Raw genomic sequence first — 129,484 nt, 5'->3', positions numbered from 1 at the left:
TATAGTGTCATCTTCACTACAACACTCCTCTAAAGAGGATGCTTTTTTTCCCAAATTCTGCCTCACCCCCAAACCTGCTCATTTCTTTCCCAAAGAGCATGTCCCTCTGGAGCAAACCTGAGAGAAATAACTAACTTTTGGACAGCCTTAGCACCAGAAATTGCATTTCCAGAAGTTATAGTCTTGTTACCTAATCATTGCAGTAGCTAGATCAAATAACTGTACAGGCTGCACTTTCCAAACCAGATGATCTCCTGAGAGGTGAATGAGTGTTAGTCACTTCACAGGGCAACATTAAAATAAGAAGGAAACCATTTGTTTGCAAAGATAACAATCCTCAAAACACTTCAAGAAATCTCTTAGGAAATAATAGTTAAACAAATGCTGGGATTTTACCTGCCATGTGAAAACCGTGATGTTGCAGATGTTCCTGGAGGAACAAGTGTCTTAACTCTTCATAACATGCGTATTAATCCCCAGATAGACAAGCTGGAGAAAGGAGATGTGGGTAGCGCAGAACACAGGGGAAATAAAATCAGTACTATGTTAGTTTTACTGACTTCATAACTTTTTTATTTACTCTTCTGTACATCTGCACCTGCGTCTGCAGCATACCATAGCCCACGCTGGCTGATCGATCTTCTGCAACCTGCAGAGCAAAATAAGCGAATAAGATATTCCTCAAAAGATGATAATGCACCTGCAGTCATGTTTCTCCAGACTGTTCAGCCTTGGAGCTCTCTTGTTTCAGAAGAATATCACATAAAAGAGAATGGCACCTTTCACCTTCTCTTTCTTGTTTTTACGTGGTTGAAAAGATGCCTTAGCTACTCAAATATGAGGAATTTTTAAAACAGAATTTGTTTGGGTTTTTTCTTTTTCTAAATTCACTTATGAAACATATACCAAACCTGGCTGGGTTTATAAAATGCTGATTTATTTTGAGAAAAACTTGATGGATTAAAATTTTTGCAACATTTCAACACAGGAAATTGTGTATTTGCTTAAAATTCAAATATGTTCTGGGCAACTGTAGCCTGCTCGAAATCTCATACTCTATTACAGAGTTGCCCATTACTTTAGCACAAGGTTAGAATAATGAACATTTTTCTCATTATGTTTCTCTGGAGTCAATATTTCTCTGATACTGATGGAAAATCAATGTTGTGTAGCATTATAATAAACACGACTTTTAAAAGTACAGTAATATTACAAAGCAAAACTACCATTACACTCTTAGTTTTGCTTCCTGTTGTGTACATGAATGACACAACTTTCGATTATGGGATTACATAGTTAGTTTTTCATTATGCCTTTCCTTTTACAGGAGAACAGTGTTCAAAAGAAGTTATTTAATATTTTCTTTCTCCTCTCTGTTGACTATGGGTAGGTATCATTTCGAATCCTGCTCTGAATAGGGAATTAATTAATTCAGAGCACTTTCTTCAGAGACATTTGTAGCTCTCAATAACATTGAGGAAACATTTGCATGTTCTGACACTTAACAATTTTTTAGAATGTTCCCATTCGGTGGAATGCTGTTATCACCCTTATTTTATAAAATGGGAACTGAGCCAGACAGAGAAGAAGAAAAACATCTTGTACACAGAATGCCTGGAACCAAGAGCCTGAGAACAATGTGATTAAAAACAGAAACAAGTAAAAATTATTTTGTGTGTCATTTTATGGTTGTCTGGAATGCTGTCAGAAAGGCTGGAAACACTGATTCATTATAATCACCTCTTCTAATCCATCTATGTGACAAAAATGGTAGGATGATATCCTTCAGACGTGGCTAAGAAACAGGGAAAAAAACGGGAAGTTTTGCCCATAGATTTGAACGTTTTTTCTGCAAGTGTTCTCTCAAATTTTGGCTTCTCATTCCAAGCCAGTTCTTCCTTCCTTTGACTCTTTACTGCAGTCATTTTGCCCCAATCCAGCAAAGGTTGTTTCGTTGAGTTTTTTTCCATAGAATTTATTCGTCTGCTTCCTTGGACTTTCTGCGTACAAGAAAACTATCATCTTTTTCAAAAGGCTTAAAAACACAGTCCTTGCACAAAGCCCATTCCTGAGTCTATAGCAAATTTCATCTTCAAGGTAATGGAGAGAACACTTTCAGCTTTTCAAGTAAAAATGTGCCAGAATATGTCCCAGGTCTCCTTTATTGTTCTCCAAAGTGTTGTCCTCTCACTGCAGAGGTTGCTTAAATCAGCAGCTTAACAACATTAACCTCAAGGCGTCTGAGAACAGTCCAGGTGACCTTGTCTTTGGATTTAAAAAGCCCTGTTTTGGTGTGGGGTTTTTTTGTAAACCACAAAATGTCTTCAAAGTTTTCTCTCTTTTATTAATAGCTGATAGTGCCTCCCAGATCCTGCTGCAGCTCTTTCTCAGTGGAGCGTCCTCATTAAAGAAAAGGCCTCATCCTTTACAGTTATTGAGCATCTGCAGAATGAGCCCAAGACTTTTACTGCAACAGGGACAAGCAGGCTCAAGGTTCCTGCAGCAAACAAGTCCTTCTTGAAGGACACACAAAGCTCATGCTGGAGGAAGGAATTTCAGTTGCTTCTAAATGATGGATGATTGCATTACATTACGTTTGTTTGTTTGTTTGTTTATCTATCTATCTATCTATTTATTTTTTAACCTGCCTGGAAACGGTCAGTCCCGCCCCTGCTGCACCAAATGTCCCAACAGACCTGTCCCTAAGAAAGGGTGTGGTGATTGAACATTCTTGGAACAGAATACCATAGAATCACAAATGGGGCAAATAAACTGGTAGTTTAATGACTAATGAACCGCTTCCCTTCCCCAAAGGGTCAAAGTGGTGACAGCTAAACAGCTCAGGGAATATTTTTGGCTGTTGGGTCTCTCAGGAGAAGTGAGACGCTTCAGACATGGAGATGAAGAGCTGAAGTCTGACAGCTTCTGATGGCTAGTTCCACATGACCTGCTGCCTCAGTCACATCCTGCTCTTTCTGGCCTACTGTCACTTCAAACCTGTCATTTGTGAGCTGCAAGGTCATACGTAGCCCCCAGGGGAAATCTCTGAGAAGTTTGTCTTCACTACCTTCAGCAAACTTGCTACCAGCAATGGTCCAGCAACCTTGTTTTGATGTTACACTCTCTGAGAACCAGGAGAAGGTATTCTTTCCTGCCCCCTGAGGTGCTCAGTGCTGAACCAAAGGGAACCATGGCTGCCTTATCTTTCACTGACCTGAACAGTCTTGACAACATGGTGACAATGCCTGAAGCTTGGGAGGCTGCTGTGTGCTGGAAGGACACCAGTGGCCATCTACCACACTGTGTCCTGCAACAAGCCTTGGGAGAGGAAAAGACACAGTGGGGAGGAATAGGAGGAGGAAAGAAATGGCTTGGCATTTCAATTAAGGTATTTCAGGATATTTCATACCGTATCCTTGAAGTCAAAACTGATCCATGATTAAATCCTGAGGAGCATAGTGCTATAGCTTGGGATGACTACATCAGTTGCTAGTGCCAGGTAGCCTCCCCAGCACATGTTTTTACATTACATTTCACCCCATGCAATTCTAAAGACATAAATATTTCATTCAGAGTGCAGGAACAGTGCTCTTCCCCTTGAATGAGGGAAGCCCAGTTTTGTGGCAATTCACTGTCTGATCTGTGAAGAGGAAGAGGTGAGAACTGCTGATGTTGTGGGCCTTTGGCAGCAGCTCTGAGATGTCAGAGCTCATCTTTATATGTAGTAACAGCGTGCGAGGAGACATGCTGCAGTAGGAAGCGGTTTGTCTGAGGAATATCTACAGCTGGAGAATGGTTGCTGCTGCTATGGGAGTATCAAAACCCTGTGGGTTGGTAGACCATGTGCCTGGATTCCAGCTTTTCATCCTTCCCATGACCCCATGGGCCCATACAGGGCCAGAGAAAACCATGCTGAGTTCCAGCTCAATTGCAGGGTATGAAAGCAGGGAGATATTCTCTCTGCCGTAGAGAAAGACCTGTCCTTCAGAGGAAGGAGGTAAATGTCTCTCTTCAGAAACTTGTCTCTAGAGGATGCTGTGTATGGAAGAGGAACTTCAATCTGAGCAAAAGAACTTGTCCCTTTCTCCTCTGTGGCTCCAACAGACTGTTATGGTCATGAGAGTTGTGATGGACCTCCTTCAAGAGCAATGAAGTGTTTGACCAGATCTTCAGGGTCTTGGGTCAACATGGGGAGATCCTACACACTTCTCAAATGACCAAGATGAGGTGCTCTCCTAGATACCCTGTGGCTCTGTGGGTGTCTGTGTCAGCAGTAACCAAAGACCTTTGGGAGCTCCCAGAAAAGCTCACCTAGATACCTACATACAAGTGGAGGGGAGGTTTAAGGTTTTCTGTGTTTCTCTGGAAACAGAATAGAAAAGCATGGGGGCCTGAGACAGTGCTGAGATTCAATTAAGCCCCATTTCCTAAGAAAGTGAGACTTCCACCCTCTGGTTTTCTGGATGAGTGAGCTCTCTTCTAACAACAAATTGCAGACTACAATATGGCAACATTGGCAGAAATGCTGGAGGAGATGAAGGAGTTCTTTAGATCCACTGTCAAAGACACCAGCGTGTACATTGAGATTTTCTTGGATGCTGTCAGTGAACAGTATGACCTAACTCCTGTTTCAATGATCTTTGTAAAATTAATCTGAGAGATGTGTTATAAGCAGGTGCAGATTAAGATATTTTGGGTTTGGAGAAGATATTTCTTCTGTGGAAAAGACCAGAGAGAAGATGGCAAGGCTTGAAGTGATCTCTCCTGATTCTCAGTCTCAGACAGGAAATTATATTTGGATTCCACCTGGAGGGTGCTGAAGAAAGCCAGGACACTAAGGAAGGAGTCATCTCGCTTCACCGTAGGTACCTACATCTGTGCTGCTGCCTCCTGTATTTTTTTGTAGCCAGTGGAAATGAAGAGAAGGGCTCTGTTGGTTTGATATGTTTGACATTCCTGAGCTCCTCAAAGCAGACTGTGGGTTTTGTTTTCTAGCAAAACAAGGATTAGCTTTCTAAAGTCTGCAACAGTAGCTTCAGGCCCCTTCTGGTGCTCTGGCTATGTTCTTTATTCTGTCCAAGCTTCAGAGTGGGGCTTGACTCAGAAAAGCCCGAGAAAGGACTGTGGAGGGAAGGAAAATCCCTTTCATTTTTATTATAAAACACTTGAGAGGTGTTTGAACACTGCAGTGAGCAATGGGAGTCCTGTTCTGTACTGTCTAAAACCTGCTCCCTTGCTCAGCCTGGGACTGTGGGGATGAATTGCTGTTCTCTGCAGAACCAGGGTACATAACTCTGGAGCAGACACTTTCACCAGCTGAGTCTCTATTCAGCCGGCTACTTGTCAGTACTTGCCAAGTACTACAATTGCTGGTTTTTTTGAATTGGCAAGTCCTGCTGCATGTCAATCCTCACAAAAGGGCAGGGCCAGAATGGGCACTACAAGATTGTCTTAGTTTTTGTAACTAAAGAGATGAAATTAAACTTTTTGGGAAAACCTTGAATTATGAGATTGGATAGCTCTGTTATTTTGCAATACTCTTCCAGAGCTTCCAGCCTTGCAGCCTGCAGGACAGAAGCCCACAAAATGCACATTTCCCCTAACAGACAGATTTTCTTTTGTACCACCCTGAGGTGGGCTGCACAAAGTGGTGCTCAAATAAAAGATTTCTGGAAAAGTTTACTCCCGAGAGACAGCTCTGATTCTGCTCCCCCTTCCATGACACAGACTCATCTCTGCCTTTACTGAACTAGCCCACTGACTTGGCCACTGTCTCAGATTGTGTCATTTGTGTTTGAGTATTATTTTATTCAGCCAGTAGCTCCACTTCTTTCTGTGGATCAGGGATTGTTTTGCAAATGTAGGTGTGCAGGAAGCCAGTGTGCCAGATCTGTGCAGTGCTGCTCCATGAGCTCTCGGACGCCATATGGACATGTTGTAAAAGGGTGATAAAGGGCTGAATGCATCAGCACATTAATCAAATCCCATTTTCCTATGGAAACTGTAATTTCCTCACGGGGGGTCTTCTGAAAGGTGGAAGGTGTCTGTGTTCATTTAAGCATTGCAAGGGAACATCAGAGCACTGTGAAATTTTGAATGGTCCAGTCCTCGAGAACAGCCAAATTCGTAAAGAGCAGCATGGATCAGTTTAACTTCCACAGGACGGAATGGCAGAAAAGTACCTTAAAAATGTGGCCTTTCTTTTTAGTATACAGAAAGACCAAATAAACAGGAGTAATGGCATTTTCCCTTCCCCTGGAATAAAACATGGGAGTTTTTGTTAGTTTTGACAAGCACTCCCTTAGTTAACTACAGTACTGTACTAAAAACATCGCAGATCCCAGGAGCAGACACCTAGAGACCCAACTCCTAATTAAACTGACTCCTATAGGCCAGTGACTTCGATTCTTCTTCCTCCATCAAGAAAACAGCGGATCATGCTGCTTGGGTAGCCTTTGGAAAGTACCCTAAAATACAGTGAGAACAGGTGTTGCATGGCTCTTCGGATGAGGCAGATAAGGGCTTTACAGATAAATGTAAAAAGAAGAAAGGAAGAAAAGATGCAATGCTGGTCTGAGAAGACATAACACTTGTGGGAACCAGTTTCTAGGTCTGTGTTTGGAAATACCTAATGCACAGATTTTTGTGCCTCTCCAACCACTTTGTTTAGATTGTTTTCTGATGAGGTGAGTTCTTCATTTAGTCCTCTGCCTATGTCTGCTGCATACTAATGAAATGCTGTCTGTTAAGTCTGAAAACTCATACAATTCCTTAATCTCATTTTTAACTCTCAAGCACACAGTAGTTACTGCTACCTACAATTCTCCCTCTTCAAAGGCATGGCAGCAAATCTGGCCCAACAAACAGTACGTAGACTACAGAATCATACCCACAAAAAGCTTGTAAAGAAACAAAATAAAAATGAAGGACCTGAGTTTAGCAAGCCCGTGATTTGGGTGATTAGTACAAGCTCATGCCTCAGCCAGGCAAATAGTCTGAACCCACCACACTTGGACACAAGCTGCTACTTCCTAAGTCCCATCCCTATGTCATCAAGGAACCTGCATTCTCTGTAATGCACTGCTTTTCCAATATGGATTTTATCCTGAGGGGATCTGAGGACTGCAAAAGTTTTGGGAAAAAGACCAAACCAAACCAGACAAACAAAAAAAAAACAGCCAAAGAAAAAAACTTAAAAATACGAAATAATCAAATTATTTTCTAGGTCTAAATCCTAAATTTCTGTTGCTTTGCATTCAGCCTTGGATGCATCTGGCTGTGCTCTTTGGTGGCTGCTGTGTCCATATACATACTGTCTGTGTTTTGAGGTGCCCTGAATAGTTAATAAATGAACTAAAAACCCAACTACTAGTGAAAAAGAGTCCCTCTCCAGTTAGCAATAAAACACACATTGTCTGTTTTTGGAGAAAGCTGGCACTGCAACATGAGCATTCGCAGCTAAAACAGCACTGAAAGGCTCTGATTCCTGACTATATTTCCCTGCTGGCTGGAATGAAGTACAAACCTTTTTAACATTTCAGCTTTAATTTAATAGTCCTTGTGAACAAGTGGATTTTCTGTAAAATTAGATTAAAATATTTAGTAATTGTACTGTGGAAATACTGGCTTTGAATTCCCTGAAATTTCTGCTGAGTTCCACCAGGGAGTTATAACTAAACCTCCACAAAGAAATAACCCAGTCCATTTTTCAGCTGGGAAAATCTGGGCTAGCGAATCAGTGTTGGTTTGGCTTAGTAAAGGTCTAAGAAACTCTTGTTGTTGGAAAGTATCTGCAGGTATCCGTGTAGCACATTCTGGGACACTAAAGCATGAGGAAAGGTCACCTCAGTTAATTTTCTTTTGTGTTACCGGTTTGAATTGGTAGAAATTAGAGTTGAGTCATTTTAGTTCAGGCCACCAAGGTGCTAACTGGTAGTCTGAAAACACAGGAGGAGATAACTCTTTGTGTGACATCTAATCAAGCTGAGGAGCTCCTTGCTGTTAGGAATTATAGCTGTTGAAAGTTTTAATGGATTCCAAAAGCAGCTGGAGAAATTTCTGGAAATAAAATCTACCAGCAATTATCATATACAAAGGTTTAACAATAGCCTTCATTTCAGGAAGTCTGCAGTGGTGACATTATTCTGGGAAAGTGTGGTTCCGTGCTTGCCCATCAGCTATTACTGCTAATGACAACTGTGATGGGTTTCTCAAGCAGCTCCCTTCCGTAGTGTTTCTTGGTGCTTAGCAGGAACCTATGTGGTTTTGTTTCCTCATCTTCTGGGCACCACCAGAAAGAAATCCAAACCCTAGACTCTTTCAAACCTCTCAGTACAAAGAGTGCTCCTGAATAAGAGTCTAATTCTTTGGCTCACTTCATAGATAATGTAAGAGTTACCTTGTACACTTCACCTACCTTTTAAAATTTTAAAGTACAGTGACTGGTTTGATCCACAGCTTGGGAACAAGGCTTGCTCCTGTGAGCTTTTGAAAGTACTTCTACAGCACAAGCTTAGGTGCAGAAGGCAAACCTGAGAGGCAGACACACAAAATCCTTTCAGTGTAGATGAAGTCCAAACTATTCCTAATTTCCTTCAGCACATTAGAATATACTGCATTTCTGTAATAGCAGTAGAGACATCTGCTTTTATGAATAGTGCATAGGTTTCTTTAACACCATTATTAGAAGAATACATGAGACACAGTTCCTTTGGATCAAGGTAAGTTGTAATTAATAAAATCCCTTACAACAATTTGGACATTTCAGTTTTTGATGCCTGCAGAGTTAGATTTATGTTGGGCAGGGAAGCAATCATATCACTGTGAAAGTCCAAGCATTGTACAGCATGTGAGTCGAGAGTAGTTAGCATGTGACAAAACATCTGCACAAGACTTCTTCTGTCCTTTCCTTAGTCCCCTCCCACCATCTGGGGCCACACAACCAGCTTACGTAGTCACCAAAAAGGCCAGTTCTACATTTCCGAGCAGGTGTTAACATGGTGCGTTAACTTTTTTGGGACATAAAGTTCAATAGAGCAGTTGGAGGCTGGTGACCCAGGTCAGCATCCTTCTGTGTCCCCACAGCACAACCTCCCTGCATATCTCCCTGCTTCTGCTGGTGTTGTCCCAAAACCAGGGTTCTTTACCTGGTGTGCATGCAAATGAGCCAGATTTAGCACACAGATATGAGATATTTTATTACAGAGTTGCACAAGTCTGGATGCTGGAATACAGCCAAGCAGGCCAGCAAAAACAGTAAAAGATATTATATACAAAACCTTACCACTATGTTCACACCCTAAAGAGCTAATTGGTTACACATTTGTATATTGCATTACATAATCTTTTTAGCGTATAATGAACAACATTCAGCTAAAGGACACTTTATCCAGCAGTCTTGAGATATGTGCTAAAACAAGGCTCAACTAATTGTTTGGGCTTCGAAAGGCCTAAAGCTGCAAGCTCAGAAGTGTCTGCAGTTGATGATTAGGTGTTTTACAAATCACTCTTGTCTTTGTTATATGAGCAGACTGACCTAAACCTGAAAGGATTTACATATCTTTAGGTTAGCAATTGCAGACAGGATCCATTCTTTTAAGTGATGACAACACTGGTGTCCCCATCCACACCCAGCCCATGGGCAAGGTGCTGGTGCTGAGCTGCACTGCTCCAGCTTTACAGCTGTCCCCTCTAGAGCAGGTGGCTGTGTGTGGCTTCCCTGCCATTGTCCCTTCAGGCCACCTAAATATCCAACCCAGCATCATGAATTCAGCTCACATTTCTTAATGGGAATTCAGTGAGGAATAATGAATGATGAGCTTCCTGTGGCTTGTGGACATTGCTGGGGAAGTCTAGTTGTTACAGATATGATAAGGTTAGATAAGTAATTAGTCCATAGGGTGCAATAGGATAATTTTGATTAATCATATCAGCAACATTTTAATAATCATAGAAAAATAAAGATTTAAGCCAAGTAGCTTCCTTCTTAGAAAGCTTTAACTCAAACAGAAGCCACAGCAGACAGCAGTGTCCGTGTGGTGGGGGTTAAATCCCTCTTACCACCTTCATCTTCAGAAAACTGCTCATGCCCTGAGTTCTTTGTGCTCACGTAGTGCAGTCAGGACACCCTTTGCTCGTAGGCTTGTCGAATGGGGCTCTAGGCTTGGGCCCTAAACTTGTCACCAAAGCTCCTACTGAAAAACCACCCACTGCTCCCCGTAAGAGAAGCAAAACATGGACCTAAAATATACTCTACTCTGAAAGTGACTGACATCGAAAGGAGGAAAAGCAGCAGGGTACAGCTGCTTTTAAAGGCACCCCATCTTCTACTAGAATAAACATTTTTACCCTCTCTCTGCGTGATGCAGTTTGTATCACATGTTTTAAATCACACAAGGTAGCTAAAAGTCATTGAACAGTGTCATAAGGCAAAAACTGTGCAGAGGAGGAGCTGGTTGTAACTCTCCTACATTTGGAGGATGATTAATACCCAACTGATGGAGAGAGAAGGGTAACACAAAGGATGGCACAGACCAAACCTGAATCTCAACATTCCCATTTTACTTTCTGGGGTATTTTTAAAAAGATGGATGGATGTAGCTGTTTCTAGAAAGTGTAGTGATGAAGATGCTGGAGATGGACTCTTTTCCTTAAGACCTAGATTGAAATTTAGCCCACCTTTTGAAAACAGTAAAATACAGCAGAAGCAGCGGCACTAAAATGTAAGTAGAACTGAGCTGGGCAGCTACAGAAATACATCCTGAAACAGCAAGATACAGCTGAAAAGCTCAAACCTGCTGAGACTGTGGCCAATTTTTAGATAGTAACTCACAAAACAAACAGGCTATTCACCATGTGCTGATGTTTTCTCAGCAGTTTTAAAAGGTTAAATAGATTTTGCACTTATTCATGTTGCTCTGATAATTTTGTGAGAACAAAAAATAAAAGAACACAGTTATGACTACTGTCCAAAAAGTTTACTTGGGGTTTAGCATCAGACCATGTGTACTGCTCTAAAGATTTCCAGATGACAACGTACCACCCTGGAACCTTCAGTCACACTGCTATAGTTCACAAATTCTTTTTATTTAAATAACCAAGAAGAACTGGTACATATTTTATTGAACACTTTAGAAGACAACAAGAGATTCACTGCAGCAAGTCATATTTTTAAATACAAAAGGGGAATTAGTACAAAGTTCAGTTCAGATCCAACATGAAACACGAACATATTGCTTTCAGGAGCTTCAAGTTTGTAAAGATTGAGAACTCTACTTACATCAAACCGTTCAAACACATCCACATCACAAAATCTTAGTATTGCACTATAGCTCCTTGGTCAAAACACACAATGCACAATGTGCATCTGCTTTGCCCACATATAAAGGACCATCAGCAACACATCAGCACACAGACAGACAGAAATGATCTAGAAAAGGTCAGATGGGTTGTGGGTTTGCTGGGAGAAGTATGGCAGCAAAACTGAGCAGATTGGGCTACCAGTATCCAACACAAGCCCTGTTTCTTGCTGAAAATGCAACAGACACCAGGACTGCAGCTGTGCTACTGTCCTGTGCAGAGGTAGCACAATACTATGGCTTTAAAGACTTTCTTTTAAATAAGGCTTTTCTTAGCTGAAAGCCATAAAATAACTGAAGAGTTCTTGTAATACTAGCACAAAGTATAGTATGGCAGCACTCAGGGATCCACTTGTTTAAAAACAGCTGTCACATCCAAGTAAATGCACTATCTCTGCAAAATCTGCTGTAGTACGTAAACAGTTCTGTGCAAAGATGGTAACACCAATAACTTCTTTTTGCCCCTCATCTTCAGCCATATGGAGAAAGCTAACAGTCGAGAACACAACAGCAGGTGACACAGATGAACTGGAAAATGGAAGTCCTGCCTAGCTATAAAAGAGGTACTCCTTTGTCTAAAAAGACAGCCTGCAAGAGGTGACAGGCAAAATATTTCAGTTGCATGGAGATATAGAAAAAAAAAGTGAGTATATAACATTTGTGAAAGACACACACTGCCATTGTGGTGATGAAACCCCCACCCACCTCACCTCCTACCTACAATTCAAGACAAAGGTAATTTTAATGCTAACTGAAGGCAGAGGTCCTGGGCAGGGGGATAAGGATATTAAAGCTGAATGCTACTCTCCCCAAACAGTACAATAACAAACAGGAAAGTTATCCAGTTTACAAATGCTTCCCCTTGTCTGTTCCAACCCCCCTCAGCATCTTATCTCTAATTAAAATAAGTCACAGGATGTGCAGGAAGAAAACCTTCCATTGTATTTACATCTCCCTCACTTTGGCTATGGAGTGCTTGGCTCTGCTGAGGCACTCAGGTGCTACTGTGATACAGATAAAACTGTCTTCTCAAGTGCGTTTTGGAAGACAGCACAACTAATATTGCGTTTGATACTATAAACACGTTGAAACAATTTCCACACATATAAGCATTACTACAAACCATTACAGAAACGGAACCAGTTTCACTGATCTTCAGTCCAAACCCCAATGCAGATTTGTTGGTCACTAAGACCAAAACAACTCTGAAATAGAAATTAACCGAACTTTTAGCTTACATATCACTACATTTTGCAATACAAAAAGTGTTAAGACATTAATTTATTAATACATAGAAAATTTGAAATCCCTAACATTTACAGTACCCACTTATACTAAGTCTATTTGTAGTTTCTTTTCCATCAGTGCCAAGTAAATTAATCCTAGATGCCACAATTGAGCTGGGTAACCAAGACACCTCAGGCTGAACAGAGCAACCTCTATTTTTCCTGGGATGACACAGCCAATATCAGTGGTGAGATACCACCTGGTACACAGATTAACCAGACTCACTCAAAAACCCTAAAAATCCCTTTTTTAGGGCAGAGACCCCCCCAGCTACCTTAAACCCCAGAACAGAGATGGCTGCTCCTTGCAGAGCAACATTTCAGAATGCAACAGGCCATCTCTTTTTATAACCATGGGGTTGTTCCCCACCTCGGTACAGTGCAGTGCTGGCTCTTCCCTGCTGCCAGTTTCAATTGCATTCAGCGCACGTCGCTTGTTACTCACGATGGGAATTCTTTGTTCTTATTGCTCCTTGTGTAGTTGTTTTGGGTTTTTTTATAATAAATAATGAAAGTCTACAACATGCTTTTTCAGATTTTTTTGCAGATTATTATACGATAAGTAGTTTCAAAACAGTTTGGCCTCTGAGGAACTGGTCGGCTTTCAAGACAGTTGCATTCGAAGAGCAGCACCCTGTGTTGAGTGCAGTGAAGGTGGAGGAGAAGCCCTCTTGTGGTATGAAGCTCTTGACTAATGCAGCATGGAGGCATCAGCATGAAGAATCAATAAGTCTTTGGCGAAGTTTTTTATCTTCTCTTGGACTCATATTGCCACTTGCATCATGGTCTGTCAAAACTAAAGAAAAAGTAAACCTTTAGAAGTGAAAAGGCCATCAAACCACTCAACACATTTTGCTCTGGTGAGACCCCACCTGGAGTCCTGTGTCCAGCTCTGGAGCCCTCAGTGCAGGAAAGACATGGACCTGTTGGAGAGGGGCCAGAGGAGCCACAGAAATGATCAGAGGCTGGAACAGCTCTGCTGGGAGGACAGGCTGAGAGTTGGGGTTGTTCAGCCTGGAGAAGAGAAGGCTCTGGAGAAAACTTATTGAGGCCTTTCAGTACTTCAAAAGGGCTGATCGATAAGAAAGATGGGGACAGACTTTTTAGCAGAGCCTGTTACACTAGGACAAGCAGTAATGGTTTTAAACTAAAGAAGGCAGATTCAGGCCAGACATGAGAAAGAAAATTTTACAGTGAGGGTGGTGACCCTGGCCCAGGTTGCCCAGAGAGGTGGTGGATGCCCCATCCCTGGAGACATCCCAGGCCAGGCTGGATGGGGCTCTGAGCAACCTGATCTGGTTGAAGATGTCCCTGCTCATGGCAGGAGGGTTGGACTAGATGAGCTATGAAGGTCCCTTCCAACCCAAACTGTTCTATGATTCTAAGGTTCTGTGAACTGCCACTGAGACGGTGCTGCAAGGCTGGCTGTCCTGCCCCGTGCTGGAGCTGTTGAGCTGCCTCCAGCTGCACCCCCCCAGTTGGGATGTGGCACCCAGAAGCTGGACGCCCTGGAGTCCAGAGCCAGCATCTACCACTGTTTTGTCAACATGGTTACTTAAAACATGCTGATGTTACTAGTGACAGAAGGAAAGACGATGAGCCACAGGTGAAGCTTTGCAGACTAGGAGTGAACCTGCAGCTGCACCCGGCAGGAGAGGGTTGCACCAGCCACAGCTGGTCATGAAATGGCAGCTTCTTTCTGCAATGCATTTTAACAGAGTTTCAAGCATAAGTTTATTCTGCTCTGGAGGAAAAGAAGTCTTTGAAGTGTTTTCTTGATACGAAAACAGTCTCAAAAGTTCTGCTTTCAGATAAAAATGAGTCAGATTTTCTACTAGCTTTTTCAGCTCCTTGAGCAGAGACCTCCATCTTGAGCTCTTAAATTCTCCTACCAAAACACACTCACCTGTAATTTCAAAAGGGGACAGACAGATTCAAGAGGAAAACTATTTTCTATCAGAATTACTCCACGCTGCTGTACTAGAGCCGGCTGCCAGAAGTACTTCTCATAGTCTGAAAATAATTGTGACTGTTTGTTCTGAATTCCCTGCTCTATAAATTGACTTCTCCTCCAAACCTCAGCCTATCAGAACTGCTTGACCCAAGCATAGAGGAACAGTTACCCTCTGGATGCTGCTGCTTCCTTTTTATTAAGCACAGGTCATACCTTTCTGAAGAGAAAGTAGATTTAATTTTCTCCTGCCTTTGAAACAGTTCTTCAGCTTGCCCTCAGCATTGTGCTCACCTACTTCGGTCAGCTGCTAAATGTTTTAAAGCATCTTCACTTCCATGAGTGAATGACTTTGTGAAGAGTCTCAGCTCCTTCATCGAGGGGATGTAGACACCAGTGTCCTGCTCCTTCTCTGGGCACAGTTACAACAGGGACTGTGCTCACATCAAATGGGAAGGAAACTTTTTGATCCCGTTATGCCTCTCCCTGGATATTTGGCTTCTCTAATTCTGCACTTGAGGAAGGAACTGGAATCATTGATCATTTTGGCAAAATTGACTTTACACTCAATCTTCCTTTCTCTCAGGAGCATGTCCACTGGCCCCAGTCCCACTTCCCTTCTCTTGTCATTTTCTGTTCCTTTGCCAGTGGCATTTCTGAGCATCAGACTTATTTTTACATTCATCTGAGATTTCTGCCAAAGCCTGAATGAAGCAGAAGCAGCCGTTACTACTCTTGTGAGCTAATCTCTGAGAAACAGATGTCCTGAAATCACCGGCTTCTTCAAGCGCAGCCTACTGTAGACCGATCTAGTGCTCTTCTAGTGCGTAGGTGGTCTTAAGGAGTTCAAGTCTAGACAGCTGAAGCCTCTTACTGCTAGAAGAGAGATGTCAGCAAGGACCACCAGCTTAACAGACACTTCAGTGTCCAGCCTGTACCACTGACTTGCAACACTGCAATCTTCTGGCACCTATGTGAAGTTATAGCAGCTATACTGCAGACAAGATAGCATGGTCTAAGCAGCTCCACTTTCTTGTAGAATATATTAGAATTTTTTTTGTAGGAATAGACATCTAGATGGAACATGCTTTATTTTGCATGAATGGATTTTTGGTTTAATGGATTCCTTATCTCTCTGTTACAGCAGGTTTGGATGTGGTGTTTTTGTGGGGTTTCTTACTTTAATTTTTCTTTTTAAAGAAAGAACAGGTCACCTTACCTTGTAGCTCTGTTGCATTTTTTTCCAGATCTTCTGTAGTTGTTTCTTCAGACTTCTCCAACACAGCTGTCCCTGGCTTGCCATCTACAGTGTCTGTCTTAATAGTACCAAGGTTTACCAAAAGTTGCATGACATCAAACTTCTCAGAAACTGCAATGTTCTCCAGCACTTTGAGGCATTTAAATGATTTAAGTTCACTCACATTTTCCTCAAGAAAGAGGAGGTAAAGGCTTAAGTCATCAAAACACTTTGACTTGAGTTTCAGAACATCGAAAGTTGGCAGGATTTCATACACTTTGAGAATACCTGAATTCCATCTCCACGGAACAAACATTGCATACACTACCAGTGGCATCACTAGAAGATAGACTAGCAGGTTAATGTAGCTGAGTACCTTGAAGACGCCAACAGCAATAAGCTTGCACTGAACCACTTCTGGAACAGTCGTGTCATTCTTTAAGATCCCAGTTTTGATAGTGCAGAGAAACTCATCACTCAAAGAGGAGAGGCTAATGTAGTAGCCCAGGTAGAGACATGCAATGAAAATAATTATTAGGGTGAGTAAACGGCAGATAATATATTTAATTATTAGGCATTTGGAATTCTTCTTTGTCTTCAGGTACTGCTCCACAATTGGGTATTTAAAGTGGCTTTCAGATATTTCCCACAAACTGAAAGAAAGAAAAAAAATACGCAAGTCACACAGATCAGATGCTGCAGCATCCATCTATCTCAAATTTCATAGAAACCTAGTGCTCTAAAACAGACATGAGATTGGATTTGCTTTTACTAGGGTAAATCAATGGTAGTTTTACTGAAGTCAATAGAAAACAGAATAGCAGGTAAATGAAGAATATTGACTCTATAACACAGAAAAGCCACTTAAGAGACAAAAGAGCTCAAACATTAGAAAATGGAAAAAAAGTATTGCCCTCACAGCAACAAAACCACATTTTTGTTTTTTTCCAATACAAAACAAATATAGTAAGAAAATCCATGAGGAAAAACAGACTTCTCAAGCATTTGTTTGGTAAGAGCACACTGGAAGGTTTTTTCCTTGTCAAGACCTAACTCCACATTTTAAAGAAGGGGCCTAAGTCCCCATTGCACTTCTTGCACCCCCACATGCAAGGAGAAACATGTACCCTGATTGGGACGAAGGAGAAACTGGATCTGGTTAGAACCGTCCACCAATCTGATCAGAGAGGGGGCTTTTGCTTTTGTTGGTTTTGGTGTTTGGTTTTTATCTATTTTTTTTCTTTAAACAGAAGCTTTGCAGACTTGGATCTGAAAGCATAGGAGATGACAAGTGACTGACTTTGCTCACAGCGTGCAAGTGACTGTCAAGAACATTGAGACATAAGGACTGCAGCCACCCCCATTTTCTTATGCTGTCATGTGTAAAAATTAACACCTACTATCACTAAAGAAATCAGGACATGCCAGGTAAAGAACTCATCAAATGTTTTCTTTGAAAAAAGGAAGTTGTAAGTTCCAGTTCCAAGTGCCCACAGTAATGATTTCAGATATCTTCATTTTTTTAACCAAATTTAAAACTCTGTCAGGTTACCATTCAAACTGTTGCACCAAGTTTCTAGGAGAGCGCAGGTGTCACATCTGTTAAGAGCTTAAGGAAAAGAGCAAAGAAAGCCAAGCCCCAGCACCTTACCTCTGTGTCAAGTTCTCATTAACAGCTGGAACCAAGTCAGTAGGGTCTCTGGGCTCTCCACTGCGGATGCTATTAGCAGCTTTGATTGCCCTGTTATAGGCTTTGTCAAGTTCTTCCATAATAAATTTCAGGTCTGAGGAAAGGTGAGGTGCTGCAGTGAAGCGCCAGAACAAACATGGTAGATACAGCAGGATAGCGACGAGCAGAAGGATGTATGGGAAGAACTAAAGGGAGAAAAAATTCAGATTAGGTACTACCTGTATAAAAAATGTCAGCCAGTCACCATTCCCTCTAAGTCTACTAAATTCCCTGTAAGCCTATTAAATTCCTTATAATTTTATTTAAATGCCTTCAATAAGCCCAGTTTTGTGGCTACTTCAGTCTCTAGATAAGTCCTCAAGAAAGAAAACTTCAAGAAAGGCTCACCTTTAACACTGAATTAGAAATCCTGCAGGGATGGGCTAACCAGGAACACGATTGTTTCAGACACCTCATTGCAAAGCAGACTCGACTGTAATTTTACTGTACATCCCACTAGAGGTAGCTCTTCCTCACCAGCAAGGAACGAGCATCAACCCCATATCTATGTCACAGCTGTGGCCTGTCCCCTCACCACCGCAGGAGACTGACCTCACAGGCCAGAGGGATCCAGGGGATTCCTTCTGGTCTCCTGGAATTGCTGGGGAATGCTCATCTGCCCAGCACTTTCATTGAATCCAGGTGATCTGCACCACTAAACCACGCTCACCAAAGGGATTGTCCATAGTCACGCTCAGGAATTTCTTCCCTCCAGAACTCTAACCCATACCAGCAGCCAAGAGCCCTCAGGTGTGGGTTCTGCTCTTCTTTCTGAACTGCCAACTGCTTTCAAGCAACCTGAGCAAGGTCATTCTTTGGAAACACATCCTTAGCAGCTGCCATCTCCCAGCTCTCAGCTCTACTTGCTGCACCCTCAACATGATCTTCCCCCTACCGCCAGCAGCCTGTGGAAACTCCACAGAGCTCTGCCCTCACTACCTCCTCTCTTCCCTCTTTCTACACAGCAGATAACCTCAGATCACCTGGTTTGTTGGGGTTTTTTTGTTTTGTTCTGTTTGGGTTTTGTTGTTGTTTCTTTTCTGTTTGGTTTTGTTTTTTCTTCATCTATCGTTTTCAATTGAGATGTAAAGCTCTGGCATGTCCAATATGCCCAACAGTTCAAAAATTTACCCTTCATATTCTCTCTGTGGGCAATGCCACTGGGTCTCTCAGGTCAAAGTCCTGGATGCCTTGGTCTGTCCAAAGCTTTATGGTTTCACGGCCAGGCTCTTTCAGTCCTCTGAATCCTATCTTATACAGAAATAATCTATCTACAAACACAGTTTAAATTTATCTAAGCTCCTCTAAGCTGCTGCAACACCTCATCCATAAGCTTTAACAAATGTCAGTTTGTATAAGATTGCTGCAAAGCCTGTTTGACTTCACTTACTTCTATGCCCTATGCCTCTTAGCATCCTTCCACTGGTGCCAGGTGGGGAAAGAAACAAACACCTGATTGAGTAAGTAGCGGCCAAGGATTCTTACATTGGTTTATACCACTTGGCTCTACTACTCTCTCATCTGAAATCTGACAGGCATCAGAGGCTTTATGAATTCCCTTTCTGGCCCTCAAAACTGGAAATGCCACCAGCAGTATCCGATTAGTCCTTGGGATCTCTTTACCCTGAGGCCTACAAGACATGTGGCAAGAGGCAAGACAGTTGACACACTGAAGTCACAGCCCAAAGCCTCCACTGTCCCAGGCCCCATCTCTTCCTTCATACCTAGAAAAAGACTCTGTGGGCACATCCTGCGCTTGTGTAGCACATTGGCATCAGCCTTTTTGCTCTGCCCCAGACCTCCTACAATCCCACCCAACTCCCCTGCCTCATACGGACTGTTGTCTCACTAAGACCAGCCTCTGCACCTTCCCTCGTGCCTCCTCCTCTCTCCGATTACTTTACCACCATCTCTTTGCCTAGAAGCACCACACCACTGGGCAAAGGAACATTTGCCACGTGTTTTCTGGGCTTCCACTTGCCAGCCTCTCATCACTCCCAAAACTGCAGCTTGTGGCAGCATGAGAAAACACTGGGCTGCTCTTCTCTGAATGGTCTCAAAACCAAAGCAGCAGCATGACCATTAGTGCAGCTCTTTTTGTTTGGAAACAAAAGCCTGTGTTTGTCAGCCCTTCCACAGCACTTGATACATGACTCCATCCTTCTCGGATTCTGGCTTTTTTAAAATAGAAAGATACACTTGTTCTATTTGTTGACAGTACGCTTAGATAACTAGCAAATTGGTTTGAATCATTAAAATTTAAGGCCTTGAACTGACAGGCAGAAGTGAAAATGCAAAGTCATCTGGCATGAGTCCTAGATTTCAGAGCAACAGACTCGGATCATCCAACTCATCTGACTACATTTTACAGTCACGCATAATGACTTTTCATTTTAAGAGGACTCCATGGTATTCGCACGAGCACGAGCATGTGCCATACACGCACATGGCTTATGTGCTTACTTCCAAGGCACCAAATACACAAGGAGGAAATGCTACTTCCGTCTTAGATAGTTTGAAGTATTTACATTAAATGGGAAGTGTCGCTGACTTCAAGAACTAGATGGTCAAAGATATGCCAGAGAAAGGTATGGCCCTAAAAGTAAAATTCATTTTTTCCTTTGCTGTCTAGTTATCAGGTTCCTTTTTCAATGGCAAGTTCACAGTATTAGATTTAGGATGGTATGAGATTGCATAACCGAACAAAAGTCCTCTGAAAGGAGATTAGAACAGATACATTAGAACAGGTGCAATATCCTATGGTGCAAAATGTTCCTTTCTGATCTTTATTAGAGAAAGTGCATTGAGGGCTACACCACCATGCTTCATCCTGGGTGCCCTGAGCTTTCTTTTTATCTTTGCAGCTGGGTGGACATGAAAGACAAAGACCTAATGACTTTGCCTCTCAAAAACAGAACAGCAGAGCTTCAGCTAAGCTAATCCAAGTTTCTGTACAGTACTAGACAGTACTAGACTTGACTAGTACTAGTACTAGACTAGTACTACTGTATTATTAGAATTCAGCACGAGACACACAAAACTAGTAGTGCCTGCACCAGGGACTCAAACTACAGTCCCTTCCATGCTTTCTTCTAAGTATTGCTGAGCTCCTGAAAGCTGAAGCTGATGGAAGCAGGTTGACCTGCCTTGCTTGTCCCTTGCTCTGATGTCACGCTGGGTGGGACAGCAAGCTCCCAAGCAAGCAAAACACTAGCAAACCAAGAGGCCAACGGCCCCTCATTCTGTACTGCTGCAGCTCATTCCACTTGACAGGCCTTTGAGCACTGTGTACATTACAGGCCATACCCTTCCTCCTCCTCCTGAAAGCCAAGAGCACCTGGTACCTGATACTACCTACTATGAATGGAGAAGAAAAATAACCTGCATGCATGCAGTCCAAACTCTAGAAATCCATTTAACACACTGAACTGTTTGGAAGTCATGACCATTTATTCAAGTGTCTGCACTTGTTCCTCTTATGAAGATTACCTGCACAAAGGGAAGGTGTATTTTCCAAAACAACTCTGTCTCACCAGAATTTGTAAACACCTACATTCAGATAAATACTCAGGATGGCATGAACCTTCTTCACATCATTTCAGTTCCCAAAGCACATATATAGCTTTCCACTGATAAAGACATAGACTGTGATAGCGCTATAGGTATCAAAATGAATTCCTAATATTCTCATGTCATGATTATTTTCACCATTTATTGGGAGGCCAGCTTTGATGACATCAGTCTGTTCAAGTTAATTAGGAAACAGTTAACTGTTCAACCAGAACATATGCATGGATATAGAAGTGTTCGAGTAACCTGTCTGCAGAAGTACATAGAACACTACAATAATGAAACTGTCTTTTAAAGATGCATTAGTGTCACACTCTCCTGAAGGTGAAAGCAAAAATCCGACTAAACCACAAAACGGTCTATTATATAACATCCCCAGCTTCAGCTGTGCTAAGATTGAGTAAATACACAGCAAATAAGTTAAAAGTACATTTAAAAAACTTCTTCATAAGGTCAGTTATGCTTTTATCATCCAAAGAAAATGCAGCTGCCAAGAGTGGCGTGACCCAAAAGGCATTTTCAAAGACTTAATCTACAAAAAGCTTGCCAAGGTCTGGATAAAAATGGCTGGCAGAATACAAGAATCATTTTAACAACATTTGGAAAAAAAAACAACACAGTTTTCTAATTATACTGCATTTTCAGTCCTTATTTCTTTGGGCAAACACTATTAAAGTGACTGCAAGTATTCAGACTTCTGCCACACCTAACAGTGGTCAAACACTAAGTACAATAGCACAAAGCTGTTGGGCTGCATACGTCTGAATTGCAGGCTTGAGAAAACGCACTAGCATCCAGTGCTCACAAAGAAGGAAGCACTGAAGTGTCTTCACTTGAGATTAGAATATTTCTCATTAAAAAATAAGATCATGGTGATGTGTCTGCTTCTTCAGTTCCTAATTTCTGTGTGCCACTGTGAAAAGCCCAAGCAGACACCTGCCCCCAAACAGGCTAATGACAGCCACGACATGTTTCCAGAAGCAAAGGTATTCATCTCCCTCTGAATATGATCCTATTCCTACTTGAGTCAATGGGAGACGTTTCATTGGTTTTGGGGGCAGAAACATGAGCTCTAAATGACTCATTGTTCTGAAGGTTACCATGTGGTTATTATCCTGCCTTCAGAACCGAAAGTGAATCTCAAACCATACATGACCTTTTTACCCCACCTCTTTCTTTCTTTGTTTTGATACAGCTTTAAAAGTTTCTCAGTGCACTACAGATTTAAAAGGCTTTGCAGCGCAGTCTCCTCTTCCACTGAGCTGCGAGGACTGCCCACCCTCAATGGCCAAAAGCTTGTTTCTATTCCAGTTAAGGATCAAGCTAAGTTTTATAAAAATAAGTTCTCAGGTGGAGCACTCATCTTTAGAGACAAGAAGCAAATTATGTGCACAGAGGGAGCAAATCCATGGCGCTTCCATCCCGCATCAGCACTGTCTGTCTCTCTTTTCCACTCATTTTGAGAAACCAATATCTCTATTCTGACACTTCAGACAGATACAAGAAACCTCTTGAAGGAATTAAGCCTGAATAGAAAACTTCAGAAGAAAACTGAGAGAACAGAAGAGCGAAGCCCGACCAGACTAAGTTTCATCAATGACAAACCTGAAGATGAGTCTTGTCAGAGTACTCAACCATATAAGCATTTTGTCAGCTTTTTCAAAGAGGAGGAAATCTCAGTGTTAAACTAAGAATATGTGCAGAACAAATCATAGCCTCTTCTTTCAATCTATCTATCTGCAGATACTTTGTTTCTCGAATTGTACTTTTGAGTACACAACTCATTTTGCCTTCTGCTAAGGGTTATCCAGTGTGAAGAGTTACACCAGGACCACTGGAAATTTCAAACAATCCTGTTCTCCAAGGAGAGAGGACCTGGGCACCCTCTGGGAGTGCACAGACCAGGCAGGGAACACAGAGAGTTACAGTACACCTCTCTGCTCCAAAACAAGCTTCCAAACTGATAAATTCAAGTGTTGAGAGAGCAGAAAGGAGAGCAGGTAAAGGTGCCCAAGCTTTGGGGATTGCCCAAAATTGAAATATACATTTTACTGATTTAAAAAAAAAAAAGAAAAAAAAGAAAAACAAATGAAAATCCTAGTGCAAACTTGTATTCTGAAATAGGAGATCAATGGGAAGGTTTCAGTTTTTCTGCAATGTACGCTGGTTTTGATAATCCTTCAGAGCCAGCAGATGCCTAGAATAAAAGCAGGGCACCTTGCTGCAAGCTGGCTTCTTCACCAGGAGCTACACGGTCCTACTTCCACTCTACACCAAGATGAGCATCATCCTGGGACAAAAATGTTCTATAGCACTTCTGACAGAGCACAGGGAGTGTGCCATAAGGAAATCCATTCATTTCCATCAGGAACTGGGGCCTAAAACTTCAGTCCGCCAAACCCATAATCTAATGCCTCCTTAAGCAGCTCTTATGGACCCTTCTAGCACGGCGACATAGCCAGATGTTAAGTGAGCCAGAATATTATAAAGAACCCAAGATGCTTTGCAAATAAACGCACTGCTGCTCAGAAAGCAGACAAAAAAAAAGCCTTAAGTGTTGTCTTAAGACAACATTGTCTCTAACAATCCCTGCTGTTCCTCTGGATGCACCCCTGCCCTTGCACTGTTGAGTCAGATCTTCTCTCACCTCAGCTTACGTAGGTTCTCTTGTCTCATTAACATCACTGTGCTCCACAAAGGCTCTGCTCTATTTTAAAAATAGTTATGTAGCCAAAACCTGCAGAGCAATGAGGTTGTATGTACCTTGCAGCACACAGCCTGCACCAGGAGACAACCCAAGCCCTGTTCTGCAGAAGTGATCGGCCCCCATGGCAAAGTCACCCAGCAGTGCAGCCAGCAGCTGCTGGCCCTGGGTGCCACCAACAGACAGACACCTTCACATGTTCCCACCACGCTGGGAACCAAAGGTCAGTGTTAACAGCTGCAACACTGCTCCTTCCCTGGAAGCTTGTTAAGCACAGAAGTTGATGAACAACCACTAAAAGGATATTAATTAATACTGTCCTATATTAATTAATACTGGCCTCCAAACAGCATCTGAAGCTCCCAGTGCTGGCTCAGTGGAAGGGTAGGTGACTACGTATGGATTTAGGAGATTAAGAGGAGGCACCCAGCCTCTGCTACAAGCTCTTACTCAGACACACTTCTTGTAGTCAGTTTGCAGAGTATTTACAAGGACACATCACATACCATTAAGCTATCATGGAGGAACTGGGGGAAAAAGGGCCCTGCATCAGTTGCTGAGACAGCACTAGTCAGCAAATTAACATGGATTGCATCATAAAAGTATGACTATTTAGGCTATTAGTTAAGCCTGGCGAACTAGGACACTTACAGCTATCAGCAGGTGACTATGGCATAAAATTCAGTGTAAAGAAATCAGGTAACAAGAACTCATTCCTGCAAGAGAAAGGGGCAGCAACATATCCAGGTTTGCAGGTGGAGTTTCCACCCAGGCAAGCCACCTGCATTGCAGGATGTCCCAGCAGCTTCAACTGGGCTCTGCAGAAGGTCTGGCTGAAGTGAAGTGGGACACTAAATGAGAAAGACAGAGTTCAGGCTACAAACCAACAAGGCTGGCTTTAATATTCATGAAACCCAAGACTGCTGGGTCAAGGTTACAAGTGGTGCTAACTGGAGAAGGCAGTAGTAAATGCTTACGGTTTGTGATTTGAGTCAGCAAATGAATGAGAGACAGCCCTGAATAGTCTTTCAGAGGAGATGCCACCAGCTAAGTGGATAATAAAAGCTGATATGCCAGCAAAACCCAGAAACACAGGTGCTACAGGTCCCAGACCTGATCTCCCTCTAATACCAGGTTCTCCTCGGCTCCCAGGTGCCCGGGGGTTATTTGCTGGGGCAAGTAATAAAAGGCTTGGAGAAGGCAGCACACAACACCCTAAACTTGCAAAGCTTCAACAGCATTTCTTACTTCAGCATCAGCAGTGCCCAAGCAGGGTGATGCTGCCTCTCGAGTTGAGTCAGCTCTAGGCCTTGGCACAGCATTTACTCAGAGTTTGCAACTCCCACCAAAGCTCAGTTCACCGCTTAGAGACAGCTTAAGTATCTTAGTGCCTACCACACTGCTTACCCATGAAATAAGTCTCTTATTGTGCATTCAGTATGATGATGCTTCACTCAGAACAGTGAAAACCAGCTCACAGTGTGCAAGGGAACAGCCCACAGAAGCTCAGAAGAGCACACTGAAGACTGGGTTAAACTTGTTTGTAACAGGGATTAATTTAATCTCTCCCAAAATGCCTATTTGCCATTAGATCCTCTCCATGCAAAACTGGTCAAGTGTAATACAATAAAAATACGAAATATTTTTACCATCCTGTTTTCCTAAAGTAAGCTTTTGATACAAGCATTAGGGTAGTTGCTGTGTCTTGTATCCAGATCTTAAAATAGTTCCTGGCCAAGGCCAGGTGAGGCACTCAGATCCAGGGCAACACAGCAACATTCACATTACTATTACTCTTGTGTCAGATAACTGCTGATATTTGTTATTATAGCACGACAGACTCTTTATTTAAAAGCAGAAAATACGTTCTTTGGAAGTAAGGGCAAGAAAACATTCTCTCTAAAAACAGAGTTAAGTCAAAGCCAAAGACCATAGCAGAGAAGAGAAGCAAGAAAAGTGAGACAAAGGCAGGCTTCTATGTGGGGACAATTTTTGCAGAGGGAGATCTGTACATACTTTATGCAGCCACAGGGGGATGTTTTCTAGGTTGTTCTGGAATGGTTGCTTCTGCTGCACAGCCGCCCAGCAGTAGGAGTCCACATAAGCAGCTTGTCGCCAGGAGAAGGAGCTGGGTGCAAAACAGCTTATCTGAGCACCTGGGAAAACAAAGCAAAAGTTATCACTGCCTCAAAGGATTAAAACAAAAAGAAAGCAAGTTTAGGAAGAACAGTTCACAGTTGGGATTTCACGGTATCCAAAACTATTAGGTAAAGTGATGGAACGAAACACAGCAGCTCTGCAGGGGGAAGAGTCACTGAATTCCCACTGCACTCAAAGGGTGATACTCCCACAAGGGCTCTCTGATGTCTTCTGAGGGCTGAGACAGTATATTAGAAGCACCTGCCTTTTAGGCCTATTTTCACAAGTTTTGGGGGGACACGACCTCCAAGTCTCTCTCGCTTGCACTTCAATCAGGTTGGCCAAAGGGGAACCAGCAGATATAAAGAGTGACCAGATGAGGCTGGTTTCCAAAGGAAACAGCTGCCATCACGTACTATTATGCCCCTGTGTTTCCCAAATGCATGAGCTACCACTTATACATTTATTGAAACAATACCTCAAAACACCATTCCTGCAGCCCAGCAGTCCTTGATGTAAAAGCAAGTTTGGTCCACAGTGCTGCCACTTCTTCTGCCTCTGACATTGCGCGTGTGTCTTGAGGCATCCAAGTTACACGTGTGAAAACAAGGAATTCCTTGTGTAACTTCTAGCAGAGCAATTACTGCCTTCAGACACCTCCAAAAGGCACCAACGCCCTCATCACCAGCACAGTGATGTGCTCTATCCAGGATCAGGCAATACCATCATCATCCCCACTCACTCCCAGCACTTCTCCAGCTGCTCAGGACCTTCAAGTTAAGAGCAGGGCTCTAACTGACAGCGAGAGCAGCTATTAAGCCAGCCTCACCCCTAGGGTCAAATTCTGCTCTGACCAGCTACAGGCACCAGTTGAGTCCTACTGCACATATCTCAATGAGGACAAGTGGTTGCTGGATGTGGAGTATCAGTGGCTCCTTGGGTAAGAGCTAGTAAAACAGCAGGAGGGGGTTGATTTTCCTTCTGAAGCTTTGATAGTGAAAGTAAAAAAAACAAAACAAAACAAAAACCCCACATGTTTCCAGCTTGCTTTCCTAAAGTCAAAACAGAGCTGTTTCACCAAATGGTTACACAAACTAGAGATCGCTCTTCCATGAACATGCCTCTTTCAAAGGCAACCTTCAAAACTTCCTCCAACACAACACCAATATCAAAAGAGCAAGAGTGGGGAAAATATTGATGCTTATTTTTTTTTTTGCTAATGGTATCATTGTGTACTTTATAAGGAAAAAATATTTTGTATAAGATTGTATCATTTGTGCCTTTTTGCTGGTTTAGCTTTTAGAGAATAAGGACTTCGTTTGTAACAGGAGACCACTGCATTTGCCTTGTAACTTGTATAGCCTTTTTACAATGTAGCATAGTCAAGGAGCATTACGAATGACAGCCTTTCGTTATGAGTCACTGTTATAATTATTTCTAAGGCTGTAGGATCATAAGGACATGGTTTGGTCTGTCACAAGCCTCCCTTATAGAAAACAAATTACTGTTTATCAGACCAGAGCCCATGTGATTGAGCAAAGTTGGCACCAGACAAGCGCTTGCGCTCCCCCAAAGCTTCAGGAGTTTCTCCTTTCCAGAGAATTTCCATTAGCTGTGGAAGCTCAAGAAACAATATACTCCAGGAAAAAAAAAAAGAGCAGGCAATTGGAGTGTCTGTTCTCCACTGGATAGGGCCCATTTATGCTCTGCTCTTAAAGAACTTAATGAACATCCTGCTGGCTGTGCCTGGTGTGAAGCAGCAAACAAGTGACCCTTTCAAATCACGAGCAACTGGAGCGTTCAGAAAGATGCTTTGTCCTATTCTTGTCTGTGTATCTGCAACCAGAAACACACGCCATGTGCTCATTCTCCTTAACGGGTGGGAAACCACTGGGAGTGATGGCATTTAAACTGGTGAGGCAAAAAGCAGCCAGTCTCCTTCTCCAAAGAGTTGTGAGCACAATTTCATACCAGAACAGCTACAGCAATGCTAGTGGTGCAGCAGGGCCGTGAACCTGACTCTTCTGATCTCTGGGATTTCAGCGGGGATATTGGAAACCTTTGGCAACTTGACTTGGGAGCCAAGCAAAGAGAGCTCAACATCAAGCAGAAGCTGGGGACACTCCAGCTTGTTAATGTAATGTAATGTAATGTAATGTAATGTAATGTTAATGTAATGTTAATGTAATGTAAACACTTGTTAATGTGAATTACAATTTCAAACTAACGCTTAAACAAAGCAGTTGTTTTTGTGCATGATCTACACAGAACACATATTAAATTCATCTGAAAATGGTCACGAAGAAGTAATAGCAATAAGTCTGTACAGATAATTTACTTCATGTTGGGCTGTTCTGGAGGAGGTGAAAAAGAAAATCTGTAGTTTTTATTAGAGTTGAAATCAGGCAAAGGGCCAAATGCCTTCCACAGAGTCCCTGCGCGCACACACATTTGAAAGGCTAATAGTCCTCTGCTATCAAATGAACAGCCTCTGGACTTGGTGACATGAAATCATTCCCCGTCTCCTGCTCCCACAAGTAATAGAAGAGGGAAAAAAAATCAGCAGCCAAACCCATAACAACAACAGGGAGATAAAATACACAGTGAGAAGGATGAAAAATAATAAATGACTGCATTTGTTGATCAGTTGCCACAACAATCTTTGGCCAAGTTATCGTTACGCTTGGCAACACACTTTTTTTTAAGCCTTCCCTGGTACTAAATCAGCTCTGGACAGGGAGTGATGGGGATTTGACTTACACTTTTGCAAATAAATGAGGATTTTAAAATGCCACTTACTATGGTTGCCCTAAAGAGAAATCACCCAAAAGAGCTACAGAAACTTCAGACAGCAACAGGTGTGTAGTCATGAATGATAAAAACTCACTTTTACAAGTGCACTGAGGTTATCGGCTGGTTGCCAAGAGCAGGAATTACTCGCAGGCATGCAACCCCGTGCAGAGTCCAGGCCTGAGTTACCGCAGCCGGCGAGCAGCAAGGCCGAGCTGTCACCCCACCCCGCTGTGGCACGTCTTCATGTGTGCTCTGCCAACAACCCCAGCTATCTCCCCCTTGTCTGTGCCACGAGAACCCTCTTCTTCTGCAACTGGCTCCTCTTTAGCTCCCATACAGCACTGTAAAACCAGCATGGGGCTGCCTACAGGTGGAAACCCTGTGCCCTGGTAACCCCTTTCCATCCACTTTGTCAAAGTCTTGCAGGCTGATTTGGGAAGGATCTGTTATCTGGTGTCTAAAAGAAGATGCTCCAGTCCCAGCTGGGACTTCTTATAGTTGAGCTGCGAGCAGTTGGGCTCACTACAGCTCCTTTTGCCCAAACAGAGGTGGAAATTTTGGTATTGATGCTAAATGAGCAGGACACAAGTCACTTCTGCAATGTCTACAGTAATGTCCCTGTAGATGCTTTCCAAAAGATAAACCTACCTACAAACAGAAATGCACAGAATCCCAAGGAAAATCTCAAATCTGAAGGAGAGAGTCCCTGTTCAGTATCCCACTGCTTTGCTGGGTGCAAGGTGGGAAAAGCAGAGGACTCAGCATCCTCTGGATGTATCCCATACCAGTGGGATCATAAACCTAGCAAGCTGGGCTGGTTTCCTCCCCAGTGGTTCAACACCCCCCTTCCGACTTAAACATCTAATTAAGAAACTACAACTAGCTGAGAGTATTTCCAAGAATCAATGTTAATCATATGCTGAACTATTTTTCCTGAACCAGGATGAGGTGGTTGTAGTTGACAGGATTAAACCTTCAGTAAATAATTATTTGGTTTCTAATACACTGCAATCACTGGAAAAAAAAAAAAAAAAAAAAAAAAAAGATTTGCATAAGCTTGGATGAAAACTTAGCTATTAATTATTACTATAATTTTCCACCAGGCAAAATGAACTACCCACCTGATTTTATCTAACAAGAATTATCCACGTTAGCAGCCAACAAAGAAAAACCCACAAACAAGAAAATCAAGGCACATATACACAACATACAGACTGCCAGGCACCATCCAACGCACATCCTCCACCCCAACATTAAAAGATTTTAAAATATGAAAAAGATGTCCCATTGCATGCCAAAGAAGAAGCAACTGTATGTGTGGGTGTACACACACCCATTAAGAGGGGACCAGAAGGAATGTTTTTATTAGATTTATAGATGCTTCCCATGGACCAAAGTGGCAGGTTGGGTGAAACAGAATAAATACAAGTTTGTTTAAGAAGAAACTATGGAGAGACACAAATGAATGCACTGGAAAAAATAACCTGTTTCCTGAGATTTACTTTGGCAATGGAGAAATAGCAGAACGTCAAGCTCAGGTGATGTGATGTTCAAGTGGAGCAGGTCAGAGGAGCCAACAAGTATCTTTCCCCCCTGACGGGGCTGCCAGTTATCTTGCAGAGAAGTCTCAAGACCATGCACTGGGAAAAGAGCTGGGTGATTATCAAGCATTGCCTTCAGAGCGATAGGTTTTTTGATTCATGGGAAAAAAACTTGTGGATGAATTTCCCACCAGTGAGATTTAAGGAAAAAAGTTTCCCTTCATCTGAAGGAGAAACATCTCAAACAGTGGTGATGACCACCTGGCCTCACTGCCAACATTGGTGACACCCCAAATCTCAGGCAACAACAGAGGGCCATGACGCTTTTTAAATTAATTCTGACATCAAAAGCAGCCTACCACAGTTTCTATAGGAATTGCAAACCTGGCTCTGTAGAAGTTAAACAGAAAAAAAACTTATCAGCAGCTCAAGATGTTCACCCAAAGACAATTTAAACTTAACATTAAAGGAAATGTTTTTACAAGTTTGACATGATGCTATTTACCGAGCACAAGTTTGACTTCTGCTATTTACTGAGCACTCCTTATGTGCCAAAGAGCAGCACGGTGTACGCTGCTGTTGTCTGGGGTCTGCACCTCTAACCAAAGACGGTTCAAAGGTCCCAGTTTGTGCAGCTGCTCCAGACTCATGCTGCTCACACACTTGTTGTCCTGTCATTAATGCCCTGGTTTTCAGAGCATCCTGCTGAACTAAATGCAAGATGTCCAAATGTCAACTACCCCATTTTCCCGAAAATAAGACCTACCCCAAAAATAAGCCCTAGCATGATTTTTTCAGGATTTTTGAGGATGCTCGAAATATAAACCCTACTCCAAAAAGAACCCATTGTTACAGTTCATAGTAAATAGTGTCCAGGCAGCTATACATGTAAAAAAGTAAGCATTTTTTGGAGCGAAAATTAATACGAGACCCTGTCTGATTTTCAGGGAAACAGGGTACTAGCATACAGCCTGCTTCAGCAGCACGTGGAGATGTTAATCAAGCTCTCAGCCAGCAGCTGCCATAGTAATAGTCTTTGGCCTAATTACACCCAACTTAACTTTAGTCCCCAGCTTTTACAGAAGTCACAAGATAGGTTTATTTCCCAAAAGCCTCCCCAGCAACTTGTGAATGTGAAGGGAGAGGGACATCAGCAGAGAGGGCCATCAAGGGGGTAGCTGAAGTGGAAAGGAGCCTAATTCAAAAACTTAGACTATTTTTTTCTTGTATATTTATTGTGGTTTAGTCTCACAATTGTATTTTTTTTTCCTTGCTGTACATTTAATTCTCATGACTGAGAATCATGATTACCCTGTATAGAGATGAAGGCTCAGCTGGACATGAAATGAGGGATGCTGCAGGTGGGCACTGCTAGGGACCCACAGAAGCTGTTGGGATGGGGCAGCCAGAGTTCCTCACTAACACCCTTCACCCAGTGTCTTCTGCTGGCCAAAGCACCTCAAATCCCATAGGCAGCCAAGTGAGGGGATGGGAACTAAAACAAACAAACTGGGGAAAAATAAACCCTCCCAGAAATTAGGCAGAAATTGAGTGGGGCAAGTAAGGATTGTCACCACTGGCAGAGCCCAAAGTGCTCAATGGGGACATTAACCCCATGTACAGCATAGGATAAGGCTCTACTTCTCCACCTTTGTGCACCAAAGATAAGATGCACCAGAAAGAAATAAGACTTTTTTAGTGTAGGAAATCTTCATTTTGATAGATGAATGCAGAAGCTGTGGGTTGGTCTATGGCCAGGTGCTTCCTAACCCAGCATCCTGACACAACTCACAAGCTGTTAGCGCTACCCAGACCTTCGGGCTGATTATACACAAGTTTCTTAGGTACCTTTGCTTAACACATGGTGATTTCTTGGTCCTGGGAAGGTTTCCAAGGAGTTTTGTTGTATTATAAAATAAACAGAGATGCCAAAACAAGAGGATTAATTCATACCAGCAATGTATGAGCAATGCACAACCAATGCCCAAACTGAACCTGTAGTAAGGGCTGCTGGTGGCCACCACAAAATTCCCTTCTTCTCTCCTCTCCAGCTCTCCCCCTTCCTCCTCGTCTCCTTTCCCAACCATCACCTCCCCCGTGAAGCCGCAGTGAACGCAGCCAGCAGACGCTGCCCAAAAGCTGCTCTGTACAGAAGGTCAACTGACGTGATTTGGTGACAAGCAGCTGCTGGGCTTAAGCACACATGAGCAATTCCCAGTTGCCTTCCTATGGAAAAAGATGCAAGTATCTGATGTCGAGTGGACAGCTCTCACATCTGCTTTTCCTTCTGCTGCAACCCAAGCCAGCCACTGATATTTTTCCCAGAACTAACTTGGAAACAAGGCTCTGCCAAAATTAAGCAGCTTGTTTCGATTTTCTCTCTGCTTAAATGACTTAGGGCTGCAGCATCCTGCTACAAGCAGTACCTTGGTAATAAATATCTATGTTTTCAGCTAAGCTGTTTACAGTAAGCAAGTGTATCTCACAATATACACACACAGAGTTTAAAAATTGGAACCGCAATCCTGGCTCAAAGTTATTCTTATTAAAAACATGGTCATGAAAAAATGACACAGATCAAATCCTATTAATTTGGGGCTCATACATTGCTGAGAGTGCTCCTATCTTTATTTTTCCTTTATAGGAGGCATGTGTGATTTAGCTATATTTAGATGGTTTCTGTTACCATATGACCTGATAATCTGTAGTATATTTACCATAAGAACTGACAAATAATATAAGGAAATAATATCAGGCCATAAGAAATATAGGGATACACAACACAGTCCTCACAATCCTATTGTTATTTTCATTTTCAAGTTCCCAGTATAATATATATTAATTGTATAAATAGTATAAAATAAGGTCTAGCTGTAAACAGATAACAGGTGCAAGATTTCAAGTGGGAAAACGACCCAGGGTTGGCAGAAAACAGCTCAATTACAGCTAAGTCCTACCAGAACCAGCTTAAAGTCATCACAAACCTGCAGTTGACCATGGGTTTCTAAAATATAACCAAGAATAAACTTGGATTAGTGCTCCTCCTGCCCCTGCAGGATGCGGAAGCGTGGTCCAGGCACCAACCCCAGGAGTGTCGGCAGCGCTCACTGGCTGAGCCTCCAGCACAGAAACCGTCTGTGATATCCAGCTGGAATCCCATTTATTTCCCGAAACTTCTATCAAAACTAGAAGTGACTTGGTGGCTTCAGAGAACCTCTGTGGCCTTTGTAAACATTATAATCATTTTGCACAATTAACAACAACCGCATGTAGGAGGAAAGTTGCAGTTATCTGACACTGCACTGCGAGGAAACAGGAAAGCAGAGCGGGAGGGAAGGTGACAGCTCGAGGTGCCAAGAGAAGTTTAGGCAGGAAGAATGTAATTATCCCAACAAAAATGGGAGCCGAGCGTTCATTTTTGGAAAGGGTGTTCAATTTTTGCACCCAGAGGCAGAGATACTTCCACGCTGTGACTCACATACCGCCTTCACAACCCCTTCTGATTCTGTGTTGCTCTTCTTTGGGCCTAAAACGGACCCTATCATTTTCTCCTGGTTTAGCTCTCCTGAGCTTCTTCAGAGCACAATTACACCAGGAAGCATTTGAAAACAACCCTTGCTTTCTATTTTATCGCTGGCTGAGCACTAGTGCTCACAGAACTGGGCATAACCAGCCCCCAGGACCCTCTCTAACCCAAAAAAAGCCTTAATGGGAACAGCTTTGGGACCTCCCATCAGCAGCCAGCCCGCCAAGCCACAAGGGCTGTGGCAACAGCCGTAACAGCAGCGTGGCTGATGCAGTATCACTTTCTTTATGGAAACCACGTGGTGTAGTTTCACTCACACCGGAGCCCTGCTGTATTTCCAATACTTATTTTCATAGTTATTTTTCAAATAGAAGAGCTTGGTTTTAAACCCCATGCTTTCTTCTAGCAGGTTCTCAGGATTACAAGCAAAATAAAGCAGATGAAAGATGTAGGGGGCACTTTGATTCTCACTTTATGAATCTACTGGAGTCACAGATTCAATTTGAATTAGTTTAATACTGAAATATGTTACATATAGCATGCACTGAGGCCCAAATGTTTGACTAGCGAAGATGAGAACTCATCCAAAAGAAAGGCACACTTCACCAAACTCTGCAATTCAACTGTGTTTTGGAGCTTTATGTAAGGAAGGAAAATTAAATAGATACTTCTGGACAGCTCATAAAAGAGAACTTGACACACAGGCACCATTTCAAACTGAATCCAGTGCTTTTAGAGGAAAAGCAGAAGGAAGAACTACGGAGCCCATATACAAGTTAGTATATGGAAATGCCAGCCCTCTTTTTCATTTCTTTAAGAGGAGGAAATGTGCATGTATCAGTAGCACACCTAAAAATAAAACCAGCAGCTTACATTACAGAAATGCTGCAGCATCCGTCCAGTCTCTGACTGACCAGAGCTGTCATGGGGCTCAAATCTGGTCTTGGCATTTCCAAACTGGCTGCTCTTGACCATCAGTGTGGTTACGCAGGCCACAGTGCTTTGGGTCAAAACCACAGCTATTGCAACAGGTGTGTAGTGAGATGTAAATAAAGCAGTCTGTGGCATCTTATCTCTTAAGCAGTCTGGTATCTGATTAATGCTATTAATGACTGTTTTGCAGAGATTCACCACTAATTCACAGTCTCATTCCAGCTGACATTCGCTTGACTCAAACCTACAGCTGATGTATCTCAGGTATACAACACTGATTGTCAATGAACAGGTACACAGTAAATCAAACTATTTCTGAAGGGATGGAAGCCCAATGATTCACCCCATCTCAAAATGGACAGTACTGCTTATTTACCTTTGACATCTTCATTCATATAGTGCTATTTAAATGCAGAGCAATTCTTACAAGCGAACAGGTTTTATCAGCGAGCCCCCAAGTTACAAGTCTTGTCATTTGGATTTAAAAGTCTCCTTATCATTTCAGACTCTGAAAAGGGCTGACTATTAGGCTGCTGCACAAGCACTTCTGTAATTTAGTGATGGGGGAAAAAAGATAGGAAAACAGTTAGGAAACTTGGCCATTCTTCTGTAAAACACAGCTTCATCTACAGAGTCACACCAGAAGTGGAACTGGAACAGTTGCAGAAGCGCAGCAGAGCAGGGGAAAGCTTTGGAGAGCCCTTCCACTGCCCACCCTGCCACACATCCGAGGAGCTGGTGACCAGCTCCAGTGTCCAGCCAAGCCACCCACAGCCCATGCACAGAGGTCAAGACCCCTTTTCCTTGGCACTGTCCCTGACAGCTGCAGAATGACAGCGAGATCTTGTGGCACAATCCTCCAGGCACCAGGACCCGCAGCACACGGGCAGTGTCCAAGGCACAGCTCGGCAGGTCGCTCACAAGGCTGAGCAGCGTTGGGGAACAAAGAGCAGCCATGGCTGCATCACCCTCCTGAAATCACACCCGCGGGAGGAGATGCAGCAGCTCAGCTGTCAGGGCTCTTCCTCAGGAGGTGGTAGAGAATGGCAGCGGTCAGGGGATGCCCCAAGGAGGAGGAGAGCATGGAGCAGAGCGGGAAAGGCCAGCCGGGATGCCCAGCACACCTGGGCAAGGCTGCACGGAGGCACAGCCTGCTGCTAGGGATGCTCTCCGGGAAGCTGCTCCCCCTCCTGCGCACTCCCCACGGCCCAAAGGCGCCTTTTCCCCCACCCCCGAGTGGAAACCCCTCCTGGCATCTGGCAGCTGAACCCCAAGGAACGCTGCCCCCCCGCCCCACGCCCCCCGCGCTCCGAGGCTCCGCACCGCTCCCCCACCCCGCCGAGCCCTTTGTCCGCCGCGGGAGGCGCCGGGAGCCGCGGAGGAGCCGGTCGGGGAGGCCGGTTACCGATGGAGACCTCCTGTGCGAAGGCGAGGGAGATGAGGAGCAGCGGCAGCCCCACGGCGATGCAGGTGACGATCTTGTCCAGCGCCAGCTCCAGCCGCAGCCCCTTGAATCGCGTCTCCGGCGGCTCCTTCAGCAAGAAGTCGGAGAAGACGTACTCGGTGGCGATGTGAGCGATGGCCATGGCGGGCCCGGCCCGGTTCGGAGCGGCACGGCACGCCTGGGCTCGGCCCCGCCCGGCGCGGCTCGGCAGCGCCCCCGCAGCCCAGCCCGGCCCGGCCCCGCTTCGCTCCGCCCAGCGGGGCGGAGAGACTGTGCCCCGGTGCGGACTGGGCCGCCTCCCCCAGGCCGTGTCGGGGGGCAGGAGGTGGGGTCGCTCAGCCCCCTTGCCCGGAGCAGGGCCCTCCGGCCATGCCAGGTGCCTTGGGGCGTCCCCAAGGATGGAGACCCTTTGTCTTAGTTTGTGCCCATCGCCTCTGGTGCTCTCGCTGGGCAGCGCTGAGAAGAGCCTGGTTCCATCTGCACTGCACCCCATCGGGGGGTTGCACACATGGGTAAAATCCCCCGGAGCCGTCTCTTCTCCAGGCTGCACAGCCCCTGCTCTCTGCCCCACACCGCGTCCGGCAGATGCTCCAAGCCGTTAATCCACCGACCACCACGCGCTGTGGCATTTCAACGTGTTTAGTCACCACCGCCACATCTCAAGTCATCACAGAATCACAGAACAGTTTGGCTTGGAAGGGACCTTCAAAGGTCATCTAGTCCAAACCCCCTGCAATGAGCAGGGACATCTTCAACTTGCTTTTTGTGGGAGTTACTTTTTGTGGGAGCCAGTGGGATGCATTCACCTTTAATAAGCATTAATTCATTTTCCCCTTCATAGTTTTCCAGTTGCTTTCTGAATCTCTGTAAACTCAGAGCATCCTCAGCTCCCTCAGACCAGGAGTTACAGGTGACCATTCACACATGAAGAGCCACCTCCTGTGCCGTGCCTTGCACGTAGCACTCCCCTAGCTCATACCGCTTCTGCCAAAAGGGACAAATTGTTCCCTTCTCCACTCAACTCTCCCTTTTTTAAAGCTCTATCTCTATCTGTTTTCAATTGTCCTTTGTATTTTTCCAAGCCCAAATCCAAGGAAATAATTCCTCGTGTGGAAACTGTTATACAACACTGATTCCCTTTCTTTTTCTTTCTCTGCTGCTCTTGTGCTGCTATGTCCTCTCTGGGATGGGGCTTATCACCATGTAATAGTATTAAATTGTTCTCTGATTTGCTCTGCTCTTAATTCCTACTGATTCCTAATATTCAGCTGCCTTTCTGCCTAATATAAAGCACCTGAGCTAATGTTCTCATTAAGCTGTTACAAATAAGACCCCATTTCTGGTTTGCTTAGACAGTATGATGCACATAGGGCTAGGACTGCTTTTTTTCCGCAAGTACTACTGCAAACATATCAGTAGTAAACTTTATATTTTTAACATTCATTTTTCATGTTACATGTACTTATGGTTGTCAGTCAACTTGGTCACCCTTTTTCATAGAATCACAGAATGTCAGGGGTTGGAAGCGACCTCGAAAGATCATCCAGTCCAATCCCCCTGCTGGAGCAGGAAGACCCAGATGAGGTTACACAGGAAGGTGTCCAGGCGGGTTTGAATGTCTCCAGAGTAGGAGACTCACAACCCCCCTGGGCAGCCTGTTCCAGTGTCTGTTCCCCTCACTGAGAAGAAGTTTCTTCTCAAATTTAAGTGGAACCTTCACACCACTTACAGAAAACAGTAAAGAGCAAGGATCCTTGCAACACCCCATGACTGACTTCCACTGTGAAATATGGCCAGGTATTTAGCCTCTGTGGACCCTTTCTCTCATTCCACGGTGATTTAATTTCTTTAAGAAGCTTTAATTAAGGACCTTCTCAAATGTCTTATGGAAATGCAAGCAGACTGTATCCATCTAGGTCTCTTATCTACATGTTGAGTCCTTCAAAACCTCGCTGAGGCACAATTTTCTTTAATAAAAAAAATAAAATAAAATAAATTCTTCCATGACCTGTTTTGCCCCTTTGTCCACTTTTCTGCCTCTTTTTTTTCTTTTTTTTTTATTTATTTTTTTAGAATTGTTTCTTTCAGCTTGTGTTGTGTGGGTGTCAGAGGTGCTTATTCCTCTGACAAGTTTTGAAAGGTCGATCTCGCATTTGTCACTTTTTGAGCTCTTGGTGCGAGGACAGTTTCAGACAGCTACCCAAGTTCGTAATTGAGATTCTTCATACTCGAGTGCCTATGGTGCTCTCTGGAGAACACACCTGTCTGGTGACTTGTTCATTTTCTTCCTCTGTTAATTTTGTTGCTGGTCCTTCAGCACAGGTGTCAGGACATGGCTGGCTAAGGGCTGCTTGCACCAGGCAGCAATGTTAAATGCTTTACACTTTCTGAGATGCTCCACGCTCTCTCTGGCAGGCTGTGCCACCTGGACGAGTAGCAGTGACATTCTGAGGAGACTTTGCTCCTGTTTCACAGCCACCACCCAGCTGAGAAGTGTACCAGATGAAATGAACTGTTCTCGAAGGTTCATACAAATAACCAGATTTTTATTATCATTGTAATCACTTTGGCTGGCTGGTTTCTAGGGTCAAAATACATTTATGATTCTGTTTCTAAAAAGTTAGAAGTATTAGCTACTTGAAAAGGGAAGTACCAAATAATTTCCTTTACTAACAGTGTATGTGTAGGTGAAAGGCTTTAATTTTGTGTGTGTACAGAAAGAAAATATTTTGCACAGAATGGGAGACCTCAATTTTAATGTTTACAAAACAGAGACATAAAATGGCTTAGAATATTTGTTTTTGTCAGCTCAAGGGGAAGATTTAGAGAAAGAATCTTGAAGTATTTATTGCTATGGTGTAAATCCTATTTGGGCTCAGTCCTGCAGATCTACCTCACTTGTGTGCTCTTAAATGGCTGGGGAAGACAAAGAATCAAGAAATAACTGAGAAACATCCAAGGAACTTCAATGTCTTGGTTAACTGAACATCAATCCATGACACCATTAAACTACAATAAAAATGATGGGGAGTAAAGTTTCCTACAGTTGAACATATTTCAAAATACAGAACTGGAAAAAAAAAAAAAAAACAAACAAAAACCCAGCAACCTGAATTTACATTCAAAATCAATTTTGGATAAACAGTTTCACAGACTTTTTTGTTCTGGATTTCCTGTGCAAGAGCTGTAGCTGATGTGAGCACTGTCTAACTAAAAATGAGCTGTAAACATTCAAGTATAATTTAAAATTGGCCTGATTCTGCCTGTCTTCCTTGCAGAGTGCAGAGATCAGCCTCCTGATGGCTTCATTACAGGCAGGGCGTGAGCTGCTACCCAGTGCAGAGAAGAGGTACAGAATCAGGATCAAAACGAGCAGCAATCACAGAGCCAACTAACTTTCTCAGAGGCTGCTCAGGGCTAGATTTCTAAAGGGATTAACAAAAGCTGTTAGAAACTAACAGCAGGGGCACTGTGAACTCCATCAGGTGCTAAAGTATATTGCTAAGTCCCTAAACGCCTTTAAAAATCTGTCCGCAGTGTAGTTTCCTCATTTAACAGGAAGGGGAAGGGGGAGGGTGGGGAAAGAGAATCGCTTAAATGTCAGTGAATTCATTGAGCCAGACTTTGGGAAACCGCGGGGACTTCCACAGTGGCCCCTGCTCCTTCAGAAGCCAGCATGCATAAAACAATCCCTGGTGGTATTTATTCCCTGGTGTGAGCCCCGTGTTTCTGCACAGAGTGCATGGATGCCATGCTGCCCGCTCCTTACACCCGTGGATCCATCCTTTGCAGGCAGTGTGGACACCAAGAGGTTGTGCTGCTCTGCTCGTCTGCCAAATTTCATCTTGGGCACAGCTCAGCTGAACTCCGGAGGGGTCGAAATGGTGATGGGTGGTGTGTGGCTCTCGGAGCTGAACAGCTCATGTTGACTCTTGAGAGCGCTGGCTATAGGGTAGGACTATCAGCTTATGTCTTGTTCCAGTTTTATTAGCAGCATGTCATGAAATCCAGCGCGGCTCTGTGAATGATGCTAAAAATGGGGATTTACAGGGAGTCTGCTAGAAGTGCGCTTTTGTCATGCAGAGCCGTGTAATGGATCCTGCTTCCTTGGCGGGTGACGAGGCAGAAGGTTAATACTGTTGACAGCAGAACAAGTCCAATGAAAAAAAAGACTGCGAGTATCAGGCTGGCTTCTCCAGGACTCAAAGCTTTGCCAAAAAAATTGCCTCCTTTGTTGTCATAATCTGTTAAAAGAGAAATAGTTAATGAGAGATCTATGAGTTAATCTGAAAAGTTTTAAATTACATTTGAGGATACGCTTACCATTTGTGGTGGTCCTATTTTTTGCAGTAGTTGTATTGTATGCTCCAGTTGTGACTCCTCCTTCTGAAGGAGCTTCCCACTCTGTGAGGAGAGAAAGAAACAGTAGCTAAGTTGAAAACCTTAATAAACACTTTTTTTTGGTCTTCTGGAAAAGTAGCCTTGATTTTATTCAATTCCTTCTACCTTGTTGATCTGAACAGAGATCATGACTAGATCAGCGCAGCAGGTGACTAATGGTCCATAGCCTGTCACTGTCTCAGAGGTGCCCTTGTGAAACACCAACTGTTTTTAAGTTGCAGAGAACAGCAAAGATTACTGTCCTTGTCATGTCATAAGTTGTGTTTTTCCTGTCCCTAGATGATGCCAGCTGGCTGTGGTGGTAATTTATAGGTTCTTCCCACCAGCGTGCAGGGTGCAGTGTTGACATTAGCTCTCTGCCTTCCATCCGACCTGCTGTGATACCACCTCCAAGTCCTAGACATGTTTCTGATACCTCACCTGATTTATTGATAGTGTAGGTCGTCTCCATGCCAGCATGGATGTGATCAGCTACGTGGCAGTGCAGAAGCCACGTTCCAGGGTTTTCTGCTACGAGTTCAACTGTTTGGAAAGTCCCAGGAAAAAGGTCGTACACATCTCCTCTGTGGTCCTTATCTGTCTGTGGCAAGGCAAAACCAGCATTGTAAGAGTCTTGCCTCAAAGAGCCCCCACGGACACTGAAATATTCCAGTTACACTTCCAGCTCCTCAAGGCACATCTAATGCTTCTTGTTATGTGTTTCTAATATACCTCATCCAGGGAAACTGAGGTCTGTGGACACCCCTTATTTAATCAATTAGTTAATTAACAACAAGACACCATTCCTGATGACTTCAAGCGCTCATTGAACACGGGCATTTCTTTGAAAGACAGATTTTTCAGATAGTCCTGCCAGTGCTAAGCTATCACAACATAAAACTATACTGTAAGCAGCCATAACTCTGATTTTCTCCCTGTATCTTCCCTTATAGCCATGGGTAAAAATATATTTTTACCTACCTCATCATGTCCTCTAATAGTGACATTTATTCATGTTTTCTAACAGGTTCAGAGCGGTAGAAGCTTTACAAAAATCTCATCCATTTTGTATTTTCTTCATACGCAAAACTCCCACTGGCCTCAGCACCAACCCAGGGCTCTGTGCCCAAGCTGCAAAACTGAGCTAGAACTCGGAATTTTTTACAAGAATTTCCCATCGCATGAGAAAGTTTTTATTTTGATTAATTTTACCAACCTTAAAGATGAAGGTCTGTGCATGGAAATGAACCGTATGTATATCTACTTCATTGCCCATTCCTATCAAATACCAGTTTGTCCTATCACCTTGATTCATCGTTAGGCCCAGGAGACTGTTATAAATCTTCCCATTGATTGCTGGAAAAATGACAAAATAGGATGGATTAATAACTGGCCCTGGTACGGGTGATGATAACCTCCACTTCAGGCACCTTTTGCACTTTCCAGGGAGACCGGGTGCCCAGGCAGAGTGGGGACACACACAGTGTGGCCTGGGAAAGGGCTCCCCATAGTGACCGCTGCCATAGCAGGGACACAGTCACCTTTTTGTTTCAGTTTCCAAATCATTTAACTGCCCAGCAGCAACCATTTTTCTATCTTGAAAAGCACCAGGTAGATTTTTTCCTCCTGAACAAACAGGATTTATGCTGAGAAGTTACATGGGAAAAGAGGGAATAGACTTGTTGCCTAAAACGGTACCATCTGTAGAAAGAGAAGTTTGCTTTGCCAGGGCTGTTCCTGCCCCATCTGGTCCATTCTGCCTGGCTCCTGGGCTGGCTGCTACTACAGCCACAATCGTCAAATGTCATCCTTACACTCCTACAAAACAAGCCCGCAAGGAACACAGCTTCCAAACAGCGAGAGAAGTCTGGCAGGGCAGCCTCTTCCCATGAGTATAAGGTTAAACTGTCTTGTTAGAAAAATATCTTGGCTAGGCCTCAGGGAATCTTTTTATTTCCAGAGTTGCAGCTTGTGAGGTTGTCACATGGCTGGTAACTGCAGGCTAAGCCCGGTGTCTTCCTAAAATGGCTGTGAAAAATAAACCTCTATCCTCTTGGCTTCTGCCACCAAGTCCTACATACCATGCTTGCTGTTGCCTTCTACAAAGTCCTTTGTGGAATTAAAATCATCAGGATCCTTATGAAGGTATGTTTCGATATTTTCTTTCAAATACCAGGATTCATTTTCATCAAACACCATAAACAGAAGGGTAAATTCACGATCAATGTCTTTCCTTACTCCTCTTTCATCTAGAACTCCTTTTCTGCAAACTACGAGAGGCCCAATCAGACCACTGTATGTATCCTGAAATAAAATAAATATATGCATTACAACTTTCTACTTCATTCTGTCATGAAATAGATACAGAACAACTACAGATTAAATAAAGGTGAAATTCCATTTTCCTGTCAGAAGAGAAAAAAATCATGACTGTCTGATTAGATATATCTTTCTCTACATGTTCTTATGTTAACATATCGAAGCAATGTTTTGCCTTCACCCAAAATCCCTTCAACGATTCTTTAAGGAGGGAATCACATTACAATGGTGTATCCCTGTGGATTTCAGTAGATTAAATTACCCAGGCATGTGCAACTGTTATCAGAGACAACAAAGCATCCAATTCTGTAAATTTTTCCTCTAGCCTGTGGTTCTTGCATAAACGACAAGCAGGATCCTTTCAGAAACATTATGCAAGGCAGGATGCTTTATCCAGAGCAATGTAATCTTTAACGACCATTTCATGGTTACCTTCACAAAATTAGCTGTTGAATAATAAACCCAAGTGATACAGTTTGGATCTGTTTTACCAGGGCCAGATCGTTCTGGGACGTTCCACCTGTACGTGTTTATTTCCCCTGAAACAGAGAGAACAGTTTTACCAAGAGCAGCTGGGTATTAGAGGCTTTGAACAGTATGTAACTGAGATCTGCTACCCTTCTCACCAAAAAATGATCTCTATCAAAAGCATCTGTGTAAGCATGCAGCAGTGGGATGTGGGCATGATTCTGCCTTTTAGAAGGTCAGTGAGGTTCCAGTGGTGTAAACGAAGGCAGATAGCTCCCACAAGAGGAGATCTGCAAATGTGGCATCCCCCAGAGGGAAGTTTGGAGATAAGACTTTTCATCTCTCTCCATGGGCAAAACTTGTAGCAGGTCAGTGATCTTGGATACCAATGCTTAATGTCAGTTGAAGGTGTCAGGAGCCAAGCTTCAGAAAATATTTCTGGGATTTTATCAGTAGAAAAGGGAACACGGATGTGGCAGTTGCTCCTGGGATTTTGCAGGTGGTGCTGCAGCAGCGTGGCAGCTCTGGGGCTGGAGAGATCTGGGTATGTACCAATCTGCTGCCTGGGAGCAACAAGGGAGTTGTCCCTCTCCCAGCTGAGCCTTCTCTCCTCAGCACTTACTGGCGAACCCATCTCTTCCCAAAAGCCATCACCTCTGCCATGTCTTCCCTGAGACGAGACTCCCTGACCTTTGATTTGATTAAAAAAGCCAATCTGATGGGGAAATTATTAATTTGGGTGGGGATCAGTTCTCTTCACTGAACATAAACACACCTATGTTCAGATGAACTGCCTGCACTGTGTGTCCCTGCTTTGTTGTGGTTTGGTTTGTTTTGTTTTTCGCTACTACTGCAGAGAAGTGTAGGAGACCAAGATGTTCCAGCACCTCCACCTTTTAAGTGGTGGATAAACATTGAGTCAGGCAGTCTCTGGCCCAAAATTATTTCAGGGTGACAAAACCCAAGAACAGCTGTGGATCCATTGTGAGACAGGGGAAAACAAAGGAATCACAGAACTCTTGGCCATGGTCTTAGTACAGCTACAACTCAACAGCTGCCAACAGCTGTGGGCATAAGCGCAAAGGAGAGTTTTCAAACTTACATGGTTGTGAAGTGACTGAGCCTAGTTTTGTGTCACTGAGACACTGCACATGGATCATGCAATACTGAGCTTTATTGTACAGCACTAGCTACAAGAAACGGTGATTCTCGGTTATTATACTATATGAAAAGAGTTTCATGTAGATGTTGCAATATCATTTAATCTTACAGGACAAGAACCTTCTGTTAATTATAACATGGGTTTGTATACTTCAACAGAGAACAGAAAGGCTTTCAAGACACAGCATCACACTAACAGGACAGAAAACACAAACAATAAAGCCTTCAGTCTCAGAGGCGTTCATGTCATGGAGACATACACCAGGGAAAAGTTTGTCACGGACCTGTATCCAATCTACATGTCATCACCTTTTTAGAAGGTGTGCTATGCAGAGAGAGCCCGGCCATGGTCCTTCATCACTTCCTTGCTTTTTACCTCTCACTTTGGAATGTTTGGAGGCTGTAGATGGAAAAACCTCTCTACTGAAGACCTGAGACGCTTCAGGTGGCATCAAAGACCTATCTTTGAAGGGCAAATGAAACATAACCCCTGAAAAGACTGATAAACAAGAGGAAAATGGATGTTTTCTCCCTTCTCGCTGCTGGGTAAATGGAGCAATGGAGAGGGAGGGGGCAAAACTGTGACAGCCGAGAGCTGTTTTGGCTTAGGCTGCCATGGATCTGCTCTCTGCATCTCTTTACCATGCCACCCACAGCCTCTTGAGGAGCTGGCAGTACTCTCAGAAGCACAATTCAGCAGGACATAAATCTGTTTGATGACTGGTTCAGGATTTAGTAGAACTAGTTGGGCTCTGGGGAGCTTTGGGTGAGCAGTCCAGCCTGGTTTAGGAAGATTGCAAGGATTTTGAGATGAGGGTGGTAGGAACTGAAGAGTACAGGAATTATTCATGTTTTGAGGGACCTGTTTTCTGTATTAACTACTGTTTCCGAACTCCTAAGGAAAAGTCTGCCCTCGGATCTTGCTGAAGGGTCTTTTTCTTTGGCTTCCTGTTAAACACAGACACCTTTCCTTGTCTAGTTCATCCCAAGCCTGCTCCCATGTGGACACAAAAGACATGGCAGTGTTGTTTCCAGAGTTACACCTTAACTCTCGACAAAATAGCATTGACAATATCATGGACCAAATAACAAAATAAGGGAGTCATATAAATCATCTATATTAACCATAGGTGCATCAAACCCCAGCACGGAAGACACTGGAGATATGGCCATGGATCTGTATGTGATTGTACTGTATCGATACAGCTTCCTACGGGAAAGAGATTTCAGCTTCCAGAGAGGTTTAGTACATCAGAATTTATTTTCATTTGGTTTCACACTTAAGCTCACAAATGACATGAAAAAATTTCATGGGTGATGGAAAGAAAAGGTGTGTACATTTTGAATTGACTATTATGCCTGGATTTGAGTTTGGCTTCCTACTAAAATACAAAACCCAAGATAAAGGCTGAGAGAGCTGGGGATGTTCAGCCTGGGGAACAGAAGGCTCCGGGGAGACCTAGTTGTGGCCTTTCAGTACTTAAAAGGGGCCTGTAAGAAAGATAGGGACAGACTTTTTAGTAGGGCCTGTTGTGATAGGACAAGGGGTGATGGTTTTAAACTAAAAGAGGAGAGATTCAGGTTAGACATGAGAAAGAAATTTTTACACTGAAGGTGGTGAAACCCTGGCCCAGGTTGCCCAGAGAGGTGGTAGATGCCCTATCCCTGGAGACATTCCAGGCCAGGCTGGACGGGGCTCTGAGGAACCTGATCTGGGTGAAGATGTCCCTGCTCATGGCAAGGCGGTTGGACTAGATGAGCTTTGAAGGGCCCTTCCAACCCAAGCTATTCTATGATTCCATGATGACTCTATAAAAACTGAAGTACAAAAATCGTAACACGTATTTTTCTATAAGAAAAAAAATAAATGATGTGAGAATTATTTTCCAGTATTTTCCTCACTAGAAACTGAGGCATATTTGGTATACTTCCTCAAAGACTTTTAAATCACATGACAGTGATATTTTGCATGTTGTGCATCAGCTCTGAATGTGAATGCCAATTCTGTGCGGATTTAGAGGGAGGGAGAGTTAACATTGCCAACTGCAACTCTATCAATGAGTTTCTCTGTTTTTGAAACATCGTTGGTGTGTCTGTCTGGAGCAAATGCAGTGCTGGCTTACACTTCTCTTGCTGTGATTATGGGCCTGCTTCTGCTTTTTTTGGATGTCATCCAGTGACATTACATTCCTGTTTCTACCCTTGATAGGATCAAAGGTCCATTCTTTGCCCAAACATGCCTACTTGATCAAGAACCTATATGTATAACAACACAGAATTGTGTCCGAATAAACACAAGGGTATAATTCCTGCAGATACACATAGATACACATAAGCTTGAAAGAATGTGCTAAAGATGTGCTAAAATGCTTTTATATATTTATAGCTCAAAGGAAAAAGAAGAAACGAGAGCCTTACCAGGGAGGGTAATTGGTGTCTCAGGCTGTTCTTCACAACCCACCTCTTCTATACCATGAGCACTTACTGAATAAGGCCTGCTGGCTTTGTTCTTAAATACGATCAGTACAGAGTCACCAACCTCGGCATGGAGTAACGGCCCTAAAATAAAAGACACCAGTGACTAATGCTGCTGTTCTGAGTTTAACAAACTTTCAACAGCTCGGCCTAGGCCAGGAGCCAAGGTCTTTCTCAAAACCCTCAGGCTTTTCTATTCTTTCAGCAAAGCGATCAAAATCGGTTTGTTATCTCAGCTGATGAAAAGCTCTGTATATATAAAAAATCTTTTCTCTTTTTGGTCAATGAGAAGAATTGTTCAGTCTGGAGACAAGTTTTTGGACAGCTTGTTTTTAAGGAAAATTCATGTGAATGGTTTTTGTGTCTTTCAAGAGTTTACTTCTTTTGCTGGCAACAGCTTTTGGTTTTGTTTTTGGTTTTTGCTTTTCTACTGCAAAAAAAGAAAATGTAAAATATGTTCCTAGGGATTGTGGACTACTTTATGACCAGTTGTTGCCCACTTCTTACCCCATTAAAAGCATGAGCTGATCATTATTTTATGGCACGCATAAAGTTTTGTCTTGCCCAATTTCAGATACAAATCCAGCCCCTTAATATTGACTTAATCTACCTACAAGAGTATCCCCCACTTTACATACTCTCATGTTAATGTGAAACCTAGAATCGCCATTTCAGCATCCTCTCTGTTACTAGTCCTTAGAAAATGCCTTATTTATGTTTGAGAATGAATTCCCTAATTTGGAAAGCATCTTTATGCTCAGCAATTTTAGAAATCAGGTGTAAAATCACTGCTAATCAGTGTTCTTTGTCTTCCATGTTAACAAAGCTGGAAAACTGTGTTGCTTTTGGAAAGCAACCCTTCCATTCATGAGACTCAGTCCGTGAGCTGTGAGAGCTACTTGCCCAGGATTTCCAAGTGTTCTTCCTCCTCTGACCTCACTTTGCGCTGTGTGAAATTGCCATTTGTGTACTCCCTATAAACCACCTTCTTGTACTTTGAACCGATCAGGTCTTCTGCTTGGCTTAGGAAAACATGCCCATAACTGCAAAATAAAGAAGAAAACATTAAAAGAACTAAACCTTACATATCTAAAGGCTAGAACTGTTGTGTTATTCACAACAGATATGATAACAATACACGGCTCGGTCCAGTGTGTTGATTGATGTGAAGCCATGGGTGCTGCAAGAGATTTTAAACAGTAAAAAATAACAGTGATAATTCTCACTAAATGTACACCCTCTTTAAGCAGGTAAATCTCAAGATGTGTTGCACTGACCACAAACTTCTGGGAACACAAATCCTTCACCAGAGCTGTCAGAGGTAAGTTCAAGCTAAGAGTGGGTTTGACCACTTCAGCTGCATCCTCCGCGCCAAAGAGGATGTAAAAGATACTGCCTGTCCCTGCAAACCTGAATCCTCTTATCACGATGACTGCTTTCACTATCTTGGCTATCAGTCATCCACAGAGGATGACAACTGAAGCCTAACAATTTCAAAAGCAAAAGCCATCATCTGAGATAAGAGTGGGGTGCTTTACCCTGCCCCCCTGCTACTGTGTAGGGCTGGATGCTTTCCCAGCATGAAGATAAAGTGAAAAATGTATTATATTTTCCCTTCTACATCTGGCAGAGAATGCTTTTTGTGTGCCTTCCAGGTTTCTGCAGTCTCCCACAGTTTGTGGTAGCTCCTGTGAGATCCCGGAGGGCTGGCTCACCAGCAGAGGACACTCACCACCAGCTGTGGAGGAGAGCATCCACCCTCTTCTGAGAGCAGCTCTGTCTCCTGGCAGCTCATTTCCAAGGTGCCCTTGGCAGGGGTGTTGTGACGCTGGCTCACAACATACTAAACCATAGCAAAATAGTCGGCAAGAATGCTGATTATTGTAGTAATATACCGTGTGTGCAACAGCTGCTTTTGACAATACTGGAGTTAACATTTTCTTCAAACTAGCTTCATCACTTGTGACTCTTTATGTATGTTTTCTAACAACTTCACCGTACTTTTCCTCTTTAGAGGATTCAGTTCCCCGGACACTTTTCTAAGGTTTATTTTTTAAATATGTTCCTTGTACCTTTTGGTTTCACCAAAGTGCTCTCAGAGACCTCCCTGTGCAATATGATCTGGAACACGTATTTTCTGCATGCACTTTTTATTCCTTAGCACAGTGCAGTGCAGACGTGATCCACTTGTGGCTGTTACTGCCTTCTGGCTTTACCAGGGGAGCCAGTAAAGTGGTCTCAGCACCTCCCTAAAGCGTCTGCAGTGCTTGCAGCGGTTCACGTCTGGGACATGGGTCTCTTCTCTATGAAAACCAGAGAGTGTGGAGAGTGGGAAAGGGAGAGGAGGGAGCTTGGGGGCATCATTGTAGGGTTGAACTAGGCCTGGGACACACACATGGATTTAGGAACTAGGAAGCCTTCTTGGGTTCAACAACAATACAAAACACTCTGAGATGAAAACATTTGAAAATGTTCCCCGTGAACTAGTTTAGTCTGAGGCTGTCGCTTTATAAACATGCTTGCTTTTTTTTGAGTGCCTCCTAAAAAGTGCAAGGCTGGCTTCATGAAAGGATGCTTCAAATGTCCCTCTCCACTGTAAGTGTGCTCCATACATACATCAGAAACATTTTTTACTTCGGGTACCTTTCCTCATTGCTGCTGACATTGTAAATGTTCGGTGCTGAGCTCTTATTTGAGGCATAGTCCCACTCCACCTCCTCCGCAGCAATGTAGTAGAGCCTCATGACTCCATGCTGCTGCTGGGCTCGGGTGGTATTACGGCAGCTGCTGACCTCGTAGAGATGTTTCATCCCACCAACAAAGTGATCAAAAGTCCTGCAAACCACTTTGAATGTACCTGGAAAGGAGAGCACATGAGATTTACGCAATTTAAAAATACTCTAAAATGCAGCTTACCAAATTAGGTCCTGTGCCTTGCACATCTCTGATCTGTCCTAAAACAAACCCAGTCCATGATGCTTCATGGAAAGCCAAGCAAGGGGATGCTTATATCACAGAGCCCACTGGCTTTGAAAAATTTAGGGGACTGGATGAGAAACTAGTTGATAAAATGGATATGCACCAATTATATCCTTTAGACACCACGCGGTCTATGGTCTCAAGGCATAAGAGGATGTGGACTCAGGCTGACATTCACACACTCAAGAGTAAACATGCAGTACAATACTGCAGAGTTCTGGCCTGTAATTCCTACATTACAACAGGTTCTTCAACTAGAAGCGAAATGTGAATGCAGTCACAAGTGGAGATCTGTAAGTCAGCAAGTAACACTTTTACTCCATAGGAAACACTAGCCTGTTCCATATTTGCGCAAAAATTTCCATAAATTACTTCTAACCGTTTGAGTTACATTAACTACAAGGGAGCTCTGAAAAGCAACTGATTTTAGATGCCTGGCAGCAGGGACAAGCTTGCCAGGAAGCCTTTACCAGTGCTGCCCACACTGTGGACGTGCCCATAAAGAGCACGAGAAGACGTAGGAGGGATGTGCATTGCCAACACTGATAATGACACAGAGAAACAGTGTGTGTGTTTCAGAAATGCTTTTTCCTTGTCCCTGAGCATGGAGCTGCTGTGCTGGCCTTGGGTGCATGAGTTTCTCCACGGAGCACCTGCAGTTGCCCGGTGTAATCAGGCTAATGGAGGCCTCTTAGCAAGCTTGCAATACAGACCATTATACAAGAATGTCTCTAACAAACAGGAAGATGCTGCTTATAACCCTTAGTTTATATGCAACTATATGATATAAAACTGATTGAGTTAAACTGCAACTTTCTGACCCTTTGCTCTACCTCCATGAAAGGCCAAACCACCATGGGCCATTTTTTTGGTAGCTCTGATGGTCAAAGGCTACAATGACAGTGGGAGCATCTTTTGGCCTGTCCATGGGCAGATTTTAACATTTGTAATCTCCTTCCCATTTACTCAAGCAGAAGCTGACCACAATGTAGTCCTATGTAGCTCCACCTGCTCAAACTCCTCTTGGAAGAAGGAAAGCACTCTCACAGCTACTTTGTACGTGAGTCAGAGGTGGAACCAAAATTAGAAGCACAGCTCTGTCCAGACTGGATCTCAGTTCATTCCTTGCACTTCTAGGGCAAAATTGATGAAAGAGATAAAGTAACATGCAGTTAAAGAAAATAGCAGGTGTTGATGGTTGAAAAGATCTAATAATTCATTCAGTTCTCCTTATTGCCAGTAAAGGGTTAGCTGGCAAAAAATAGTATCTCCTGGAATACATTGTTTAGTGTGAGTCCTGCAGTGCAGCTTCATGGCAAATGGTGGAAATGGATGGGATATACATAAGAAAAGAATCTGCTGTCTTACAGACACCAGCACCAGAGGTCTAACCCTGGTTTAATGCACACACACAAGGCCAGCAGATACTTCTGTCAGGTGCCCTGGCCGAGGATGGCCATTGGCATAACCTTGAACAACTCTGATGACTCCAGTGACTTAAACAGAGTTGCACCAATGTAAAGAAAAGTCACATTGCGCTCTTTGACATGAAGCTTGTTTGAAGAGCTTCCACCAAAGAGTTTGTCCCCTGTAAGTCTCAAGAATGTATCATTGGATTACACATGAGAATTAAATGTATCTCAAGGGGGACAAGGACATGAGTTGGACTCAATGATCCTTGTGGGTTCCTTCCAACTCAGGACATTATACGATTCTGTGATTCTATCTTTAATGCATACGCTTCTGAAGAAACTTCTGAAGACTAACTATTATTGAATAACTGTTATTGAAGTCCTAAAATACATTAAATAATGCTGACTGTCTACACAGCAGTTAATTCTATCTTCACTAAAAAATCCCGTTTTGAGAGTTTTAGAAATTCTGTGACCTTCCTGTTAGCTATCTGTCTGCCTGATGCTCTGCCTATCCCAAGGTCACCAAAGCCCCTGCTCTTTGGTGCACATACACATTTAATTTACAGCACCTTCCCAAAAAAGTACCAGCCTGAATTCTCAGCTATGCCAGGTCCCAAATGGTCTCCACACTTTCAGCCTCCCTCGCACAGAGCAGAGCATCTCACCGACTGTTATTTTGGCTGCCTGGTTTCTGCACATCCCACACCACCAAGATAAGCTCATGAACGTACCCACGCGGTCTGGCTGCATCAGCGCTGTACCCGATAAATGAGGAAACAAGGCCAGCCCATCCCTCGTTGTCCCTCTCAGGTCAATGGTGTTTCCTTGGAAATGGACCCCGTGCATGTCGTAGTGGCTGCCCAGCCCAATGAGGTGCCAGGACACCTTGTCATCCTTGCACATGGCCAGGCCTGGCAGGTTACCAAACAAGTAGCCATTAACGGCTGGAAGAGAAGGAAAGAACCCGGTTGGCAGCAGGTCAACGGAAACTCATCACAGAACCTCCTACCACCTCCCCAGCAAGAAAATCACAACTCAGCAAGTTGTGGCATTAATTAAAGGAGCATTTTATGAAGCAAAGGTAGCACTGGATGATACCAAATTGTTGCCTAAATGCTATTCCTATAAACTGTGATCTACCTTTCTTTTTAGCCTGTAATTTCTTGTAATAGCCTTCTGCAGTGATATAACACTTTTCCTCCAAGCTTTTCAGGGTGCCTTACAGACACCAGGTAAGTGTTTAAATTAGGTACCTCCTTTCAGCCTGGAGAATGTATAACCAGCTAATTGAGGCCATGGAGTCAGCCATAAAGAGTCCAAGTTATAAATTCAGTTCTGATGGAACCTTTTGATGTGATTTTAACCACTTTTACTTCCAAAATGTATCTCTTTCTTCCACAAGGGTGTTATGAAGCTAAACTCCCTAATTCTCAAATGGTCTCTGTGATCACTGGGTGAAAGATATTATGGCAGAATAAAACTATACTATGAGATACCACCTCATAATGGAAGAATAACATAGATAAATCCAGAAAGCCCTGAGGTTCTCTTAACAATATATATTCTCAATGCTCTTCGGAAACCTAAAGCAAAGAGAGGTCATGTGATTTGCTCAAGTCTGTCATGTCAGGAATAACTTGGAGGACAAGTCAGGGAGAGGGTATCTGAAGTCAGATACTTACACCCAGAAGTGATGTTTTAAAATATTATGGGCCATTCCTCTAGTCTTTGCCTCTCCTCTGCCAGAGGCAGTCATTGCCCAAGTGGGAGCTGGCAGAGGAGGGCAGGTTGACCTTCATTGCCAAGGCCAACAGTGAAATTTAAATCACAAGTGACCATTGGCGGTTGGTGTCTGATGCTGGCGTTATGCCCTTTTATACACCCAAGTGTTGTATCTAAAAGCTACATGCTGGTCACTGTCTCCAGGTGTAGTTGTTAGGTAGATGCATTCATTGCTAATGTGACTAAGGTTTCAAAATGCATTCCAAGAGAATCAGGAGGCAGCCATAAGCTGACTGACAGCTTTCCACCTCACCCTCCCGCGCACTGCAGTCGGCTATGGAGGATGATAAAATCTACCAGCTCCTCTTTCTAATATGATTAAAGAAAAGATCTCATGATCAGATATTGGATATTTCATACCGTGCATTTTGTTGGATTCCTTGAAATCTGCATCATTTTCATCTACTTTTGAAGGGTCTCCAGTAAACGCTTCGATATTCTTGTTCAAATACCAGCTGTCATTCTCATCGAAGATTGAAAAGAGGAGGTAAAATTCTCTGTCTATTCCTTTCTGTAGCCAAGAAGAAAGCCAAGACATGAAGAAAAAAGTCTGTGCAGAACTACCAAAGCATTTCTTTTTTTTAAACAAAGCTTTATTTCCCCCTAAAATTGTAGCCATCTCCTTAGTATGTTCTGGTAGAGGCAGGGATTAGCACACTTCCATCAGCCAGAAGGGTAAAGAAAGTGTCCATTACTTATTTAGGATAGTTAGATGCATTCATTGCTAGTAAGTGCATGGAAAAGATGGAAAACCTAAGGCTGAGACAGAAAACTGGGGAATGACAGTATCACCTTCCTAACCATCCCCCTAGGTCAGGTTTTGCCCTGAGAAATGACTTTTTTTAATCTCTTAACTGGGCGAACTGGCCAATGTGGGAACCCCCCCAGTGCACCATTATGTTGCCAGGGACAGGCGGATGTTCACGTTGGGCACCTGTGTCCCGTCGTGGTTCAGCGTGTTCTTCCGACAGACCAGTAAAGGTCCCACAAGGCCGGAGTTGGTGTCCTTAACAGCATCGGTGGCTGAGTAGTACAGATAGGTCAAGCATGGGGGGTCAGCCTCTGACGGACCTCCATTTTCAGGCACCCTCCATTTGTATGTGAAGGTTTCACCTGGCTTAACGTGGGCTCCTGGCTTCAGATAGCCTGCAGAGAGAAAAATGAGGAGCATCAAGGTTATGGGAAGGTTTTATCTGCTTGAACATAAGCATTAGCTGGGAGTCAGACATAGCTGCTGATTTCTGTGGACTACCTCCCCTCCTTGCAGCCACAGCCTGAAAACCATCCCATAGTCAGGGTACTTATGCCATGGGGACATCTAACCAGAGTCTTGTGCCATGGGGACAACCAAACCCGTTCCCTGCAGAACAAGTTTAGCTGCTTCACCCAGACACCTTCCAACATTATCTGGATTATCTGGATTCAATCAGACAAGTCATGCAGAGCCCACCCTTGGGTTTAAATGGCTTCCACTAATCTTTTTGGCTTACCTGCCCTATCATGAGATTCATCTGTGGTATGAACACAGACTCTGGCTTTTCATTAAGCACCAACAAACCAATTACATCAGTGAGTGGAGCTGCAGCCATGGCTGTTTAGAAATTTGAATCAAATTTCATCCTAGTAATTGTTTCTGATTTTGTAGCAATGCACAGGAACCTCTGCCAGAGTGTCTGGAAGAAGCTATTTTAAAAATATTTGGGCCATTGTCTGCTGCTTTGCACAGAGTGGATTTAGAACCATTCATGTAATTCAACCACTGTAAAAGAGTGTTGGTATCCACTCAGAGAGGACTTACAAAATGGACTTGAAAGGAAAGTTGGGAAAAGGGGTCAGCCCTCTACCTTTTGTAGAAAAAGCAACACGTGTTAAGTAAAATTTTTGGTCTTTGCTAGGAGGAATATCAAACCAGAAATTTGGTTTAACGCTTAGGCACCCATTGACTGGATTTTCTCAGCACAGTCAGGTGTGTTTGACAGCAGCAGATTGCACTGATCTGATACTCCTCTCTAATACTCCAAGAGAATCCTCTCGGAAACTTAGACATGAGTGAAAAATATCAGTATTGCATTTAAACACACTACTTGTCACAAACCGCAATACAAAGTAGAGTACTCCTGCCACATTATGTGATGCCACTGGATTCATCCTGCAACAGTTCTCAGTAAGGAGAAGAATACTGATTTGGAGTTTAAAACCCTCTGAGACTGGACAAGTGGTAAATGCAGCGTGGAAGAATGTTTCCTAAGAGCACAACTTTAAAAATGTCTTTAGACATCTGTAGACATCTCTAGATATATTTTTGTACAGTGTTTGCACATGAACAAGCTGCACTCAATGTACATCTCTTGAAAAATCATGGTCATCCAGTGTAAACCTACAGCCCCTGTAGGGCCTCTCCATGTGTACACTTGTAGATAGATACTATGGAAATCCAAGACACAAGGGTTACAAGGAGAGAAGAAGGACCAGAAAGTTCATTGATGGATCTGGAGTCAAGTTCCTCTCCAAAGATCCAGAAGTGTGCAGCTCACACTGCTGCTGAATTGTAGAATTTAGTTTTATTTTACTCTACACAAAAGGATGCAATGCTGATGGGCACTATTACTGGGGAGTGTTAAATGAGAGCACAACAGGACTGCGAGCAGAGGGAAGCTGCAATTCCACCAGGGAACTACATCTGACATGGGTGGCACAGGGTAGTGTGCAGATAACTTTAAGGCTGAACTCAAGCCAGTTGTTTTGTGATGCATCAGGGCTTGCTGGTCTAAACTGGTTGTATTGCAAGGTCAGCAGCTAAAGGGAACAGAATTTATTAAAGCCTTTTGTATTGATTTTATTGTATGATGTTATGAGTTTTACGTGTTGATCTAATTATCTTAGCATAGTTCTCAAAAGAGGGATTATGTCATGTGAGTTTCTTTCTGATGTGTTGTTGTGGAAACCAAGCAATTTAGACAAGAAGAAACCTACCTTTCTTTTTGGTGCTGCAAGTGCAGCAAAAGCTTTTTGAGAGACCACAATATTACCTCTGTAGATGCTATGGATGAGATTCAGACCATCTTACTTCAGCCCTCTAAAGCTTAGTCCCTAACCCAAATCTAGGCTCCTTCTGTAGTTGAAAGAGATAAAAAGACATCTCCAAAGAGTGACCTACTGTTTGCTGAAATAGGTGTTCAAACGGGACTTCTCACCGCTGAAGAGGGTGTTTCTTGTCACTGACTGAAAAAGGCACCTACCAATTAAACGTGACATTTAACAGTTAAACTTAGATGTTAAAGGTCCTGTCCTTGTACAAAATGAGAGGTAGCCTTTGGTAAATGTCCCATTTCAGCATTTACATATTTATAAGAATTAATAAGGATTATGACTGCTTCATATTCCAGGTCAATCAGATAAAAGATGTTTCTGACACTGACTATCCTGGCAGTAAAGCAAGAGCAATGCCCGACATGGATTAGAGAGTCAGCAATGAAGCCACCCATACCACATGGACAGCTATATCCAAAAATTCAGCAGAGGAACCATACCACATCAAAACTTCATCATTCTGGAGCACGTCCAGAGGAGGTCCAGTGACTGAAGTTGAGTGATATTAGATTAGAATGAATATAAACTGTACTGGGCTTGTGACTTTCGCTCAACATGGATCTCATCTACTTTTAGATGTTTTGTCTGGCACATGTCTGAGGGGAAGAACCAGCACATTGGCAGACTGGGGAGACTCACAGGCTGTGACATGTAGGGTAAATACAAACTAATCAAATCATCCCTTTTGTGCCTTAGCATCCACAAAAAACTTAAACTTGCAGAGCAACAGGACATCTTTAGACTCAGGTATTACGGATGCGATGATACAGCAGTACAGTCAAAACTCACCATCTAGGTAGGGAGCACCTTCTGACAGCTTGCTGAAGCTCACACCATGGGCCATAATGCTGTAGCTCCTTTTGGCTTTGTTGGCAAAAGTAACTAGCACTGTATCTCCCACTTCAGCTTTTATAACAGGGCCTTAAAAAAAGAGGAAAGGTGTAAGAGGAACTGCCCTCTGACATATTTCCGTCTAAACAAGAGAGGGCTGACTGGCAGCTGCATGTGCAAAAATTCCCCACTGGATCCAAGTGGATCTGCATTCAAACCCAATGTAATGAGAGGAGGGGAAAACTTTCACTGTACCAAGTATTCCCAAGTGCTTCATATCCTCCGACCGAACCTTCCTCTTACTGAACGTTGCGTCAGTGTATTCCACATAGCGAACTTTCCAGTATTGCCCTCCTATTCTGTCAATCCCTTGTGTAAAATATATTGCAGATTCACTGTGGAATTAACAAATCAGACTGGTTAGGTAACTGGAGGTTCAGGCAAAACACTTCATTAAGGATAAAGTTATTACTCTAGCCACAGGAGAAACGTCCCCCCGAGTTAGTAGTTTGCATACACGTTTCAAGCAGACAAGTGAAAATATTACTGGTCTGAATTACAGTTATGAATTAGTGAACAAGTAGGCAATCATTTTGCATTAGATTTCCATGTATTTAACCTCAATTTACTTAGGGCAAGATCTATGTCAACTTATCCCTAACTACCTCAGGGCAAGACCTGTACCATTGCTTGTGCACAATGTGTCTCTAAGCCTCCTTAGTTTTCCTGGGAGATACTGTCATACAATTCATCTTCATCAGTAATAGCAGGGGGAAAAATCTACCACTATGGCACCTCTGAGATACAGCGATAGCAGGTGTGAAATCTGCCTGAGGAGTCTTGATGTAGGGTCATTAACTCTGCTGAACTTTGCATAACTCACCCAGGCTCACTTTCTCTATGGAATTAATGAAGCAAGATAAGTGCTTCCAGGAGGCAACTTCAAGCGCTGAAGTTACAAATCTAACTCCCCAACAAAGTTATGTAAATCCAGTCCTCCCTGCCCGTTCAATTAAAATTAATAACAGTGCAAGACCTAGCCCTGGTGAATCACTGAGGAAGTCTCACCCAGACTCCTGAAATTAAAGCAAAACAGGAGAGGACAAGAAAGCTTACCTGCCAGTGGCATTTAAACCCTGCCCAGTGAATTTATCATAACCGTCAGGTCCATAATTCCAGAGCACTTCTTCAGCAGCGATATAGTATCTTCTCTTGTGGCTGTGTGGTGAAGGTCGAGACAGGTTTTTTTTGCAGATTTGAACATCATACAGTGCCTCCATGCCACCTGGGAGGAGAAAGAGTCTGGAGACTGTCCTTGGCCAGCTGAGTAGTCAGGAATCCCATGGATACAAATGCACATTCAAAACTCTCTAGGAGCTATGTGGATTGGAAACAATTGCTAGGGTAAATTCCTGTTTTTAAAGACTTCCTCCACCTACACTGGGCCAGACCCTAGAACTCTGCTCTTGCAAGGTGGTACATCACCCCACGGCTGAAACCCACTGCCATCAATGACACTCTTCAGTAGACTTATTTACTCAATTCCTTAATTTGGGTAAGGGGAGCAGAATGATTTTAGGGGTAAGAGTGCCTCCTGAAGTTTGCAAAATGGCATCACCTCCCTTTGATTTCCATCCAAACAGAGAGGATGGTTATTACCGTGCTGAAGGTATTTGTTGCTTGCCAGAATCAAGTCCATTTTGTATAAGGCAAATCTTACTCAAATCAATGTAGAAGTTCTTAAAAGTAAAAATTCTCCCAAATCATTCCTATCTCTGATATAACAATTTTAAGTTGCCTGCTGTTGTAAGAGCTAATTTATGTTACGTGCTTTCATGCACTCACATCACACAAATTTCACAATATCACCTTCTAATTCCTTTATGTAAAAGTTTATGAAAACACTGCCAGTTTTCATCATATTTCTGTAAGGGAAAAAGCTGTGCAGTGTTCAGCCAGCATAGTTCTTTAAATGTGAGTACTTATCTACAACAAACAGTGATGATGAAGGCTCCTTTCATTGCTCATCAAAATCTCCATTCTACATAGAAAGTGTGATGTCAGTGCTGGGTCTAGCAAACTTTCCTTGTATTAATTACACAGCTAAATAATTTGTCTAGCTGAAGATTTGGCACAACACAGATAATTTCCACTGATGATTAAACTCCTATTCATGATGCTTATCTGGTGAAATAGTTCCAAAGTGTTCGGTTAGTCACATAAAAGTGTCAAATCCTGCTTCTCCTGGAAACATCTCTCAGTTTTCTATTGCAAAATAGAGGTTGGAAGGGTCAGGGAGATCTATAGCACCATACCTCGTAAGTGCTCATTAACCTGGCACGTTATCAGCCACCTCCCAGGGTTGCCAGGAGTCATCTCTGCTGTAATGAACGTTGCTGGGAACAGGCCGACGACATCTGCCCTCTGGTCTCTGCTAGTGAACGTGTGGCCATAGAAATACGCAGCGTGGATATCTATCTCGCTTCCCATACCAAACAAGTGCCAGGACATGGAAGTGTCAGCACACATCTCCAAGCCAGGGAGATTGCCATAAATATAACCGTTAATAGCTAAAAACAAAAGTATGAGACTTTATGAGAGTTGAAAGAGAAGTGCCAAGTGTCTCTTACCCATTTCTAAGGATGGTCCTGTCCTGGCCCAGAAAACAATCTGTCTGAATGTCTATACTGAATAAGGCCCTCCCAGACTCTTTGATAAAGAAAAATGGTTTTGAACAGCTAGCTTACAGGTCTGGATGATCAAATGGCCCAAATTCCCTGGTTTGGTCTGTGAAAAACATCCTGGATGGTATCAACATATTGCAAAGGCCAAGTTGTCACCAGAAAGGCCTGATAATGAGGTTAACTTGTTCTGCAGCTATTTAACATGTCTGAAACCCATTCCCTCTTATCCTAAGTCATAAATATACCACTATATGCCAGGCTTAAGCAATTTATATTTGAAAATTATTATATCAGTCAAATTGGTCTAGTCAACTCTCTCTTCCTCAGTTTCCACACCTAACAATGTATCATGACACTAAGAGAATAAGACTCATTTTGCAAAATATTTTAGCTCTTAGGCTGCATGGAACAACCAAAATACAGAGAAATATCTGGACTTTACTTAGACCAGATCTCCAAATGGCACAAAGTACTATTAGCCAATAGATTTCTGAAGGCCAGAAGTGGTTCTACCAGCCAGTCCACCATCCACAAGGCCCTTTGAGAAATGCTGGACTCTTCCAATATGCCCATCTCCAAGTGCTCTGCAGCCTCCTTTTCTCTATGTACAGCTGGTCAAACAGTGACCAAATGGCTTAAATCTGTTGTCTAAGATAAAATGTGAAATAAGTGGCAGTGCTGGCTATGAAAGTCAAATCCCTTTTCTGCAACCAGTGTGCTGTGCTCTATTTAGGGAGAGGCTTTTAATCAATGCAGTACTTCAACATCTTGACCCATTTCATGCTGACACAGATAAAGGAGAGATATCACAAGGGACAGAAAGTCCTACTGAAATGTCACTGCCGTAGGTCACCATTTGCTCAAGAGTCCTGCTCACCATGCATTCGGTTGCTGGTCTGGAAACCTTTATCCTCTTTGTCAACTGTGGCTGGTTCTAAGCAGAAGGTGTTTATATTCTCATCGAGGTACCAGCTGAAGTTTTCATCTACAATGCTAAACATCAGGGCAAAAGCGTTAGCAGCACCAGTCCCTTCTATTGAGGTCTCATCTGCAGTTCCTAAATTGCAAACGAAAAGGAAAGTGCTAAAAAATGCCTTGGAGGGGATTGAATTTAAAAATTACAGTAAGTTTGGAGCACTTGAGGAAATCTGGTGCTCTATCCATGATCTACAGGGCAGGAGTCTCTCCTAAGACATCTTGACACCACCCCCCCCCCCCCCCAAGCCTTTGAACACAAGTGCCTCAGAAGGCAATTAACCTCAACTAAGTCAAGCTGAAATTTCAGGATCTCTTTCGTCTGACACAAGCACAAGTAGCTCCCAATATCTGTGGTCCCATTTTCCCCTTCATTCATCTACTCCACCCAACCTTGCCCTTTGGTCAGTATTAGCGTCTGTGTGTCTACACAATGAGCTGGGTCAGGGGCCTGATCCAGCCAGAAACCTGTGACTTTTTCACCACGAATTAAGGAGAGGCAAGTGATAGCCTGCATTTCTGTTCCACTGAAGGGAATGGTGAACTATACCCTCAGAATGGCTCTCTAAGTGTGGTTCACTCCCCACAGACTAACTAGGAAGCCTAGGACTAGATAATTAAGTGTAAAAAGGCTGAAGGCAAGGTGAATATGATCTATTTAGGCTAAGTTCAGTATCATTATCAGAGTGACCATTTAGGAAACAACCTGAGACTATAGGAGTGGCAGTACTGAGTAGTCTATTATTAACTGTTGGCAGGTTTACACTTCATCTAATTGTCCAGTCTGCCTCTGAATACATGAAAACATTTGCTTACCCTGTTTCCTACAGGAGGGAGCACCTGCTGTCAGTCCTGTGAGAGGACTACAGCGGTAACATCACGCAGATATCCACCATGATGAATTACATGCAGGTAACCTGGCCTTTGAGGCTAGAATTGTTTTGAATGTGCTATCTCGTAGCTTCATTTATTATCACACAGTTATCAGCTCAGTTCCACATGTTTGGGCAGTTCTTCAGATTTCAAGTGCTCTCAGGGAGAATAAAGGTCTGAGACATTTTAATTGTGTGAGTTAAGCTGGAGACCAGGTCTATCCTTTCCACACTGAATTCTTCATATATAAAACCTGCTTCATTTATATCTTCCTTATATGTTCTGTATATAAAATCAGGGCTGACTTTGTACTGTGGGAGGTACCGGGAAGAGGTGACAGAGTTACACGTGCCCAGGAGGAGAGGGGGCAATGGCTCAGCTGATAGAAGGGAGAGGGCTGGTATGTGGTTCCTCACAGCTCCAGCAGAAAATTAGCATGGGACTGGCTGTTATCTCAGCTGTTCAGCACACATTCCCATATGGTTGTGATACACAACTTGTGAGCAAAAATAAGTATATAATCCATATGGGGAAAAATTATGAAAAACATATGTTTGAAATATGTAAATTCCAATGCCAAAGTCACCTGCCCAGCCCTAATTTCCTTTACTAGGCAATGAGTCTTTGCTTGTCCTAAAACGATCCCAGTTTGGGAACATTTATTTTTGGTCTCGGCCATGACCAGCTGGCCACAGGGCATGCTGTGGTCCCTCCACCAGCCGAGACGAATCTCTCATGAAGCCAAAGGGGAGCAGGAAGGGGATGGTTGTCCCAGAGCTACAATACCTACCCTGGGATGCTCCTGGAATGGCCCAGCTATTCCTTTCCCCTTTTTATGGGCTATGTAGGGATAGACTCTAGACCATCATGTTTATACCTGAAAGCAAAAATGACTGTTAAGATGCCAAGCCTGGCAGAGGGGCTTGTTTGATCAGTGTTTCTAGCTCAGTACCTTTTTTACAAACCAGCAGTGGCCCAATTAAACCAGATGCAATATCTCTTGGTGTGTCAATGTGAGAATGGTAAATCCAAGTCAAGCAGTTTGAGTCTGCCAAAGTTGGGGAATAATCTTTCCTTACTGGCCATGTGTACGTGTAATTTCCACCAGGAACAACAAAGTCGTCCTCTTTGCTTTTACCGCCAGTTCCATCAGGGTAAAGTGCTCCTAATACATTAAAAGGAAAAAGGAAGCTTTAGCCCCCACCTTGACTGTTTTTCTTAAATAAATGTGTAATTTCTTCTATTTTATCACAGATTTATAAAATAATAACAGCACTCAAAACATGGAATAGCTGAGAAATTGTGAAAAATTTCAGAAGTTCTGGTAAAACCATCAAAAATATTGACAGTTAAAATCCACTATTTACCAGTAGACAAGGCTTTAAAAATGCATTAACAGACCCTAAGTTTTCCTCGGCTCTTTATTCTCATCAGTTGTCTACACATTTTGTTAGCTAACATTGTGCATCTTCTAACAGAAAACTGATGAGAGTAATGAATATAGGCAAATCCATACAGTCCTCTAACCGAAATACATATGCATAGGTTTTAGTTTCTGAAAATAAAATAATTTCTGTTATAGCCCTAAAGAAAGGAAAAGGAAAACATTTACTTACAAGAAATCCATCCATTCAAACAGGCAAGAAGTATAATAGAAGGAAGGAGGGAAGATGCTTCAGTGACTTATAATTCGGGAAAATAATTAAGAAAAAAAGACCTACCCAACCTGTTTCAGCACTGGGTTGGTTTCAAGCATTGAAGGTTCATGGCAAAAGTTTTGGGAGATGAGACTGTTTCTGGTTTTAGTCATCAGCTTCAGTTACTGATGAGTTTATGAGAGGGTGATCTAAAGTCCTCTGATGTCAATGGCCAGAACAATAAATACTTGGACAAACTTTTAGCCATGGTATTAGCTACTCCAGGAGAAAAGACAAAAGAGAAAGGGCAAACCAGTTTTTACCTTCAGAGTCCTTGTCATAGAAGACCCCGTGTGGGTGTACAGAGTATGGGCGGGAAGCAAAGTTTTTTAGATGGATGATAAAGACATCTTCTTGTTCTGCCTTGAGGACTGGCCCAAGGAACCCCAGCCAGGCTGGTTTAGGGATCTCCTGGGAGTAAGTGTCATCTGTGAATTGCCTAAAAATAGCCTTTTTGTACACACGTCCTATCCGGTTGGCTCCTCTTGTTGCATACACACTTGCAAACCTAGTGTTGGGAAAGGAAAATAATTTAGAGGCAAAATAACTCCTTTAAGAGTTCATCAAATAACTGCTGTTTGCGCTACAGATAAATAGTTCCCTGGGACATCTCACAATATAATATAAGGCTGGTGGAATAAAGGCTGAGGAGAAAACCAGTGCTAGTAGAGTCCGAGCCCCTTTCCATACAGTAACAGTCATTCTACCTGCAAGTCTGGTCTTTAGCATGGTTACTGCAAGTCTTCACTTGAGCACCAGCCACTCAGGCCTTTCTGTACAGTTTTAGCAGCTTCTCCCTCTTTCAAAGGTTTGAAACCTCACATCTGAAAGAGTGACTGTTCAGAAGGAAAAGAAAACTAAATTAACTTTTTTCAAAAGCCAATAATTACTATTCTAATAAACTAGTTTGACACCCCAGAAGAGTAGCATGGAATATTTTTTGCATGACATGCATAATTTCTACATTCTAGAGTATATGTTTATAGCAACTTCAAGAAGTGGAGAACCCACCACATGGTCAGTGGTTGACTTATTATAGCTATTAAATACCTGCTACCTTCAATCTAGAATTGTGTTTGCAGTCTAACATCATCTAGCTCTACACATCAACCACTGGTTCCCATCAAGCCCTCTCTCAGATCAAAGAAACCACATACCATCAAGAACTTCTTTTCTATGCAGGCACTTGCATAAGTTTTAATTAATTGACTAACTTGTGTCCTACCCTTATTTTGGACAAACCAAGTACACTGACATTCTTTATGCAACAAATCTTTCCCGAAGCTCTTTTCTAAAAACCTTCCAATATTTCTCTCTCTCTTTTGAAATCTGAACACAAGAACTTCACACAATAGGCAAGTAATATTCCAACTAAAGACAGCGGTGCTCACAGTCAATATTTTACACAACTGGGAATTAATTTTACCTTTTTAACTATAACATCATACTGGCAAACCATGTTCATCCCATCCATTATAAGATCTTTTTTACTTCTCTTCAGGTTACAGCTGACAAGCATGATACACATTCTTTGTCCCTAAATACCCCCCACAAAAAGGGTAGAAATGAACCCCTTTGCTACACAGCCAGCAGCAGACTATATGACAAATTTCATCAGAGTTGACTGCCCCGTGAGTTTTTGCATCCCCTGAATATTCTTTGAACTTTCATCCTTCCTAACAAACTCATAAAAAAGCTCAGTTAGGTTTTTCTGAAGTACTGCTGGCAGAAATATAGCAATTTCATACTCATAGCAAGTTTTTGTGACTGGGCAGCTCACCTGCTTGATTCTGCACCTTTTGTGCAGTGCCAGCGACATAAGTGTCGGACGTCACATGAGTTGAAATGTATGATTTGCCGTAACTTCTTCACCACAAGATCCACTGCTCCTCCTTTTTAAGCCTCTGCTTGACAATGTAACTCACAACATCCCCCGTCTGTGGTCATTACACCTCCACAGCCACTGTCTAAACCAGATCCCTGAAATGTTCCAAATATAAAAGCCTCCAAAAAGAACAGTTTTTCATTTGAATAATGTGCTTTATAACAAGCCAAGAGTTATTTTGGCACAAATGAAAATGTTGGTGATGATACTGCTGTGGCAGAAGTAGTTGGCTAGGATGGAGGGGAAGGGACAGAAACTTCTCAGTCTGCTTCTTCACAGAATAACCTGTGTAAGACAAATACACCCCAAAAGTGTGGTTAAGGAACAAGTTGCCAAGAAGTCTGGATTTTCGGTGAATTAGCAGGTCTGCGGTAACTGTCTGTGTGCACAGCAAGACCTGGCAAGTCACACAATGCTCACCGAGAAGATACCTTCCACTGCCTGGGGGAAAGAGCTGTTATTATACAAGAGCCTTTACCACAGAGTAGTAGGTTGTGTCAGCAGTAGTGCAGTCTAAATGCACATGCTGCCTTACTTTATGGCAGTGTATTCATGTGGCTATGTCCTATTTCTAATTATAAATTGATTTTTTAAATAGTTTATAAGAAATTTTCTCTAGAAAAAAACAAAATAGACTGTATTTTCAGAAAGTACTTATTTCCATGAGATTTTTTTCAGCAGATTTTTTTCCATTTTCATCAGCCACCAAATATTTTAAATGAGCTGCTGCACTGGTATTGTGCTTTCCCCATCACGACAGTGTCCTTATGCCCAGCTTTCTGGCCAGACAACATCGCACTCTCCCATAACTTCACACCCCTGGGGCACACTGTCTCTCTGGCAGAAGGAGAACGGTACCCTAGAATAGTGCATTTCTTTATTGGGCTTTGTCAAATGCTTGATATGAGCATAACTCCTTTAAATGCATAAATCATGTACAATGTATAAATCAGAGATCTCAAAAATCCAGTTAAATACTGAGGTTAAAGAAATCATGCTGAAAAAACTGTAGGTTTAGACACCCAAGACTTCCTTAGTTCTTGTTGGCTAGATCTGTGTCTGCCTCCTACTTAAAGCCATCTAGGAGTCAGGAAAAGAAATCTTTTAGTGCCAGCTTTCTGAAAGGAGGCCCGCTCAAATCCTCCACCTATTCAGAGTTGCAGAGCCCACACCATCAGTGCAATGGGTATCAGCTGCAGCCCATCACAATGTAGGTGATGCTCTTCTGTGCAAGGCATCAAGCAATGCAAGAGGCATGGAGACAGAAAGGGAGCATGGAAGGAGCAACCTGGCCTCTTGACCCTGGTTATTTATTGGTTTTGTTTAATCATTGTCCAAAAGAAAACAAACGATCAGCTGTGGGAGACAAATCCTACATGCTGCTGCTGCTCTGGTTGTTGTGTTAGACTCTTTCACAGCTTCCTTTCCTTCTAGATCCACACTCTCCAGGGGGCAGAAGAGTTTCCTACCCAAAATGCCCTGATGTTTGAGAGTTTCTTGAAGTGCAGACACTTCAGCCTCACTTTTCGTTTTGTCTGGGAGGAGTAGAGCCCAGTTCTTCTACCCGCAGAGACATGTATTTTCAGCATGTCCTTTTGGTTGCCCTCAGTACCTGAGAACAGCACACACTGGTTGTTCCGAGTCCCACTTTATGTGTCCAGGCTGCCCCATTTCATCCAGGAGGACTTCTGGGTGCCCACCTCAGCCTTACAAGAAGCTGGTAGCTCGGTGCCACTTTAGAAGTGTTGCTGTGCTGCGCAGTACAGTGCTTGAAGTCCTTTGCAGAAAGACTACCCACACTGAAGCTAACAGTATCAGCCATAGGAAGTTCATAGAAAGGATGCGTGGGTGTGACTTCTCCTCTGCACTCCCAGATACCTGGATCATCTGGCCAAACCTCTGGGGCTGGTATCTCTACCCAGTGCCACAGTGCAGCCAGCTGATGTGTCACAGGGAGCTGGCACAGGATCAGTGCCACGGCCCCTGCTGCTCCATCAGTGGGATACAAAGATTTAATAGAATCATAGAATCACAGAATGTCCTGTTGGAGTTGGAAGGGACCCTCAAGGATTATCAAGTCCAACTCCTGCCCCTGCATATGACAGCCCCACAGTTCACACTGTGTGTCTGAGGGTGTTGTCCAGTCTCTTCTTGAACACTGTCAGGCTTGGGGCTGTGACACCTCCCTGGGGAGCCTGTTCCAGTGTCCAGCACCCTCTGGGTGAAGAACCTTTTCCTGATGTCCAACCTAAACCTTCCCTGGCACATCTTCCTGCCATTCCATCAGGTTCTGTCATTGTTCACCAGAGAGAAGAGCTCAGCGCCTGCTCCTCCTCCTCCTCCCCTTGTGAGGAAGCTGCAGCCACCATGAGGTTTCCCCTCAGTCTCCTCCAGGCTGAACAAACCAACTGACTTCAAGCGCTCCTCATATGGCTTCCCCTCCAGACCCTTCACCGACTTCATAGTCCTCTACTGGACACTCCCCAGTAGCTTAATATCTTTTTCATACTGTGGTGCCCAGACCTGCACACAGTGCTCCAGGTGAGGCCACCACGGTGCAGAGCAGAGCGGGACAATCACCTCCCTCAAGCAGCTGTTTGTCTTCTTTGTTTCAGTGGGAGATTCTTCTCAATGTTCCATGAAGTCTCTGTTGCCAGTGCCACTAGAACCAGTGCATCTCCTACCCTGCAGTTCCTTACCACCCACCTCCAGAGTCCCTCAGAGATTTTCGTGGCTTCAGGATAGTGTCCTGCTGGCCTTTCATCTCCTCTCTTTGACAACAGTTCTCAAACACCATTCCCTGTCTTCTTTTGATGGCATCTGCTTCCTTGGGAAACACTTCACATTTTCAGTCAGTGAGATAATCATTCCCTTCAATTGCATCTCCTATTTTTTTTGACTTTCCAATATGTTATTGCAGCAATGGCTTCTCCAAATGCTGTAGTGTTTAAACACATTCAATTATCTGAATCTACCTTTGCCTCTCTCTTCCAGTGGTCATAATGTCCCTGTTCTACTGGGCACTCCCTGCCAAAATGTCTCCTGTCTCTCACTCCTGTCTTGTCACAAGAAAACAAACCTTGTCCCTGCTTCTTCATGCTACCTGCTTGCTTCAGATCACTTTATCCTCCTGGTGGGTTTATTATTTTGTCACCTGAACCTTCTCTTCTGAATTTTGACTGTCACCCTCCAACTCAGTTGTCAGCCTGAACTTCATGTGCAGAAAGTCACAATAACCAGCCAGTTTGCAAGGGCAAACCTGGAGGTGTACCAATGCAAGCTTCCAAAATCCCCTCCTTCATTTTCTCCAGCCAGGACGGACTTGAGGTTACATAGAGAGGTAAGCAGGCTTGTGAATCAAGGTGTATCATTCTTGTTCAGATTAGGATAAACATGCAAATTCTTCCTTTATTCTTTTTGCCAGTTGACTATTCCCAGCAGTTTTTAAACTCCAAGAAAAATTGGCAATGCATATGAATAAGACAGGGAAATATTAACAGGGAATGAACTCTAACTCCTTAAGATTAGTATTAACATAATTACAGTCGTCCATCCTCCTGCAACTCTTTTAAATGACAGAAAGAGTAAAACAAGTGTCACGTAGATTCTACTTCAAATCAAGACTAGACATGCAGATAATGTGCCACCTGGGAGTAGGACCATGAGCTAGGGTAGCACCCGGAATTGTGTAATTTCTACACCTATTTGTTTCATCACACAGGAAAGATTTTTTCACTGTATTTAAGCTACCTCTTATCTTAAGAAACAGAGCAACAGCAACCTAACCTCTGTTAGGCTTTTCAAGAGATGCTGATGTGAGTACTGTGTTACAGTGTACAGTAAGAAATTGAAAGAGAGCTTACATGTTGTGCATGGCAAATCAAACAGCTCCTGAGTAGACTGTAGCTGGATCCCTCACGGGTACAATTCCAAAAAGAGTTTGTTTGCCACTGTAATCACCACTGAAAAATCAGCAGACTGAATAACTACCAGATAAGGAGTTCTAACTTTTCTCCTGCAGTTAGCAAGCCAAATAGCCACTGCACATTGCTGTGTGCAACTCTAAGTAAATGCAAGCTTTCTTTTTTTACTGTTGTTCCACTAAAATCCCATAGATTTTAGACTGACAACCATTTTAACAGCTGTCTTTATGGGCTTATTCCATGAAATATGTTGGTGGTGAAACCTTCCTTATTTTCTACTCTCTTACGTATTCTATGCCTGGGCTTATAACATATTTCCCCCGAGTACCTCATTTTCCCAATGGCTGAAGTAAGCTAGACATTGCTCATGGCTCCAGGATGCCTCTGGGTCATGTAACATCCTGAGGGTAACCCCGTACCAAACCATGACTCCTGCACTAAGGCCAATGCAATGTTCATGCTAAAGGGATGGCCAGTGGAAGGAGACTAGTGGTGCCAACTTTCATTTGTAGATGGTACCCTGACCACACAGCACTGAACAACAAGACGAGCTTTGTGTCCACAAAAAAGAGAAACACAATGTCCTTAAAGGATGTTTTAGGCCTTTTCTGACACACACATGCAACTGAAGAGTTTAGCCAAACCCATACAGTCATAGACGAAGCTCTGAAGTGTGGCTATAATGGTTTCCTTCCTAGGATAAACTTCTGCTTCCACTGAAGTCAGTAACAAAACTCCTCTCAGGCTTCATTAGAGCCAGGATTTCACCTCAAATGCTCTTTTGATGTTGACCCTTCCCACAATGATCATCTTTGCTGACGCAACTGGGTCATTTGGCCACCTGATGACTCAGCCATTAGTTTAGCATCTGTGACGACAGCTTCATTGTCATTTATCCGGGTGGGATCTCCTCATAGGCAAATTGCACAAACCATGTTTGATGCTGTGGTAACAAAAACCACCCGTTAGTGTTGGTGGGTGCAAGACTTGGCCCAGATAAATGTAGGATTTGTAGCCTAAAGAGTAGGGATGGGCTGTTACATCAGGCAAAACTTAATAACATCTACCACCAGCAAAACAAGATTTAAGTGTCCATCATATAAACTAGCACCAAATTAATTTGAAAGGATTATCAACCAAAGTCTAATCCTGAGGGCTGAGCCACAGCAGGGAAGGCAAGATTGATGTATGTCAAGCCACACCACCTGGGTGTATCTTTCTTTTGAAAGGCTGTTGCCTGTGTCGCCATTAAAGGGAGCAGGTCCAAGCTCACCCTCCTAGTGCAGCAATATTCACACCCTAACCCACAAAATCTCACCAGGATCTGCAGTACATCCAGAATCATCTTTATGGGCTTGTTTCTTAAAATATGTTGGTGGTGAAACCTTCCTTATTTTCTACAGCAGCCTCTTGCACCCTGTGTGTTCAGTCCACCGTGGTTAAATGATGTCAACTCTTTCACCAGTTATATCAGGTCGGGGGGGGATGCTGAACACCTTCCCAGTTCACTTATACTCAGTGGCCATCATTTGGACTTGTCTGTGATTTTCGATGTCCTGTGTGCTTCAGAAAATGTCAGCTTAATTTTCCAAGGGAGAGCTGGGAGTGAAGTGCCTTGGATTCATTCGCAACATTCCAAATTATGAAAATTAGTGGAACAGCTTGAGGCTTCAAGTAGACAAGACAAATGGCAGAGGCAAACAGATTCATTACGCTCTTTACGTAAGAAGCACCGATGCACAGCAAGATACTTGCTCTGTGCAAGCAGTGGACTGGCCCTTGAGCATGGCAGCAGCACATAATAAAAATGGGCACCCAAGAAGAACAGCTGTGTTAGCAGAGGTCTGCTTTTGGGTTAATCAGCTCTGATGAGAGGCAGCCTTTTCAGCTCACACCCAGGGAGACGCTGATGCAGCTCTACGACTCCTGGCTCGGTAGCAGCCCACTCAGCACCAGCACATCGGGAGCTGAGCAACGTAGTGTGCCTGGTGCCAGAACCAGCTCAACTGACTGCCAGGCCCATGCCTCAGCTACCAAAGTCTCCTTTCCCCTCATTACTGCTAAAAGCTAAAAGCTGAGGAAGATATCATTGACTTTGGCACAGCAACATTGAGAATCATCTCTTAAATCTCACTATCTTATCCAGGTAATGTAATGCTTTCCATTACGCACTTGTTAATTCAGCATTTTTATTGAGTAGTGAAGAATAAGTGGGTTTTGATTATATCTCTGTGGGCTAGCTGGAATCAAAGGGAGCATTCCTTTATGTTTATGCACCAGCTCTTTTAAAGATAATCAGTTGGTCTGCAACCTCTTTATCTTCATTCTCCTATCAATAAAACTGGGATAGTGCCCCATCAGATGGGTGCTGTGAGGATGCATCACACGGTGAAAAGTGCCAGGCTCAGCGAGCCCAAGCGTTCCTGCCTGCAGAGCATGGATGGCTCAAAATTCACCCATGAACTTTGTTTATGGAGCAATGCTTTTGATAATATCCATAGGAACCAATTAATTAGCTGAAAAGTAACCTATTAGTATACTGCTTTAAATCTACATTGGAGGTTATTCTAAAGAGCCAAATAGTCAAAATAGCTATTACTGCTTCACTATTTAGTCCACATGCTTATGCAGACACACTATTATTTCAGAATATAGCACTTCATTTAGATTCAACTCATTACAATTTGGAAATGAAGTAAACTAGTTATAAGAATCAGTTTATTGTTCTTGTACATAGGGAGCTCATCACAAACAGTTCCCCAGCTTTTAATGTATAGTCTACCTTAAAATGCTCTGTGGGTAAACCCTTTGGAATTAAAATTTTGTAATTATTGCATTACAGCAATGACTGAAGACATGAGCTATCATCCCTCCCTGCCATGCCATGTAAAAAGCATCACATTAATGTCACAGACTTTGAAGTAAATGTGCCACTTGATGTTCAGGGAACACAAAGTACAGACAGGCTTCAAAGGGCAGATTCCAAATCTCTCTGTGGTATCAGGGTGGATTTACAGGTAGCTGCCCTTAGCTTAAAGATGAATTATTTTTAGTGAGAGGTCTTCCAGCTTAGGGAGTGGAGCAAGCTATCCTCTGCTAAAGACAATAGGGAAGTTAGAAATTCAAGTGTTTAACACAACTGAAGAACATCCTTTCCAGCAAAGCCTGTTTTAATGGGCTGGGAACAAACTATTACCCTGAATTCTACCAATAAATGTAACACCTACTGATCTGAATGCTGTAACCATGCTGTAACAGCCTAAGCCTAACTTTGTGTTGAAAAATAAAACTCCTTCTCACCTCCTCCTTGTGGCTAAATATTTTAATTTATGAAATACAGCTGGAAGTTATTCCAAAATTACCAGCCACTATAGAAAAGTCTGGAACGGCTTGTGATTTTCTGAAAAGTTTGAAAGGACTTTTCCATTTGTAACTCCTGGGACACAACATGGAGCTCCCAGTGTGCCTCTAGACCTGGTATGGTCACTGGGACCTCCTCACTCATTCACGAGTCCCACCCCAACCCCAAGCCTAGACTCAGAGGAAGGATCCTCAAACTATCTCTCAAGTGTCAAAGGTATCAACAAAATCTTAACATTTTTCCCATGCAGGTTTGAAGCCCACACTGAAGGGAGACACCAAAGGTTTTTGTCACCCCCATTTAATGTCTAGCAGCACCAGCACAAGAACGGATGCCCATTTCCCTCTGGCCAGGACACGATTCATCACAGTGCTTACCAACACACTCCGGTTTCAGCACAGGTAACCTCCAGTGTGATCATTCACTGTTGTGTGCTTAAGCGCATATCTAAATAGATTTCCTAAATGGACATCTCCACAACTGCACATATTGCAGGGATATATAGACCATCTATTTGTGTCTCTACTGCTATACACATCTGAATTTTGCAATGTCATACCAAGCCCACAAACTTTTATAAATCTCTCAGGGAGAAAACTTAGAACCTTTTGCCAGTTGAACAGACTTCTATGTCTTATTGCAAAGAGCCCTGCTTGATGATGACGAAATTGCAATTTGCCTTTGGACAACAAGTACCAGAAATACCTGCATATCCACGAAACATACACAGGGGGTTTTGAACCAACTATCTGATACTTTGCGATATATGTGTTCCTTAACCTCACACTCAAATACACACTATCACCTTGCTTAGTCAATCACAATGGAAGAAAAATCAACCAAAGCCTACTCTTGCCTTCGAGCTGAAATTCTGTCTATGACAACATCATTGGAAGAAAAACAAGGAAAAGGCCATCTTAAGATATTTACAGCAATATTAACCACTTTAGTAAATTTTCTTTGGATTTGCCAATACATCTCCAGTTTATCAGAGACCCCAGTGTCTTACTTGTCCTCCAAGAGGTTTTGTCCCGTGATCAGATTTTTCCCAGATGGCGCATAGTCCCATTTCTCTTCCACAATCCCGAGGTAATAGGTTCTGGTCTTTGCTTCCACCACTGCAAACAGCCAGAGGAATCCAAGAGCACGAAGGCAGCCACCACGCTGCGCGGGAGGCATTTGTGGTTGTAATTGCAAGGCTGGTGGCGGGCAGGCGGCAGCAGGATGCACCAGAGAGCTCACCCCTCCCTCCTCGCTCTCGACAAGTTATAAATAAGGAATGGACAGAGCAAAGCTCCTCCTTTTCAGTAGGCTGGACTGGGATAGGCAGGGAGCCTGGCTATGCAGAGCAGGGCTAGGGAGGAGGTTGCTGCCATGGCAGGACTTTTGCCAATTCTTTGGTGAATGCATAAATTGCTCACTTACCTATCCAGGCTAGAGTTGCTTGTTTTTTTTTTTGATGTTTGAGTGATTTCTTTGTACTCTATTTTCCAGACTAGGTGGATGGCATATTAGGGCGGCGTATTTCAGTCTTTTTGCCATCCCTGACAAAACTCATTTTTTAAAAAAAGAAAAAAAGCTCCTTTATCATGTCTGAAATTTCTAAAGCTAGCATCTTGCTACCTTCATTGGGTTTTTTCAATAACATGACTCTAGTTTATAATACAGCATTATCAGAGAGAGAGAATTTGCCACTGCCTCTCCAGTTTCTAGGTTTTTTTGACCCATTTACTAAGATTGCAAGCTATCTGAATATATTCAGTTTTAGAGTACCCAAAGTGAGGCCTCTTTTTATAAACACTTCTGAAAATTACACTGCTTGTAAAGTCTTTCCATTTTGACACCTAAGAACTGAGGCACACAAAGATGATCCTTTTATTAATGTTGGTAATTAATGTGTCCACGTAGGTCTCTAGAAAATCAGTCCCTCCCTTTATAGCTTAACTTCCTTTAAGAAGACATCTCTATCATCATCTTGGCAACACAAAGTGTAAACCTATGAGAGTATTAGTTGATAGGATATTCTAAACCATTTCAGTAGCATACTCTGGGTGGCAAGACACTTTGCAACCTCATGCTGCCTCCTTGCTCTTTTTTAACTGACTAAAGACATTAAAAAGTTGCAGTTCTGGAACACAGCATTACGCTTAGAGACTCATTGCCAGGTTTAATGGTTGCGAAATTCCCTTTTCAGCTTCAGAATCATCTGACCTCGTCCCATTGAAGCTAATAGTTACTCGCAGCAAGGGATGTCAGAGGCTTCTCAAACGAACTTGGAAGCCACAGGTTTAACTTCATCAGTCAAAACCTAGCTCAGTGATGTGAACGGTTTTATGTGGCAGTCACATGAGGTTCACCCTCTGGTATGTGACAATTACACGTGGAGTCAGCTGTGCTAAACATCTCTCACCATCACTGGTGTGCAGTTGGCTTTGAAGTCACACACAGGGTTCAAAAAGCGGGTGAGGTTCATAGCATCCCAGCCTTCAGCCACCTGGACCATGGTGAGCCTCCTCTAAATGCAGACACAGGGCACACAGACACATGGAGTATCTTACTAAATTTGGTTTCTCTAGGCTGCTCATTGCATCTCTGTAGCTGCAACGACTGAAAGCCCAGTGTATGTGGATAAGGATACAGTCAGACAATTGCAAATGCTAAGCATAGCACAGCTGTAAAAGCCAGAGTCCCTCAGATGTAAGCTGCTCTCTGATACATCCTGATGTATGTTATCTCAAGTCAGTTAATTGATGAACAATAAGAAGTAGGAGAAGTGATAAGACAATACAACCATTGTAGAAACAGAGATCCTGATCCCCAGAAGCAGTATCCACAGACTTCCTGGTAACCCTGAAGACCTTGCTCATCTCTCCATTCATCTGCTGCAAACCCCATGCTACCCAGCCTCTTGGCATCTCACGTCAATCTATGTCCTCTCTTCCAAAATACCAACAGTTAAAAATCATCTTCCTTTTCCACTGCTTTGTTGTGTCACTGAGTTACTCAAACAATGCCAACTAATAGTACTATGATTCTAAAAGGCATAATTAGAAAGCAAAAGAAAATGACTGCAGGAGAGGCAGAAGCTTTGCCAACTGGTAGCACAGCTATCAAGGACACAACTGTGGTGGGACTGATGGGTCAGCTCATGGGGTATGAAGCTGGGAAAAGGCCAAGGTGGCCTTTTAACAGGTTAGCAGATGCCCACTGTGAGGTTTGCACAGGGCCTGAGACCCTGCAGCCTCCTGTGGTCAACACTTCCCTTGCCCAGAGCAGCTGTCCTGAGCCAAGACAAACCATGAGCTCCATCTCCTGTCATCAGGCACCTGAATTTAGAGAACTGGGTGCCTATTATGCAAGTGTTCATTGTTATAACATGAACATTTGCATTTGAATAGGAAAAATGTTTATTTAAACCATAACATGCACTTTGAATGAGATTGTGTAGAGCTCAATTGCTTATATCAGCCATTTGTGTGACATTAGAGATATCTAAAGACCAGGTACAGGGACAATTTCATCCAGACAGTTTTGCTATGACCTTTTGTCTGCTTTTTTGTAACTAAAGAATGCTCTTATGAGATTCATATAAATATATATATATATGTAGACTCATACAACTCAAGCACATTGAGCTAATGGGGAATAGGAAGGGGGAGTGTCCAGTTCTGAGCTGGCACCTGACTGCACTATAGTCATTTAAATAATAATAGTGCTATGTCCTAGTTTTTGCGTCGCTTCTCATGTGCCCAGGATTGGGTCCTGGTTGCTTCCTTGCTGGAATAACTATTCAAAATTCAAATACAAAGTTAATTTCTTTGTCTGTTACCATAAAAATAATTTGTGTAACAGGAATAATGTGAGGGCATTAGCACCCTATATCAGCACTCTGTTGTAAGTGTAGTAAACTCCTCAGCTTGGCTTCAGCATTTACTAGATCTGGCAAGTTCTATACCCTGTGCATCCACACATTAACGCTTAATTACCTTGTCACATCATTAAAGCCAGGCACATTTACATTCCAGAGAGGTACTGTGGGCATGAGTCAGAAAAAGATGAAAGATGCCCTCGCATCAGGAAAATTTCTGGGAAGCTCCCCTCCGGCAGTGAGGTAATGGGATTACGTTTGTCCCTTTGTTCAGGATCCTTTCAGCAAAAAAGTTGGATAGTGGTTCCTTTGAGATATTTGGTCCCTCTGAAGGCTAAAATTAGTGCACAGCTGGGTTCCAGAGTTTCGTAATGAGGAGCATAGGTCTGAAGGGCAAACATCTTGAGTACCCGTTTGTGAATGAGCCCTGAAACATCACCAATGGAGCTTTCTTTTTAAGTACATCAGGAATGACTGCTATAATTAGCTTAGGTTAATCCACAAAAGCCTAGACTTATGCCAATGCATGTTAGTGTGTTAACTAGAATACCTAAGTTAACCTGGCGATGGCCGTAAAGTCAATGAAAAGTTGGATGTAGCATCTGCAGTTTCTTGAAATTAAGCAACATGAGTTCAGAGATGAGCACTTTATTCAGACTGTGTACTGAAACCCAGTTTGCGTTCTCCATTGAGCATATGATGAGCTGGTGTTCAAGCAGATTGATTACCCTGTTCCCTCTGCTTCTTCTTGGCAGCAGTAGAGTTTGCAGTCATAGACTGCATAGACTTCCTGGTCCCTCTGCTATGTTGGTTTGTGTCTGCACTGCAATCTAGATTGGGGAATTAGTCTGCTTGTTTTCAGCATAAGACTACCCTCAGCTGGTATTGCCACCACACCTGGAACTGTGCCTTCAGTGACCATCCCAAGGTGACAAAGAGTGCCTGTGGTAAAGCTGGGAACTGAGTTACACCCTCCCAAGTTTCACACCACTCTTTTAACCCACCCATCCTCCCCCTCCATCAGTTTTCCCTCACTCTCCAGTCACCAACACACATTAAATACAAAATCCCTCATAGTACACCTGTAAAAAACAAATTCTATTGCACTTTCTAATAATTTTCCAAGTTGCAGCAGTAGTGAGCAGAAGGTAAACCTCATGTTATAGTCTTGGATAGTGACACAAGGTATATCTGAATTATCTGAACCTCCTGAGTTCACACAGGTTGGTTGGAAATTTCAAAAGTCATCAACCCTCCAAGGCATCCGCTACTTCTGTTTGCAAGTCTGGATAGGACTTTGGTGAGAAAGGCTTCCTTGGCGTGTACAGCACTTCCCAGGGGTATTCAAAGTCTGAGCACTGAAACTGTAGGAAACAGAAAGACAAAAAAGGCACTGAAAATACAAGAATAACACAGATCTGCAATCAGTGAGGATATTAGAAGTGCAGCTACAGCCCACATTACAGGTGGCCCTGTGTGGACCTGACTCATATCTGCCCAGAGGTCTTTGTGGCAGGACAGAGACTGAACCAAGCCCTCCAGATTCTCATGTCAGAGCCCACATGGCTCCTCAGTGTTGTCCTCCAGCCATTTGGGTTCCATCCATGTCACCAGCTCAGGATCACAATTGGGCATTTACCGCAATTGTTATCTGGAGATCATTAGGGCAGAATAATTTCCTCCGCACATCTCCATGCAGATCCTCTCCTTGCAGAACAGCTACTTTGGTACATTACCAGTTGCGGACAAATCTTCAACCAAGGTGTGAAATGGAAAAGAGGGCTCCTGTCATACCAGAAACTGTACACAGATCCTTTCCTTTGCATCACAGTTATGAGACAAATCCTGTATCTGTTACACCAATGACAAAGGATGATACCATAGCTGAATTTACAATTTGAAAAAAACTAATTATACATTGAAAAAAAAAAGACACTTAAATTAGAAGATTGTAAAGGGATGCATAATGAGAAGGAAGGCATTTAACACTGTACTGAAAGCAGCTGCAAGTTTGAAGAGATTATAGTAAACTGCCAAATAGGTTGGGCAAGTGAAATGTGTTCAGCCTCAAAAGCCATTAAGGCAAAGCTAAAAACATGAAGTTTTGATCCTAATTAGAAGAAGCTCCTTGTGTGTGGTAATTCATGTAATATCTGCACTGTTAAAACAAGGCTAATACCTCTACAGAACTTCAAGGTACATTATTTACTGGTCTCTATTGTGCTGCCCATTGTAGCACCTAACAAACATGAAAGAGCTTAACTTTACATCATCACTGTGGGGGAGAGAGTCTTTATTAACCCTATTATACAATTGAGGAAAGAGAAAGACGAGGTAACTTCCAGGTGCTCATACAGGAAGGCAGCCCAGTCTCCTGGCTCCCCATCCAGTGGTGGAAGCAAGGCGACATCCCTCCTGTCACACCACCTTCCTTCTGAACACAAGGGTGGTGGAGAGCAGGGTGTTGTACTTTCACTGTGGGAGTGATGCTGTGACCTGGTCGCGTGCTGAAACCCTATCATATCCACCTTTGCTGCCTGCTTGCAGCAGTGCCAGCACCAAGGGCCACCTCAGCTCTCTCCTGAGCAGCTCTGCTGCCTGCCCAGCCTCCTCCAGCCACGCCGTGGGCATCACAGGATCCTCTTCTGCGATGTCTTGCAGCACTGACCTACTTGCTTACTCTAGAGGAAATGTGTCCCTTGTTTTCCTCCTATGAGATAATTGCCCCATTTTCTCTACAGGTAAATGGGAAAACTCCAGGACTGGAAAACTAACCAGGACTATTAAAAGCGGGTGGCAGAATGGAAGGTATTGAGCATTGCAGGAAGGAAATAAAGAAATTATGTGACTGCATCTGCACAAGGGGTTTCCAAATTGTGGCAAACTCATCTCTGCCAGGCAAAACAACCCCAGGAGTGTTATAAATCTGTAAATTCCCAGCAGGCTTGTGACACTTTGCTTGGGGTCTGCTGATTGAATTGGAGTGTGTTGTGTGCAGTGGAGGAGCTAACAGAAGTTACCTGCTGTTCAGATCACATCATCTGTCCAGTTTCTCTGCCTGAAAAGGAAAAAGTGGGGAAAACATCATGACATTGTGGAAGGCTGCATGATTGCCCACAGTGAAACAATGTGATTTATGGGTTCTGCAGATGACTGGCAACACTTTTAGTGTCTTTCATCCGTGTCTATGAAGCTCTGCAATAAAGAGCAGTCCTACTGCTCTTCAGCGACTGTTGCTTTCTATTTGAAGAAGCCTAAATTACAGCCAGGATGCCATTCCTGAAATGGAAAACTTTCAGTTCTAATATTAAAAAGGACAATTGGAAATTCCACAGTCTATGGAAAAAAACCTTTCCCTTCCACCTACCCAGTTATCACATTTAAGAGCTTGCTGTGTTCTTCCAAAACATCCTTTGCCTTTCTTCTGTCATTCCAAGTTAGTTGTGAAACTTATATAGTCCCTACTGGGTATTTCTTCTCTGACCACCTCTTGCCCAGTCTCTCCTTTCTGCTCCTGAGTACAGCCCTGGGAGGTGCAGAGCACCCTTGGTTTAACATGGAGGTGATAAAATAACTGTGATTTAAGATCCCAGAGTTGGTCAGGGCTCTTGGCATCTTTCTTTGCAAGTAAGGGATTGTGAACGCTGTGGCAGAGTTGCAGCCTGGTAAGCCTGCACCATGATGCATACAAGACTCAGATGCAGATCCTTCTCCAAAAGGCTTATGAAGCAAGATACAGCATGATGCCAACACAGCTGCACCACCCCTGGGTAAGAGCTGGAGCGTTTCTACACTGGAGTCCGCTTGCAATTCTGAAGTCAGGACTAACTGAGATACAGTCATCCTGGCTTTGTGTGCTCACGATGTGATGCCAGCATGGTGTCAGCAGAGCTGGCTCCTTTCCCAGGCCAGGCCGGTAGTGTGAACGGGAAACTTCATGAGTCACGGTGTCTGAAATGCTTCTTCCAGCTTCAGCAGGACTTGGAGCAGATCACACAGGTCCGCAGCCTGTATGTTTCTCAAGTAAAAAGTGAACATTGGGCACCTGAGAAAACAGCCTGAGCCTCACAAGTGCTGAGCAACCTCCCCGAATGGAGGAAACACGATTTCAGCTGACTAACTGTAACTCAGCCTTCACTTCTCCTCCTGTGTGCTCAGCTGCAAAGTGGGGATCATTAAGTCTGACTCTCTCTCCAGGTATTTGGAAGCTAATTTAGTTAATGCTTGTCAAGCACTTTAAGGTCTTCAGATGAAAGGAGCCGCAGATAGGCAAAGCATTACTATTGCTATTAATTATTTCTATTGTGCAAGTAGACATGAAAGCAGCAAGGGTGATGATTACTTGCTTCCTTTACAAGTAGCAAGACACAGTGCAAATACACAGACAGACACCCTCCCTGCCCTGCAGTGCTCCTAATCTTACCAGCGAGGAAAGGAGCACAAGCCCAAAGAAAAGCAATGCATGTAGTGACTTACCACACACGTTTTTTTTGCAACAGCTGGCTTTAAAAAGTGCCCTGTTAGGCAAAAAGCACAATATCACTATTCTGGGGTATTTAAAAATCACAAGCCAGGCTCTCAAAAAAGGAAAAGTTTCTTTCAAAATATAGTAAATGCTAATTCTCCTTATTTGGCCTCTGATTTTTGTGCAGATCAAGCTTGGAAGTTTTTCTCTGCAGCCACAGTGATTGAAAATACTTCACTCATTAAAAAAAAAAAAAAATAAATAAAAAGGTCAAAATTCTTGAAGAACAAGTTGAGGTATTTGGATATGTAAGACAAATTCTTGGTGGTAACAGGTTGCTGTCAATCATTTGCTCAGCATGAAGATGAGTGTGGTCTTGGTGGTAGCTCATCCCTCTTCCCTCCCAGGCATCCAGTGAGCCCCAGGAGCCAGGGGCTGGGTACACACCACAGAGGAGTTTATATGTGGTGATGTGATGCTCTGCAGTAATTTGTTCCTTTATCTAATGCCTGGCTAGACAGACAGACAGGTAGAGGCGTAAAAGAACCAAGTGGCTCCCAGCCAGATGCTGAAACCTCTTGCTGGTGGCTGTGAAAGGGCTGGCACTGGCTCAGCAGAGGGGGTGGGAAGCACAACCAAGGCCAGTGGTGTAGCGGGGCTGGGGTGCTCTGAGGTGAGATGCACCATTCTGATCCATCTCACCTTTCCTTCAGAGTGTGAAGGGACATGGAGGCACATCCTGGGCCAGGGAGTACCTGGCTGGCCCAGCAGTCAGGTATCTGCATCCCTCACCTCCTTCAGAGACAGTTTCAACACATCTGTGGAAAGAGGTTGTAGCTGGATCCACAATGTCTTGGGGGAGCCTTCCTCTGCTCTGTGAATCCAGGTGCTTTTCTTGTTTACTTTTTCCCAAATAAAAGCATCCCATTCATTTAATCTCAGCTGGTGAACAGGCTTGGGCAACATCAGCTGCATTTTTTGTGAGCTTATGATGGGATGAGGTTGCCTGATGCAAGCTGTTATTATATAAAATTATTAAATTACTCTTAAAAGAATCTCGGCCTCTTTCAAAAAGCAATTCTTGTGAGGAAAAGGCAGTGATGTTTCTGGCAGATCATAGGGAAGGGTATCCTTATCTCATCATAAGCATATGCAATACTACAAGTATCATAAGAGTATGAAAAATAAGTTCAAAAAGCTGAACAATCATCCTTCATGCACTGCTTCAGGTTTCCAGGTCTGTGTTTCATCCTTGGGCTCTCACCAAGCTCCCTCTGATGGCCACAGACATCGTGGCTCATTGCCTCCCTGTGCTGCTGGTGGGGCAAGACCCAGGCACAAAGCCCCAGCCTTGCACAGGGCCAGATTGCCCAATGGAGGAGGCCCTCCAGGTTTTTCATTTCTTTAATGTGTGTGGGTTCATCTCTCACCAACTCTTTCACGATCCTGTCTCCGCCCATTATCTTCCCTTTTAACAGTTCCGCAGGTTCTTGTCTTTCTCCCCCATCCTCTGGAGACCTGCCGTCATCGCAGCCGATGCACGTCCTGCTCTTAGCTCAGTTTAGGCCCACACCCTAATGTAAAGAACAGATTACACCACCAAGGAATGACGGCAACATATGCCAGACAGTTTGTTCATCTTTTTCAGTCCAGCTTTTTGATATCTTCTTCATGCCAGCTGTGGGGGAGCTGTGGACTCGAGCCGGCTCTGCTACTGGGACCAGAGACCAAAGCCCATGGCAGCACAGTGGCACTGCTGCCAGCATGACTGTGGCACTCAGCAAAGAGCTGTGTAGCTGTCCCTGAGTCACCTCAGTGCTGCGCTTTTATCCCTATATATCACAATCCTTGACAGAGCCACACCACCACAGAGCAGCTGAGGCTGGAAGGGACCTCTGGAGGTCATCTGGTCCAATCCCCCTGCTCCAGCAAGGCCACCTGGAGAAGTCTGCCCAGGACCACACCCAGATGACTTTTGAATATCTCCAAGGATGGAGACGATATATCTCCAAGGACAGAGACAATATATCTCCAAGGACAGAGATATGTGGGTAAGCAGAGACAGGTCACGTTTTCAGAAAGGACTATTACTTATGTCTCCTTTTGGTACCTAATTTTAGACAACAAAAAAATGCCTGTAATCCACCTTCCTCAGCATCCCCTCACCCTCAAAAAAGCCCTGAAACTGCCTTCCAGTGGACATAGGGGCAGAAAAGTATAGTTTGAAAGTGGAGATTGCTTATTTTCTGGTAAAATTTTGTAATGCAGTTGTCTGTGCAAACAGACAATCACTTTCAGAAACCCAGGCAGTTCTAAGAAATGTCCAAAGGCACTTCACTCTTTGGGAACAATTACCCTAATTGCATCAGGCCCTTCTGCTACATAAGATATGTGGACATTTAAATTACTGTTCTGCCCCAAAGTGAACCCAAACTAACTACTTTAGCATCAGCGAGAGGATGGATTGTGCTTTCTTCCATGAGCCAGCACCAGCTGGAAAAACAGACAGACCTCAGGATCTCAAGACCAGCTGTATTTCCAAAGGCTTATGCATTTTTTTTCACACATATGTCGGTTTCTCCAACACAGGCAAAGTAAGTAGCAAGTACTTTTACTAGCAAGCAGTAATTTTGGCTATGAACCTGGCCCCACATATATGTTTGAAACATTATAGCTATGCCAATGCAACTAGTATTGATTCTCTTCTTCTTTCTTTTTTTTGGCACAAAACCAGATGGGGGTGGTTAATGACAGGACAGTCCCCCTTGCAATAACAAGATTCTTAATGATCGCTCCTAACCTCTCGGCTGTTGCCCTCCTCTTTCACTCTGGTCAGAGCTGGTGCTCCAGGTACCTCATCCTCACATGGGAGTTTTTAATCTCTCCCAGGTTACCCAGCCAAGCCACGAGTCTTTCAATCTGACCAGAAACACCACCCTGGACTGCAGAAACCTGCCTTCCTGACAGTGCCAAATATCTCTAAAAAATGCAATGAGTGTTTTTTTGACAAAACCCACATTTCTTCACTATCTTCCCAACATTTAGTCTTCATTACTGAAGGCTTCCTGGAAGAGACAGGGCAATTCAGGGCAAGTTAGAAAGGGAGGAGAAGGATCACCAAAAGAAGCAACATTTATTCCATTTGGTCAGGTAAACAGGAGCATTTTCCAGTGGGTACTGCTTTAAGTTCCTAATTCACTTGCACCCTGAGCACACACTTGGATCAACCCAGTGACCAAACACAGGGATGAGAAATACCTTTGAGCCAAAACCAGAAAGAAGTGTTGCATGAAACCAGCAAAATGAAAGCACAAACCTCTAATTATTTTAATATTGGATAGTGACAGTGTTCTTCTGCACTAGGAGCACAAACAACCGCTGGCCACAGGTCATGGTTCATTGCCATTTTAGAAAACAGTGGGGCTGGCACAGTGCTGTCCCTGGACAAAACACTCACATAATTAAATAAACTGAGCTTTGCGATAAATCAGATGAACACGCATGCACACAAGCAAGCAGTGGGTAATACTTCGCTGGATGGGCAGAGCTTGCTGGGTGTTGTTTTGGCATGGTTCCCTCTCATCCCAGAAGGTGCTCCTGCAGAGCTTTGGCTGTGCAAACCTGTGGTGTGCCCCAGGCTCACAGTGTCACTGACAACCACGGGGTTTATTCCTAAAGGACTACCTCTTTCCAGTGGCACTAATGTCCCCAGAGTCAATGAACCATCATCAGAGGGGGAAAATTGCTCAGCAGACTCTAGATGTCATCTCAGAGATCCTAAGTATGTACAAGAGGGAGTTGTGCATATAAAGGAGATACAAGGGTAAAGAAAGAAGGGAACCAAGTATCAGGGGGGAAGGAAAACAAAACAACAACAAACCAAACAACAACAAAACAACAAACAAACAAACAAAACCCCACACCACAGGTAAAATAGAAGATAAGATCCACCTGTATGGTATTGAAGCTGTTGTCTCTGTGAAGCGTGCATCCAGAACAAGCTGTGTGTTAGGATCACACGTGTGTGATGGTACCATGCAGTAAATATACTTCCAAAGATTGTGGAGAGCCTATTTCAAACTTGGTCCAGAACAACTTCTATTCCAGCTCTTAAGACTCATATATATTCTTAATATAAGCACCGTAACCTGTACCATTCAGTTGTTTGATGTTCTTTATTGTGGTTACCTTTTTGCACTTAGCTGCCCCTCATCTTGCTTGGTGCTCTTCTCATGCAATCAAGTCTTTATTACCTGGGTTTGTGTGGGTCTGGGATACTCTGGATAAATGAAAACCTGAATAACACTGTCCCTGCCATTTTATCTTGCTGTTTCTACCTTAACAGGGCACCTGCATGCTCCTGGATACAGGCGGACATGTTAACTTGGATATCTGCTGCAAGAGCAGAGAGACCCAGCTTGGGCTCTGGGGCAGGTTATGACAAACCTTTTCAGAACCAGCTCAGCTCAGAAAAAGCCTCTTAAGAGCAGTTTGCTTCCTGATTCTGCTTTGGTAAAACCAGCTTCCCCTTCTCTCACTTGAAGAAAACATTAACAAGTGTCACAGGAAACAGCAGCAAGGGATAATTTGTGTCATAGTGCCAAAGTGGAAAAAAATTAAATTGAGTGGAGTATCACTGTGTACCTGGAATAAAGCTTTGACTTTAGAGGAACCACTTAAGATTTGTACTAAAATAAATAACAGCAGAGCTGCCTGGCTCTTTCTTACACAGGGTATCAGCAGCAAAAAGGGCATTTTCTCATTAGCACACCACAGTTGCATTCTAAATTGACAGATCTATTAATAGAGTAAGTGGTCAGTCAGATATGCCCTTCAAAAACCTGCATGGGGCTGTAATTCTTCAGTTTCTAGCCCATGCATTGCACCACACAGGGAAATTGTAGGGCTGGAATGGTTTTCACTTCTAGCATGATGAACAGGATTTTCCCCATATTTACATTTTTTCTCTCTGCACCCGTGCTACTACACGTAGCTGGAAAATTAATAAAGAGTTTATAGCTAAAAGGATAAAAACAAAATGAGGACCAGAGCTGATGTACAGCAAGTCAATATAATCAGGGGGCATTGATCAGTGGAACACAAAATGCTTTCATTGCCTTCAAAGTCAATATTGCAGTGGGAAAAATAGATGTACACAATTGTATACACTCATCTTAGCCACTAAATGCTTCACAGACAAAGCTCAGTTTTTCTAAGTGTTCTAGAGCTTGTTTTTTTCATTTCTTTAGAATCTGTCTAGCACTTCAGAAAAACAGGTAGGAGTCAGGCTCTCTGCTGTTAATAGGGACTTTTCTTTTGTTGTTCTTTTTGAAATTCTCTCTGTACTTCACAATGAGCAGTGTTTAGTTTAGATCTCATCAAAGACTGAATATAGATCCTCCTCAGTAATGAGCAAATCTAAAGATATTCCTGAAGCAGTATGAGGACTGTGTTTAATACAGCTTACTGGTATCTTTATTTTTCTGTAATAGTTAGAAGCCCTAATGTTTGGTTAAGTCCCTTGGTACAAAGAGTTGTACAAACACAAATGAAAACACTGAACTAGTCCCAAACAATTTGAAATCTATGTAGTAGAACAAAAGACAACAGATTGCTGTGGGCAAATGGAAAAGCACAAAACTAATAAAATATCGGTTCTGCTCATTGTGCACTTGTTTGAAAACTATTAAGCATTCAGTGGAGAACTACATTTGAATTATATTTGAAATTAAGAGACACAATTAAGTCTGAGTACCAAGTCTAGACACTAATGATAAGTAATAGATGAAGTATGGTAGAATGGGATAGGCTTTGGAAGGTGGAGAGAAGAAACTTAAAAAGCTAGTAAAGGAATGTGTAGTGCTGGGACACAGTACAGATAAAAAACTACAGAGGTGAACCTTGCACATCAACCCGAAGGGCTATGAGCTGGGCAAAATCAGAGAAAACCAGAATCAAAATCAAGGATGCTGGGCCCAAATGAGACTGTTAGCTATGTGAGGATGGAAAAGGTGGTACTTACAGATATTACAGAGTAAGAGTCTATAAAAAATACGAGCAACCAGATATGAGATTTAGGTGGAAGGTTCATCTTGAGTTCCATGAAGTTTCCTTATTTGCTTCTTAACTTCCTACCTAAGCTGTCAGGTCCTCCCAGGTGCCCCAACTGGCAGTGCTGGTGTTGTTCAAGTTGTTGTAAATTTAATTCTTTAAATGTTTTAAATGCCATTAGACCTTGTGCCTTTGCCCTGTCTGAAGATTGTCTGAGACATATTTTCTTCCTTTTCCTTAGGGTTTCAGCACCACCACACAAAACATGGGAAATGCTGTTGACACTGACGTCAGCTGAAGTTTGGGGCACGGGGTTCAGTGGGTTGCACTCAGTTTCCATCTTTTTTGCCACTTGTACTGTAATGAAATTTATTTGCCTGAGATCATTCCATGGACTTTCTTAAGATTTTCATTAGCTGTGAATCACTGATGAAGACAACCTTCCCTGCATTCTCCAACACTGATGGTATTAACCACACAACCTGGGGACTGAAGTCTCAGGCTTTGCCCCTGTGCTTTTACATCCACTCTGCCACACTGGTAGTCTTCATGGATGGGATTCATATGACCACAGATGTCAACATTTAGCCTGAAAAAGTGTTGATATTCTTTCACCATTAATGATTTATTGTAACCCCCAGTAGTTCCTAGGATAGATATGGTGTTTTTTTTCCTTAAAAGCGTCTGTTTCTCTCACTAGGAATAAAGGTAATCTAGGGTAACATCTACTTCATGGACATCTACAGTCATGTGAGATGAATTCCACCCTACACAACCAATTTTTCATTGTAAGAAGTTTTCTCCAACAATGAGAATGAAGATGAGAGACAACAAGGCAGAGAGCTGAATACTTTGCAACTTTGCTTTCATTCACATGCCCCTTTCATTGATGTTTTTGTGGTCAAGTCACTCACCGGGATGTTGAGAACAAGGCAATGGCAGGTGCCTGCCAGAGGGGACATGTTTTCAGTTGAAGAGAGAACTGAGCATATTCCTAACTTGATTGAGGCCAAACCTAACCTACTGAGTAACATATACATTGATATGGTTTAGTGTTTGGACATATTTTAAGAGTTATTACTATATTTTCTGCAAAAGAAAATGGCTACACCCCTCTTTCGTCAGTATGAGTCTTTTCCCTGTTGAATTTTAACAGTTCTTCATACCCTTTGCTGTGTTTTTAATTTCTTGGACCATCCTTAGTATCTCTTTTTACCTTTCTATTCTCCTTTGCCAAAGTGAGTCTTCAGTTTCCCTTCCATATTCCCACTCTCTCATCCTTGGAACTGTGCTTTTCTTTCCTTGTTTCTTCACTTGGTCACACATCTACCTTTTCTCCAGCCTTTCTGCCCTTCTCCCTTATTTTTCCCCTGCCTTATTAAGAATTCTCTTCCCTTCCCATCTCCACTTTCCTCACCCAGCTCTCCCAGCAGCACACTTCACAGCAAAGCCAGTGTCAAATTTTGTGCAGAAGATGACTCCACACCAATGGCCGTACTTTGCTGTGCCGCCGCTTCGTGTTTCAATCACATTATTCTGCCATGCATCCATTGCTCCTCTTCATGTGCTTGCACTCCTGCCATTCCTGCCTCTCCTCTTCTGACAAACTGCACATGGTTGACATGGTTGCAACAGTAAAAAGGTCTCCGCTGCTCAGATCTGCGTGTCCCAGGGGGGACAAGGCATTGACCACTGGAACACTGCCCTAAAATAATCAATAATACTGGGTAGCAGGCCAACCTCACATTGGCCAACCAGAGACAACTCAGGGTATTTCCTCATTCTCTGGAGAGAAACAGCTATTTGTTTAACAGAGGCCATTGCCCAAAATCATTGCTGTGCCTCTGTTGGACCACCACGCTCCAGGGGAGAGGAGCTGGAGAGCCCAAAGCCAGCTGTGGGAAACTCTGGAGCCTGGAGGCCATCTTAGCCCTGTGTAGAAGGTAAGCAAAGGTATTTACCTGCTTCCCTCAGCATTAATAAGCGACATTTTCTAAAACCCTACTTAAAAATGAGAAACTTGCTCTGGCTACCTTGCTTAATGAAGCTGTAGAAAGTGCTTTTGTTTGCTCAATAAATAAAGCATTTTGAGTGCTTCTGGCAACCCAGAGTGTTTTCCTAAGCCATAATAACATGGTTAGATCCTCTGATGTACACAGGTAGCAGAGCATCACTGATGTTGGTGGTAGAAGCTCTTGCAAGGTCTGGTGATTAATGTTTAGGTAAGTTCTCCTTGCAGTATGAAGTGGTATTGAGATAGGTCAGAGAGAATGGTCTCTAAACCCCCGTTCTTCCAGCCAAAGCAGCATCGTGTTCCTTTGCACTGGGCAAGAATTGGGCCCTCTGGCTATGTGCAAAAGATGCAGAAGAACACTTATAACTCACCTACAGGACTTAGCTTTTATAGGAGGCCAGGCTGTGCCTGTGCTTGTTTGCTTGTTTCTGGGAGGAGGAGAAGTAGGTGAGTTTGGACAGATGAATGGAAAAGCAGAAGTTAGAATGAGATGTGAAAGCAAAAGTCAATGTGAAAAAAAAACCCAGCATGCATCAGGCATTAAGAGAAAGACAGGTGAAATATTCAATATTCTTTACGCTTCCCTCCACTCTCTTCCTGCTTCATCCTTCGTTGTTGGTCTGCTTAGATTTTTCTCTCTTTGAGCTGTAGCTTTTTTTCAGAGGCTTGCAAAATTTCCTGCCCAATTTTGAGCACTATATAAACAATAGGCAATGGCCATTAACCAAGAAACACCTTTGTTAAAAATGTTTCCTTCTGTAATAGTTTAATGGCAGTTAATTTGTTTTAAGGCTGGATTAAAAAGCACAACATGATTGTAAAGTGCTCAGAAGATAAAGCGTATAAGCACAGTGCTCTAATTAAACTTGCAGTAGCAGAGAATGCAAATTTTTTGCTATAGAAATGCAAACTCAGAAGTTGTCTCTGGCAGCCCCAGCTACTTCACAGCAATATACAACACCCCATAAATTCTTTCTGTTTTCCCTCTCAGTTACAGAGGTCTGAGGACATTGGTCTCTCTTTGTGCTTTACCTCACCTCTTTGATGTCTTTGTTCTGTCAATGAAGCTAATTTCAGCCTGCCTCTGGCTTTCTCAAATATATTCGTACTGTCTCTCACTTGGGCTTTATTGCTTGGGAACCCAACTTTGGTTGATTTCTGTACTCCTATCCTGCTTAATACCTTCTCATCACCAACTTCTGTCACAAAACTTTCAAGATTAGCCAACACACATGACTAAATTGATGGACATTTCACTGTTTACTGCCTTGGCTATTACAAAAACTATTTGCATGTAACACTTGTACGCATGCATGTGTACGTGTGTGCATGTGTAACACTGGTGTGTGTACTGAAATTGTGTGTATGGAGATTATTTTCCTTCTCTTACATTTTATAACTTGCTCATGGTAGACCAAACCCATCTTTGTCACGAACTGTCAGCTTTCTCTGAGGACAGAAACCCACAGATTGACACTTTATATTTTTATGCATTTGAAAGGCTTGAGCTGGAGCGAAGCTATGATAAAACATCATGAAGAAGTTGTGACCAGTTCATGCCATGAAGTTAATGGCAGTGTGAAAGTTCAATCATCTTAGTTAAAATAGTCTGAAATTTCCAGCCTGATGTGGAGAAATACCTGTGGATCCACTTTGATATTGAGCGGTCTTTTCATCTCTAGATCACAACATGGGGCATTATGAGCTGGGGTTGCTCACTTTGGTGAATGTGGATCTAACAGCAGCCTACGTCAAATTTGTAAGGAACTGACAGAGGTGATGAAGTGATGGGAGAGGATATAATGAGGCACAACAGCCACGTTTACAGCTTGGGAGATTCAGGTTGAACACGAGAAAAGATCTTTGCACCATGAGGTTGAGGCAGCCCTCCAAGAGGTCACCCACAGAGATGGTGGTAGCTTTATCCTTGTGGGTTTTCAAGGCGCAGCTGTGCAAAGCCATGGCTGACACAGTGACCTGGTGTTGGTGGTAGTCCTGCTTTCAGCAGGAGGTCAGACTGGAGACCTATAGAGATCCCTGTTGATTCTTTGATTTTAAAAGAAGAACCTGACCATTGCGAAACACTAACCTGCTGTTTTACACATTATGGCAGATCTCTGAATATGGCTTTGTGGCCTGCCCTTAGCAAGTAGCCATAGAGTTAGACATGCTTCCAGTTTTTCAGATACTGGGGCCAAACAGCCCCATAACCCACAGTCTCATCCACTCTTATCTGCATAATAAGTACACCACAGAAAACAGTAACAAAATATACTCCAGTTCTTTCTGAGAGTATGTTTTTGACTGAAATAGAGAAAATGCAGCTGGTAGGGGCCCTGGTGAGGTTCCCCAATCTGCCCCAGCACCAAGGCACGGTTGAGTGTTTCTGTGGCATTCCTGGCAGTCATCTCCTCTTCTAGACCTGCAGGACATCTCAAATCTGCTTCCCAATACAGTCCAGTGCATCCACCTCCCCTTCCATCCCAGGCCTCAGCCCCACCATGAAGTTCAACAGCCAGGGCATCCGTTTCTGCAGCTCTGGTTGTGTTACTTATGTTCCAAATGGACATACAACTGTCCATCAACAACTAAAAATAAACTCTCATTTAATACCAACATATGACGAGCCCTGGCAATTTTAAATAAGTTCAGGTAAACAATCCAGTTTTTTATAATTAAATTTTAAATAAAGTCTCTGAATGGAATAGGCTCTGTAGAATAGGATTATCTGTGAAAGTCTTAACTGGAACATTTCTTGCTTCAGAACTGGTTCTTTCATTAAATAAGAAAACTGTTAAAATCCTGTGCTCCCTGTGCAGCAGTAACCCAAACCTCCCTGTGTCTTTCCTCAGCAGAGAGTTACCATGTGCACGGGGAAGTGTTCGAAGTGCATTGGGATCACCCTCTTCCCACTGGCAGCATGTGCCATAGTCTCCAACATCCTCCTGTACTTCCCTAATGGACGAGTTCTGCAGCTCAGCGAGATAACTGATCTGGTCTGGTTTTTCCATGGCATTCTGGGAGCTGGGATACTGGTAAGAGAGAAATGTTCCTCCATTTCTTATGGATTGTTTTTTATTTGTTTTGTTTTAAACTCAGGGCTAAGAAAACCTCTGTTAACAACAACAACAAAAAGTCCTAGAAATGTCTTTTGCATAAACATATGGGCAGCTTAACTGGGAAGCTGGGGTTCAGGACTAAGGAAGTACATTCAAGACTGAAAAAGTCCCTGATCCCAGGAGTACAAGGTATTCCTGAAATAAAAGTCAGGACTCCAAGTGATGAGGAAGCAATAGGACTGACTTTTCACTGTGGAGAAGGATGACATGGGTGTTCACATCTCCATGAGTCAAAGTGAAGCTGAGGTCCTAAGCTCAGCTGGAGGTGGTGAGTTTTCACTATTGGCTGCACTCCCTTGTTACTCCTCTGACTGGTTTTATTCTCACATAGTTCACAAAAATCATTAAGGAAGGAACTGAAACATTTTTCAGTAGGTGGTCGTTAGAGACCCAGCCAACACTCAGTGGATGTGGAGCTGCAATAGCTTAAATCCCAAATGACCCCTGTGTTCCCACACACCCACCTACCTCCTCTTGGATTTGTTCTGGTCTGTATGAGACTGTGTCTAAGTTGTATGACCACTTCTCCACTCCACCATTCAGGAAAAATTATTTTATATGAATATCCATAACTAGAAGGGAACTTGTTTGTGAATACTGATCTTCCCAGTTCATTAGAAAGAAGCCTCCCTTTACGTTCTTCCAATTATCCATGCAAGTGCAGATAAAAGCCAACACGCCTATGATAAGTACTGGCTGTTATGCAGCCTTGGCAGATGGTAAACTGGCACAGAGTTGGCTACCTGCGCATCAAAAAATGAATGTTTAAGAATAATTAACTTAGAAAAAAAAAACAACCTCATTCAGAGTCAGGCTATGATGCAGCTACCACTTAAGTCTATGGAAAAGCTACAGTTGTTGTGGTTCAGATTCAAATTTCCCAAAGCAGAAATGTAGTATAAGATCATACAGTAAATTGTTCTTCACCAGCAGCTTGCCTGCTTCTTCTTCCAGCTACCACTTGCGCCTATTACTCATTCTGAGCTTGGACGTAAGCATGAGTTTGTGGAAGGAAGCCTAAAGAAAAAGGTGGAACTGCATGAGAGACCTGTGGAAAATTTGTATCATTGCAAGCCCAGGAGTCATTGGCGTTCAATGAAAGGAAAGGCAGATGTTAGGCATGAGAGCGTCACAGGCTCATTGAAAGTGTGCCTCCTTTTAAGGCTTCCTCAGAGGCTTGCCTGTGGCCAGGACTACATACATCAAAAATGAGAACAGTAAGTGAGCAGGGAGCAAAAATTTGCATTGACCTTTAAAATGCAGCAGTAGGAGTAATTATTGATCCACAAACAATGTTATTGAGTGTTCATGTTTTCCAGAAAATAGCATGACAAATGCCCACAGGTGCAGAGAAGGGAAAAACCAGCATTATCATCAGCTCTATTTTCCAGGTGCTGGAAGCATGGGAAAATGAAGACTGGCTTCTGGGCCTCCTAGAGAGCTAAGCAAGAGGCAAGAGTGCCCTGTGGCTGGAGCCTGGGCCACAACCTGACTCCACAGTGAGGACAGTCAGGGCTGCACAGCGTAACCCTGTGCATCTAGGTTGCCCTGAACGGAACCCAGGGCTGAGGAGAAAGTTATGCCAACAGGTTGTCTGATCTTGGTGAATCCCCCTGTAAGCAGGACACGGCCTCCAGAGCCAGGACTGTGAGGGCAACTTCAAACAGCCTTGCCTGGCTCTGTGAGCTGGAGAACCTGTCTCCACCTGGGAGCTTCATGCAGGGACTGATAGATACATCACCAGTGCTGAGCAGCCAGCCCCACCTTTTCCTCCTCCCCTGCTTCTCCCATGGCATTTTATATGACATCAAAACCACTCTGCTTCCTTATTTCAAAAGCTTAGAGAGTAAAGAGAGGAAGGCTGTCTCCATGTGTCATAATGTCTTTCCTGATGGAAAGCCTTTGTGCAACCCTGGGAAACACCTGACGGAGCCGTGGCTACTCACAGACCTCATTTTACTGACAACAGTCAAATCTAGCAAATTTTTATTCCCATATCAAAAGGCAGGTGTTTATAATCAGGCAATGCAAAAAAAGAAAAAGAAAGCTGTCAAGCAAACTCTTCATCCCGAACTAGGTTATAAAGGACACAAAAGTGCTCGCAGCTTAGATGGGAAATCTCCAAAGAGGAAAGACAGCCCTGGAGGAAAGGGTGTATTGGTTTGATGGACAGAGCTATTAACTCTCCTTCTGAGTGCTAGACCATGACACACTGGGACCGAGGCTACCTTAGGGACCACCTGTGATTATTTAAGAGATGACTTATTTCCAGGAAGAGGAACATCTCTTTAACCTTAATGCTCTACACCTGCAGGCCTCCACAGCTGTGGTGCAGCACCCACTGCAGGCACTGGAGGCTGCCCCTGGGGTGTGCATTAAAGGCAACGAAGGGCTAATCCATTGGAAAATATTTAGCAGCTTGCAAACCTAATCAGGTTTCGTAACACTGTCCTTCACAGTTTAACAGGAATATTCACACTACACACATGAATTCACCGGGCTTCATTCATCATGGACATTCTGCTCTTCCTGTCCTATATGGGGCTTCTCTCCAAAACATAGTCAAACCATTTTTATGGCTTTTCTTTGTTTATTTGGGGTGGGTGTGTGTCTCCTTCTTTCATTAACTTTACAGGGACCATTTCCAACTTTATCAAAGGCTTCTTTTCTTGCGTTGCTCTGTGAGATGCCTACACAAGCAGTGGTGGACAGAGGCCAGGGAGCAGGAGAGCTCTGGCTGCACAGCTGCACCCACAGAAACTTTCTTGCCCTGTAGCTACCAACCTAAATGCAGCTTTTCCTATCTCCCGAGTGCCTCTGTAAGGCGGCATTATATCCTGAGACACAGATGGTTGCTGACTCCATTGTATCAGTCCAGCTCCACCTGGTAATTACTCTGAGAAAGCTGAACTGAACTGGGAATTCCCTGTTGAGTGAAGTCCATTTTGTAGGCTTCCAAGAAGCTTAGAACAAGGAACCAAAATCAAGTGTGTTTCAGGAAGTTTAAGACTGATTTCCCAATTATAATCCAGAGCAGGATGCCTAGAAGATTAAAACTGACATAATTCTTACTCCAGTAATGAATCTTTTCTGAGTAGAAATTCCATTTTCTCCAAACCAACATTTTTGTTCCTGGAAAAAGATAACAAAGCCCTGCTGGAAAGAAGCAGTATAGCTTCAGCAGCCAGAATTACTGTACCAGAAACTTGCCAGCCAGCTCTAGCTGTAACCCCACACTTTTCCTGAGTTACTCTTCAGCAAACACCAACATCTCAGCAGGTGTAACTCACAGAGAAGAAGCAGGTGGTTTGTATTTGAGGAACACGATGCCCCAGCTTCTAGACTTTGAAAACCATCCCAGCAGAAGTACTGCACACCAAATCAGCTTGTGCTTTTCTCACAGGTTCTTTTGCCGGCATTCATGATGCTGGGAGCAGGTGGAGCAGGATGTTGCGCTAACAGATGTGGGGTAAGTGGATATTTATGTGTTGAAATGGCACTACAGGGTTTGTGCAATAGCTCTTAAATGGCTGTTCAGCAGCTGGAAACATACAGTGACAAACCATCACACCACCATCAATAGCCATGTCAGGGAAATGCAGAAGAAGAGCTTGATCTACAGCGTCCCTGGGCTGGGGCTGAGAGTTCAGTTAGCCAACAAGAATGTTATGATATTGCAGGCACTGATATGAGGGAAATCATACTCACCCAGGGAAAGTGCTGAAGCACTTAGCTGCGTCATAAAATCATAGTACAGTTTGGGCTGGAAAGGACCTTCAAATCTAGTCCAATCCCCTGCCATGAGCAGGGACATCTTCACCCAGATCAGGTTGCTCAGAGCCCCATCCAGCCTGGCCTGGGATATCTCTAGGGATGGAGCATTTATCACCTTGCTGGGCAACCTGGGTCAGTGTTTCACTACCTTGATTGTAAAAAATTTCTTCCTCATGTCTGGCCTGAATTTCCCCTCTTTCAGTTTAAAACCATTACCACATCCTATTGTAATAGGCCCTGCTAAAAATTCTGTCCCCATCTTTATTATAGGCCCCTTTCAAGTACTGAAAAGGCCATAATAAGGTGTCCCCAGAGCCTTCTCCAGGCTGAACAACCCCAGCTCTCTCAGCCTGTCCTCCCAGCAGAGCTGTTCCATCCTCTGACCATTTCTGTGGCTCCTCTGGCCCCTCTCCAACAGGTCCATGTCTTTCCTGCACTGAGGGCTCCAGAGCTGGACACAGGACTCCAGGTGGGGTCTCACCAGAGCGGAGCAGAGGGGCAGAATCACCTCCCTCCACCTGCTGGCCACGCTCCTTCTGATGCAGCCCAAGATACAGTTGGCCTTCTGGGCTGCAAGTGCACATTGCCAGCTCTTGTCTAATCTTTCATCCACCAGGAACCCCAAGTCCTTCTCAGCAGGGCTGCTCTCAACCCCTTCATCCCCCAGCCTGTATTGATACAAGGGGTTGCCCTGACCCTGACCAAGGTGCAAGACCTTGTACTTGGCCTTGTTGAACCTCATGAGGTTCACATGGGTCCACTTCTCAAGCTTGTCCAGGTCCCTCTGGATGGCATCCTGTCCTTCAGGCATGTAAACTGCCCCACTCAGCTTGGCATCATCTGCAAACTTGCTGAGGCTGCACTTAATCCCACTGTCTATATCACTGATGAAGATATTAAACAGTACTGGTTCCAGTATGGACCCCTGAGGAACACCACTTATTAACAGTGTCCATCCAGATGTTGTGTCATTGACCACCACTCCCTGGGTGTGACCATCCAGCCAATTCCTCATCCATGGAACAGTCCACCCATCAAATCCATACCTTTCCAATCTAGAGAGGAGTATGTTGTAGGAGACCCTGTCAAAGGCCTTACAGAAGTGCAGGCAGATGACACCCGTAGCCCTTCCTTTGCCCACTGATGTATTTAATCCATCGTAGAAGGCCACTATGTTGGTCAGCCAGGAATTGCCTGTGGTGAAGCCATGCTGAAGACAGAGCGGGAACAATACTTTACTTCAACCCACATAAAGTAAATAACGGCTCCAGCTTCCTCCTGTTCGAAACGATGCTAAAGATTGAAATGGTTGCCTGTTACTCCTGCTTTCATCTGGTCCTGTTTCCTCCATACCCTCCCACAGCATTTTGCTTTTCTACAGGTTCATTCCTGCTTACTTCTCTAGGGGCAGAGATCTCCTACTTTGCAGGCCTATATTGAAAGCCTGAGCTTCTGTGTCTGGCACTGAGGAGCCAGCTCTACTTCCCAGAGGCTATTCTCCATGGAAGGCTTTGACCCATAGCATGCATTTGTCCAAGGGCTGTGCCTGTGAGAGGTGCAAATGCAATTCGGACTCTCTGTCATCCAGAGAAAGGCCAGAGAGTCTTTTTCCTGTGTTAAATAAGAATATTATAAAGCAGCATGCTATATCCTTATAGCAGCCTTCCAGTACCTAAAGGGGACCTAGAAGAAAGCTAGAGAGAGACTTTTTACCAAGTCATGTAGTGATAAGACAAGAGGTAACAGCTTTAAACTGAAAGAGGGTATATTTAGATTAGATATAAAGAAGAAATTCTTCACCACAAGGGTGGTGAGGCACTGGAACAGGCTGCCCAGAGAAGCTGTGGGTGACCCATCCCTGGGAGTGTTCAAGGCCAGGTTGGATGGAGCTTTGAGCAATCAGGTCTAGTGGAAGGTGTTCCTGCCCATGGCAGGCAGATTGGAACTAGCGAATCTTTAAGGTCCCTTCCAACCCAAATGACTCTACATTTCCATTAGTCCTCAAACACTGGGCACAGATTTCTATGTAGCTACCATTATTAGCAAGAATAAACTGACCTAGAAATCTTTTTTCAATCCTCATCCTTCCCATAAACATCCTGGAACAAGATATTCTATACAATAAGGCATGTCTTTTTTGTACTCCTGAATTAATATTTAGTTTGGTCCATAAGAAGATCTTAACCTCTTCAAGATGTTTTACTTAATTCATTATTCATAATACCAAAATAACATTCTTCATTAGGATGTCAGCAATTACCTCCCAAGGGACACATCATTACATTGACTTTGCCAGATGTCACATGCACAGCAGGGAGGATTTGCTAGCAATGGCCAAGTGGGCCAGTTGCAGAGGTGGGATGTGAGCCTGGGCACCCTGAACCCACTGCCTGAGTCATTTGCTTCTCCTGATTTTGAATGATGTAGAAAGCAGCAGTGAAAAACATCGATACTGTGGGTGCTCCCACATCTGCTGAATGTGGTCAGTCACGAGAGGAAATCCAGCTGAACTGGGCTCAGTTTACACAATGGCTCAGATGTCCCTTCTCCGTCCTTCTTTGGCTGGGTTCAGTGCTGTCCAACAGCCCACATCGGCAGAGCTCCTCTGCTCCCCTCCACCGCCTTCTTGCTGTCTGAGCCATTCCCAGCAGCAGCACAGGGATGCCAGGAATCCTGTCCGCATCTTCTCAGCCCTGACCTGTACGAGCTGTTCCTCCTCTTCCTTACTTGCTGTTAGAGAGGCATACAATATTGTTGAGGAAGAAGTTTGACTATGTGCTATGGTATCCATATAGAGTTAGCTGATGGCCAGTTGATGAAGCTACTCAAAGCAAACTAGAGAATAGGCTCAGTGAGGACTTTTATCTTTGAAAATGTTGTCTTCTGGGACTGTGTGATTTACCCACCTCTTTGAGGTGGAAAGGGGTGAAGCTCTACAAGTAGGCCTGTGGTTTAAACAATGTGGCTCAAAGCAGAGATGAGATGGGGACATGAGCAATGAGTGAGTGGCTTTGAATGGCATTAAAAATTATTTCCCCTGCACAGTTCCTGGGGAAGAGTGATTTCCAAGCATGCAAAAAGAAGTGAGTATTGCAGGGAGATCTGAAGGCCAGTAATATGCTTCTTCAGGAGGAGAAACCTCCAGGAAACTTTACTTTGGGGATAGCAGAAGGAAATGCACAGACACGCACACAGGGCTGCTCAGACACCCCGACCTATGGGCTGTCTACCCAAGGTGGGGTATGGTGTGAATCATCAGGTGCTAAAGAGCAGAAGAGCCCTTGGACCGGTCAAACATGCATGATGGCAGCAACTGCCCAAGGTGCCAGAGCTCCTTGTGAGGTGGGTCTGGGTGGACCTGATATGGGGTCCCCAGCTCTTGTTGACTTGTCCACTGACTTCTGCCTACTGTCAGGGAAAGAGCCCACCCTGGAGCTACTCAGGAATCTTTGTAATCCAAAGGCTAGCGTGGCCACCTTTCTGCTTTGGGGACCTCAGGTATACAATGATAATTTACACTGAATATTAATCATTGCTTTTCATAGGAGAAATAAAAGGCTAAAGAGCTAACATTGATCAGAATTCGATCAGAACATGACCATTTTCCTCAGGGTAGGGACACTATCCTATTATATTTTGTGCAATCCCTGGTTTAATAGTTTCAGACTTCATCAAAGTATTTTACACTGCTGAACAATAGTAATAACAACAATTATATTTTGCATTGTTTTTATTCACCTTTTTGAGTTTCCAGTTCATAGTGATTAAACAATGCATTGAATAAGGTTTTTTCCATTAATCCATTTTAAATTGTTGCCTGCAAACCTACCTAGATTGCTTTTTCTCTTTGCATTGTGGAGTAATGATTTTGGAAAGCAACAAACTTAGAAAACTTTCATGACTTGCAGCTTAGTGTGTACACATCTGAAAGCATGCACTGCACCGGTGCAATAAGGAAAAAAGGGCCCCCAAATACAGCTTCTGTCATTGAATTGGCAAACGTACTCCTCTATTTTTCTCTAAGCCTTCCTTAAGAATAGTCATAGCAGCTTTCCAGACAAAGAAACCTAGATAAGCAAAGATAGCTGGATAATCAAATAGAACATTAATCCACAAAAACAACAACAAAGCAAAACAAAATAAAACAAAAAAATACCACCTCCAGAGAAAGAAACAGAGAAGAAAGAAATGTGCGTGAGACAAGAATCAGGGCAACAAAGAGCAGCACAAGCTGGGACAAGAGGAACTTGGTAACTTCACCAAAGCACCTGATGCAAATGCTCAAAGAATGAAAGATGAAAGTCTTCATCAGCTCAGCAGAGACAGACAATTGTGTGAAGGATAAAGCAGAGAAAAAAATAAAATAAAATCTGCACAAATGGTCAGTAAAACCTTTGCAAGAGGTAAGATGCCACTGTCTGTCTAGAAAATGCCCACGAGAGCCAGTCTAACACCTGCAGCAACTTTGGACCCGCCTTGCAGCAACAAGTAGTCTTTGTCTCTATAACCATGTGCACAGTAAATGAAATATGTGAGCTGAAGCTGGCCATACAGCCAGCAGATTTCAAATAAGAAATCATGCGTCAAAGAATAGCCATCAAAGATAGAAGTGACGAGTGCTGCTAGTACTCACACTATCATAAAACATAGAAGTAGCAAAAGATCATTTGACTTTTTCTATCATAATTGTCTTTAGGATTCCCCATACTGTTATATTGTGCTAAAACTAATGATTAGCATAATTAAGATCCTTCAACCATGATGCAGAATGCACAGTTGAAGTAAATGAGAAAATAGTTTGGGAGACGTGGCTCTGCGTAGGCAGGAGTTTCAGACAGAGCATCACCTTTGTGCCACTCACCTTTGTGCCAAGGCTTGGCTGGTGATCTTATTATGAGAGACAGTGCATCAGCTACAAAGCAGCACTGCTTTGGTTCAAGACAATGTGCTAAATCACCTACATTTTGCTGACAATGAAGCTCTGCTAAGAGGCAACTCAGCCAAAATGCAGATAAAGAAAAAAAGAGTGTCTAGCTTTGTGAAACAAAACGAACAGTTATTGATCAGTGATGATGAAATAAATCTCATGGGAAATACCAGCAACTTCTAACTTAACTTTAGAGCCAAAAGGACACACAAAATAATTCCATTCACACACTGGCAGCCTGTGAGGTTGTACAGAAGGGAGTAATATCATCAGCTGGCAAGTTGGAAACTGCGTTCATCAGCTTGAACATGTTTAGATAGTGAATAGTTTTCAAGACTATGTCACAAATCTGCAACATGGATGGTGGATATTTCTATTTGTCTCTGTAGTACAGAGCTCTTTGGAGCAACTGGCATGAGGAGAAGGTTTCTACCTTCCTTGTGGGCTATTAGATTTCACTGGTATTTGCTGGCAACAGGGAAACTCAACGCCTGAGGTATTTGGCTTCAAACCCAAGTCATGGATGGGGATGTTTCCCAAGAGTTTCCTCAGCCAAGCCTCTGCCCCGACTCCCAGGTAGTCTTGCTGCCTTGGCCCTGGTCCAGGCCTTTCCCTGGCTCTGCCTGTCTGCTCCACAGTTTATTCACTCTTCTTCTTGGCAGAGTTGTGAACAACCTCAAGCAGTGACTCTTGGAAGCTTGTCCTAGATACACCACCAGTAGCAGCCACCTGAGATTCTCATTTCCATATACAAACAGCAACCACGTACATCACATCCATCAATAGAAAACTACCCTGAAACAGAGTAAAGGTGACGTTTCTGTAGGAGTGGCCGATGTAAAACGTACAGGTGTATTACATATAAATTGAAGTCACTGCTGGTTCATTGCCACATGCAACACCATTAGATTTCTCAACACAAGCAGTGGTAACCACATGTCATGTTGTTGCAAAATGAAGGAAAGGAGAAATAAGAAAGGCTCTTTTGTATTCCTCATCAATCAGCAAAAACAACTAATGCATATTCTGTTGCTTTCATACCTGGTTCAATAGTTGCTTGCTGGTTTCTGCTGGTACAAGGGCTGAGAATAGTGCGCTTGGCAAAGAGTTGGGAATGCCAAGGCACATAATGTGGACCACATCAAGCCAGCACTGGTTTCATATTAGCTTTTTGAAAGAAGATGCACTAGATTATTTATAAGTGATGGGTCAAGTATAAAACTCTGCATAATTAAAGCTCTGGGCTTACCCACTTTTAAGAGTAAAACAAAAACAGTTTGAAATCTTTTAACATCTAGGATATCTGCAGTAGTCAGAAAAAAGTAAACTATTTTTTATTCCACAAATATCATACTATTATTATGAGTTCCAGCGTATAGTAGGAAACAGGTAAAGACCACTTCCTTCTCATTTGATGTAATCTTTCCACGCTACTCAGTGCCTCCGTGCACATGATGTTGAAGGTCTTCTGCCTTTCAGATGCTGCTGTCGGTGGTCCTGGCTGTGCTGGGATTTGCAGGAGGAGCATACTGCGCAGTCATCTCCTCGCTGGGGCTGATTGGGGGTCCTCTGTGTGACACGGGTGATGGGGAATACCTCTACCCTTTCAGGAATGACACTTTGGAGTGAGTATGACTTATAAGCTTCTACATATTTGCTTTCATTCTCCTCCCTCATGTTTTCATAGCAGATTTGAATTTTTCCAAAGTGAACCAATGGTCCACCCCGTCCACACCTAAATTCACATTCCTCTGAGTAACATGTTCCAGCTGGTCATCTCTTTGACCAAGGATCACCTTTGGTAAAAACTGCTTGAGTTTCTTCTGTTGTGCTTGTCAGCAACCCCTTGTGCAAGTTGCACCACATATTCAAAAGGCTGCAGAGCTGTGACTCCCACCAGAGTCAACAGGAAGTGATTGATAACTGTGCCATGTTAATCTGTTAAATCATAATTCATTGAGTCTACTCTAGCTGCTTCCAAAAGGCAAAGCAAAAATCTTCTCTGGATCTTCAAAGTTAATATTGCAACTCCACTCTTTGAGCCACAGCTGGAGACAATGAATGGACTGGACTGAAAAACTACACCAGGAATGGAGAATGTGGAGACACATTTTTAAACCATTAAGGACCTTTCTCTTTAGCTATTAGCACTGCCATAAATTAAAAGAGAGATTCTTGTGCATGCAACAAAGCAAAGATGTGGCGATCATTTCTAGTCATTAATTGCACCTCTGCAAGGAGAATCCTGAAGAGAATCACCAGCTTTACCAACTATAGTAGAATCTGAGACTCACTTTACATGGTGCAAATAAGTTCAGAAAATGTAACACAGAAAGCATTATCAAATCTTTATTTTCAAATAAGTTGCCAATTATTTTCCTTTATCACAGAGAGAATTATTTGTTCAACCAGACAACATGGAGCATTTGCAAAGAACCTGAAAACATCATCCTTTGGAATATCGTTCTTTTCTCTATTCTCCTGGCCATCGGTGTGATTGAAGCTGTTCTTTGTTTTATTCAAATCATCAATGGACTTACCGGCTTCATATGCGGCACATGTATGAGGAAAAGAAAGGTTGGTATGCAGTAAAAGATATCAGAGTGCTTTACTTTCTTACCACTTTTAGTTTTAAACTCTGGTAAACGTACATGATCAGAGAGATCTGCACAGCCCCTGAATGAGCTCCTCTGGGGAGCTGAGGCAGTGCAGATGCATTACACACCGTCTCTCTCTCTGTCACTTTGTAGTCAGGGGTAACTCCATCCTCAGATATTTCAAAACAGTGGAGCAGTGTGATGTTTTGACACACTCAGTTGCATGATTGTGTTCCTATTCAAGAAGCCTTTTTGATAAAATGTAATGACACACCAGCATCTGCAAGTGAAAGAGAAGTAGAGGTATTTTTGATCAGTCAACAGTAGGAAAAAAGTCATTTTACAAAACAAAAGAAAGACTCTTTCAGGTTTCATTTCTCACCACTGCTTCCTTTTTATTGTTTGTTTTCATTGTACAAGATGCTTGCAGTAAGTCTGATATCCCTCTGGAATATTAATCATCTTTCATTCATTGCCTTTCAGACAAATATTTCCGGAATGTGAATGACCTACAGGGGATGCCAACACAAGCCCTGAGCTACCAGTTCACATACCATAAGGATAGTGCACTATGCTGTATTTATGGGGGGATGACAAAGAAAACCCAAAATGTTTAGGAGTTTCATGTGGCAAAATGATTTTTTTATAAAGAAGTCAGAGTGGAAAAGGTCTAGAGGATTTAGATCTCAGATGGCAGATTTTCATCACTCTAAATATTCCTGCTAAATCCATGATACTGGCAAAACCACTAATCTGTCTTGTCCTGACTGCCATACTTGTGCATAAAACACAAGGGTCCCCAGATAAAAGCTCACTGCTTTCCCTCTTGTGTATATGAGAAACTGAACCACTGTTAATTTATACATTTATCAGCTCCATTAAGCAGGTGCTCTGGCTCGATGTAGATAATCTCCCATCCCCTCCAAATCCTGCCTTGAGCTCACCTGTCCCTTCCTACTAACTTCCCAACTGGGCACTTCCAGATTTAAATGAGGATGCACAGAGAATATATCAAGCGGCATTTGTGACACCACAGAGGCAATTGAAGCACACGGTTTTCAGCCTCTCTCAGCAACCCCAGAGCCAAATCCCCCTGCGCTCCTTTGGTAGCTTGCTGTCATGTTTGATAAAGTCCAGTGCATTTCTAAATCAGTTTCTCAGAAGTATCTCAGAGACATGCTAGCCCTGGAAGGCCATTTCGGTCAATACAAATGGTAGGGTTTGGGGCAAGAGCATAGCAATGTCCATTTTAACAAAAAGGAGGAAACTAATTTTGCCCTTCATGAGACTGCATAGGAGTCTTACTAATTTCTGTACGGTTGTTCTAGAATAAATCACATGGACAAAGCAATTAACTGGTAAAGATAAACATTAAATCGATAAAGGTAGTAATTACATGCAGCTTAGTAAAAAATAAGAGATATCATCTGAAAGGCAACAAATTGCGTCAGCCTTAGTGTTACAGCAACAGTAACCCTGACCAGGAACTGCGTCATTCCCCATCATCACTCAAGATCAAGCCCTTGATGCTGAAGACTGTGAATGGCAAATTCCAGAAACCCCATCATTTCAGTGACTTCCTCAAAAGCTCATTCTTGGACATACCACTGACTTTTCTGAGTCAGCCAAACTGTAAAATAACCTTTATCTACCCTGAACACATGTATGCAGGTATCAAATTCTGAATATATTTAAAGCACTTGGAGTCTGTCTTTCAAAGAGACACATTTATGTTTCCTCAATCAAAGGTATTTCTGCACTGAAGCATGGGAGCAAGTTATTAGAGCACAGTTATTGCAGACACACAGGGCTGTTTGTGCTGCCCTCTAATGCAGCGTATAAAACACTTTGTATAAATGTCCTCTTTACACAAAATGAGGGAAAAAATGAGAATTGCACAAAGATGAGGAGCACATGTTCACTTAATTGGAACATAGCTTCACCTCTGGAAGAAGGAAATTTGACACATTATACTTAAAACCCCCCCCCCACACAAACCAAACAACATACCACCACCAACAACAACAACAACAAGAAACAGAAACAAAAAGAGACACCATAAGTCTCATTGAAGTTTGCAGTCATGACTAGGTGCATCCAAACCTGCCAGGTGGTTTAAAAATGTTCATTGTCAGCAGTGAAGCCTGGACAGTACTACCATGTAAAACAATAATTTCAGTAAAGCCAATTGATTAAAAAAAAAGTCAAAGAGGCAGCTTGAAACAAGGATATTCAGCACACAGTTAGACAGAGAGACTCTTTCATCAGCAGAGGGGCTCCCTGAGTTCTTCATGGTCCCTAAATATCAGCCATGCCCTCAACCTTCTGTTTTGTCGCCCTGACTCTCATCACTATGTTAAAGCCAGTTTGGGCTGTGCCAGCACTGGGAAAGGGAGAGGAACCCCCCGGTAGACACCACCTCCAGCATGGGAAAGTAAATATCCTGAACTGTTCCATCTGTGTGTTCCAAGCTGTCCTGCCCTGGGGATGCTTAGTGTCACATCTGTGTGGTAATAGGGACACCCTCTGTCCTGTCAACTGTGCAGTCATTGGCTTCACTGATATATGTAAATATTAAATATTGTTATTCTGAAGTTATTTTCTGGCTTGATTTGTGTGGCCTAAAGGACTTGTGACTTCAGACTAGCTCTGATAGGAAAAGACATGGAGTAACACAGAAAGTAGAGTCAAATTCACCTTGTCTAACTTGAATCACTGAAAAGGAGTCTTTCCCAGGGTAGGTATCAAGCCATGCAGCCATGGAGAGGCAGCCTTCCCCCAGCCCGCATGGAAAAAGATGTCCAAAGCAAGCAGGGGGAATTGCCTCTCCGGGCAAGATCCAGTTGTCCACTCTAGACAGGAGCATCTGGTGGCATTTGAAATGCAGCAAAGCATCCTGCTCAGCCTCCGGGTGACACTCTAGGTGGCAAGGGTCTCCCACATGTCCCATGTCACACCTGAGAGCCACTTGGAGATCTCTAGAGACCCAAGTATCTTGGCTGGAGCCAGCAACACAAAGATGTGGGAGACCGAAGGAAGTGCCTGTCTCTTGGAAACACAAAGATGCTAAAAATTCTTTTAGCTAAGACAACTAAAGGTGGCTAAAATTAGGTGAAATAATTTCAGCTTTTGACTTTTTGGATCTCCTAAATCACCTTTGACACCTGTCAAAGCCTGAGCTTGCAGAAGTGTCACCAGAGCCCTGTCTGGGAGCCACCGGCACATCGCAGCAGGGGCAGCTCCTTGCACCAAGTGCTGAGGGACACCTGCAAACCCAGGCTTTTCTGTGCCTTGGAGCTTCCAAAGAAAATGGCTACATAATACTACTAATAATAATAATTTTGATTTAGATAAAGTTGGCTTGACCAGAGATGAACTATCATGTTTCAGAGTTGGGATTACTATAGATTTTAAATTGGATTTTTTTTCCAAAATGGAAATAATTATTTGAGTGAAATCTAACAATGGAAAAGAGATGTTTTGTCTCAGAAATGTTCTATGCATTGTACACATGAAGAATTTAGTAACACTACGGAACCCGCAATATTCCTCTGTATCTATCTTTTATCCCTATTCATCTTCTATCTCTCTGTCTATCTCTATATCTGTCAGTCTTAAAAAACTGATGGTAAAAACCTCACACAGGCATAACGACGACATATTTGTTTAATTTTTATATTTATTTTTCACTGTGAAGTCTCACTACACAGACTCACACAAGGAGTAAAAATATGTTACTTTCTAATCAAATTATCCCTCTCCCTTCTGTATTTGAAACTCACGCAGGAGATCAGCCACATGCAAATCTGCGTTGGTTGGAAGAGAGAAGAGAGTTCCTGGGATTGGCTTGGGATAGGAATAAAGGACACCACCCGAAAAATTGTGGATGTTCAGAGACCTATGGCCCAGCATTTCAGCTGCCAGGATGAAGGACATGATTCAAATAACTAGGTTGGAAACCACAGACTAGTTCAGACCATTTCATTTCAAGAGGAACTGTCAGAATATTTTGATGCAAATTCCTCAGATGCCTCAGGCCCTAAAGCTTGGTTTTTCTTGGCATGAAGAGCAAAGCAAAGCAATGGAGAGGCTGATCCCCACAAACCTCCCAGTGCCACAGCCTCTGCTCTACAGCTCCATCCCCAGCCCCGTTCCTTCCTGCCCCGAGAGCTCCTCACAGGCAACCACTCTTTGCAAGTAAACTTCAAAAACATCCCAAATAATTTTTTAAAAATTACTTTTCTGGATTCTCAGAGTATTTAGTTCCTTCAGAGCACCAGCTCATTGGGTTTGTCCCTTTCCAGACAAGTGACAGGGGACAGCTACCCTTTGGAAATGCCCTTCCTGCAGGACCTCTCTCACTCCCTTTCATCCCGAACCCGTGGGCCACAGAGGGCCACCTAAAGCTCATCATCAGTAACGTAGCACATTTAACCCAGAAAGGCAGGCCAAGGGTTATATCAAAGGCACAGAAGCCACTGTTTTTTCCCTCTTTATTTCTTCCAGTTGGTTCCCTTCAAAGCTGAGTAGCTGTAAGCTGTTACTACAGTGCAGATCATTTCCACCATAGATAAAAAACTTCTGTGGCACACAGTACTCCTCACTTTCTTCCAGTGTTTTTACAGGCTTATTCCATCAAGGTCAAGTGATAAGGAGAGAGCAGGAGCTCAGCTGAGTATCCCTCAGAAACACTGAAGACACACCAAAATATCCTGGCTGCTGCTCCAGAAGGGTATGTGTCTCCCACAGGGCCTCTGTTCCATCCGCTTGCCCATGTGGATGTCTCAGAGGTTTTAGAGCATCTCAAGTGGCACCACCCATCTCTACTTGAGCAGCCAAATCAGCCCTGAAGCATTTACTGGGTACAGTGACTCCACTCTTAAAAGCAGCTCTGAGTCCAGCAGACTGACATCTGCCCTCACCCTGTCCTGCCTCACAGGACCTAAAGTAGGTCAGTGAATCACCCCCTAAAATTGCATATTTCTGCCCATGGGTTACACAGGTAGCTTGGAGGGAGCAACACAGTACCTGACACCTGAAGCCGCAGCCCTCCATTGTGAGAGGGAAGGTAAAACCCACCTCAAAATCTCTCCATTTGTAAAATAGATGCATTAGCTGAGAGGCATCTAGTGGCCAAAGAGCACAACAGCAGATTCAGTGAGTAACTTGGTAGTATAACCTCATGTTTTTACAGTCCTTCTTTCCTGCACTGTATATCATCAAAAACACTCCAGCTTCAGCTGAACTACCTTATGCATACCTTTTTCCTAAGCTTCCTTCATTCCATCATGTAACATTTTCACTTACATTTTGTCCTGCCACATCCACCCTCCATCCCTCTGGGTTTATAAATGAAGTTTCCCTGCAGATTTTTATGGCTGCCACTTTTTGGTTTTTGCTTGCTTGTTTGTTTTTTCAAGAGATGATAAAAAATAGAGGCAGCCCAGATGTTTTTTGCAGATGCCACAGAAAAAAATTCAAATACTTTCTTGCTTTGGACATGTAGAATCCCGCTGACCCCCACACGGAGGATGCGACACCAGCTGTGTCCTCCCAGGAGCGTCTGGCTGCAGAGTGGGCTCAGACCCAGCTGCGGGCACCTTCAGTCACTTGCACATTCAACTCCATCCTGTTCCTGCCTAGGAAATACAATGTGAAATATTTGTTCATAGCAAAAAAAAAGCTTAGCATGTGTCTGTGGGTAAACAGCGTTTTAAAAGTTTTTGAAACATCCCATTTTGATCAAGGAAGGCAACTCAGAGAAAGCAATGGCTCCACTGCCACTGGCAGCTGCAGTCTCTATGACTATTTATTATACAGCAGGTACATTTAAGGTGGAAGGGGGTGTTTCTAATTACCATCTGGAAAATGTGCCTTTAAAATGCACTGTGTCTCTTTTAGTACATAAATAATTGGGTCAAAGTTAAAATTGCTTAGTCAAAATAGCATTTTCTTATAAATATAAAGCAATATTTCTCCTAAGGCAGGATAAATAATCATCTGGTTTTCAGGCTTTTTCATCTTTTTTTCGTTTTCACTCTTTTAAACACTTCTTACAGAGTCTTCCAGCCGTATTACTGCATAACTTACCAAAACCCTTTTTTTCCCCTTGTACAAAGTGGTGTCACAGAAAACATGGGGTTCCTGCACTTCTCCTGCTTCTTCCCATCACCCGTGTGTCCGTGTTTTCCTTCCATGTCCTGCCCATGGACAGGGTCAACCTGTGCCACTGTCATCTCCATGCACAGCTACTCCTGTCCACCTGCAAGAGATGGCACACTGCAGAAAACCTTCCTAAATACTTGGGCTTTCAAACTCCTGCTCAGAGTGAGTCTGTGAAGAAGAGATCTGTGATTTCCATGTGGAAAGGAGCTACCCACTCCACAGATGAATGCAAGCATCCAGGAAAGACAAACATGTGCCCTATTTGGGGCTGTTTTTACATAGAATTGATTATGAAAAATCATACTGGGACATGAAAAAGATTCACAGCGCAACTAAAAAGATATAGGAATGGCAAGTCTATAATAAATGTAACCAACTTCATTCCTTAGTACATATATGAGTTTTTCTCAGAATTATGTTTGTTTAAAGGGAGCATCACAAAGCAGTTTAAAAAGTCCGTATCTTTCCTGTAATTTTATTGCAGAGTCTAACAACATCTCACTCTCCTGTCTATTTCCAGCAGAGAAATTATAATGCTCTTGCTTTGAATATTAGCATGCAGATCCTTTGCCTGGTCAGTGGAAAATCTTCTTTTACTGTTTCCTAGATTCATTTTGATGATTATTGTGGGTTTAGTTCAGTCAACTTTAAACAGACAAATTCTTAGCCCTATCTTCTGTGTTAATCTTGTGCCTAGAACCTAGAGAAATACAGATTATTTTCATACCATTGCATATCAGACAAAATATAGCATTTCCCTTTCTTTATGCCAAGTTAGTATTACCCCTCACATCAGTGCTCCATTGTTCTTATGAATACTAAATCCTACCCTCTTAATCTCTGCAGCCCAGAAAAATAAGATTGGATATTTTCTGAAAAAGGGGAGAAAACTGAAGAATTGCCAGTAGACCTCCGAAGACAGACTCTGCAACCAGTTCTCAAGACCTTTTTTTAAGGCTCTGTTTTGTAGTGTATCTTTCCTTGCAAAGTACAGCAAACTAATACTTAGCAGTTTTTTACAAGGTGTCACTTTTTTCCTATTATTTTCTGACTGTGGACTTGATCAAAGAATATTATCATCAAGCCTTTATTCCTCTCTGTCATCTAAACTAAGCAACATAAAATGGTTCTAAATATACGAGGCTTAGTATCTTTGAGTGTGTTTTTTTACATTAACTTTAGCTACTGGAATTTGGGCTTCTTGGAAAAGCAAGAAGGACCAGCAGAACAGAAACCCAACTGAAATGGCCATAGTTGGAGGCAGGAATATAAATGTATTTGTTGGACTGTTTACTGCAACAGGTAAGTTTTCTTAAAGGACTTTTAAAAATTCTTCTTAAAACACATGCATTACGTAGATCTAGGGGACGTTTCTTTCAAAGCAGGTGAACTCCTTTAATGTCAGGGCAGATTTTACCTGAGTGTGGCTTTAAAGGAGTATGGTTTCATGAATCATTTTGGGATGGATTCTTCCAAGCCTCTTCACACTGAGCAGAACCTAATGTTTATGTAGATTCTTTTAAATTAAAGAGATTAATTTAAGAGTTTAGTTAAGAGTTAAAGAGTTTAATTTAGGAGTGACTGAATACAATACGTTTCATTAAGGAGGGCTGCAGTCTTAATCTTGAACCAGGTTCTGTTATCCAGCATAACAGAAGAATTTTACTCCTTGAACAATCCAGTACTGTGTGGAATAAATTGCTACTCATGGTGAGCATTGGCTTCTCTCCTAAAGAGAAAATGTTTCCCCACCGACTGCTGCCCTCCACTTCCTTTTTCTCTCCTTGCTGCCTGGCATCATCTGAAATTTGCTTCTCTGCCCCATTTTTTGTGAAGGCTTCCCCAAGTGGTATTTGCCTGGCTAAGACACTTAAGCCCATGTTGTAGGTTGCAACGTCTGCTTGCATTTTCTTTTCCTAATTTCTGTTTTCTTAGACTGTGTAAGTGACGCTCATGAAGGATGAGCTATCAGTCACAGCAGAGTAACAAAGGCAATTCTGTTTGCTCTAGCAAAAGCCTTCCACTGAAAAAAAAATGAAATTGGTCTATTCAAATTGCCTTGGACTGTTTAAACATTGAGCTTTTCTATGTACACACAGATTCTTGAACCTGGGAAATTATTTAGCGTAAGATTCTAAAACTGTTTCACACTCGGCAGCACGTCTCACTATGGGAGAAAGCTTTGTAAGGAAAATAGAAGTGTGATTAAATATTTGTATGAAAAAAATGTTTGCAGGCTCTCAGAGTGTTCTACAAGATTAGTTGAGAATATGTATCGCAATTCTTACCTTTCCATTTTCCATGTTTACAGCCCCCTGGGTTGGAGGAGCGTATATCAACGGCACAGCTGAAATTGTCTACCTGCCTTCAAAAGGACACTTGTGGGTCCAGGCACCTATGGGATTTGCCTTATCCCTTGTTATTGGTAAATAATTCATGTAATCAGGACAGAAAAGCTTTAAAAAAAAATCACAGGAATATATTAAAATGTGTAACAGCATATAGAGTATATTTTAAAGGTAATTGTATTTCTTCAGATCCAGAATAAGCATTTGTAATGTTATCCTCTAAACTGAAACATAAGAAATTGGGGTAGCTTGGATCTAGTCTAGAGTTTCACCTGCTTGGAGCAATTTATAGGACAAAAATCTTATTTGAGAACTTTAGAAGCATGTGGCTACATGCATGTTGCTTTGTCATTGTCTCTTATTCATAGACTATCGAGAGCATTGATACAATTTAAATTTTTTTCTTCAAAATTTCTGTGTGATGAAATAATACTATCTTGATTTTTTCCACTAAAATGCGTTCTCTTGAGTACTGTCATCTCAGGATGAATTTGTAGTGCATCCAGCTTATCCCACTTTCCAGGTGGTCACTATTTTGTTGAAACTAAGCTAAATTACCTAAGTTGCCATTTCTAACTCCAAGAATGATCAGACTCATGCTAAAGTTCAATCTTCTTGCCAAGACCAAAGTTTCTTCCAGTCCTCACTGAGTTATACCATAACTCTCTAGGGACACAGGATGATTAAAGCAAGGAGACCTGTGCACACCTTGCACAAGGATTTCTAAAAGAACAATAACCTTTATTCTCAAGTCAGACAAAAGAGTCCAACTGACACGAACATGATTCAGGCTTGGAATTTACTGCCAGCATTTCTTATGTGAGCAATTCTTACTAATGAAATTGGGGAGTGCAGGTCTGATCCTGCAATCTTTACTCAGGTCAGCAGTGCCCAGACAAGCAGTCCTGTTGGCTTCAGGGTTAGGCACAGTATGTATTCTTTGGTTTTAATGAGATGGCTCTACGTCTGAAGTCTAATATTTAGATGAAGGTGGGTGGGACTCAGCTCAATGTACAGATTAAAATAATATAGTTCTGGGAACAGACAATGAAGCCATCAAAATGAAAATGTAACCAGAAAAGGAACACATATCGACATGTTGCATCACATGCTCAAGGACAAAAGTTACCCTCTTTTTTAGCCAAACATGAGTCTTCAATGCCTCATTCTGACTACTGAGGTTTTCCACAGGATGTATTTCAGAAAACTTTGTGTCTCATGTTGGTAGGTCATTGGAGATGGAGAGGAGACTGTATGAGGATGTCATCTGAGCTAAGTTCCTGTTATACCCACATCTTATGGCATCTGGGGTGCCCTAGAGTGTCCTACCTGGCCTCCAGCAGTCACTCCAGAAAGATGTATGTCTGCCAAAAGTGGAGAGTCATAACTGCCAGCTGTAAGCAGATGTCCTCTGTAACCTGGGACCTCTCAGATGGATAATACCCCATATTTAGGCAAGTGAATTGAGGTCCCACTGTCTGGTTAGCTGCATCATTCTCTAAGGTTCATTATGTATGAATTCCACATTCACTGTATGGGTCTGATACCCAAATACCATAGTATTCTTACTTACTGGAATATAATACATGCAAAATTCTACCAAAATGTCTTCACTTCTGACAGGTGGTTTCTTCTTTGTAAATCAAATGAGATCCAAGAATTATGTGGAGGTGATGGATCCTCTTCAAGAAACCTATGGGAATGTGATGGGAAGCTTACTCTTCATTCCACCTCTGCTAGGAGAGGTGTTCTGGTTTGCAGCTCTCCTGGCATCCCTGGGTAAATACTCACTTTGCCGTTATATTTGTTAAAGGTCATGTGGCACAACTATCAGAGTATAATACAAATTCAGGAATTGTGTTGGACTAATGTCTCCTTTTGTCAGAGGAACACAAGCATTTCTCATTTCTGGAAAACATGGTTTTAGGTTTAAAATAAATGACAGTAGTATATATTAATAATATAATAGCAGAGGGGTCTGGCAATATGAGTTAGTACCATCACATTGCATGTGGAAAAGCAGATGTAAAAAGGCAAAGTGCCTTGATAAAGACCATGCAGCAAAGTGGCAGCAGGAGCAGAAAGGGAATATGGGCCCTCCTGAGTCCTCAGTCTGCCTGCTCTCTGTAGACTGTGTGCTTCTCATAAAGTGTGGTGTGCTGGCATCAAGGGAATAACATACCCCTGTTTATTCTGTATTCTGTTTTGATCAAAATTTAACATCCATCACGATGAAAACAAAGAAAAACAGACCCTCAGCCATGACAAATATCATCCTCAACAGTTAAAGCTGGGCAAAGTTTATACATTTGAAGTGAGGGGTTATGACAGTAAAGATTATCATTCTTCTGAATGGATGGATGATGCCCTTCAGTAACCAGCAGCCAGTAACATCTGAATGTTTCAGGTGCTTGGCAGCATCCCATGGCAAACCTACTTCCAAAGAGTGCTCTCCACTGCCTCGCTGGGACAGGCAAGGCTCGTCTCCTACCTCTCTGGATGTGGGTGCTTTTTAATGTTCATTCCCTCTGTGCTCATTGGTGCAGTTGCAGCATCAACAGGTAAAACTAAATAGTTTGTCTCTGAATAATCAACATGTTTTTGTCAAAGAAGTCCTGATTTAGACTTCAAATTACCTAGTTCTGAGTACCTAGAATCCTTCAGTGCTAGAAGCTTGTGCCAGGAATGTGGAGCCCTCTGAGGTTCAGTGTATGACTACCTAGAGACATTTAAGCAGGTCCAAGACCTGTTTAAAGCTATTTCATCATGGTGAAATGGCATCTTATGGACCTTGTGGTAAGAAAAGATGACGGCAGACCCTGTAAAATGCTGTATAATCCTATTTTCCAAGAAAACTTATGCCCACTTGTGTTAATGACTTCTGTATGCAAGACCCAGTAATACTACTATAGGTTGTTAATAATGCCCAGGAGAAAACCTGATTAAAGCAATCAAGAAGTACAGCCCCTGCCCAGGAGATCAGTCCTGTGTTGGTTTATAGCAAGGGTTAAAGAGCAGCCACATCACTAAAGGTGAACTCATGAATCCATCTGTCACTAGGGGCACCAGAACAAAACTCCCTGCTCCTCATGACTGAGGTCTAGAAGGTTGACCTTAAAGTACCTCATATCAGGAAACACAAGAAGCACAGTTATTTCTGTAGATGCTACTGGGGAAAAGGAAAATATTTGATCTAGTGAGAGCTGCAGCAGCTAAGGGGAATCACAAGAGATCAAAAGAATCCAATAAATGAATCTGAGTCCTAAAATACTGAGTGGGTCCCAGTCCTTAGCCCTGCTGTGACTTGGCCTTGTGGAAAGGCAGTTTCAAAGACAGCAGAAATGACAGAGAAGGATTTGTTGTGTCTTTTCCTTGTTCTGTTTTATAGACTGGAACCAGACAAGCTATGGTCTTCCAAGTCCACTTGAGAGAGGGGAATCGTCAACAATACTGCCACTTGTTCTACACCATCTCTGCCCAGTATACATCTCCATTGCTCGGTTGGGAGCCATCGCTGCTGCTGCAATGTCTTCTGCAGACTCAGCTCTTCCCTCTGCCAGCTCCGTGTTTGCTCACAACATCTACAGGAAACTCTTGAGGAAAAAGGTACTTGGTTACAGCATTCAGTATTTTTGGTGTCAGGACAACTGCTTTTGTTTCAAGACCATTTCAAATCCAGTCTGTGTGGTTTGCGATTAGAGATGCCTGTCCTCACGCTGCTGAACTGAGTTCTGGAGCCAGAGCTTCACACATAGGTCAGGGCTGTTCATGCCCTTGGACGGGGTATAAACACCCACATTTGTGAGCTTTGCTCTTTAAACATGACTGATAGTGGACTAGTATATTAATGGAAACAGCATAAAACCATGCCCCACGGGTGGCCACTGGTGGCAAAAGCACTGTCTTCAAGCATAAAGGGCTTGGTGGGAACCAGCCCAGGGCAGGGCAGTGCTGCCCCCCGACCAGTAAACACTGTGTCTGTAATGTTACAATCTCGTGTTTTACAGGCTACAGAGACAGAGGTCTTATGAGCCATGAGGACCTCCATGCTGATATTTGGGGCAGGGGCTGCCGGCCTGGCTTTTTACTCCAGCTGTGTCTATGACCTCTGGTTCCTCTGCGGGGAGCTGGTGTATGCTCTGCGCTTCCCCCAGCCCTGCTGTGCCCTCTTCGCTCCCAACACCAACACCTGCGGATCAGCTGCTGGCTTCTTGGTTGGGCTCCTCCTGAGGCTGCTGGCAGTGGAGCCTGCCCTGAGCATCCCCCCCACCATCTGCTACCTGACCTGCTCCCTGGTGAATGGGACCTGCAGTCAGCTCTTCCCCTTTAAAACATTCAACGTGCTTCTCATCTTGGGGACAATCGTTGCTGTTTCCAACCTGGCTGCGGTTTTGTTTGAGCGAAACCTCCTTCCCCACAGGTGGGATGTTTGCAATATCACGGGGGGAGCCAGCACCCTCATTCCCCTGCAGCAGATGGAGAAACAGATGGGTTCACCAGCAGTTGCACTGGAAAAGAATTGTGATTAAATGTGGGGACTCGTTTGAAATGTCAAGGTGCCTCCAGCAATTACAGTCTGGCACAAACAGCATTGCTCTTCCCATTGCTTTCACCAGTAATTAATTATTTAAAGTCCTCACAGGGTAATAAAGATACACTCTGTTCATCCAAGGAGAATGTGTGAGCTCAAAGTCTGCAGTGATTAAAGGTGCATGGTGATGGACCATGATCTTGTGGTGGTGACCATGGGGCACCGTGGGTCTCAGCACTCTTTGCTTCAGGGTGTCCCTGGTACCCCACCCAAAGGCAAGGCTGCAAATCATGCCCCAATATTTATGGAATTCTCAAGTCACATACTTTTCTCACCACAAAATTAATGTTTAATAGTTTGGGTATCCTTGATTTAAAAAAAAAAAAAAAAAAAAAGAGAAAGAAAAAAAAAGGTGAGCAAACCTGTTCCCACTACAACAGCTTGAGTTTTAGCATAATCTTCCCTGGGGAGCACATCAGACCTATAAATACACAGATTACTGCATGCAGTGCAACCACCACAGCAGCCCAGCAGTAATATCAGTTCTGCACCATTCTTTAGAAGGCTTTCCTTGATACCACAAACGTTTTGCATATGCCTCTCCACAGCCACGGTCTCAGCCCTGCAGCCAGTCTGACATCCCCTCTCATCTGACCTGGCAGGGCAGAAGCAGATGAACAAGGCGAAGGAGCAGTCCCCAATTACTGGATAATAAAGTTTTACATAGGCACTATTTACAGAAACTCAACCAGCTGGAAAAATGGAGGTGCCTGAGAGACTCGTCATTGAGTCTTCTTGAAAGCCCCCGGTTAAATCACTTGTGTGAAGGTGTTACCCAAGCAGAGTGGTGGGATGCTGTGGCACACATGCACAAGCTGGTGTGTGAGACCTCAGAGAACTGTGATGACAGAAAGGTGCTGGAAACTGGTACTGAACCTGCCTGTAGGGACACGGAATCCTGAGGGCAAGATCCCAAAAGATTCAACCCACCAGGTCTGTACAGAAAAGCCCCTGATACCTTGTTTGCATAAACTCTCAATGGGTCATAAGAAAAGCAGCCCAGCAAACTGGTGTGTTTGGCCTCCAACCTGAAGTCCACCAGACCAAGACCATCCCTCAGTGGGATGTACCATTAAGATGGGAGCTGAAATAAGGATTCAGAAGGATCCATGATGGCTCATGGATGGCTGCCATTTTATACTTCCCTAGGCAGCCATGCAGTGGCTCACCAGGGTTCAGTGCAACCCACCCACAACAGCCAGCCTGAACCACACTCTGGGAAACCCCTCACCACAAAACCTTTACAAAGTGGTTGTAGGAGCTGCTGTGCATGGAAAAAAAAAACATCTGGCACTGTTGGAGGGAAGATATTTACTGACATATCCAAAATAGCCCACAGCAGAGCAACCCTGACAGCCAACTGAGCTGCTGAGGGCAAAAACAATGTGCTGCTTGGTGAATTGCTTCCAGCACGTGCTGAACACCCTGCTGTGCATGCACAAGGAGAGAAACTCTGCTGGTGCCACCATGCATGGTCACAGCAAGCTCAGCGAGTAGCTACGTGTCACTGAACTGTACCTAGGCAAGTGCAGTGGCTTGGGAGGAAGACCGGCAGCCCTAAGCTCTAGATATGGCTCTGATGACTCTGCTCCCCATGGGGAATATCTGTCTCCTTTAAAATACCCATCCTCAGCAAGGTGGAGATTCTGGTCCTGATCAGAAAAATATCACACAACTTTATGTTTTGCTCTAGTTTTAGCAAACACCCGGGCACACAACTTCCCGTGATTGCAGTCCTGCTGATGTGCTTTGTTAAACCAAGACCAGAAATTCTTTCCTGTGTCTCTGGACATTGTCATGAAATATTAATTATTACATGTCTAGAAAAGGGGAAAAAAACTGTTTTGGAAATTAAAAGCATTGCTATTAACTATGGCCCTAGGCAGTCACCCACTGAAGTTTTTCACAGCCCAGTGATTTGAGTGGGAGCATGTGAGGTCGTGCTTAGCTGAGGCAGACACCAAAGCTATCATTACCATAGCGCCAGAAGAACTGGGCTCTTGTTAAATCTCAGTTGCTATACACTGATTCATGCACACTCCCCTGAAAGATTTGGGGATGGCCTAGTTCGGAGACCTGTATGGTCCTCTGTGTGGATGAAACCAAAGCTGACACACAACATTTGTACAGGGGCATGGACCTGCTGCTTGGCCCAGATAAGAGAGTAAAAGTCCAATGTCCTCATATCAAAGTCTCCATCCCACTCACTGGCCATCACACCCAGTTGCTCTGAAAGGCAAATGACTACATATGGACATATCTTTCCTCTACACCACTGTGTCAAACTTCTCCTTCTGTTCCTCTGCAGACTCCCATAGTCTGAAATTAAGGCCTTTCCATGCTCATGTGCTTGGCCTGGAGGGCAATAGATCCACAGCATCCAGAGCCAGAGTTGGTAGACAGTGCTCTGCAGTAGGACCTTGCTGAAGAGCGTCACCAGCATCATCATGTCACCACCCAGCGTCACCACAGAAAGCTCCCAGTGACTTCAAATAGGAAAGTCTTGGCACTGTAAGGGGTACCTGGCATGCTCAGCAGAGACACTTTGTCTTTACAAAGCTTCTCTGAATTTCATACTACTAAATTCTGTGGCTCTGCTTCACGTGAAGAGATTAAAATGGCAAAGACACAATTACTGTACTCTCCTGAATGTTTACCATTTTCCACCCTTATATGACTCCCTCCTCAGAACATCCCCCAGCAAGCTTAAAAAGAAAACATTCATCAAGGTCTGACAAAGTTTTGAAAGCAATTAGCTGCAAGTAAAATAAATATAAAAGCAATTCTAGCCTATACTTAATAACAAAATTCCTAGTTGTTCCAGTCCAGCACACCCAGTCCTTGAGGTGTTGCCAGCATGGGGTAAAATGACCCAGCTCCCATGAAATCATTCCTCTGACAGGTTACTGCCTCCAGTTCAGCAATTCTTTCTTTTCTTTGCCCTTGCTTTATAAAAAATTTGCTTGGGCACTGGAGGGCCCCAGTTTATCTTCCCTCTTGTGAATTTACCTCCGTTGCCCCTTATATGTGTCCACGTCAATAACTCTGTACAGTTCCAGTATCCTTTATCTTTTCTCAGCCTAGAGAGCTGCTACTTGTTTCTTGCTATTTTGAGGATAATAACATCATATCTGTCACGTCTAATAAGACAAATAAGCAAACAAACAAAAACTTGCAATTTGGGAAGCATTTGGTTTGCGATGAGTTCTCAGCATCTCATCAGATCCTCACCAGGTATCTTTGGATGTTTGGTTTATGTAGATGAGAAAAATAGGAACATAGCACTTCTGGAGGGAAATCTGCAACTCTTCCCCTTCTCACTTATGCTCATTTTTAGGACTTCATTAAGTGCCTCCTCGCTGCAATAACAGCTGGCATCCAGCAAGAAAGCAAAGAAGCACTCGCAGGTTTGCCAGACATTTCTAGCACTGTCAGGGAGATATTTGTACATGATCCATGAGCTTCATGGGGCCAGGATGATCCTCTCATGGTTTCCACATGAATGCTCTGCTCCATGTGCCACACACCAATCTTCCCTCACAGTTCTCAGACTTTATTAAAACCTCTGCTAGAGAATACATCCCCTCAGCTAGCAGAGCTTTTCAGTCTTCTAATAACTTCTCCTGCTCTAGCTCACCACTGATTTTCACTTTCCTGTAAAAAAGGAGGAATTCAAAGGCATTAATCCCCCACAACAGCACATTTGTAAATCCACATTAAAAGAAGCAAGCTCACTTTGCTGATCTTGAAAACTTCAAGGCAACCCATCATCCACAGGGATGGGAATGCTGCTGTAGCAAAGCACAGCTTTGTCTGCCCCTCAGGTAGGGGATCATCTTCGTGACTGGAATTTGGGCTGTCTGGAATAATAAAAAGAAGAAGAATAGTGTGAACTGGAGTAAGGATCCCATTATCAGACACAAAGACACAAACATCCCAAATGATGTATAGCTAAAGTTTTCCGTAAGTCTCCTGGGAAATGTCTTTCTTCAACATTAAACAACCTCAAGAGCAGACAGTATTTTGTTTCAGTTCTTTGGACAAATGACCAAATGGTTGGTTTGTGTTTTTTGCTTTTTTTTTTTTTTTCTTTTGGTTTGGTTTGGGTTTTTTCGTTGGTTGGTTGCTTTGTGGTTTTTTGGTTTTGTTTTGTTTTTTGGTTGGTTGGTTTTGTGTTTCTTTTTCTGTTGGTTTCAGTTTGCTGGTTGTTTGGGGTTTTTTTGGAGGGGGTCTTGTTTTGTTTTAAATCTTTTGACAGGTCTCTTGAAGTAATATGGGATCTACCTTGACAGAGGTGTCCATTTTCCTCCTCCCCTCCTCAGCTGCACACCACCAGCTACCTTATCTGACCCTGGAGATATTGCTGCACAAGTTAGACTTTGCAATTCTACCTTAGGCAACTCACTTGATTCATTTGTGCATTTTAATTGACTCCAAGAAAGACTTTGAGATATTTGGAAGAATGTTCTGTTATACACAATGAACACTCATTTTGCACGGGTTGAGAACTTGTGTTCATAGCTGAAGGGCAGTTTTCCTGGTCAGTTTAATTCCAACATCAGGCCAGTGGAAGTGATTTATCTTTATTTCAGCAAGGCTTTTGACACTAACTCCAACAAAATCCTCATGGGCAAATAGATGAATACAGGTTGGTCAGTGAGGTGGACTGAAAAGTGGCTGAACTACCAGGCTTGGAGCACTGTGATCCACAGCATGAGGTCCAGCTGGATGCCAGTCACTAGTGGTGTACCCCTGGGTGTGATGCTGAGGCTGTTACTGTTTAGCATCTTCATTAACGCCCTCAGTCCTGGGACACAGTGCACAGCTGGTGAGTTCATGGGAGCAGTGACTGATAGAGTTGATGGTTGTGCTGCCATCCATGGGAACCTGGACAGGCTGCAGCAATGGGCTGACAGGAACCTTGTAAAGTTCAGCAAGGTGAAGTTCAAAGAACAGCACCAGGGGACAAAAAACACGAGGCACCAGCGCAGGTTGGGGGCTGAGCCAGCCATGTGTCACAGTGTCCTTGTGAGAAAAACACCAACAGCCTCCTGGGCTGCATCACGCAGGGCATTGCCAGCAGGTCAAGGGAGGTGACCCTTCCCCTCCACTTAGCCCTGGTGAGACAGAGTCCAGTGAAGAAGATTAAGGGTTTGAATCATCTGTCATACAGTGAGAGGCTGAGAGAGCCAGGACAGTTTAGTCTGAAGAAGACAAGGCTGATATGGATCATATCAACGTATATAAATACCTGAAGGGGAAAAGGGAAAAAAAAAACAGAGCCAGACTCTTCTCAGCGATGCCCAGTTAGAGGATAAAAGACAATGGGTACAAACTGAAACACAGGATAATCCAGAGCAAAAGTAGTTTTCACATTGTGGTCAGGCACTGGAACAGGTCACCCAGAGAAGTCGTGCAGTCTCCATCCTTGGAGATATTCAAAGCCAACTGGACACAAGTCCAAGCAACCTACTTTCATTGACCCGGCTCTGAGCAAGAGGTTGGACAATTTCCAGAGGTGCTTTGCCACCTCAGCCATTGTGTGATTTGTCACTCTGGAAGAATGAAATTACAGTCTCATGGCACTACCTAAAGGTACCTTCAGCAGCAGCATCCATTTGCTGGGCTGGACCGGAGCTCCTTTCAGATATGTTCTCACCTTAGTCATGAGTAATAACAAGCAGTTGAATCCTAGAAAGTTTTCATTTTCAAGTTATCATAAAACTATATCTTTTTTTATTTCCTGTACAGTGGTCTGGACCCAAAATTACCCACGACAACAGAAGTCCAGCTTATCTGGTTGCATGTAGTTGTTTACAAAAACTAACAAAACCTGGGACAAAAAGGTCAGAAAGGTCTGGATATGGGTGTGATGAGAACTCTTCAAGGCTCCTGGTACTGTTATGGTTTGTGCATGACAATGAGCAGAAAGATTCTAAAAATGGGAAAATAGGCTTCCAGATGAAAAGAGTGGCTGGACTGGATTTTGGTCAGCTACCTCAAAGGAGATGAAGAGCCTCTTGGACACAGCCTGTGCTAGGTCACTCCATCAGGCGGAGAGGGGACCCAGTGGACCCAAAGGCAATGTCTATGTCATTTTTTTAAATAATTTTGTGTGATGGAGCAGTCCTGAGCCCCTAGGCCAAGTGGTAGAGTAAATGCAACCAGACAGTGGCGTGCAAAGTCTGCTGGAATAGAAGTGGAAGACTGCAGAAGATGGCAGAGCCCAATCTAGTCCAATCTCAGTCCTCGGGAGTGAACTGTCTTCAGAACAGCACTTGATTTTTGGTTTTGAAGAAACCAGTTGATTCACTCCAAGAAAGACCCAGGGAATGCACTAATATTCATACAAAGTGGACAGACAGTATCCCAGGACCTGAGACTGAACTGACAGGATAAAATATTTGCAGTAGACAGATCTACAGCAGCAAACAACAGCATCTGGGCAGTACTACAATGTCATCTGGGTTGACAGGATCCACTGAGATACCCTGAGGCTTACATTGTCTTGGTTCTCCTTGGTATTTTTAGACTTCATCTCCTGTGGAGTGCCTGAGATGTTATCAGACAGAAATTTGATTAAGAAACAAGAACAACACATAACCAGTTCTATGTACATTAGTCAGATTAACAACTGGCTAATGTCATGTCTTGAAACGTAATGACAAGTAGGAAATTATCATCCACTATGTGAATCTCTAGTGAGGTTGATTCTTGGCATTATGCTTATTTAACTGCACTTATCAGTGACTGTGTAGGCAATGAGAAGCAGTCCACATTGTGTGCTCAGCTGGTCAAATAATCCAGATGCACTTCTTATGGGCTACTGAACAATCTAACACAGATGTCCATAGACAAATCAGGTGAATCGCAATCTAAAACTATTGCCTGTCTTGTCCTGAAAGGGAGCCCTGAGTGATGCTGTGCACTGTAATGTTGAAATTTAGATGGGGTGAGTCATACCCAGAGCAGGTTTCTGCTATTTTGATAGTGTCTATTCTCTCACAAGCAGGTTTCATGACAAGATCCAATGTCCGGAATTTGAAACCAGACAAATTCAGACTATAAATGAGGCTTAGCTTTTATACGTAAGCTACACTAAATATCAGAGCAATTTGCCAAGGACTGAGGTGGATTCTTGATCTCTAAAAATGCTACAGTGAAATGGGGAGTTTTTTTGAAACTTATCCTCTGTTTTAAGGAGGAATTCATTCAGGGGAGCCCTAGGGTATGTGATTTCCAGCCCAGAGTTCAGAGCTGCAACCCCTAGTGATGTCTTCTGTTTCTTACTTCTCCCAAACCTGACCTCATAGCCAGAGATGGGCAACCAGGTTCCACCAGATAGCCACTACTGCTTTTAGCTTAATGCTGATAAATTCCTTTCTGCAACTATGGAGAAGTCAAGATCATAGTGTGATTTGGATTTCTAAATCTAAACTGGGTCATACATCAGCAGACCTTCTGTATTCTGAACCTCACGTTATCTGTGCAAAAAAAACAAGGGAAAAGTGTGTGATTTTTTAAAGAAAGGCAAATTGAAAATTCAAGTGTATTTACAACTCTGGAATTCTTGCTATGCAACTGCAAGCTGTGACACTTGCATTTTATTGAAGAAAGAGCACAATAGGGTTTTCTTTGATATACATGTGAGATTTGTTTTCTCCTAGAGTTCAGCTATGATTTTAATTCAGGAATAATAGACTTTGACACAATTACAGGATTGAAGAGAAATTTTACACTATGGGACAAAAGCAAACTGAAAAACTTCCAGCTTTTCCACATTTTTTACAATTTTAGTGAGCTGTGCAACATTGTGCACCTCTGATCAGAGCTCAGATCATAGCGTGATGAGCACAGTCTGAGGATGGATGTGCAACAGAAATGAACACGACAAGCTGAAGCAATGCCTAACAGAGATTAATTCCCCTGCACATCCCTTAATCATACTAAGTTTTCAATCCTAACTAGGATAACTAATTGCAAAGGTTAACTATCCAGTTGGTGATTATCAGATAGAATTAAGAAGAAAGAGGTAAGGAGCCCTGCCAGTTTGAAAGTGTTTGTTAGTATGGGCAAGGAAACAAGAGGGAAGAGTGGAAGACCAGAAAAGCCACAAGAAAGAAGAGAAACACAAAGAAAACGGAATTGATGAGCACAGCGCAGGATAGTCATCTGGTGCTCAAAGTGAGAGTATTCTCTCTTATGCATGTGGCGGATGCACTTGACCCTCTCCTCCCAAACCAGCAGCAGTTTGGTCCAGGCTCCAGAGGAGGTAAAGGCCTGAGCCATAGCCAGGCCAACAACTCCTTCCAGGGGATCCATAAGGAAGCAGAACAGCACACTGAACACCCGTAACTTGTGGGTGCAGGGAGTCTCATGCATACTTTTCCAACTGTATGCAATTTGACTGCGAATCAGCCACTTTATTCTATAAATACGACAGCTTGGATGAATCACGGAATCACAGAATCACAGAATGTCAGGGATTGGAAGGGACCTTGAAAGATCATCTAGTCCAATCCCCCTGCCGGAGTAGGAACACCTAGATGAGGTTACACAGGAAGGTGTCCAGGCAGGTTTTGAATGTCTCCAGAGTAGGAGGCTCCACAGAGTCTCCTCCTCCCTGGGCAGCCTGTTCCAGTGTCTGTCACCCTCACTGAGAAGAAGCTTCTTCTCATATTTAAGTGAAACCTCCTGTGTTCCAGTTTGTACCCATTACCCCTTGTCCTATCATTGGTTGTCACTGAGAAGAGCCTGGCTCCATCCTCGTGACACTCACCCTTTACATATTTATAAACATTAATGAGGTCACCCCTCAATCTCCTCTTCTCCAAGCTAAAGAGCCCCAGCTCCCTCAGCCTTTCTTCATAAGGGAGATGTTCCACTCCCTTCATCATCTTTGTGGCTCTCTGAGGTGCTCAGGTGACTGACAACAACACAGTACTCTGAAATGAAGTCTTTAATGTCTGTGAGCACTGTGATTACTGCTTAATCCCATCAAGGTAGATCTAAGACCAGACTTGCTGAAGCTGCTTTGGCTACATAACCTGCTATCAGGAGGAAAGTCACATTTGCATGCATCAGTCTGAGAATAAGACTGGGGGGAAAAAAAAAATAAAAGTGGAAATGAGGCTGAAATCAAAGCTTCAATCTCTGTCCTGGGGCTCCTTCAGTTCATCCAATTAAAAGACAGGTCCTCTGCAGGTTTTCAAGAGGTTTTCCCAAAAGCAGGAATCTATCGTCAAACATTTAATCAGGATCAGAGACGAATACAGATTGAATATCAAACTTTTTTTTCACCAGTTGCTGCGTTGATGTTTCTACATGACTTGCAAGGCACTGCAAATCCCTCGTGCCAATCCTGGTCTGCACAGCAAGAAAGGAAAAAGGTGTTTCTGGGGAAGACTGAAGAAATAGGACCAGCAGGTGAGGTAGAACAAAGGCTGCACTCAATGCTCTCTCAGCAGTGATCTTTGGGATAACACACAGGTCAGTGTTTGGTCTGTGAAATTTTATTTGGACTGTATCACTCTAAATGTCCTTCTGGTGGGAATGTCAGGCAAGGATTTTGTCACTGGGTAAAACTGGAGGGTCTCCTGTTTTTCAAATCAAGTTTTGAGGAAGTACTAAAATGCTAAGACAATTTAAGATTCGTTTTCCTTAAACACTGCAGCCCTGGCATGTCCTGCAAGATGTGCCGCGTTGGATAGTTTTGAGTCCACCCGATCACCATTATTCACAAGAGGATTTAGGGACAAACGTCGCTTGACTTCCCACCCAGACACCCAAACTGCAGAGAATTTTAAATATTTACTCTCTAGCACCACCTAAGTGCAGCCCCAAGTAACACAAACCAGCTCTTCCCTCTCAGAACTGGCCTTTCTCCGTGCCCTGAATGTGGCTCACCCATTACCACCAGAAGTGTCCAGGAGATGCAAACTGCCACCAGGCACCATCACCTGCCACCTGCGCATCTGATGCACACCTCCCCAAGTGGCTGGTGGCCTTTGGGCCCTGCGGAGGCACCCACAGCCCATCACAGGTCACCACGCACCAGCTTCTGCTAAGGTTGTTGGGAGGTCTTCTGCTGTTGCTGATGGTGCTGCATGACCTCCTCCACCTACCCACACTGCACTCCTGAAAATTAGAGGCAAAAAATAAATGAAGTTTCCAGCTCTGATATGTTTGGAGCAATTCCTAAGCCCTCCCCATACACAGGCTGAGGTGGGGACTGGGGCCAAGGCTATAACTGATATTGTTACATGTGTGGTGCTCCAGGAGGAAACCACTCACGGTGCGTGTGCAAGGGTCTGAGCTGTGACTGCCCTGAGTTACCCAGACTTGCCTCTGCGGGAGACACCATAATTACACCACCATTGCTCAATCACGGTCATTATACAAAAGGCAACATGCCTAACGTGCTTCAGCAATCATTCTGCTGGGCCGGATGGGCTAGATTCAATTTGCTTCGGTGCTGAATATTTCCAGCTGCCCTGGAGGCACCATGTGCAGCCATGGGAGCCAACATGGGCAGCAAGGCTGTTTGCAGCCAGGAGCATCAAGACTGGCTTTCTGGAGAGACCCTGTGGGCAGCTCCTGCTCAGCCCTTCTGCAAAGGGCTGAGGGAGACTAAGCCAGTAATAGAAAAAGAGGTTTCTGGTTTTGTCAGCTCTCTTAGATCATGTGAGGACATGGTTGTGCTGACAGGCCAGGCTGAAGTAAATTCTTTGCACCAAATTTACACCAAATGACATGGAGATGATCCACATCTCCAGGTGATCCAGGTGATCCACATAAAAAATCTGCTGACACCAAAGTGTAGATAGTTAAATAGTCCATTTCAACTAGACCAGCTTAATCATGCTTAATTATTGTTTGCTTAATTATTACTCATTCTTAATTCTATTTAAGTTCTCAGCCAATCTGTGTGTATCTCCTGCATCTTAGGACAGTGACTGAATTGAAGATGGGAGACAGGCTTGAGAGCCTTGGGCATCCCAAGATTTGAGATGACAAAAGTTTGTGCTGTTCTTCTAATGGAGAGTATCGAATTAAAATTCACAGGGAAAAAAGGGAAGACACAAGAGTCACGTTTCTATTTGCCCCTTTTTGAGATGATTGTTTTCATTCTGCACAGAGTGGACAGATGTGCCATTTGCCTTGCTGAATTCTGCAGTTGAAAATGTTCACACTGCCAGTGATTAAAGGTGAAAAGTACCATGGGACAGCAAAGCAGAATTAGAGCACCTTGGAAAATAGTCAGATGATTCTTACACACCATAAAAGCTCATTTTATATTTTCTTTGTATGGTGTAACACTAACCAAAACCTTTTCTACACAACAGACAATAACTTCAGACATTGATGTGAGGCAAAGGGTTATATGAATGACTAACCTTCTGGTGTTCTGGCCAACCTGGAACATAAATATTTTTATTTAATCAGAAGTGCATTATTATTTTGCTGTTATTTTTACCACAATGCATAGTCCAAGGGCAATCAAAAGAGACTTCAGGGCCTTGGAATGGTTCATAAGGGAATTTGGAGCACAGGTTACTTTTAACTCTCTCCTTCCAGTTGGAAGAAACAGACAGACCCAGACTATTAATACATGGCTCCATGGCTGGTGTTACTGCTACAGTTCTGTTTTTTTCGATAATGGGATTGTCTACATGGCACCAGGCCTGCTGGAATCAGATGAGATTCACCTTTCGTCTTTAGACGAACTAAACTGTTTGTTTTTTGTTTATAATAGACTTACATACTGGGTGATGCTTGGGATTCTTTAAGCCTCTTTGATTTATAGAGCTGGATTATAAAATCTGAGAAACAAGCCTTTGAGTGACACATATCCAGCTTTCTGGGAGAGCCAGCCTACCTGCGTCTCTAGACAGTGTCTCCAAGGTCCCCAGACACATGTGCCGACTGCACCAGGCTGGAAATCCCAAACCACTCGTTGTAGTAAAAGTGAGTCATGGATGTGGCCACTGCCTTCCTTCAGTCTCTGGGAAGATCTTGATGGCACAGCCATACCAGAAAGCCTTTGTAGACAACTCCTACAAGATGTACTTCTAATTTTGAAGGATTTGAGTATGTTTTCATGGCTGTTACACCTGCCATGATTGGTGCCATAGCTGCTTCTCTGGGTCAAGCTGTTTTTCTTGACACTGCTTGTGGTGCAAGAATTGCAGCTAGTGTTGATAATCAATGCAGGCAGGTGTACTGAGCATGAGGAAGTGGAAAAAGAAGGAGGAAAGAAGAGAAAGAGAAAAAGGCTAATGAAGACCTCAATGAATTGCAGTGGCCATGTAATGTGCCTTCTGCTACTGTAGTGCCAGCCTACAGCCACCACCCCTGTGCTGACTGTGCCCTGTGCTCTTGCCCCACCGTCTGGAAGGGATGAAGGCAACCTTAGAGACCCAAAAAAGTAAATGATTTTTTTCTCTGTTTTGCCATAAACTTCCTAGAAAGAAGCAACTTTATGTTTTGGTTTCCTGTTTGAAGAAACTGGGTGTATGGCCATCTCTGTAAATACAAAAGGGTGCAGAGGGCTGAGGATGTAACACCTTGGGAGTCTTAATGCCACATAGCAAAAACCTGTTTTGTTTCTGACACTGAACAGTGACTTGTGGGCAAACACAATCACCCAGCTAACCCCACTCAAAGGTGTGCTTTCAGTACCTCCCATTTGAGAAAAGCTGTTTCCAAATGTGTCTTTTCTACTAAGCATCTGTGTGTCCTCAGATATACATTTCTGCAACTTTCAAGGTTGAGTTTCACTTCATTTCATTTTTTCCTCTGTTTTCCTAACCCCCAAAACCACAGACCAAAACCACAAGAAGACTAAGGCCGTCTAGATTGCTTAAAAAGTGGAGGAACACTGACAGACTGGGACTGCCCATGGTCTCTCACAACTATTGATTGATTTGGGGTAAGAGAAGGGTTTTTTGTACTGTGCTTCAGCCAAAAAAGAATAAAAGGCAAAAAGAAACCAATGACAAAGAAAGTGCAGATTTGGCCAGGTTCTACTTCAAATACTGAAAAATACTTTTTTTTC

General features: G+C 43.2%; 4 protein-coding genes and 1 long non-coding RNA gene across 7 annotated transcripts; 2 read left to right on the top strand and 3 right to left on the bottom strand.

Moving 5' to 3' along the window:
* Positions 1 to 11,064: 11,064 nt before the first annotated feature.
* PANX1 (pannexin 1) lies at positions 11,065 to 36,438 on the bottom strand. Its single transcript, XM_065039981.1, has 5 exons — positions 36,172 to 36,438; positions 25,851 to 25,990; positions 17,483 to 17,706; positions 15,814 to 16,484; positions 11,065 to 13,439 (listed from the first exon to the last, which is right to left on the bottom strand). The coding sequence occupies exons 1-5, from the start codon at positions 36,350 to 36,352 to the stop codon at positions 13,354 to 13,356; spliced, it is 1,302 nt and encodes a 433-aa protein (XP_064896053.1). The 5' UTR covers positions 36,353 to 36,438; the 3' UTR covers positions 11,065 to 13,353.
* A 2,297-nt stretch (positions 36,439 to 38,735) lies between these two features.
* HEPHL1 (hephaestin like 1) lies at positions 38,736 to 73,777 on the bottom strand. Of its 2 annotated transcripts, XM_005505387.3 has the most exons (20): positions 73,518 to 73,777; positions 63,603 to 63,847; positions 62,595 to 62,807; positions 60,672 to 60,851; positions 59,426 to 59,680; positions 58,227 to 58,395; positions 57,366 to 57,505; positions 57,069 to 57,200; positions 54,124 to 54,335; positions 53,550 to 53,700; positions 52,139 to 52,351; positions 49,657 to 49,870; positions 47,917 to 48,056; positions 46,957 to 47,097; positions 43,342 to 43,448; positions 42,672 to 42,894; positions 41,807 to 41,946; positions 41,032 to 41,191; positions 40,534 to 40,614; positions 38,736 to 40,454 (listed from the first exon to the last, which is right to left on the bottom strand). In XM_005505387.3, exons 1-20 carry the CDS (start codon positions 73,685 to 73,687, stop codon positions 40,255 to 40,257), a joined length of 3,486 nt encoding a protein of 1,161 aa, XP_005505444.3. In that variant the 5' UTR covers positions 73,688 to 73,777; the 3' UTR covers positions 38,736 to 40,254. The 2 variants fall into 2 exon arrangements, with proteins under 2 accessions (XP_005505444.3, XP_064895970.1); XM_065039898.1 differs by lacking the exons at positions 62,595 to 62,807; positions 63,603 to 63,847; positions 73,518 to 73,777 and adding an exon at positions 62,433 to 62,519.
* Positions 73,778 to 88,668: 14,891 nt separating this feature from the next.
* On the top strand, positions 88,669 to 105,921 carry LOC102098596 (transmembrane 4 L6 family member 1). Of its 2 annotated transcripts, none has more exons than XM_005505388.3 (6): positions 88,669 to 88,835; positions 91,759 to 91,941; positions 95,429 to 95,494; positions 102,206 to 102,351; positions 103,117 to 103,303; positions 103,807 to 105,921. In XM_005505388.3, exons 2-6 carry the CDS (start codon positions 91,771 to 91,773, stop codon positions 103,825 to 103,827), a joined length of 591 nt encoding a protein of 196 aa, XP_005505445.2. In that variant the 5' UTR covers positions 88,669 to 88,835; positions 91,759 to 91,770; the 3' UTR covers positions 103,828 to 105,921. The 2 variants fall into 2 exon arrangements, with proteins under 2 accessions (XP_005505445.2, XP_021147183.2); XM_021291508.2 differs by having other exon boundaries at positions 88,703 to 88,835; positions 91,762 to 91,941.
* LOC135576153 (uncharacterized) lies at positions 103,051 to 121,051 on the bottom strand. The gene is made up of 2 exons (XR_010467781.1): positions 120,163 to 121,051; positions 103,051 to 103,603 (listed from the first exon to the last, which is right to left on the bottom strand). It is a non-coding gene; the product is annotated as an uncharacterized LOC135576153 (long non-coding RNA).
* On the top strand, positions 110,612 to 116,410 carry LOC102085274 (high-affinity choline transporter 1-like). Its single transcript, XM_065049558.1, is given in 8 exon segments — positions 110,612 to 110,644; positions 110,646 to 110,790; positions 111,800 to 111,913; positions 113,460 to 113,633; positions 113,967 to 113,971; positions 114,244 to 114,397; positions 115,225 to 115,442; positions 115,844 to 116,410. Coding segments are annotated over 8 exon segments (1,365 nt in total). The 3' UTR covers positions 116,366 to 116,410.
* Positions 121,052 to 129,484: the final 8,433 nt, after the last annotated feature.

This window comes from Columba livia, chromosome 1, assembly GCF_036013475.1.
Source record: "Columba livia isolate bColLiv1 breed racing homer chromosome 1, bColLiv1.pat.W.v2, whole genome shotgun sequence".
Classification (NCBI taxonomy): domain Eukaryota; kingdom Metazoa; phylum Chordata; class Aves; order Columbiformes; family Columbidae; genus Columba; species Columba livia.
Note: the sequence above shows the minus strand (reverse complement) of the source record. Positions and strands in the feature narration are given on the sequence as shown.

Coding starts and splice junctions, on each gene's coding strand:
- PANX1 (XM_065039981.1), bottom strand. CDS start 36,352: ATGGCCATCGCTCACATCGCCACCGAGTACGTCTTCTCCGACTTCTTG. Junction 25,991..36,171: donor CGCACAGGAGGTCTCCATCG/GTAACCGGCCTC, acceptor TTGTTTTCCCAG/GTGCTCAGATAAGCTGTTTT. Junction 13,440..15,813: donor AAATGCAACAGAGCTACAAG/GTAAGGTGACCT, acceptor CTTTTTCTTTAG/TTTTGACAGACCATGATGCA.
- HEPHL1 (XM_005505387.3), bottom strand. CDS start 73,687: ATGCCTCCCGCGCAGCGTGGTGGCTGCCTTCGTGCTCTTGGATTCCTC. Junction 63,848..73,517: donor CAAAACCTCTTGGAGGACAA/GTAAGACACTGG, acceptor TCCCAACACTAG/GTTTGCAAGTGTGTATGCAA. Junction 59,681..60,671: donor GACCAGCAACCGAATGCATG/GTGAGCAGGACT, acceptor TTTTGTTTTTAG/CTATTAACGGTTATATTTAT.
- LOC102098596 (XM_005505388.3), top strand. CDS start 91,771: ATGTGCACGGGGAAGTGTTCGAAGTGCATTGGGATCACCCTCTTCCCA. Junction 95,495..102,205: donor GTTGCGCTAACAGATGTGGG/GTAAGTGGATAT, acceptor TCTGCCTTTCAG/ATGCTGCTGTCGGTGGTCCT. Junction 102,352..103,116: donor TTCAGGAATGACACTTTGGA/GTGAGTATGACT, acceptor CCTTTATCACAG/AGAGAATTATTTGTTCAACC.